General features: G+C 38.4%; 4 protein-coding genes across 6 annotated transcripts; 1 reads left to right on the plus strand and 3 right to left on the minus strand.

Annotated features, from left to right (window-relative positions):
* Positions 1–20,667: 20,667 nt before the first annotated feature.
* MGP (matrix Gla protein) lies at positions 20,668–24,749 on the minus strand. Its single transcript, XM_033116050.1, has 4 exons — positions 24,592–24,749; positions 23,106–23,138; positions 22,244–22,319; positions 20,668–21,832 (listed from the first exon to the last, which is right to left on the minus strand). Exons 1-4 carry the CDS (start codon positions 24,650–24,652, stop codon positions 21,691–21,693), a joined length of 312 nt encoding a protein of 103 aa, XP_032971941.1. The 5' UTR covers positions 24,653–24,749; the 3' UTR covers positions 20,668–21,690.
* A 24,052-nt stretch (positions 24,750–48,801) lies between these two features.
* ERP27 (endoplasmic reticulum protein 27) lies at positions 48,802–67,282 on the minus strand. The gene is made up of 7 exons (XM_033118397.1): positions 67,171–67,282; positions 66,632–66,732; positions 64,757–64,894; positions 55,488–55,604; positions 51,665–51,790; positions 49,583–49,780; positions 48,802–49,192 (listed from the first exon to the last, which is right to left on the minus strand). The coding sequence occupies exons 1-7, from the start codon at positions 67,262–67,264 to the stop codon at positions 49,145–49,147; spliced, it is 822 nt and encodes a 273-aa protein (XP_032974288.1). The 5' UTR covers positions 67,265–67,282; the 3' UTR covers positions 48,802–49,144.
* Positions 67,283–68,296: 1,014 nt separating this feature from the next.
* ARHGDIB (Rho GDP dissociation inhibitor beta) lies at positions 68,297–84,795 on the minus strand. The gene is made up of 6 exons (XM_033118319.1): positions 84,641–84,795; positions 75,795–75,978; positions 75,039–75,122; positions 72,749–72,825; positions 69,606–69,669; positions 68,297–68,980 (listed from the first exon to the last, which is right to left on the minus strand). The coding sequence occupies exons 2-6, from the start codon at positions 75,970–75,972 to the stop codon at positions 68,781–68,783; spliced, it is 603 nt and encodes a 200-aa protein (XP_032974210.1). The 5' UTR covers positions 75,973–75,978; positions 84,641–84,795; the 3' UTR covers positions 68,297–68,780.
* A 9,721-nt stretch (positions 84,796–94,516) lies between these two features.
* PDE6H (phosphodiesterase 6H) lies at positions 94,517–102,130 on the plus strand. Of its 3 annotated transcripts, none has more exons than XM_033118093.1 (4): positions 94,517–94,626; positions 98,007–98,210; positions 99,240–99,280; positions 101,676–102,130. In XM_033118093.1, the coding sequence occupies exons 2-4, from the start codon at positions 98,077–98,079 to the stop codon at positions 101,750–101,752; spliced, it is 252 nt and encodes an 83-aa protein (XP_032973984.1). In that variant the 5' UTR covers positions 94,517–94,626; positions 98,007–98,076; the 3' UTR covers positions 101,753–102,130. The 3 variants fall into 3 exon arrangements, with proteins under 3 accessions (XP_032973984.1, XP_032973983.1, XP_032973985.1); XM_033118092.1 differs by lacking the exon at positions 94,517–94,626 and adding an exon at positions 95,057–95,174; XM_033118094.1 differs by lacking the exon at positions 94,517–94,626 and adding an exon at positions 95,063–95,174 and having other exon boundaries at positions 98,036–98,210.
* The last annotated feature ends 42,049 nt before the right edge of the window (positions 102,131–144,179 follow it).

Consider the following 144,179-nt stretch of genomic DNA (forward strand, 5'->3'; position numbering starts at 1 on the left):
AATATTATTTATCTTCTCTGAGTCTCAGATTACACGTTTGGAAAATGCAGTTAATACTGTCAACCTCAAATTGTCAGTATTAGTATTGAATAAACTAAGTTTGTAGGGTTTAATACAGTGCTCAATGAATGGCACTTACTACTATAGTTTTTATTACTATGATTATTATTGTGTGGAAGGAAGTTGGTTAGACCCAAATTGATATCTTTGTTGTTCTTAGCACCATAGGCTAGTCATTAGATCAAACAAGTCAAAATTATCTATGCATGATAGTTTCCAGACAAATGACCTCATTTTTCATATATCTATGTTTTCAGTTGTAGTCCGTTAGTTGACTGCTTAGCAAAGACCTTAGGGTGGAGGATAAAGAGATTTAAGAATCAATGAGGGGCCTTTAGTGTTCTTTTAAATGTTAAATTATATAATTCCTTTAAATTGCAACTGCTCAACATTTTATTGTTGTTCACTTTTCCTTTTTTTAAAGCAATTATGAGTGTTGTAAAGATTATTTTCTCTTATAGAAAAAAATATATGTACATTTTGCAAATAGATGTTTTGTAATTTCAATGTATATTTAACATTTGATTGTAAAAGTATTAATTGATAGACATCACATTATTATTCAAATGTAGAGAGTCATAAGAATATTTTAACTGAGATATAACGTAGGTTTTCTGGACCTGGAATACAGTTTCACTACTTAATTAATAGTATTTTTTTCCCCTTAGTTAAAACAAAAAAATGTGCCTTTAAATGTTGTTTCAGGCTGGAAGATCTTAGGTAAAACCCTAATTGCCTTCAAGGAAAACATAATTTTCCAGCCAGCTTAATATAACTACACAGTTCTACATTCATGTAAATTGTGTACAAAAACAGAACTGTACTGTAATATTGAGAAGGAAAGTTTCGGTCAAGCTGGATTTTGACTACAGTTACATAAACATTGACATTTTGTGATTAATCACCAGGAAAACAGTCACATCAAAAGTTCAGAGTTAACGTTGTTTTCTTATTGGCCTAGCAGAACAGATCAGTATGATTCTCTCGATTTGAATTGCGAGGTTCTGGAGTCAGCTAGGGCATAAGAAATGGACAATTAAGCACATGGCCTTTTCTACTTGGTTGCTTGTGCCTGATTTTCCTTGAACTAAATAGGTGCTTACAGGCTATAGCTAGGGAGATGTCTGAAAAGGCAATTGTCTATGGAAAGGTTGATACATTGACTTTTGTGTATCAGGCTGTCATGACTTGACTGCAGATGTTTTCCTCAGGGGAGATTCTGGGTTGGGATATATGGGTTGAAGAGTCTGACACGGGGTTACCTTTAACCTAGACGGAAACGGTGGTGGTCGAAGGAAGGGCAAACAAAGGGAAATGAAAGACACTGGAGAGAAACAAACCTATTTTAGGATTTTCCCTTGAGTTGGTCCTTTGTATGATGAAGAGTCTTCCATTCTCAGATTTAGGTTAGAAGTATTGAATTATTAGAAAACACAGAGATACATAAATCAGTATATTTTCACATTGATGTGTATAACATATAAGAAACTCCTATTTTAAAGACTAATGTTAGAAAATTTTTAAAAAGTGACTTAGGAGTTGCTAAAAAGTGGTGTTTACTAGTGTATATTTTTACAAGTTCTATATCTAGAAGTATGTAATAGTGTAGATAAAAATATCTAACCTGGGTCAAGAATTCTTTTTATGTATGTTTTCCCCCCTCATGTACTAAATATGCACTTAGCAGTTCAAAAATTCTCATCACCCAACTTAATACCCATAATAACCCATAAGGTAGGTAGAACAGATATTGTTAACCTTATTTTCTAAGTAGGAAACTGTGGGTTAAACAGGCTAAATAACTTTAAGTAAAACATAACTAGTATGTGTTAGGACTAGTATAAAACCCACATCTACTGTCTACTGTTTTTAACCCCCAAATCATTTCCACTACATCACATGGACCATTGCAAAATAAAATGTGTAATACATGTTTATATTAGTTTAATTACATTTGAGATTATGAGACATGACCTACTTAGAGAATAACAGAAATTATTTCCTTCCTTGTCAAACTCTTAATTATTACCTTCATTTGACCACATTTAATTCACAACCCAGGGCTACGGTTACAACAAAACCTAATGAATTATATCAGGTATTCAAAAAACAAAATCCAAGCTCCAAATATTCTCATCTAAATTATATGCATAATTTGTACACATTATCAAAGAGTCAAGAATTGGGCTTAAAATGCCAAATAGTTACTTAATTTCATTTCTGTGACCATTCACCAATCTAACAGCGCAATTATCATCATATCGTTATTTACCTGTCATTACATGCTCATTCTATTCGTCTTGGAATACCTCATTTCCTTCAGCTTGTTTTTTTGCATTTTATACTGTATAATCATCTCCCTCTTCTGAATGAAATGGGGGCTAACAGCTGGTTTTATGAATATAAATATTGGCTTAATGTATCTCTCCCCTTTGAGCATAGATAAAAATAATAGAATATTGGGGGAGAGGGTCCAAGATGGCATATTATGTAAACGCTATGCCTACCACATTAGATCACACCAAAATTACAAATAAATTATAGAACAATCTGAAGACTAGCTGAACAGAACCTGAATTGCTAAGGATATAAAGAAGAGACCACATCGAGACTGGTAGGAGGGGCCGAGATGCAAAATGGGCTGACCCCAAATGCACAGATAATGGTTGAGCAACAGGAGGGACACCTTGGTGGCAGAGGTCTCCCTGGAAGAGGGAGGGTTCCCAGCCCCACACTGGGTTCCCCAGTCCAGGGGTCCTGTGCCAGGAATAGGAGTTCCCACATCTGGCAGTGAGAATCAGTGAGGACTCTGCCCATCCCGGTGACATGGAAGGTGGCTGGAAACCCAGATGCCTCTTAAAGGGCCCACCACAGACTCACTTGCACTCACCTGGTCTCTGGTGAAGGGGCAGCAACTTGAGAAGTGCTAGAGACATTCGAAGCGAGGGCTGGAGTAGCCATTTTCCCTCTGTGGAGCCTGCCTCATGTGTAGCCTACAGGAGAGTGCCATATTTTCTATGTTGAACCCTCTCCTAAAGGGCCAAACCTGAGACTGCACTGGTCTGGTAAAATCTGCGCATGTGCACCACCTTGATGACGCTCTGGGTCCCCGCCCTGCACAGCTAGTACTATATTACCTGGGGCACTTTCAGCTACTGTGTGGCTGGCCCCACCCCACAAACTGCAGAAGCCTTTTATAGCAGCAGACTGCTCATGGTGGCCGGAGGAAATTTTGGTTGTGGACAGTGAGCCACAACCTGTGCCACAGCCTCTCTTGGGTGCTCTCAAGGACCTGTAGGCCTCAGGTGGCTCGCCGCCGTGTTCTCAGGGCATTTTTGGACAGTGGTCACAGGCCCAGACTGGTGTGAGAACCAAAATTGCATTAACTTTGTAAAAACCACTGCCCACACCCCGCAGCTCCCTGGAACCCTGCCCCACCCACATACAGCTGCATTGCCTGGGGCACTCTTAGTGTCTGAGCAGCCGGCCCTGCCCCACACACTTTGGAAGCCTTTTATAGCAGTGGACAGCCTATGGCTGTCCGAGGAACATTTGGTGATGGACAGTGGGCCACAACTTGTTCTGCAGCCTCTCTTGGGCTGCTCTCAGGGATCTGCAAACCCGAGGTAAGTGGTGGCTATCTGCATGTTCTCAGGGCATTTTGCAAATTGGTCACAGGCCAGGCATTGGTGCAAGAACTGGACCTGCATTAACTTTATAAAAACCACTGGCCATCCCTTGTGACTCCCTAGGATCCTGCCCTGCCCAGCGAAATGGAGGCAGCCAACCTACCAGAGACAGAGTTTAAAATAGTGGTTATAAGAATGCTTAAGGAACGTAGTGAGAATTTCAACAAAGAGATAGTAAGCATAAAGAAGGACATAGAAACCATAAAAAAGATCCAGTCAGAAATAAAGAGTACAATAATTGAAATGAAGAATACACTAAAAGGAATCAGTAGCAGATTAGATGAAGCAGAGAATCAAATCAGAGGTTTAGAAGACTAGGTAGCAGAAAACCCCCAATCGGAACAACAGAAAGAAAAAAAGAATTAAAAAACAAACAAAAAACAAAGATAGTTTAAGGGACTCTGGGACAACATCAAGCATAACAACATTCACATCATAGGAGTACCAGAAGGATAAGAGAGAGAGAGAAAGGGATCTAGTACTTATTTGAAGAAATAATGACTGAAAACTTAACTAACTTGGCGAAGGAAATAGACATACAAGCCCAGGAAATGAAAAGAGTCCCAAACAAGATGAACCCAAACATTCCCACACCAAAACACGTTATAAATAGAATGGCAAAGGTTGAAGACAAAGAGAGAATCCTAAAAGCAGCGAGAGAAAGACAATCAATTACTTATAAGGGAGCCCCCATAAGACTGATAGCTGATTTCTCAACAGCAACTTTGCAGGTCAGAGGGTGAGTCGCAGGAAATATTCAAAGTAATGAAAAACAAGGGTCTACAACTGAGACTACTCTACCCAGCAAGGCTATCATTTAAAATTGAAGGAGAGATAAAGAGCTTCCCAGACAAGAAGAAGCTAAAGGAATACATTACCACCAAACCAGTATTATAAGAAATGTTGATAGGACTCCTTTAAGCAGAAGAAAGGAAAAAACAAACGAAGATGAAAAATATGAATAATAAAATGGCAATAACTATACCTATCAGTAATCACTTTAATTGTAAATGGATTAAATGCTCCAATCAAAAGACAGGGTAGCAGAATGGATAACAAAGCAAGACCCATGCATGTGCTGTCTACAAGAGAACCACCTCAGATCGAAAAACACACATAGACTGAAAGTAAAGGATGGAAAATATATTTCACACAACTGGAAATGCGAAAAAAGCAATACTTATATCAGACAAAATAAATTTTAAACAAAGACTATAATAAGAGACAAAGAAGTGTATTACATAACAATAAAGGGATCAATCCAACAAGAGGACATCACTCTAGTAAACATTTATGTATCCAACATAGGAGCACTTAATATATAAAGCAAATATTGACCAACATAAAGACAGAGGTCAACAGTAACACAATTATAGTGGGAGACTTTGACACCCCACTGACATCAATGGACACATCTCCCAGACAGAAAATGAATGTGAAACATTGGCCTTAAATGACACACTAAACCAGGTGGATTTAATTGATATTTTTATTTTTATTTTTTAGAGCATTTCCCCCCAAAGCAGCAGAATATACATTATTTTCAAGTGCACATGGAACATTTTCCAAGATAGACCAGATATTAGGCCACAAAACAAGTCTCGATAAATTTAAGAAGACTGAAATCATATCGGGTATCTTCTCTGACCACAATAGTATGAAACTAGAAATCAATTACAAAAAAAAACCAAACAAATGGAAAGACACCCAAACACATGGAGGCTAAATAACATGCTACTAAATAATGAATGATTCAACAATGAGATCAAGGAAGAAATCAAAAGATACCTTAGACAAACGAAAATGAAAACACAATGACCCAAAATCTATGGGACACAGCCAAAGTCCTAAGAGGGAAATTCAAAAGAAACAAGAAAAATGTCAAATAAACAGTCTAACTTTACACCTAAGGGAACTGGAAAAAGAACAGCAAACAAAGCCCAAAGTGAGTACAAGGAAGGAAATAATAAAGATCAGAGCAGAAATAAATGAAATAGATGCTAAACCCGCTCCCCCCAAAAAAACCCAAAATATACAAAAGGTCAGTGAAACCATTTTTGTAAAGATAAACAAAATTGACAAACCTTTAACCAGACTCTTCAAGAGAAAAAGAGAGAGGACCCAAATAAATAAAATCAGAATGAAAGAGAAGTGACCACCAATGCCAAAGAAATACAAAAAAATTTAAGAAAATACAATGAGCAACTCTAAGTCAACAGATTGGACAATCTGGATGAAATCGGTAAATTCTTAGAAGCATACAATCTTCCAAGGCTGAATCAAGTAGAAACAGAAAATCTGAACTGACTGATTACTATCAGTGAAATACAATCAGTAATCAACAAGCTCCCAACAAACAAAAGTCCTGGACCAGATATCTTCATAGGTGATGTTTACCAAACATTCAAAAAAGAATTAATTCCTATTCTCCTCAAACTGTTCAAAAAAAATCCAAGAGGGAAGCCTTCCAAGCTCATTGTACGAGGCCTCCATTACCCTGATTCCAAAACCAGACAAAGACATTACAAAAGAAAGGAAAACTATAGGTTGATATCCCTAATGAACACAGTTGCAGTAATCCTCAACAAAATATTTGCAAAACAAATTCAACAATACATAAAAAAGATCATACACATGATCAATTGGGATTCATTCCTGGTATGTAAGGTTGGTTCAATATCTGCAAATCAATTAACGTGATACACCACATAAACACAATGAAAAATAAAAATCCTTTGGTCATATCAATAGATGCAGAAAAAGCACTTGACAAAATCCAGCATCCATTTATGGTGAAAACTCAGCAAAGTGGGATTAGAAGGAACATGCCAACATAATAAAGGCCATATATGGCAAACCCACAGCTAACATCATACTCAGTAGGGAAGAGCTAAAACCATTCTCCTTAAGATCAGGAACAAGGATGCCCACATTCACCACTTTTCTTTAACATAGTACTGCAAGTCCTAGGCACAGCAATCAGAGAAGAAAAATAAATAAAAGGCATCCAAATTGGAAAGGAAGAAGTAAAACTCATTATTTGCAGATGACATGATGCTATATATAGAAAACTCAAAAGATTCCACCAATAAACTATTAGAACTGATAAATGAATTTAGTAAAGTAGCAGGACACAAAATTAGTATTCAGAAATCAATTGCATTTTTATACACCAATATTGAACTACCAGCAAGAGAACTTAAGAAAACAATCCCATTTACAATTGAATCAAAAAATAAAATTCTTAGGAATAAATTTAACCAAGGAAGTATTAGGTTGGTGCAAAAGTAATTGCGGTTTTTGCAATTATTTTTAACCTTTTAAACCACAATTAGTTTTGCACCAACCTAATAAAACACCTGTACTCAGAAAATTATAAGACATTGAAGAGAGAAATTAAAAAAGATACAAATAAATGGAAACATATACCATGCTCATGGGTAAGAAGAATTAGTATAGTTAAAATGTCCATACTACGCAAAGCAATATATATATATTCCATGCAATCCCTATCAAAATGACAATGGTATTTTTCACAGAACTAGAACAAATAATGCTAAAATATATATGGAACTATGAATGACCTCGAATAACCATGGCTATCCTAAGAAAGAACAAATCTAAGGGTTACACTACCTGAGTATATCAAATTATACTACAAGGCTATAGTAATCAAAACAGCATGCTATTGGCATAAAAACAGACACATAGATCAATGGAACAGAATAGAAAGCCCAGAAATAAACCTATGTTTATATGGGCAATTAATCTATGACAAAGGAAGCAAGAATTTACATTGGGATAAAGATCGTCTATTCAACAAGTGGTGCTGGGAAAACTGGACAGACACATGCAAAAAAATGAAACTGGACCACTTCTTACTCCATATACAAGGTTAAACTCAAAATGGACTAAAAACTTAAATGTAAGACCTGAAAACATAAAACTCCTACAAGAAAATACAGGAATGAACTCTCAGACATTGCCCTTAGTAATATTTTTGCTCATATATCTCCTCGGGCAAGGGATACAAAAGGCAAAATAACAAATGAGACTATATCAAACTAAAATGTTTTTTTTTCACAGCAAAGGAAAACATTAACAAAACTGAAAAGACATACCACTGAATGGGAGACGATATTTGCCAATAATATATCTGATAAGGGGTTAATTTCCAAAATTTATAAAAAAATTTACAACTCAACACCAAAAAAACCAAACAATCTAATTAAAAAATGGGCAGAGACCTGGATAGACATTTTTCCAAAGAGACATACAGATGGCCAACAGATAGATGAAAAGATGCTCAACGCCACTAATCATTAGAGAAATGAAAAAAAAAAAAAAAACCCACAATGAGATACCAGCTCACTCTGGTCAGAATGGCTATCATCAATAAATCAAGAAACAAGTGCTGGTGACAATGTGGAGAAAAGGGAACCCTTGTGCACTGTTGGTGGGATTGCAGGTTGGTGCAGCCACTATGAAAAACAGTATGGAGGTTCCTCAAAAAATTAAAAATAGAACTACTTTATGACCTGACAATTCCACTCCTGGGTATTTATCAAAAGAAATCCAAAACACTAATTCGAAAAAATACATGCACCTGTATGTTCACTGCAGTGCTATTCACAATAGCCAAGATATGGAAACAACCGAAATGCCCATCAATAGACAATTGGATAAAGAAATTGAGGTACATTTACACAATGGAGTATTACTCTGCCATAAAAAAATGAAACCTTACCATTTGCAACAACATGGCTAGATCTAGAGGGTATTACACTAAGTGAAATAAGTCATACTGAGTAAGACGAATATCATATGATCTCACTTATATGCGGAATCTAAAGAACAGAATAAACTAACAAACAAAAAAGACTCATAGATACAGAGAACAAACAGATGGTTGCTAGATGGGAAGGGGGTTGAGGGGATGGGTGAGAAAGGTGAAGGGCATTAGGAAGTTCAAATTAGTAGTTACAAAATAGTCACAGGGATGTGAAATACAGTATGGGGAATATAGTTAATAATGTTGTAAAAACTAAAAAACAAAAACCACAGAATATTAAGGTTTGAAGTTTCATCTGGTCTATCTGACAATCTATTCCAGGGATCCCCTTTGTCCCCGTCAAGTGGTGTTATCCCCATGCTTAAATATATCCCATGATGAGAAAAGGGCTTACTTCACAGCCCTTTTCAAATTTGAACTTGTCTCTTAGATTTTGCATTCATTGAAACAAAATGTTCTCCCTGTGTTTTTTACCCTTTGTTCATAGTATTATACTACCCTCAGGATAACATATAAATGTTTTTTCTTCCCTTCGTGTTATACCTTTGCATGTTTTACCTAGATGTTATACATACATCCCTGCTCCAAGCCAAATAATGCTCATTTCTTCAACCATTGGTCATATTAGTTTGGTTTTAAATCCCTTTCCTTTTCATGTTCATTCTCCTCTAGCAATAGTGCCTTGATCTCCAGAGCCCATCTTTGGGCTATAAAATAGATGCCATAAAATGAGCCAGGATAAAGACAGCCATTCTGAGCTTTCTAACGGGGAAGGGTGTGTCACGTGAGATTATGGCATGAGGAGAGGTCAAACAAAGGAGGGGGCTGCTCTTCTAATTTTAGCTGACTTGATTCTAGTTACTGGGACACAAGAAGACATGGAGAGGGATATTGAAAATAAGCGCCAGATATGCTTAGAGTGGTATAGATGGGGTGAAGGTGAGTTACATTTCATGCCCTCTTCAGGAGGAGTAAGCTTTCTAACCCACCATTCCCAAAGTCATACGCCCAGCAAAACATTAATTAATGATGAATTGTGGAAACAAAGCGGGGTGTAGCAAACCCAATTGGGTAACATCCAGAAACCTTCATTTCGTTGCATCCACCCACCTCTTTTGACTTATTTTGCATTTGATTTGGTCGTTGAAGCCAAAAAAAGACATTTTGCTAATTCTTTTTGAAAGTCCAGATTTATGTGTACCAGGGCTAGCAGGACCAGAAAAGTTTCTTTGGTAGATAAACTAAGTATACGGAGTGGTCTCTCACGAATCTTGGAAATCTTATAAATATGGATACTGGAAAAACTTTGTAGTATACATAGGGCTAGTTCTAGAGCTTGAGTATCTAAATACCCACTTTATCCTGTCAAGATCTTATTTAGCATCTGCAAGTAATATCTGTTTGCTTTTAATATGAAGGAAATAAATCATGTCATTGTTTAAAATTGTAAGGTATGTGCACACCAGGCAGGCACAGACCTGTGTTATGACTTTGAAGCTTTCTAACTGTAACATTTGCAAACCCATTTCAGCTTGTGGAAAACCATGGACATATTTTGGTTTGGCTCAGAGCCTTCTTTTCATCTTCCAGGTCACTGAGTGCACAGGAAAAAAAAAAAAACACAAAGAAAAAAAACCACACTGTAAATATTTTTGAAGCACAGGTTTCTTTTTCCCTCTTGGAAAACTAAAATTGAATTATTCGATTTGGTTCAAGGGATCTAGTTTGTTTCAAGACAGCAGACTCTATCACTTAAAAATGCTTTTTAGACTGATTTCAAACATGTGACTTCATGATTCCCAAGGAAGTTCAATCAGAAACTGAAAAATGATTGCGAAGGAATTTTTCATTCTAGCCACCTTTTCTAGCATTAAGGTTGGGTCTTCTCTCTTCTTTGCTGTTGAAAGTCTGGTCAGTGTGCAAACATTTTCCATCTCTAGTTTTGCCTTTGCAAAACGACTCTCAAGCATGTTACCTGTAGTGGATAAGGGAATATTCAGGTATTGAAAATTGAGTTCCGTTGTTGGTTTTACTTTTATCTTACTAACTTACAGACTTGAACCCTGCTAACTTTCAGTTTTCACCCCTCTTGATTATGAATAATAATACCTGCTTTGCCGACAACCCATAGATGCTGTTAATACAAGTGGAAATGTATGTTGGTGAAAGCATTTCAAATAAATGCATTTATAAATACGGAAAGTTAATACTATACATCTAGGGCCCCCAGGGCAGAAGTAAAGGCAGAGCTTGTGTGAGATCTTGAATTGGATTTGCATTGAGCTGGGTCAGCGAAGGGTTATTGCCTCTCCTCTTTCTCTCATTACCTCCCTCCCCCTGCCCCGCATATACATACACACTTGTGTGAGTGTGAATATCTCTATTCTAGGTCTGTATCCACAGCTGTCGCTCTAGAGGATAGGTCTGGCATGCTTCTCCTTCAAACTAACCTTGACTTCTTATAGATACTGGGAATATGCAGGGGACTTCAGAAATCAGTAATTCCCAGGGGTCCAGATAAGCTTCAGGTTCCTCCTCGTCTAGAGAATCCTTCCAGGACCAGGTTGGTCTGGGTCTCTTTTTCCATTACATGTGGTTCACAGCTGGAGAAACCTGCCTAGTTGTTCAGCTGGCAAAGAAGAGCCTCTTTCCTTGTTGTTAGACTGCGTTGCTTCTTTATAATACGATTTGAGAGGTTCTCTGGGAGTCATGCCCCAAAACATCTTGTTCAGGAGCTTGTCTTGCTGCCTTGGAAGTCACTGTTTGAGACTAATTTTTTTGTGTCAACATAGTTCTCTCCAAATTCTATTTTTAAAATACAGACGTCTTGGAAAGACAAAGGCAAACTTATTTCCAAAAGTTGTGGAGAGGGAGCAGATAGAAAAAGAGAAACTGGAAGGGAAAAGTGTGGATGCTTAAGGCAATATTTTCCTTCTTTGTCATAGTTCTATCGCAGACTGCCCTCGGGTCAGGTCTTCCTATGCCAAAGCACATTTAGTACCTGCCTACCATGGACTCAGAGCTCTGGAGTGGGGAGGAGTGAGTAAGGCCTGGCCTGGGAAGTCCTCTAAAAAGCACTTTATCCAGGAGACTTCATCTGATTAGTTATAAACCTTTAATGAACTTTCTTCGCCATCTGTCCTCTTGGCCCAGTTAGCTGGATTTACACTGGATTATATATTAGCTAATCATTATGTAGCCCCTGATAACTCAGTTAGGCATTTTGAATGATACGAGAATAAAGCAAGGAGGGCCAAGTTACTGACCGCAGATATCACAGGTAATAAACTTATCGGCTCCCTAAATGTGTCTTGGGATCGCTGGTATAGCAAGCAAGACTAATGGGGATGCATGTGCCACAGCAGGTAATGCAGTTGCTTCAAAGTGAATTTTAATGCAAAGCACTCTTTTCTAGGGCTGTCTTCCAGACCTTCTCTCACTCCACCCTTTTGGTATTTTCCTTCTGATGAATCTGTTCCTAATTCCTGTTGGTCAACATATTTTATCCAAAGGTATAGATGAAGACATTCTCATCAAATTTTCAGGTAAGTCACATCTCCAAGAAAGAGCTACTATAATAAATATAATGAGAAAGTTATCTCAATTATAGAATTCAACAAAATGACATTTAAAAAGGGATAAAATGTACTTTTCGTTTAGACTATAAAAAGTACTCACAGGACAGGATGGGGGATGATGTGGTTTGCTTGAAGTTTATGTTAAAAATACCTGAAGGTTATAATAGGCCTTGAGAAGCAACCATGAGAGAAACAAAGGCAGGTTTAGACTCCCCCGGAGATGCAAGGTTTGGGCCATAAGCAGTCACAATTAGTTGCTCTCAGACAGTGTGTTGCGCTTCACATTAGGTTTTGCAGGACAGATGCTGATAAACTAGAATATATTCAGAAAAACAACAATGCATGGGGGTGGGGTGTGGTGTAAGCAAGATAGTGAAGTAAGAAGCCCTGTACCCTCCTCCTTCCCACAAACACATCAATTCAACAACAATTTACAGACAAATTCCCATTGTGAAAAATCCAGAAATGATTTGAAATTTTCATTTCATTTCAATGAAAAAAATGACCCAATTCCATGTGTTTTATTTGCCATGATTCTAAGACAGCAAACCTATACAATATATTTTTTCACTGTGATAACCGCACTTAATGTAAGCGCTACCCATTTAACCAATTTTTAAAATTGTACAATACTGAGAGTTTTGAGCTCCTGGTCACCATGCCCTTCTCAGACCATGGCTGATATACCAGGTCACCATGCTCATGAAAAAAAAAAAAAAAGAGTTTATTTTACAAATAGAGTTTGTGTTTCTGTTCGCAAAAATAAATAAATAAATAAATAAAAATAAAAAGATGAAAAAAAAGGTGCATGAGAGTGTAAAGGTATCTGAGTAACATATCAAATGTGGAAGTTTGAAAAGAAAAAAAGACAAATGAGGCAGTAGAATATAGACTTCTGTTTTGTTCTAGAGAGAACAATTAAGGTCAAAAGGTTTCAGTTGATTCAACATAAGAAAAGTTTCTATCCTAACAATTAGTTATCCAAAATGAGCTGGGATATTATGTCATGTAGACACCTTCATAAAACTGGAGTTTTAAGTGCAAACTCAATGATCATCTACTACTGTGTGGCCATATTGTATGTCATAGAATAGGTATCTGATAAATATTTGTCAAATAAATTTGTCAAATATTTGTCAAATAAATACATGGTAGGCATGCTATAACAAGAAAGACTGAGAGGTTGGGCTTGACTAGAAAATCTAAAACGATATTGTGCAAGATGTTGATGAATGCCCTTTGGAAAGAATGTTCTGTTGTCAAATTATCTTGTGAACCCCTGTGTTAAATAGACTCAAACAGATTCCTTTATTGATGGACCACACAGAGGGTTTAATATTTAAAATTATATGCATATATATGCATAAAATTTTATACGCACATACACGTGTATAAATCTCCAAGAGGAGATATATAAAGACAGTAGAACTTCTCTGGGTGTAAAATAACTTTTATCAAGATACTGACTGGAACATTATTACGTAGGATACTCGTTTGGGAAACACTGGTCAGAATTTGCTCCATTATTTGCTCTGACTTGTAATTCCTTTCTGTTTTCAAAAAGATGAATTTTTTTTTTTTGTATATATGTTTCTACTATACTTTGTAGTTCTAGTCACCTTTTTCTAGATACTGTGCTGTTCTATAGAAACGTATTTACCAGTTTACTGAAAATTTATCTCCTCTTTCTTAGCTCTGTAATATCTTCTTGGTATATTCTCACGTTTGAAGTCTAATTCATTCCAGGAGTAATTCACAGCACTTATGATTTTTCTTAGAATACTTTTAAAATACAAAATCATCATCCTTTAGGAATCTTTCCAAGACTCTTTGTAAGGAGGAAAATTCTCCCTCAGAATGTTTAAAAACACGTGTCCAAATATATGCAAATCATTTTCCTACTTTATTATAGGTTTGTGGTCAAAAGGAGTGGTCATTATCCTTAGATGAATTGAGTGGAGACAAATTTTGTGTATTGCTCTCTCCAAAGTAGTCAGAGTATTTCTAGGCAAACACCATAAAAATCTGTATTAACTGAGAAAAGAGCACATTTCTTGAACAGTATTTTTCAAAGCTTAACCTCATGTTTTAACAACCCCAGATGACTTATGTTCCTGGCTTTCTTGTTTGTTGGTTAGCTTTCAATGCCTGAATTCAGAGAAATGAAAGGTGGAAAAAAACGCCAACAGGTCACCCAGTTCATTTCTCTAAAAGAAATTCACAGATGAATCTTATGATATAGTTTCTAACGTTGACCTTCTTGGATAATTGCACTGAGGGTTGCATTGAGGATAGTTACTTGAGGGTTGCATTTTCCCCCCTTCTTCCACCTCCACCCCGCCACTCTGGTTCAAGCCATTGTTTTCTCAGTCTAGTTGTGTAGGACACAGCTCCCTGGCCCAAGCTGGTATTATGAGCCTTGCGCTCCCCCGCCCCCCCACGGCATTCGGTCACCGGTCGTAGGTCGGCTGTTTCCAGCAGCTCACAGCAGCTCTCACCGGCTGCTCACGCTGGCCATCAGCTACTCCTGGCAGCACACGGTAGCCTACGGCAGCACACAGCAGCTCACACCGACCTCCAGCTCCAGGGAGAGCTGTTGTTCACAATCTTAGCTGTAGAGGGCGCAGCTCACTGGCCCACGTGGGAATCGAACCGGCGACCTCGGCATTAGGAGCACGGCACTCCATCCACCTGAGCCACCGGGCCGGCCCAAGGGTTGCGTTTTTAAATCAGAAAAATTGGGACCAATTTCAACCATAGGATGAATTTAGAGACCACTAAGAGGTTGCCATACCGTTGTGTGTGTGTGTGTGTGTGTGTGTGTGTGTGTGTGTGTGTGTATTTATAAACTGAGCAATTAGGCTGTGACACATTCTGGCTTTTAAACATTGTGTTGGCAAGGGAAGGAAGATAAGAAAGAAGCAATCACAAGACCAAAATACGCCAGTGTCAGAGAAGGGGCTAGATTTTTATACTCCTGCATTGACCAGTTTTTTGGGATGTGGGCTGTTTCTGGAAAGGGATGTCACTTGGGACAAGTTGCTCTCTTCAGCTATGGATAATTTTAGGAAAGAAACTCAGCCAGATGAAAGCCGTCCACTGCCAGCATCTGAGGGAATGGATGAAAGATGGAATCTGGACGAAGCATCACAGCATCAGTTACAGTCCACATTTGCACTGTGACATCCACTTGCTTCATACAGTATGTTCCAGGCACAGCTTCCCCAGGATTTGGTTGGTTTCTTTTCCGGGAAAAATTACAATACTAGGTAGATTCTAGTCACACTTTCCTGGATGCTGTGGCTGTTTTATAGAAATACATTTCCCATTTTTAGTGTAACAACTATTCACTCTTTTCCAGTTCTCTAATTTCTCCTCTGGAGATTCTCCTATTTGAAGCCTAGTTCATTCCTAGCAGCAAGTCAGAATACTGATGAAGATTAGTGGGACAAACTACAGCCCCTGCCGCTGTAGCTAGTTGCAAGTCCACTGCTAAAACTCATTGTCTTTCTCTTCAATTACTCATTCTAGATTCTCTCACTCTTAGTTTGCACATCTGGTGGTCTAGGTGTCTAACATGGTAAGTGAAATAGATCCCGATACCTGAGAGTTGTGAGTTCCTGGTTGCTATGCCCTTCCTGGACCATGGCTGATATACTTGTCCCTTTACTATCACGCTTGAGTAGAGAAATATCAAGAGATAGTCCAATGGATTACTTGGGTATCAAATGCATTTTTCCTTTCGTAGGTTCAGAAGCCCTACCTTCTTCTGGTAAACATGTTCAATTAGGAAAGATGACTCCTTTCGTTGTTAATTAGTCTCTTAGTATGAAGAGCCTTGTTTTATTGACCAACAGGCATTTGAAAAAATTGACAAACAAGCATTTGAAATGATTGGGCAGCAGCTAGAGCTTAAATGGGACTCTTCTAATGTCCCATGGTGAAAGTGTCCCCTCTCTATGAACTAGGATTTCCTGGCCCACCATATTAGAATTTTAGGAAAGGAAAATATAAATTCTTTATGTGGGTTACGGAATATGATAAATAGAGCCACTCCTGCTTCCATACCTTTGTTTTCAGACCCATGTATTCTACCTATTGGGAACATACTACCATATAACGCTTGGTAGTTTAGGGTGTGTAAAACATCCTGGATATAGTGCCCTATTCTTGAAGGAAAAGCAGAGTGGATTAATATATTCTGTTCTGAATTAATATCAATTATCAGGGATTCTTACTGGTGGAGGGGGCAAGGTGGAAAGTATATCTGGCAGTAGTCAGACAGGTTGTAATGTCTGGGTTCTAGAGGAGGACCACCTAGGTTAAAATTGGGAACCCCAGTTTATGAATAAAAGAATGGAGGTAATCTAGGCAAAGATCAGGGTTCAAAAACAAAATGAGTCCAGGGTAGAATTTACTCTCATTAGAGTTCTAAATTATGACAAGGAACTGGGCCTGAAATCTTAGGATAGAGGAATTGAAGTTGGCTATTAATAATGGATACTAAGGATAACCAAGGTTAAAGAACTTGGACACAGAGCAATAGAATACTTGCAGATTTCTTTTATTGAAAAGGTAGAGGTAGGGATGAAAATAGTTCTTGAACATACTACTACTCTATACAAGTAATATAACTTGTATAGGGCTCTATAAAGTATATAACTTTAACTCCATCCTAATATGGATGCTTTTATAACTGTATAAAAATATGGCTGCATGAATTCCACACTCAGTTGAGCATTACAGCTAAAATTGTGAATTTTCCTTAAACCAAAATGTACTTCCTTGGCCTAGTCTCCTGAAACTGCATGCTTCATCAGCGTAGGTAGACAGGTCATGGCGGAGAAGACAGGAAGAATGGGGTGAGTTCAAGTTGGCCACTGCTATCAATAGTTTTTGGTTATATGTCCTGCTGGCTGCTTTCAAGGTATAAGTGGCACTCCCCATAGAGGTATTGTCTTGCCATTTATTAATATCCAGAATATTGTACATTACAATAATAGTAATAGTATAATAGAAAATAACAGTGTAAGTAGCTAACAATTATTAAGCACTTACTCTATATCAGGCAGTGTTTTGTGCACCTTTCATGTATTCATTTATTTAATGTTTACAACAACTCTAAGGTCAGTATTAGAATTATTTTATTTTACAGATAAGGAAACTGAAGCCTACTGAGATTAATTAATTTGCCCAAGAATGACATCTTTTCTAAGTGGTAGATCTGGGAGGCCTACTTTCAAAGTCCTTAATTCAAACACTATGTTATAATGCTAAATTAATTTTATGGGATAGTAGCAGAGCATTCTGCTTGTGTTGAAACACTAATTTGTTCCTAAAATGTACTACTTTGTGAAAAGCCTTACCAAGGTGATGAAAGGGGAAGAAAATAAGGCCTGTGACCTATCACTTCATGTGCCTTAGATCTGAAAAACCAAATTATATTAAAAAAATTAATGGAACTAAGGATGTGACTATAAAATTTTGACTAAGGTGTAAACTACATTAAACATAGCTTTATCAGATTGGAAAGTGTGACTATTCATAATGGGAAATTGGTACAAATATATGGACCATTTTTACATAGTCCTTCTTAAAAACTGGCTTAAGGAATTATATTTAATGAGGTCACTACAAGTAAATTTCTCAAGAGAATAGAATTACCTACCCTTAGAGCAGTCATTTAGTTTCTAAGCTCACAAATTCCTCAATCTAAAATGAGGAGATTGAGTTAGATTATTGCCCAACTGCTTGCCAGCTCAAAAACTATGAATCTAGTGCTGTGTAATGAATAAAACAAGAGGTCTGGAGCGAGAAGATCCTGGCCCCATTATTGGCCATCTCAATGACTGTCATAGGTCTGGTTGCCTGGGAAACAGACGCTAAGACACAAAGATTTGTATGCAGGTGGTTTATTGGGGAGCACTCTTGGCTATAACACATCAGAGGGATGAGGGAAGTAGGACTAAGCAGAGTAAGTATTTGAACTATCATGCAGCTGAAATAAATATGTCAGCCAATTCTCTGGGGGAATACTGAAGCTGGGATGACCATTCAGAGTAACTGATTTCATGGGCTTTCAGCCAACATGTTGTTTCATGGACGGGATTTACTCTCTCTTCAGAAACAACTAAAGAATACATATAAAACAATAGTTTTCAAGAGATGAGAAACAAAGTGAGTCCCATGATTACTCCAGCTTATTGTCTCAAGAGCTTTTCCAGGCCATGGCTCAGAGGAACCAAGATGGAATCTAATGGTTGTTTTGAGTTGAGATTGAGTTCAAAGTTCTGGAAGAATATGGTGACTGTATTTCACATGGCAAAATAATGAAGAGGACAGAGCTACAGAGAAAGGGATCTCTGGATATCTGTGGAATGCATCCCTCATGTATATAGCACAGAACTGATTGGCACATTTATGTGAAGAAATGGCCATCCAAGGAGAATTGAGGGAACAGTGGCTGGCACTAACTCAGGGCTGGGATTATTATCTGTTCCTACTACCCAGTCATGTGACATTGGGTATAGTACTCAGAAGGCCTTGCTTCAGTATGGGGGAAATAATTGGCTCTAGGTAAATACTGCATTAGTCCCACTTTAAAAGCATGATTTAAAATAATCAAGTTTTGCCTAAGTGATTTAACTGCATCCCAGAACAAAGCCCAAGAACATTTATAGAATATGGATATTCTATACATAGAATATCCACAAAAAAATTTAGAATGTTTGGCATCAAATAAAAGATTGGCAGGTATTCAAAGAAGTAGGAAATTATGATTTATAACAAGTAGAATAATCAACCAATTAAAACCAACCTTGGAGTGATAAAGATATTGGAATTAGCAGATAAGGACATTAAACCAGTTATCATAATTTTTAACAATGTTGAGACGTGGAAAATATGAGAACACTCAAATCAAATTTCTAGAGATGAAAACTATAACATCTGAGATGAAACATACACTAAATAGGATTAAAAGTAAATTAGATATTGCTGAAGATAAAGTTAGTAAACTTTTAGACACATTAAAAGAAAGTGTCAAAAATTAAACACGGAAAAAAACAACTTAGAAAAATAAAAGTGATATCAGGGAACTGTGGTGCAACTTCAGATTACCTACGTATATGTGACTGCAGGGTCCAAAGAAGAAATTATGACTGAAAATTTCTATATTTAATGCAATCCAAGAAGCTCAATAAATCCCAATAAAAAGAAAAATAAGGAAAACCACATCAAGGTACATTATAATCAATTTGGTCAAAACCAATGATAAAGAGAAAAACCTTGGAAGTAGCCCAGAGTAAAAGATACAGTACATACAGAGGAACAAAGATGAGGATTACAACAGATTTTATGTTAGAAACAATGAAAGCTAAAAGACAGTGGGACAACATCTTAAAAGAATTAAAAGAAAAAAACTGGCAACATAGAATTCTGTATACAATGAAAATATCTTTCTAATATGAAGGCAGACTTTCAAAACTTGAAGAATCCAACAGACCTGCAGTATGAGAAATGTTAAAGGAAGTCATTCAGGCAGAAGGAAAATGACATCAGATGGAAATCTGGATGTACACAAAAGAATGACCACTAGAAGAGGAGCACCAGAAGTAGAAACTATGCGTAAATGTATGAGATACTTTTGTATTATCTAAACCTTTTAAAAATAATTGTTTAAAGCAAAAATAATAAAAATGTACTATAGGATCTATAACAGATGTAGAAATAAAAAATTATTGAATGGTTTAGACTACTTACATGTAGTGAGGTTATTGAGATAGATTTAAGTCTATTTTGCCACTTGTTTTAAAATTTTCTCCTATTTTTTTTTTGTTCCCCCTTCCCTCCGTATTTTCCCTTCTTTTAGATTATTTGACATTGATGCATAACAGATGAGAAACAAAAGAGGTAAGCCCTATAGCTACTCAATTTACTTTCTGGAGAGTTTTGAGGTCATGGGACAGAAAATGGAAACCAGGCAAACTCATCCTTCTAAATTGAGGAGACAGAGCTGGGAATCTAGAGAAGCGGCTAGCAATTCAGAGAAGGGTACCAGAGAGGATAAAGACGCAGACAGAGAGGGATCTAGAGATCTGTAGAGAGCTGCACTCAAGTCCTTACTTAGCTTGAAACATCAGCTGCCAATATTTGCGGTGGCCAGGGGCAGTCTGAGTGGCACACCCCTGGCATCTATTGCAATGTCTTCAGGAAGTTACCTCCCTAAGTTTCAATTTTACCATCTATTCCGTGTTATCCGTCTTCTGAGTTGTTGTAAGATCTAATGAATATGCAAAAGAGCTTGGAAAATTCTAAAACACTTATCATGACATTAATATGACAATGGTTTAAGTTATAAAACACATTATTACGAATCTAACAGTTTCAGAACTGAGTAATCACTCCCAGGCATGGCTACTCTATTATTTATTCAGCTTTCATCAGATAATCTTTGTGAACAGAAAATAGTACACGAGGCTATAGAGAGAGAAAAAAAATGCAGTTCCAGTGTTTACCCTCAAAGAAATTACCATAATGCAAACAAATATACATAATAAGAAACTTTAATCAAAACATGAATTGAATAATAACATTGTACTTGACGCTACATAAATTCTTGAACAGCTGGATACTGGCTTCAGTAGAGTGATGGAAGCTGGGTGGATTTAATCATCACTGATTTCATAAATGCTTGAGTTTTGTACAGAATTTTTAAGGAATAGAAAGGCGATGAAGGCAGGGGGCCTGCCGGAAGTAATGGATATAAAGGGTGGGCATGAACAAGTTCTCATGGCCGAGAAGAGCAAGGTCAGATCTGGGTTACAGAAGCCCTGGCCTCTGCCCCTAACTGCCAAGCAGAAGACTCTGGAACTTCATTTCCTCGTCAGCAAACCAAGCCAAATGGAGCTCTAGCATCTTCTGGCTCCAAAATTCCACGATTGCATTATTTAAAAATCTCCGGCGATTCTGAAACTAAACATGGTCTTGCCTAAGTAAGAGTCAAAACTGTGGCATCTTAGGAAGTAACATTTAGGTCAGGGTCAGAAATCCACACAGAAGGAATTTAGGGGCCATTTAAAGTTGAGGAGCAGGAATATCAATCGTCTATGTTTGAAAATCATTGATAGCACCTAATAGGAAGCAATCATTCACTGACCCCAAGGTAGAGAGACTAGACAAATTATGGCTGGGTGAATGCCTTCCAAGGTTCATTCTTTCTATGCAGTTATGCTTCTAATCAGTACTAGAACATCATTAACAGAATCTCCTATGCTGGGTTAGGTGGGCCGTGATTTAAATATCTTAGCATTTTTCCAGAAGAAATCAGGCTTACAAAATGGAAGTATCCAACCAGAAGTTTATTATGTTAATAATCGCACATCGGAACTCTCCTTAGAACTTCACTGCTCTGCACTTCCATTACGTATCGATCTGGGAACAGGAAGGAGGCGTGCAGCCAGATGGGAACATTTAAGAAACAAGCGATTTGTATGTTTATATGGTTCAGTGATGCTACTGCAAGGGAATACAAAACCAGGCACCAGGCTCTGGAAAGAGACTTTTTCCAATCTCATTTGCCACCTCGGCGCTGCCGGAAGTAGCGATTGTAGGCCGCATTGTATCCGTAAACCATGGCATAGCGTTCACACAGTTTGTAGTCATCACAGGCTTCCCGATTGAACTCATAGGCAGGCTTAGTGCGTTCTCGGATTCTAGAAAGTGGAATAAAAGAAACCCAGATTGAGAAGCATAAAGAGAGTGGAGAAATAAGAAAAATAAAAAATTAATAAGAAAATGTCAGAGAAAGAGCCTATTTGCCCCCCAATATAAAGAGATATTTGAAGAACAGGGAGGAAAGGTGGAATGGGGAATTTTTAAAAATGAAAACAGAAATTTTCCTTCTGTCTTCCTTTACGTTCTCCCTCCTTCTCATTTTTGAGTCTTTCACAGAATAGTCTTCTAGAAATTCAGTTGTTTTCTGTATATTGTTTTTAAATTCTTTGATTTGGGGGATACAATTAGAAATTATACATATGATTTTAAAAATCCTGTCTCTCACTCCTTTCAGATCTGGGATGCTACACTCGGAATAATGAGTTCCCCCATTAAGTTTTCTGACCCACCTTTCTTGGGCTTTAGCTCTCCATCTCTGTTGCTGGGATATAAAGGTATTGGCGTTTCTCCTGTTGATGAAGGGACCTGAAAACAGAAATAAATAATTGCAGTTTTAGGGAAACAGTAGCTGAAAATATTTCCATGCATATTCCCTAACACAAATATTTTTGAAAGCTTATTAATTCATGCATTTTCTGTATCTAGAGATATGTGAAAAATCAAAGGGGATCTTAGAGACTTGTCACATTGGCCACTGCAAGTTTTGTTTGTTTGCCTTTGGGCAATCACTTTGCCTTTCTCAATTTTGGTATTCCTATTCAGTGTGTTAATTTTAATTCCGTTGAGGAGAAATTCTCTCTGTCCTGAGAAGTTGTAACGCATACCTTGAGATTAATAGTAAATGAACAGTTTAAACATGATAAAAATAATGAACAAATTGAAAATGAGAGCAATATGTTATTTCCTCCTGCACTCAGTCTTTATAAATTCAATAGCATTCAACAGAATGTTGATGTCTGTGGTCTCCCAGCTGACTTCGCCTCCATTTCTGTACTTTGCCATTTGTCATTACTCCTTGTTTTCCATCTGTGGGGTTGATGTAGTGCCAACCTAAAGTTTCCAAATGAGATTTTATGGCTCCTAAGTATGCTGAATGCAGTTTAAATGCCATATTACACCACTTCAAGCTTAAAAAAAATTGCTCATTTGGTGATTTTTTTATACTCATTGGATTTTAAAATTTACTTTAGCCTTCCAAAAGAGGCCCTCCTTTTCCTCCCTGTTATATGTATTACCATTTTGTCTGTTTAAGAACAGGGAGCGATTCTTTAATACATGAGATTTAAATAAGGAAGTCAAATATTCACTTACTGATTTCATAGGATTCCATACTTTCATGAGACTCTGGAATTAAACAAAAAGATTCATTTTATTGTTATTTATCACACATTACAATAGTCTAAATATAGGGAAGGAAGGAGAGGAAAGAGCCAAAAAGATGTGAGGCATATATTTAGCAATATGGTGATTACAAATTATAGGTATTTGGAATTTGTGAGTTGTTTCTCTAGCTCTGTCCTTGCTGTGGATATGTCTACACTTTAGTTTTTGTGATGTTGAAGAAGCTAGTGGACACAGTCTTGGCTAAAATGTCCCAAGGGCTCTGAGGTTTTCAGGCTACTGAAATAATACATTCAAGTGCTGCACAAAGGTCTCCAGAGAGCTGTCTTCTCTGTTTAACCTGGGACCTGTCTGAGAGCAGGGTTGAGGAAGGGACAGAAGGGTCTAGAGGACAGCCAGGTTTCTCCAGGCAGGCTGGGCAGATGCTCAGCTGGCCTTTCCCAGGATGGGCTTCTAGGAGGTTCCAAAAGCCTCTTAAGAACCTGTGTTAAATTGGCAGCCACAGAAACCACTGACTCCAGCTCCCAGCTCACACTGGGCACAATTCCAGTTCAGAGAAAGAACTGAGATGATGCCAAAGCAGAAGGTTTCTTCTTTCTACCACTCTCCTTTCTACCTTCCTAGCTGGTAAATTTGGCAATAAGAGGCTTATATCTGTAAGCAAGTGAATTTGCTTGAAAAGTTCAAAAGGGGATGAAGAAACCAAATCTTCTAAAACAGAAACCTCGTGAATAATTTCAAGAGATAGGAACAAAATACATACGATTGCTAATATAATTTAGGCTTAACAACAACTGAAATACCCAGATTATTGATGCATAAAACTGAATGATATAAATAATTTTGCTTCAGATTTTCTTTCATAAACTTTGAACAGGTATTTTTTACAACATGTAGAAATCAGGCAAAATATATCCTTTGTCAGTAGAAATTATGAACTCTATTTTCCTCTGAGATTCTTTAAATGTAAATTTCATTTTTAAATTAATTCACCAAACACATGTAGTAAGTTTGTGAGATTGTCCTGTCCCTAGAGAGAGCTGATAGTTACCTAACACTTCACGTGGAAACTGAATTTTTAAAGTTAAGCAATTCGACCAATATCCTTAACCAATTGTTACTAAAGTCTAAATAAACATCCTTAAAAATGAGAACTCAGGGGCTGGAAATTTCATATCTTATTTCTGAAATAGCAAAGTTTCCAGGTTTATAGTGACTTACCACAGAACGGACTTGCCTGATAAGTTGCATATAAAAGTCTGAATATTTAGGACATAGAAAAGGCTTGACGGAACAGACCTGGGGCTTGAGACTTGGGAAATGTTCAATTAATGGTATTTTGAGATTATAATAGAGAAAAGGGCAAGAAGAAGAGGAAGGAGAGTGAAAATCATAGTAAACTGAAGTCAGGGGCAGAAAAGAAAACCAGAGAGGTGGCAAGAGAAAGGTTTCTCACCATAACACAAAGCTGCCACGGCCAGGGCAGCCAGAATGGAGAGAAGCAGCAGAGTCTTCATGGTCTGTCCGTGGCCCAGTGGGTCAGTCTCACCGCCTTGTGCAGCAGCTGTGGGGAGAGAGGTTCCTGCAGGCTGTTAGTGAAAGGCTGTGGAGTTTTTATAAGAGCTAGAGAAGCTGAAAGGGGAGGAACCAGTGGGAGGGGGCCTGAGAAGGTGGGGACTGGTTGGCACTAAAGTAGCACTGGGACTTTTCCCAAATATTCATTCCTTCCAGATATTATCAAGTTGGGGTGGGCAGTTTTCCCTCACTCCTGGATGTGACTGTGCTATGGCAGGATGCTGCTCTGGTGCACAAGTTGTGGCCGTCCTAGGTTTGGGGCCAGACCTGGGCAAAGGTCCACGGAGCAGGGAGTTGCCGCAAACACGTGTTTGCCTTTCTAATTCCTTCTCAGATCTACCCTTCGGGCCCTGACAGCGGGCCTTTCAGGTTTGGTCCTCAAACAGAGCCGTAGTGTTCTGCTCACTGCCCTGATGGGTGGATGAGATGTTCTGGGTAAGAAAGGACCTCACTTCTTATGCTGTTCTAATTTAGACTTATGTTCCCACTAGGGCTGAACTATCCAGCCTGGACCCATTGGGCATTCGCCTGGTGATACTCACCTTATGCATTTTTCAAGTGCTTGCTAGGGTAGAGATGTTCATGACCCTGCGAGTGAGTTCTGTTTCCTCCTTTGGCTACGTTGTAACTTGTCCATCCAGTTTTGTGACTTGAGTCCAAACCTGTGGCCTAACACTCTCTTGGGCTGGATATCACCTATCTCAAGTGCAGCATGGATAAGGGGGTACCCATCTTATTTTCTGAAGACATTATCCTGACAACGAATGAATTTAATATGCTTTTAGTGAGCGGCACATGAGATGCAAGGTACTGTGCTAGGTGCTGTAGGGGATCTAGAAACAAACAAGATGTGTCCCTAAGGAGGTAAGTAATAGCTGCTTACTTCGTTCTTGAACTGTCATGTAACCTCAAACACAGACTTTCACAAACACATATTTCCACTATATCCTCAGTATCAGAAGTGCAGTTTCTTTTTTTGTAGGAGATGGATTGCAGTTTGGTGCCTGTTGTTATGCTATAGACTGAGCTTCTTTTTCTTGAACAGTTAGGAAACCTTTTCTATCAGAAGTGTCTCTGTTGCCTGTCTTCTTAGCAGACAAATAGACTTGAGTCACAGAGCCGCAGATTGTAGAAAAGCCAGAGCTACAGGACCTCTGACTCTTGGGCTGGAACAGCAAAAGCGCCGGGCTGGGGGTGGGTGGGTATCATTTTCAATAATGATTTATTTCAAGGAACAGTGATGAACAGCTAGGTGGGGCCTCATATCTCATTGTGTCTTATTGGGCTGGACTGTCCCCCATAACTTGCACCCTATGAAGAGTTTTTATAAATACTAAAGGATTCCCTTTTAAAGGAAACAATGCTTTTGTAATCTGAAGGATTAGTGAGTTCTGAAGGACCAATAAAATTCAAATTGTCCCCCCAGATTTTTTAATATTAAGAGATATATTCTTTGTGATAAAATATTAAAGCAGACAATGTATGTCCATCTCTGTTAAATTCAATCATCGTGATTTCCACTCACAAGATTTGTGGTTGTTCTTCTCTTTAAATCACAAACTTGCTCTCAGTGTTGGCTTCTGTGCCCCTTTTCCAAGATAAATCATTGAAATCATTACATTGTCAATAAATAATTTAAAGTGCAAAAGTCAGTTTACAATGCCACGTGGTTGGGTGGGGAACAAGCTAGCCATGGCTTGTTCAAATAGTAGTTCGAGTATATGTACTCAATTCAGGAATCCCCAATTAACACAATATGAAACAAGTTTAGTTTTAATGTTTCACCCCTAAAGTGATTGGGTTACTCACCTCCCCCCATTCCATCTCCAGAATTAAAGAGAATTTCCTCTTTTCCAGCTACAATCATGTGCTTTGTAATATACATTAATTCAATCTCTTTCAGCCAGATTCCAGATGTCTCCTCTATTCTCAAGTTGAAATGGCAACTGGGCTTTGTCAGCCTTCCGACATCACAGTTGTTTATTTTTACACTCTCTGAATTCAGACTTGAAAATCTTATATTTCTCTTTCCAATTTAAGCTTTACTTTTTGTTTATAAGTCATTTTTATCACTGCTTCCACTGGATTTCCTAAAATTTTAAGCATTTCTCTTTATCATCTTGCTTTTTGTACAACTAACAGTGTCTGTTGAGAGCTGTTTCTCACCAGTCACTCATCTTTCCTTTTTACTGTGTTTCCATCAGTTCCTGGCTTCTCCTATGCTAAATCCCATTTATACATGATTCATAAAAATTACTAACGTGTGTGAAAATTCAGAGCCCTTTTTTTCTCTTCTCCCATGTCACTCCCCATCGCAAAGACAATTTTGTGAGCACCAGCTCTGGCTATGCCTTTGTATGAAGAGGACTTGTGACGAGCCAGGGTGGGGGCTTCATGGTGGGGGATAGAAAGAGCTAAGATTGACTCATCTGAAAGAAGAGGAAGAAATGGAGGTGGGAGAAAAGTGGAGGGTAAGAAATGAGAAGAGCCTTGTAGATTTGGTTTGCTGGATGGGAGAGTTTTACGTAGAGACTGAGTTGTAAGGAGAAAAACTTTGAGGCAGCTGTAGGAGGTGAGACATATTAAAAGTGAGAAATGGGAAAAGGCAAATAAGGGTTGCTTTGGTTATGCACAGGATTGTTTTCCATTGTAAACATTAAGAATTGCCAGAAAAATACTGAAAACGTTTTTAATTAATGTTGGCTGCTAGTTTGTATTTTCTTAATTGGGATATCTTGTAAAGACTAGACCACATGAAGCTCCAACTTATATTTCGATTTTAAATCATTATAAAAGACATTTATATAGATGTTTTCGCTAACTAAAGGGGAGTTTCTTCAGTGGGGAGAATATTTGAAGACACTCCTAGAAGTGAACAACAAAGATATGAAAGGGATATTAATATGATTGTTATTTTTTTTTGATTGTACAAGAATCTCATGTGAAATTGGTAATGTGGTATAACCTAGGTAACAAAGCCACAGAGTAATACAAGGTCATCTATTCTACCTGCCCTCAGGTGGAAAAGAGAAGCATGACCACACCTTTCAGGGCCAGAAATAGCCTCATGGTTTTTAGTCCTTCATTATCTATCTATCTATCTATCTATCTATCTATCTATCTATCTATCTATCTATCAATCATCTATCTATCTACCCACCCACTCATCTAACAAATGTATTGAGCATCTATTGTGTGCCAATTCTAAGCTGAAAATATAGTGGAGAAAAATACAGATTTGGAACCTATTCTCATGAATCAAGTGTGCTTTTTGATCACAAACTTTAATTAGTGTTCCTCTTTAAAAAATTTTTTAAGCAGCCAATTTACCCTAGTGACCCTAGAGACCAAGTGATATGTTTTCTCTTTGGGCTTACTTTTTATGGGCACTCAGGAACATCTTTGCTTGCAGAACACTGCAAAAAGCACTGAGGACAAGCTCAGATAATCCTGAATACAGGGGGTGAATGAAGGAGAGGAAACATTGGCAGAGCTGCCAGGACTCCATGGGGAGAAGCTTCTCAGAAAAGTATATTTGCTGGAGGATACACCAAAAGAGTTATCCCTTTTCTATAATATTTCCATGACGAAAATAATGACACGGCAATAATAAAGTTAATGTATTTCCCCACCAATTCTATCTCCTCCTCTCTCATCCCTTATTTTTCCTCTAACTCTTTTTCAGACTGCTAGACATGTTGTCTCTTTGAGGAATTTTCCTGGCTTCAGTCCGATTTTTTTTTTTTTCTGTTCCATGAGATTCTGCTTTATTTACAGAATGCTGGTTTTATGGAGCTCATATTATTATTTTACGGACAGCACTAAAATCCTTCCTCTTGCCAGAAAAGGAAAAAGGCAAAGGAGAAAACAATTAGGAAGCAGCAGCCCTGAAAATGAAAACAGAAATCACTTTCTAGGACATCAAAAGACAATGACATGAGAGACAGAAATCGAGCCAAATTCCTGGGATGGTGCCGGCCTCTTGGTTCTATTCTTTTAAGAGAAGTCCCATGAATGGATTCTGCGTCTCAGATTTCTTGATCGACATAGCTTCCCATGCACCCAGTCCCCCAGTCCTTTTCTTAATTTGTCTTAGCTGAACTAAGTGAAAATAGATGATTGTCAAACTCAGGTATGGGAGCAGCAGCTAGGGAATCATGGGCAGAAACTTCTGGGGAACAGTGGAGAAGCCTGCATGTTGAGTAAACTGAGCTCCCAGTTCAGAACAGCTGTAATTTTTTTTCTTCCCATATAGATAATTTCTTTGCCCCTTTTCTTTCTATTAAAAGCTTCAGTCTTTAAATAAGACAGCAGATAGCAAATAAAAATTATACAACTATCCAAGTAATATTATCATACATCAAATGCTTGCTATCTACTGGGTGCCATGAGAATCACTTTTTATTTATTGTATTATTTACTTCTCATAATTATCCTACAAACTGAGTATAATTACCCACATGATATATATGAGAACATTAGACCTAAAGAGGTTATATATTTTATCCAAGTTCATACAGCAACTAAATGGCAAAAGCAGGATTCAAACACAGGGCTAGGACTGTTTGATTTCAAAGAATATAATTTTAATCACTGATATAATCATGCAGTATTTCTTAAGTTTGGGGCATCTGCTTAAATAATACTGTGATGGTGTCTACAGGGATTCTTGAGTCCCCAGTTTCAGAGCTAAAGATAAAATTATACAAAGATACACATATTTAAAATGCTGATTTCTTCAATAGCCTTTAAAACAGGACAATAGGAATTAAAAGATTTGCATATTGTTACTTAAGCCCATATAGTTAAATGACTTAAAAATTGGAGAAAGGATGAACTTGGTATTGGAATCCCAGTCCCCTTTTCTCTAGCCAGCACTCTGCATACTAAATTATCCGTCCAGAGAAGCTCCAAGTCAAATAGGTTGCTTTCCAAAACCTTTCAGTTTACTCCAGGAAAAACCAGGTCTCATCCCAGTCTATGAATACTCATGTTTGCTAACTGTCATCTGTCACTAACTCTGTTTTGGTGTAAGGCTTTGCAGTGTCTACAAAGTCAGTCTCTACAGTTATTTAGACCCCAAGCAAAACTGGAAATCTAGGTTTAATTTCTGACATGCTTCTTCAACTCAAAGCAAAACTCATAGAACGTTGGATGGATTAAATACAACAATAAGGGTAGAGCTTCTAGATCAATGGCTAGCATGTAATGCTATGGAGTGGGTGTGTGCAGGTACACGTGCACACACACACACACACGCACACACACATACGCACACACACACCCCAAATGTTATTTCAAAAAAGATTGGTTTAACTCCATTGGTTTGCTGTGACTTCCATTTTTCCCCAGTAGTAGAGGAACAATCGATTGCTGAGGATGACCAAAGCAGAGGAGAAATGCAAGAAGTGGGAGTCATTGAATCAGCAAGGTCTCCAACTGGAATCAAATTGAAATCTGAAAGAACTCAGTTTAGTTCTGAAATTGCCAAATCATTTAATTCTCTTTTTAAACATGAGTTTGAATAGACTTCTATAACTTCATGCTTCTAGATTATTTTATCCTTGGGATAGATAAACAAGATAAATTATTATGTAATCTAGTGTTTGAAGGAACACTCTGTTCTTAATGCTATTTTGCAAGTGACGCTGTTAGGCGAGGGCTGTTGACTGGTTTTTGGATGTCCATCTCTGGGCCTAAAAACCACTTAGCAAGATGCCTTGCAAAAGCTCAGTTCACATCACTGCCTGCTGAGTGGGCCCTGTCTGCTCTTAGTATTTTCCAGTGTAGTCAGATAACTTCATTTGAGTTGGAAGTTGATATGCTTTGAAATGCTTGGCACAAAAAAGTTAATCTTTTTAGCTAGGGTTTGGTCGGTGAGAGAAAAATCTTGTAGAAGAGATATGAAATTCTGCAATTCTCCTCTTCTTTGTTTCATCTAGTCATTGCAAACCCTGGAAATAAGATGAAATTCAGAAAAAAAAAAGTTTAGAGAAGACAAAGGAAAAATTTTCAGATTAATATCTGGGAGAGTTTAGTACAGAACATGCCTATGTTGACCAAGCTACAAAGTGAACAGGCTGTGAAATAAGTCATTGTTTCCACATCTGATCTCTTCCTGATAGAATTGTGATGGAAAATAATGCAGTGATATGGGGGTTAGGATGACCTGTGGAAATTTAATTCAGCCCTGCCCAGTGGCGTTTGCTTAAGCAGTCCTATAACCAGTTATTGTCTGACTAGTGGCTTATGTAGCAATTCAACTAAATTAGTTTATTATTCTCTTTGTGAAATAGCAGTATTTTTCAGAAGTTTCCAGATAATAACATGTCAACTTAAATTAAATTATAGAGTAAATACATGAAGAACTATACTCTTTCTTCAATGAAAGTCACTTGAATAGCAAGAATTCCTCTGGAAGAGTAAAACAAGAAATGTTCCCTTATTGTGTGTGGAATGTAAATTCTCCCCTTACATACTTGTTTTTATTTCTCAGTTTTTACACAATGACCTACCAGAGTGGGCCTGTGTATGTCACATGAGGTTGTATAAAGAAATTGACTCCATGTACAGCACCAAATGTGTGCAGATTATAGATATAAGAAGTTCAAGGGAAAGAAAACAAGAGTATCTGAAAGATAGCTAAAGGGCAGAATTAATTATTTCATTAAATTCAAAGTGAAAAATTAATATTTATTTATTTATTAATAGTGTTTCATTTCTTTTCTCCACTTTTTTCCTGGTCTACCAAAAGAAGCCTCTTATTTATGCCAATAGCTTAATGCAAAGCACTTTTTTTAGTTTGAAAGGAAAAACATGACTGTCTGTCTATAATGTATAATGTATAAAAGGTTAATTCATGAAAAAGAGAGGTCATGGCTATCCAAAAGCTTCTCTTCTCTCTCTATATGCATTTTTTTTTTTTTTTTTTTTTTTACATTCGCTGAACATTTACTGAATAGCTGAAAGGGAGAAAATTTTGTACCATTTTTGCTTTTCCCAGAAGCTGTACTGTATTTGTTGGAATGAAGTTCAGGACTTTCTTCTCATCTTCAGATGATGAAGACATATGAAACTTCCTCACCAGGTCAGCAGACAAAGCTGGAGGACTTGTGGTGATACATGTTTCGAAGCCAGAGATTCTTCAGAAAGAGAACTCGGATACAGATATTGGCTGTTCTCTATACCACGGACCCTCAAGAAAAGCTGTGTTTAAATTTTGGTGCCAGAAATAAATCAACTGGACAATGGTGGAAAAGTAAAAATGTTCTCGGAACAACTGGCGATAAATTTTGACCTAAGCCAGTCTGGCAACCTTAACTTGGCTTTCTCAGCCCCTGTATTTGGCCTACATACTGTGTTTTGTACCTGGACTCACCCCTTTTAGGGACAGGCACAGGTCATCTGGCTGGGATTTTTCCTGTGTGTGCTAAAAGATAAGCACAAAAACTGACTCACTGCTCTTGCCAGCATGTCTTTCTGTTGCACAGAAAGAAAGCAACAACATGGGCTGCCATGAATACATTTGGCAAGCCTGACTTGTAGGAATGACTTCCATATGGTGTGAGATTAGATTTAGTGATTCAAACACAGGGCAGTTAAAGAATCCAAAGGCGTTTTGAATGTCCTAAAAGAGAAGATCAAGAAAGAAAAATATACTGAAACATTTCAGTGATTCTGTAAGTAAATTTATACAGGCATATAGCCTATTATTTAAACTATCTGGGGATTAAATGATGCTTTAAAGAAAAAATTCCCACTAACGAAAGAGGCAATTCTTATTACTCTCCAAATAGGACCAGAAATAAAAGGTATGTAAACAACTGAACAAATCTATAAAAAATTCATATTACATGTATATAAAATATAGCCTAAAATATTATCTTGATATAGAGAATATAATTATTTTTATAAGGTTCATATGGGGAAGTGGAAGCTCAGAGCTGTCAACTAACTTGTCCAAAAGGATGCCATGGGCTTGCATGCCTTGGGCTTTACCTGACTTAGAACAGTTCTCTGTGTACATATTTATGTTCGTGGATACTCATGTATCATTTGTACTAGATTGCATATCATTTACATAAGGTTTTCCATATCTAAAGAGTGAATATTATGTTCAAGTCCTGTCTGTATTCTAATGTAACACCTGCCACATTTCCTGGTAAATAGCAAGCACTTAATAATTATTTGCTAAATAGAATTTATAAAAACAAGTTAACATTTCAGTGACAGGGCAATTTCTAAGCACAATAATAATAATTCATTTACATGCTCATTTATTTTACAAACACTTATAAACTACCTACTCTATTCCAGACACTGTATTAATTAGAATTAATATTGGCCCTCAACAAAATTACAGTCTGTAGAGGGATAGGAAGATATAGTATAGACAATTATAAATACTGTGAGAAATTATTTATTAATTGTGTAAAAAAAAGTATACTGTAGAAAATAGTACTAATATAGTGATAATTCTAGTTAATGTAAATGGACCAAACTCACCAATTAAATACAGACTATCAGAATAATTTTTTAAAAGAAGTCTAATATGTGGTCTCTAAATAACACACTTAAGACAAAAGATATAGGAAGGTTTAAAATAAAAGAATGGAAAAATTATTTCAAGCAAGTTTGAACTAAAGGAAAGTTGGAGTATCAGTCTTAATGTCTGACTAAATAGAAGTCAAGGAAAAATGTCAAAAAGGACAATGGAGTATGTTTTATGCTGGAAAAAAATGCCCATAGAACAGGAAAAGGTAACTATCCTTAACCATCATGAGCGGTACACTTAACATTTCAACACCCATGCACCCCACCTTGCAACTCGAGAATTAATCAAATAATAAGTTATAGAAGTTCAGAGATAAACAAATTCTAAAACTGGTTTTTTAAACATACCTTTCTTTAAAACTCAGAAACTACTCACCAAACAAAGAATTCTTACTTTTCTGTCATATTTTCAAAATATTCTATATCATGTGACAAAGGAAGTTTCAATAATTCCAAAGTATCAATGTAATGTAGGCTACATTTTTTTTACCATAATGCAATAAACTTAGAATTTAATGTCAAAAGAATAGCTTAAGCCAAGCATGTAATATGTTTATATTCAAAATTAAAAATATTACCAAAGAATCGCTACAAAAAAAATGAAATACAGGATTAAAGGAAATAAAGGAATACTTGTATCTGAATAATAATGAGAGCATTACATATTAAAATTTGTGAGAGATAATCGAATTAGTGCCGAGAATGCATAGCTTTACATACATTAATCAGAAAACAAAAGAGGTTGAAAACAAATGAGCTAAGCTTGCAACTTAAGAAGTTGGACAGAACAACCCAAGAGAAGAAGGAATGGAATAATAAGGATATAGTAAGAAATCAATGAAATAGAGAACAAAATGTAATACAGATGACATTTATAGAAACTAATTGTTTGAAAGACAAATAAGAAAGATATCTCTGCAGACACAAAAGTATTAAACCCAAAACTGGCACAGAAGAAATAGGAAATTTGAACGGATCAATAAATGCCAAAGAAATAAAAATGGCCACCAAATAGCCCCCATCTAAAGCCCCCCAACCTAAATGGCTTTCCAGTGTAGCCCTACGAACCTGAGAAATAGTTTCTATCTTATACAAGTTGTTCCACAAAATTAAAAAAGTAAATTAAATATGTTTAGCTCATTTTATGAGACTAATTTTTTCTGATTTTAAAACCAGAAAATAAATTATAGGCCTCTTTCAATTATGAATGTGGATACTACAATCCTAAATAAAATATTAGCTAACACAATGTAAAAAAATATTAAAACCCATAAATACTGATCAGGTAGATTTTTAACAGGAATGCAAGCATTTTTTATCATCAGAAAACGTATCAATGTTATTCACCACAATAATAGATCAAAAGAAAAATTATATTATTATCACAATTGATGAAGAAAAAGAATCTATATCATGATTATGTATATCCTTTGATTTTATATATTGATTTTATATTTATATAAAACATATTTATACAAATAGATGTATTTGTAATATATTTCTATTATATATATTTAAATAAAATTATATAATTATATAACTATGGTAACTATATAAGTTATAAAGTAGAATGAGGCTTTGTGGTATTAAAAGGCACAAGATCTTAAGTGTTCTCAGCACACACACACACAACTATGTGAGGTGATAGATGAGTTATTTAACTTGACTGTGGTAATCATTTTACAATGTATATTAAATCACTACATTGTATACCTTAAAAAATCCATTAAGTCCATTGCGCTGATTCCCTCAGAGTAGGTGATCAGTACATATTTGTTGTTTGACCAAGTCACACTTAAAAAATCATGTTGTACAACCTAAATATATATAATTATTATTTGTCAGTCATACCTCAATAAAACTGGAAAAAAAAGAAAAGACACAAGACAAGGCCGGGGAATTAGACAGGACCATATGAAAATGCCAAAGATCCAACTTTTTTAAATCTTGAAGGTACCATATTTTGCCGTGTATAATATGCACTCTTTTGCCCAAATTTGTGAGGGAAAAATAAGGATACGCGTTATATACATGGATCGTACTAATTCCATATCTTTATAAATGTTTTTAATTCTTCTATTTATGCTTGTGAGTTAAAAGTGTAACTCTAGAAATCAATAACGATATCTGTATGCAAAATAATACCCTGGAATATGATAAACGGTGTTGTTGAACTTAAGATGAACTTGCAACGACGAAGAGTTCTTGGCCTTCTATGATGCGTAAATAACGTAATTTTGTTAACCGGTACATACAATTTCTTGTACCTTGTATCTGTTCTTGTGTTTTGTAATTATTTGTTACATAAAATTTCTTGTACCATAATATGTTAAAAAATAAATGCTAAAATTCCTTTATAATACAAAAAACAGGTACCGAAATGTAAACAAATAAAAATTTGAATTAAAAAATTAAAACAAAAGATTTTTTCCCTGTAAATTTGGGCCAAAAACGTGGGTACTCATTAGACACGGGAGCGCATTTTACACAGCAAACTACGGTAATTGGAAACCATTGAAGAACTTTAAGAAGAGAGACATAATTAGATTATGTCTTTAAAAAATGGGTCTGGCTGCATCCTGGAGAATTGATTGGAAAGGGGCGAGAGTTAATGCAGGAAACTCACTTGGAGGCAGTCATTGTAGTAAGTTACTGCTAGGTTATGGTAGTTTAAACTCAGATGATGTTGAAAAGGAAGAAAGCAAGAAGGATATGTGAAAGTTACTTAGAAGATAATGTTGAATCAATGAATGTAGAGGTAAAAGTGTTGTGTCAAAGATTTCTCCTTTGTTTCTGGATTGCACAATTGGTGCTAATCTAGAGCAGTTCACAGTTTGCAGGGGGAAATAAAAATGGGTATAATGAGTTAATATGTTTTTGTAATATCTCGATAAAAATATAGAGGAAGTGGTTGGGGTTCAGTGTCTGATCTGAACTGGAAATATAAATTTGGGAGTCATCAGCCAATGCAAATAAAACACATTTATTTTTCAAAAGAAATGAAAATACACTTTTCCCTAAATGGTTTCCCACATGTCTTCCTCCACAGAATGAACTGCTTTCTCCGCATGACTGGATGAAGGCGATGAGTCCTTAGGGTTACGTGCCTGTCATTTTCTTATGCTTACTATTTTTAACTTCTTCATGAGTAATAGTAATAAAACCAAACAATATATTGCACAATCTCAACAAAATTAAGTTATATATAGAGAGGTTAAGTCCATTGCGCTGATTCCCTCAGAGTAGGTGATCAGTACATATTTGTTGTTTGACCAAGTCACACTAAAAGTATTGCTAAATCATTTTAATGATGGCTTATAGTTGAGTTTGTTGTAAGAAAGATGACTGTGACCATAAGGCATAAATACTTTTATTCTCCCATTAAAAAGACAAGAGAAAGCCCCTCCCATTCTGGAGAGGCTGACTTTGGCTGCAGAGTTAAGTGACCTGGCATAACCTCACACCCATAGTTTTAGTCTGTCACTTATCCTTTGGTGGGCCATGGGCCTTCTCGGCTAATATAATTTGGCAAACACAAAGTGTTTTATGAGACACGCAATGTGGAAAGAACTCTTTAATTTTGAAAAAAGATTTTGCCAATGGTTTTAACCACTTACCTTCCCAAATAGTATGCCTCAGTCAAATTCATTTACAAATATCTTGTATTTTCCATGTTTTTTTCCATTCCCTCTCTAGGGACCAAGGACTTGGCATGAATCCTAGCTAGCCTCATGGGATCAGGCTGAGTAATCAGCTGGAAGGACCAGAAAAAGACAATACTTAAGGACAAGTTAAAATTATTATCAAGGAAAGGGAGTCAAGGGATAAAACCAGAGGAACAATTTACAACTTGTGTCTTAGAGTAGAGTTTGAGATTGTAGATGGGAAAATGCAACAAGTCAAGGGGTCAGCAATAGGTCTCTGAGCTAATGCGAGGATGCAAGGAATCAAGAATATGGATAAAGGTCCAGAATGTAGTTCTGGATAAAGCAAGGGTGTCAGGAGTTTCTTCTACTGGGCCTGTGCCCCTTTGCTTCACACACACCCTTCTTTTGAAATGCTTTCCTTTCTCTTTGCCTATCTAAATCTTGTTTGTTTTCTGTGGAGCAGCTCAAGTCCTATGTCTTATATGACAACTAATATAATATTTAATTGGGCTAAGAACAATTGGGTGAAAATCTATTTCTTAATAAAAATGCAAGTCAATGTAGTATGTTTGTTTTAGGAGGTAAATTTTACAACCTTTCATGTGTCTCTAAGCATATTGCCTCCTTTTCCCCAGAACTTTCAGAGAGTTTTTCTCTTCTTTTGAAAGTTTTCCATTTTCAGGAAACAATTACCAAACATGTTTTAGTCATATGTTTAAATTTAAGGTATTATATCCTTATTGCTTATAAACCCACTTGAGGTTCGGAATCGTGTTTTACTTACATTGTTTTATATACTTTTTAATAATAATAATGTCTATTATTTATTAAGTGCCAATTATATTCCAGATACTTCACCTATATTATTTTTAATTTTCATAAAAACCTTTCCAAGTATGCATGTCATCCCCATTTTGGGCTTCGAAGGGTTAAGTTGCTTAAAGATACAACTAGTAAATGCTGGTGTTGAGATCTGAACTCTCTCCACTACTCCAGCCTGCCTTGGAATTATCTATTGACTTTACTAATCTGAGTTTTGGTGACATAGTTTATGACCCCATCTCCTAGAGCTTCTGTGAACCTCTCCAGAGCCAGTCTACACAGAAACCAATGTGTGTGTGTGTGTGTGTGTGTGTGTGTGTGTGTGTGTGTGAGAGAGAGAGAGAGAGAGAGAGAGAGAGAGAGAGAGTGAGAGACACCAACATTTTGTGCTTCCTAATTTCATATAAGAAAAGCTCCAGTTTCTTCTTTTTTGGTTTTCATCTTCTTTTTTGCCTTCACTATTCTTTGTCCTTTTCCTTGTTCATAAACACTCATTTATTTAAAAAGTGAGTTTTCTTATATCATACTTCAACTCTTTCTCCCACCTCCCTGATGTAATTTTCCATCAGGAAATGCCTGGTCTCATGTATATTTACAATTTTCCAAAGGCTCTTTAGGTAACTAGCTAAATTCCAAAAAGTGAATTTGTTTAGCAGGGGCTAATTTGAATGGCTTTCCTAGGGGAAAAAGTATATGTATACAGTGTCTTAAAGGAGAAAACCAATAGGTTTCAATAAATTTATTCTTCCAGAAAACCAAGCTAATTTTCTACACTAAAAAGGTAAACTCTGTGGTGTTACTTGAACTGTTTAGATCTGACCCTTGCTGTCCTCCAACTCAAAAACCGTCTCCGGGCCCCAAAAAGACCAGTCAGCCTTCTCTGACTGGTCACTGTCATGTGCTTATGATTTTCAGATCAGCATAGACTATCCAGGGGTGGAAATAAACTACTGAAAATAGGTTTTTGGGTCTCTCTCAGATACATAAAGTATGTATTGAGTCCTCACTGTGTGTTATATACCTTTAAAAGAAAGTTACATATTATATTACAGACACACAAACACAAACAGAGGGTGCCAAAAAAATGTGTACACATTTTAAGAAAGGCAAAAACTACTAAAATTATACTAATATATACCGATCACAAAAGATGGAAGGAAGTCGCATTTGACTGCTGCAGTTATTACAAGGGGGGCTCAAAGTGGTTACCATCAGCGTAATTTTACTACAGTTTTTTTCCTTTCTGAAAATGTATATACGTGTTTTTTGGCACCCTGTGTGTGTGTGTGTGTGTGCGTGTGTGTGTGTATAAAATTAATAGTGGCCACAGATGTGATTAATGCTGTATTATGTATTAGTTGAGGCCTGTACCATGTGCTAAGGGAGCCCAGAGGCTTGAGGAAGGCTGCAGAGAGACCCATTTGAGAAAGGCCCTTGATAGTTCTTGAGGGGCTGCCAACTGGGGAAGGTGGGGTCGATATTCTAGGTAGAAAGAACAGCTAGTGCCTTAGCACAAAACAGGGGAAAAAAGAAAAAAGACCAAAACAAAGAACACTTGTGAAATGTGTGACATCTGCCTGCTTTGGGACACTCCTCAAATATATAATTGATGCTTGCTCTGTGCCAAGTGATGTTCCAAGTCCTTAACTTGCACTATTTCATTTACTCTTCACAATAAACCTAGCAGAGTAGTTCTGTTGTTATTCCCAATTTTCCTTGTAGAAACTACGGCACAGAGAAATTAGGAAACTTGTGTGAGTTTATACAGTTCTTAAGTAGTAAAATCAGGCTGTCTGACCCCAGAGCTATGTGCCATGTTACATTGCCATCTGTCAGGCTCTTCCCAGTGTTTGCCGAAGAACCAGAAATCATTATTAATGCAGTTCCTTTTGCAGCCACTTGTGTTCTTCATTGATCATAAACTTCTGTATTTTTATAACACTTCACAAAATCTCCTGAGGAGAAAAGGAAGAGGAGACCCAAAAGGAAAGGAAAACCCTAAAAGGTGGAGGGAGAAGGCTGATAATAAACTTCACCTGGATTTAGTCATAGATCTGAATACCCTGTTGGGACAGGAAGTGATAAAGGCTCACCATTCTTAATTAAAGCTAGCAGGGCAGTGAGTGCCAAAAACTACAGAATGCAAAATTCAGACGAAATGTGTTTCATTCCCTAGGATTGATGTGCCAACTCTTATAAAAGAAAGATAAAAGAAATGAGCATTGAGATACTTAACTTTTTGTCATGTTCAGCTTGTATTACTGTTAGACGTCTTTAAGAACTTCTTGTAGTCTTGCTTTATTATTCACAAAGGATCTGGTGTTCTACATGGATCTGGGGCAATAACCACATGTGGGAGCCCCAGATTCCAAGGGCTTTTGGGAACGGATTTGTGAGAAAAGAGTGAAGAGGAAGCAAGAAGGATGTTTATTTTTAATAAAGAGACCCTGCCCTAACTTCCTGAACTCAAACCAGTCTAGACTTGTTTTTTCCATTTTACACAATGTCCGCAACAACAGAATAAATTTATTAAAACCAAACAAACTGGGGGTTGAGTTTTGGCATCTAAATTCAGACAGAAATAGAATCATCCGCTTTTGAGTTGAGCCTAGTGGCTGCATTACAAACTGGTGGTACATTAAGACGGTATTGGCCTTAACTGAACCAAAGTTATTTTCACGATAAGGAGACAATGGGGAGGCAAAATGTCTGGCCTGGTGCCCAGGATGTGAACTCGTTAGTTCACCAGTTCTGCCCTCCTTTACCTTCAATTTTCAGAACTCAAACTGTGAGTTAAAAGAATCCTTACAGTCATTTTTCCCATCACCTTATTTTGTGTGGAGGAAACTGAGACTCAGAGAAATTAGCTGTTCTTCCCTTTCCAGTCATAGCATTTGATGAAACAATATGTCGCTAAATTACCCGACAGTTCCTCCCAAAGGGGCGATGCAGCTTGGGCTTCCAGGTTGGGAAACATAATGTGGGAACAGTTCAATTTGCACACACTTGAGGATAAATTCACAGAGTCATCTCTGTTAATGGACAGATTCTGTTTTGAAGATTTTCTAGTTTTCTCCCATTTCCTTCTTAGCCATTTTAGGCTGCCTTTTATGGTGTTTCAGCATCTAGACATTTGTGTGTGTGTGTGTGTGTGTGTGTATGTGTGTGTGTGTTTGTGGAGTGCTGGTTCATAGGAGTTTCTGAGTCTAGGCCAAAGTCAATGTGTATTTTTACATTTCAGAATGCTTTCCATTCCATTTCATTTTATCCCTACTATATATGCTTGTGAGGAGATTGAAAGTTAAAATTAACTCCATTTCACATGTAGGGAAAATGAGACACAGTGATGTTCCCAAGATGACATGATGAATTTAATGAGGAAGTATGGACTCGAACCCAAGTATCCTCTCTTGATTCAATTTTCTGAACAGCAGACCGCACTTTCCCACCATTCCCTTTTATTACTATGAATTAAAGAAGTTATGCAATAAATGAATACTGGAAGGTACATGTGCTCCTATCTTCATTTTACAAAAGATGCTTCTAGTTAATTTGGGCTAATTTTGAAGAGACGTGTGGCATTTGGAATCCTAACGGTCACTTCTTCTCTGGATCTTGTTGTTTTAAAATTTAACTTTCCATGCCTAGACTAAAGAGACAGATCCTTTCATTGCCTCTTTGTGATTAATGGTCCTCCATGTCTGATTATTCTAATGAACAATCATTTTATTTTGACAAGACATCTTAAATAAGTGATACTTAATGATAGTCTTTTATGTGCCGAGCAGAGAAATAACTCTAATGGAAAGGGTAGCTTCTTGGAGACGTGGCTTTTTCCTTAGGAGATTTGCTAGTCCCTTGAAGTTTCTTCCCTTTCATACAACTGTGAGCATTTTGCTCAGATCTTAGAGGCTTGACCTCTTTTTTAGAAAAAACGAAAAACAAAAAAACTTTTATCTTGATGGATTTTTGAGTATTTGTTTATTTAAGGGGTTTGTCTCCTACAGAAACATAGTCAAGAATTTGTTGCGGTGCATGAGAAATTAATATTAGTTCCAAAAACAAAATAGCCTTTGCTGTGGTTTGGGTTCTAATCTGTTTTTGGTGACTAAGAACTGTAATATATGGCCTTTTCCAAATACATCTCTTTTAAGGTCCTGCTTGATGGATATCACAGCTTTCCTCATTCATTCATTCGTTATCTAGCAACAAAGTCCTTTTAAGTTTATTCTGAAAATTTATATTTCTTCTTGGAACTTGAAAACATTGTGCTTAAAACTAGACGTTTTGAGGAGTATGTGGAAATTGTGTTTTGTGACTTGAGCTTTTTGGAAATGTCTATGCTAAGATACTAAGATGTCATTGGAATCACACAGATTGGGACATTGTGACTTTCTCCTTGAGGAAACTCTGATGAACTTGGATAGTCTATAATTTAACAAATTGGAAAATGAGAGTGGGGAAGGAGAACTAGAGGGTCATAAGCTGATGACAGTTCTAAAACTGTAGCCCTCGGTAAATTGCCATTTTAACACTTGCTCTGGCTTCTGTAATTACATCCAGCCTGAAACTCACTGGCTGCTGTTCTTTTCCAAATAGTCGCTGCTCCAGCAGAGCAATGATTGCCCTTTAGCCCTCACCTTCCAAGCCAACGTCACATTATTGGCCACTACCATTCTTGCATTTCACAATCATGTAAAGACCTTACCACAAACCACATGCCTGTGCATGAACACCTAACATTTCCACTTGTTGACTGACCTAGCCCCTTCTCTTCTCCAGCCCGGGCATATCATTAGTGGTGGGAAAGGGAAAAAAGCGCTTGGAGTGCACAGCATGAATCAATCCAAGAGAGGCTGCAGGTCTAAGGAGTTAAATCACAAGTATTTCCCATTTTTATTCTATGGCATGTTTGCCAGAATGTGGTGGAGTGCCCTTTGGAACTAGTAAGATTCTCATGGTCATGGTACGAAGGGTAGAGATTTGCAGGACAATGCCAGAACTTTCAATATACTGTCCAATATGTATTCCCTTCCTTCCAGATACTTCTTTTCCTGATCATGCCTCTTTGTGCTCAGTGCTCATACGATAATTCAGTCTGCCTCAACCTCTGCCTCACGTAGTGACCTGGAACAACATCCTAGGAAGAGATGAAGACGGAGGAAGAAGTAGAGCAGAGGTCATGAGTTGGTAGGAAAGTGATAATGAATGGACCACAGGGTGGGTAATTATTAGCAAGAAGGTGGGTGTGCCAGAAAGAATGAGGAGCAGGAAGTGGAGACAAGAAGGGAAGGTACTGTTGCCTGTGGACATAAAAGGAAATAATATTTAGCAAGAAAGACGACAGGATCCATGGAATTTAGCTGTTATAAATAAGCATTATGGTCAGAATTTAGAGTTAAATCTACCCAGTTTTTGCCCACTTCTAAATTACTATTCAAATCTTTGCTTCCTCTGTATTGCGTATACGTCATTATCATCACCATCATTAACATGTTTGAATATCTACTAAGTGTATTAGAAATTCAGAACATGTCAGAAGAGGTCATCGAGAGGACATGACCTGCGAGCTGGACCTGGGCCTCCTTCCTCCTTCCCCTGTCCTTGGGATGTACATACTGCCCATCGTACCCGTAGCCAGAGCTGTTTCAAGGACATAACCCTGAGACAGTAAGGTGTTGTTAGAAGCATCTGGAATGAATGCATGACTGAACCTTGTTAAGGCCTCTACATCAACATGTAAGATTCTGGTGTGTGGGTGCAGAGATCTACTCGTTTTGTGGCCACCCAAGACTGGCCTCAGAAGTGCCCTTGTTTATTAAAACTGCCACCTACCAATCTGGAGTGGTCTGCCTTTTCCTTCAGTCTCTCCTTGCTCTCTGTGCACGGGGCCCAGTTTCAGATTTCACCTGGGGAACTCCCAAGTTTGCACACCATTCCCAGTGCATTTCGTATTTGTCCTACACGGGGAACCAGATTCCTGAGGCTGGGAGGTTTCAAGTCAAAATTGTGCTTCGTGCGGTCTCCTCTATTCCCTGACACATCTTCATCTCACCGTAGAGAGACTCAAGAAAGTCTTGATGAAGGGCTTCATGAACGAATGACAAAATACTGTTCCCGGAAATAATACAGGCACATATTCTCTCCCAACACCAATTCAATGAAGGTACTACATATTTTATTCGATAAACGTATTCTTTCCTCTTTCTTTTGCCCAGCATTAGAGCAGTGACTACAGTAGCCTGAAAGAAGATACTTTTCTAGTGCATGTGTAGTAGGTGCCGGGGTGAACTTCAGTGATCACCCCCCTCTTCTTCAGATCAGAAGCGCTCTCCCCCCCCGTCTTAGCCTGTTCAGGCTGCTATGACTACATATCACGGACTGAGTGGCTTACGAGCAACAGGAAGTTCTCTCTCCCAGTTCCGGAGGCTGGAAGTTTGAGATCAGGGTGCCAGTGTAGTCAGGTGGGCAGCCTCGTCTGGGCTGCAAACTTCGAATTGTATTTTCACCTGGAGAAGAGGAAAGACTCTCTGGGGCCTCTTTTATAAAGGCACTCGTTCTATTCCTGAGGACTCTGCTTTCGTGACCTAATCACTTCTTCCCAAAGCTCCCACTTCCTAATCCATCATATCGGGCATCAGGATTTAATATGTGAATTTGGGGGACACACAAACACATTGAGACCACGTCACCCTGCTGCTGGGTGTGTTGACAGCTGATCGCACATAACTGAGTCCCACTGATAACCTCCAGCCCAGAGATCGACCTCTGCCGAGGTGAGAGCCCTCTTGCCCGGGATCACACACCTTTCCTGTGTGCAGCCTGCATCAAACAATCAGTGTGAGGGTGTGAAGGCCTGGCTCCCATTCTCTCTGCAAAGACATACCATGGGGTGACCTGAGCCTTGGTTGTGATTACATCGCAGCACCACTTCTCCTTCTGCCCGATCCTACTGTCTTTATTTCCCCTCAAGTCCCAAGAGCACTCCCTAATAAACTTCCTGTGAAGAAATTTGGTCTCAGAGTCTTCTTTCTGGGAAACTTGACCTCTAACACAACATGTTTGTTAATTTTAAAACTCTTACTTCACCACAGCTAGAATGATGTCAAGTCTCATCTATTTTTTCTTCCTCAAGCTTAGGCTAATACCACATTACCATATTAAGACCAGCGGAAGTCAGGTAGAAATTGAATCCTCCTATTAAGACTTAGTACGATTGTGTGGACAATAGAACATTAAAGTCTGGATACCACACAACTTTTCATAACCTATAGAAGTAGGTTAACCCCTTCACCCCTCATGCTCCCTTACCTTCCTCTCCTAGTGGACACAGAAACAATGACCTGTGCTTGCAGAATGGAAAGAAAAGAATGACACACTGACCTATATTCGAAAGAATTTGAAGGACGATGAGCCTCCTTCAAATTTACAAAGGTATAATTTTAAAATTCATTTGTTGCTTTGATTTCTAGAGTACCGAAACCCAAAAGAAGTTTTTAACTTTTCCCTTTTCTCTTCTCTAGTCTTATCCATGTAAAAGTACTGCAGTTAGGAGTATGAGTCAGATACACCCCACTTCCTGTTATGTTTTTCTCTGCTTAGAAAACCAGATACTTTCAGAAAGGTGAAATAAACAGGACTGGCTCCAAACTCAGTTGTGAAATAAAGTTTGTTCACGATGAACCTCTTCCCTTTGGTGGCAGACTCTTTCCTCTCGCAGCTGCTCTTCCCTGGACTCCTCAGCCCCTTGCCAGCCCCCTGTTCTTCCTCTCCATAGCATCCCTCTTCTTTATCCCGCTTCCCTGTTGTACGGTTCTCTGTTCATGACCCAGAATCAGTCTGATGGCTTCCGTGCTGCCTGCTGTCATGACGACTGAAATGTCCCCGTTCCATAGCTCATCACCCAAGGCCAACTTTGCGCTCTCGGGAGGCAATTTTGCCTAGCACCATTTTAGTTGCTTTGTAAGTATTTAAATGAATGAATGAGTATATGAATAAATAAACTGCTCTCTCTTAATACACCACTTAGCACCCATCCTACCCTCACCCTCCCAAGGCACAGGTGTATTAATAGGGGCCTGATAAAGACAGCATGCCTTCCTTTACAGCATGACCAAACTAGGTGAGGTGGGAGAGGAATCCCAGGACAGGTGGTTTTTAAAGTATTCTATTAACAACAAGCTTCTGATGTTTTGACATCTGGGACCTTGCTGACCCTGGAGAGATTGTTCCTCCCAGGGCTAAACAACTCACCTGCTAGAGTGTTTTTCTTATGAAAACCCAAGCAATCCAGAGCCTATGCCAACCACCTCCTTTACTGAGCTCTCACACTTGGGGCCAACATCCACCTGCCCTACTCACCCCAGAACCAGGTTCCAGACAACTCAGGACAGCTCTTATGCCTTAGAGCCTGCTGAAATTATTCAAACTAGCCAACCTTGCCTACCTTGCCTTGCCTGTTCCTTCCTGCAGAAACCACAACAAAGCCTCTTGCCCCTAAGTTCCTCTTGCTCCTTCTGTCTCCTGACCAACCATGGTACTTCCCTATGTGACCCTGTGTGGCATAGCTGTTCCCTCCTATTGTCTTTTCAATGGCAATAGCCTCCTGATTTGTTGGCTTTACCACACCTGAAGAATAATAAAAACCTTTATTTTAAAAGTTATCTCAAATACTACTCTAACCTCAAGTATGAGGTTTCCCATCCTAATTCTTTTAAGATCCGGAAGGAAGCTCCTTCCTCTCCATAAGTTCTGACAATTGGAGAAATGACTTTTACTCAGAGAGGCAGTCTAGTATTAAATAAAGAAAAGTAATGACAGATTTACTTAATATGTATTATCACCCTAGGGTCTCAAAAAATCCTATGAATTATTGTTTTATCCTCAAAACACTGAAGTTCAAAGATAGAGAGTAGTTTTCTCAAGGTCACAAAGCCACACAGAGTCTCACAGAAGAGGTGAGACTCAAACACAAACTTTCCTGGCATTCCTCTGACTCATGCCCTGCTCCCACTCCTTCCATCTGTCCTAGTCTTCCAAATCGTCCAATGTCTTCTACAAAGTTCTCTTGTATAACATCATCAATTCCTTCATACTTTAAAGAAAAAATATGGCAGTCTTTACAACTAGGGCCAATAAATAATTCCACAATAAAAAATAACTGAGATATAGATCGAGAGATAGATATAAGTAGCTATTTCAACAATAATACAGCCTTGGGGAAATGAATATGGAGTTTTAAGAACACAACTGAAAGACAGAAGATCTAGAAATTACAGAAATGGATCATATTAAGTCTGATATTTAATGTAGGAATTAAAACATTTAGAAAATGCTTTTTTTTTTTTTAAAGGAATTTCATTTTTTAGTCATGATTCCCCGGAGCTACAAAGAGCAGGATCGGCTATGAAGAAAACAGGAAAAGAATATCTTGCAGCTTTGAAAAAACACACTGAGAAGGAATACTTAAATTCAATACTGTAAAGATAAAAATAAGCATACAAAAGACAATATAAGGTAAAATTATTATTGAATGGCATCAAGCAGCAAAATATGCTGTAAAGATGTTGAGAACTACGTGGGCAGAGTTGACCATCGTTATTGGAGGGAACACTCCAAATAAAATATTTGAAAAATTAACCCAATATTGAACAAAATATAACTCATGGAAATTTATTTATTAGTACTTATCAAATTTCTACAATACATAGTTTGGAATTGCACTATTTTAAACTACAAAGAGGAAAAGTTGAGAGAGAGAAATAACAAAGTGAATCAAATGACTTGGAAATAAAAAAAAATAAATTGGTGAGATGGATTGTGAGTGAGGAGAAAATACTGGGTAAGGGGGCTTAAGAGCAAGCAGCCTGGGGTTGAAGTTGCTATTTGGAGATGGTGATTGGCAGCTGTTAAGAATTTACATGGACTGTGGGTAAGAAGAAATAAGCTTGTATGGCTGGGGGACCTCAGCTGGATATCGGGAAGAATTTCCTGACTGTAAAATGTCAAGAGCTCTGGTTTACAGGATCAAAGGGAGGCTTCTGGGATATGCCTATCCTTGGAGTATTTTTCAGTCTCAAGCAAGAGACTGTTTGGGTGGTTTTCTGCAGCCCTGTGGATGGACTGGATGGCTTCCTTAGTTTAGAATCCACCAGTCTCATGTTGCTGAGAGGCGTGTCATACACTGCTGCTTTCACAGTGTCCTTGCCAGCTGCCGACTCCCAGCTCAGACGCTGTGGAGTTTTCCCCACAGAAAGGAACAACTAAGTCTTTCACTCTCTGATCAGTCCTTAGGTGTACACTGTGAGGTTTTTTTTAGCTCTTCAGCACTTAGATACTTTCCATCTGAGCCAAGGGCCTTCTGGGAACAATGTGGCATCTGTGTGTTGATAGTAACAGCCTGTGAGTCAGAGACACTCAGTCAAACTCTCCCTCCCACGTGGGCTGGGTTGCACACCTCACCTGCAATAATCTACACGCTTAGTCAGCACTAGTGGGCCCCAGGGCCAGGTGACCCCCTCCTGCTGCCCCTTCCCCAACCTGTTACCTGATTTGGTTATGAGCTCTTTGGCCACATTTATCCTCATCCTCATGCACGATGGTCTCTGCCCACCTCCATCCCACCCACAGAGTGAACACATTAGTGGTTCATTGGCCTGACACTAAACAGTGGGCACTGAAGGGTGAGGTACATATTGCTTAGTTGGGCAACTGGGTATTTACAAAAGGTTTGGCCTGCAAAGAGATGCCAGTCTTTTCCTATAACATTATTGCCTTTTATTTATTATGCGGTTGTGGATTTACATGGGGAATTAGGAACGCTAAACAAGCATAGAATTTTTACATGGTCTGTTTCTGCTGAGTTCGCAAACTTGGGAACATCATTTGACTTCTGGCAAAAAGACAAATCCAGAAAGGTGTTTAAAACCATCCTTTTGTTCTTGGCCCTGAGTCAGAGATGGGGACATGTGCTACTGAGGAAAGGAGAGTTTCGACCCTTAGGTAACCCTAATAGAGAAGAAACTACATTGTGTTGTAAGTCATGTGCAGAGTCCAAATTCAATATTAAATGACAAATCAAAACAATCTCCCTCAAGGTACGTCTCTCCTTCATAGTGGTCTTACAATATTTCTCTTAAAGCCTCCACCCAGTGGTCTTACAATGGTTCTGTAGTGTATGGGCCTGCATGGTATGAATGCAAAAGAGAAAACTGGATGACTAGTGAGAGAGTATGGGAAAAGTAAAAGAAAGGACAAAGAGAGTCAATTAAATTTTAAGGAACAAAATGGAGCTCTGTGTGTGCGTGTAGGGCCTGATGCTGCTGTTGTTTAGTGTCTCTTGAGTTTTGAGTTGCCCTTCTTTATTCAGCATAAAGTAGATACTTGGTGGTATACAGCAGTATCAGGGAGACATCAGAGTTCCACTTTTGGAGTCTTGTCTTCTGATTCATGATTTTCTCTCTGGAAAACATCATGACGCTTATATTTAGATTTGGAGTCCACTCTTTTTTTTGAGTTCTGAGATTAGCAAACTGAGCTATTTAGTTACTCCTGTAAGTCCTAAACCTACCGGCAGTTTTTCTCTCATGAACTCTTTACATGGAATTTGATTCTTTTCTCATTGATATTGTACACAGCATGGTGAAATCCAAAACTCAGTTCCTTTGAATAGGCAAGACCTTTCCAAAAATGCTTCTGTAGGTCTATTCCCACGACTTATCCTAACAAACATCATATACCTTTTCTCTTAATCAAATTCAGTGGAGCCCAAAGAATTTTTATTCAACAGAAAAGACATGTAGAGAGGAAGAAAGCTCGCTCGGCCTGTTTTCCCTGTAGTCTCACACTTACCGGCCGTTTTCCTTCTAGGAATCCATCACAAAAGTTTTTCACGTGCTCTACTGAAACTTCTGCCATGGTCAGTGTATCCCACTCGTCATCTAGAGTCTGGTAAATTGCTAGAGCAGGCAGTTGAGACGCCTTTAATTTGAAAAATGATATCACCTTGCCATTTTCCTTCACTCCACTGTCCACCAGAATAAAGAGAATCTGCAGTTGGGGAAGTTTGAAAGAGAAAGATCTATCTGAGGTCCCAAGGAGAAGGACACCTTGTAATTGTGTCAGATGGTATTGACTTAATTTGTGGTTTCTGCCACACAATTTAAATCTCAATTGAATTAGAATGAATTTGTCCTCACTTTGCATTGCTTAAGAATTTTATCCCTTTGATCAGGTTGATTTAATTTTTTTATTAGTTTCAGATGTACAAAACAATATAGTGATTAGACATGTATATGCCTCACAAAGTGATAACCCCAGTAAGTCTATTACCCACCTAACACTGTTCATAGTTATTAGAATATTATTGACTATATTTCTTATGCTGTAGTATATATCCCAGTGACTATTTTTTGAAATTACAGTTGACCTTCAGTGTTATTTTATATTAGTTTCCGGTGTACAGCATAGTGGTTAGACATTTATATAATTTATGAAGTGATTCCCCTGATAAGTCTAGTACCCATCTGACACCATACCTAGTTTTTACAACATTATTGACTATCTTCCCCAGACTGTACTTTACTTCTTCATGACTCTTTTGTAACTACCAATCTGTGCTTCCTAATCCCTTCACCTTTCTCACCCAGCCCCCAACTACCCCCCACCACCTAATAACCATCAGGTTGTTCTCTGTTTCTGTTTTGTTAGTTCATTTGTTTTGTTCTTTAGATTCCACATATACGTGAGATCATATGGTATTTGTCTTTCTCAGTTTGACTTATTTCACTTAGCATAATACCCTCTGGATCAATCCATATTGTCACAAATGGAAAGATTTCATTCTTTTTTATGGCAGAGTAAGATATATGCACCCCTATATTCACTGCAGTGCTATTTCCAAAGGCAAGATATGGAAATAACTGAAATGCCCATCAATAAACGATTGGATAAAGAAATTGTGGTACATATACACAATGGAATATGAGGTTGATTTACTTTAAAGAGCATAGAATTAGAAGAGATTTTAGTGACTAACTAAGGGAGAAAGTAGAGCCTAATGATGAAAAGGGAAGAATGAGTTTTGAATTTTGCCTCGGGTACTTTCTAGCCATGTGACTCAGAGCACATTACTCAGCCTCTCTGAGGCTCAGTGTTCTCATGAGCGAAATGGGCTTTGGTTGGGGGAGATTCCATGAGAGGATGCATTTAGTATTGCTAGTACAGTTTTTGGCATATAGTAAGTGCTTGAAAAATGTTAACTATTATATATGATTAAATCAAACCTCTACCCAAAGTAGAAATCTTTTTTGATATTCTGCTTAGAGGATCAACTCCATTCACGAATACAGAAAACTTCCAGTGTTAAGGAAGCAACTACCAGAAAGTCAGCTTATTTTGTCACCAGCTTGTTCTTGTCATTGAACGGGGGTCTTAGTTCAGAGCAGTAACCTGGAAGTGCTGGAAGTTGAACAAGTTCAGTGCTATCAAGCAGAACTGCATGAAGTAGGGAAGGGAAAGAAATTTTTATTGGATATCCAGTGGGCATCAGGTACGTGATAGGTGTTTGACACGAGAAATAAACTCTGAGGTCTAAAACTGTAAGAGATTACGGCAAGGAGAAAACAAATTGTGGCTAACAGGTGATTTTTGTTTTCAGTATCTTGTAGTCTCTATTTTTGCTCCACTTCTCAATGCAGAAAACGAAGTAGACTTACCACTAATGGAATATATGATTGTACAGATCTTTAATGGTACAAAATATCTTGCCTTTCATTTTAAATCAGAGTAATGTGATTTATTATGTGCCAGTTCGTATTTTATCTTTTAAGCATACTTGTTTTCCTTCTTTACCTCAATTCGCTGACCCCATATTGCTTTTTATAGTGTCCTTGTGCTGAGTTTTCATAAGGGTGTCTCCCATGCCAGACTTACCTTCCCCTGGAAGAGCTTAGCTGCCTTCTGGTACCTGAGTATGCTTTCTTCATACTCGGGGGAAGCCTTGTTCATTATCAGAAGAAGATGAATCTGAATCATGCTGTTAAATAAGCCAATCACAGTCTGGCAAATTGAAATGTGTTATAGTAGAATGAAAGAGAGAGGGAGAAAAAAAAACAACAACAATGAAACACGCATCAGTGGCAACCCAGCGAATAGGTAGACTGAAACATAAATGAGAACTGTCCATCAATAACACAAATGGTAACTAGCCTCCAGGATGACTCTCAGTAAGTCTCACCCTCTCGTTGTCATGCACTTTTCCCCACACTGAATAAGGCTGACCTGAGTAACCAGTGGGATGTTGCAGAAATGATGGAGTGTGACTTGCAAGGATTAAGTCATAAAAGACAGTGGTTTCTGCCTTGCTTTTATATACTCACTCTGGGGAAAGCCGTCCCAATGTTAGGTACTCAAGCAGCTCTATGGAGAGATTCAGGTGGAATGGAACTAAGGCCGCCTACTAAGAGCCAGCACTGACTTGCCAGTCATGTGACTGAGCCATCTTGGAAGCAGATCCTCCATCCCCAGTCACACCTTCAGATGACATGGCCTCCCTGATCAATGACTGCAGACTCACAAGCTGCCCCAGATTAGAAGCACCTAGCCTTGCCACTCCCAAATTGTTGACTCACAGAAACTGTATGAGATAATCAATTTTTGCTGTTTTAAGCTGCTAAGTTTTGGGGTAATCTGATATCTATCAATAGACAGCAAATATACTATGTAATATATTAGTCACTTTTCTCAATTCCTCTTAGGTTGCAAGAGCAGTCAGATACATTTAAAATGTGGCTTTTGACTGCATATTAGTAGTGCATGCTTTTGAGTGCTCACTGTCTGCCGGGCACTGTTTTCAGGTCTCCACGTACAGTAATTAATTTAATCCTCAAAGTTCCAGTTTTATAAATGAGAAAATTGAGGCACAAACTCTCCCAGAGTCACATGGAATTCACACCAGGCTGTCGGGCTCCAGAGTCTATGCTCCTAACCATCAGGATATATTGCCTCATATACTGCTGATTACAAAACCCTGTCTAAACCGTTCAAACCTAAACGTGGTTGAATCAGTCTGTCTTGGGTCAGCAATAAGATAATGTCTTCAGGAGACCAGAAACATTTTTTTTTTTTCCTGATTACAGATGGTGATTCCATGATTCCCCATGCACCATGAAGTTGTCTGTGATGGAGGGGAATGGGACAGCCCCAAGCCAGAGTGAGGAGAGGAGAAAGAGAGTGAAACTGTGGCACTGGCTCCCTTCATTACACTTTCCTGAAACAGTGCTGCAAATGCTGCTGTTTTAAACAAATCCCATTCCTTTCCACCTCTCCGTTCTAAATACAAAAACCGTTGCTGTAAAACTAGCATGTGCAGAGGAAGACAGAGTATGGTGGGTTAACGAACCACTGGGCAGAATCCCAGGATGGTGGGAAGGGGAGCTACACACTGCTCTGTAGAGACTGTAGGTTTATTGGGCAACATGTAGTCAAGGATTGCTCAGTGGGTTCTTTCCCAAAAGTTTCTCCCTAGAGTTGAAAACCAGTTTTTAGGTTTTAAATTTGAGAGATTGGATGTTAAATGACTGTCTCTTGTTTGACTGGATTCTGCTACTTAAATTGAGAGCATGTATCTGCCCTCCTAGAATAGGCATGGAAGATAATTCCTGGGAAGGGTCAAGAAATGAAAGCTAGAGAGTCAGAAGGTGCAGTTGTCTTAGCAGAAGGGATTGGGCAGAGCAAAAGTGATTAGCTTAATTCTAATAGACAGCCTGGTTTTTCACCTTGAAGCCAAGTATTGAGTGTGTGCATTAGGCCAAATAACGTGTCTGTGAGTTTCTGCCCAGTTGCTACTGGTGCAAATTTTTGAACCAGAAGCCGATGAGCAATAGCTATAGTAGTGGGGGCAGGTCTCCAAATGAGAAAAGTACTACTTTTGGGAAATGAAAAAGTCATAATAAAACTTGAACTTGCTTCTGTAAAGAAATTTTTACCTAATTTCTTCTTGATGTGGTTTGCCTTCACTACTAACGTGGAACTTAAAAAATTATGTCATTGTTCTCCAAGGTAAGAGATGGCCCAGATGTAAGAACTCAGGAAAGCCAATCCTTGCCCCTGTCTTAGTTAGCCTGCAGAACTCCAGGACCCACAAACCTAGGGACCATAATCATTTTTTCTGGTCCAACATGCATCCCTGGCAGCTCTATAGGCAGAATGACCAGATTGATGACGGTCTAGGAGAAAAATGCCTTTTTGATCTTTGCTGCCAACACCCCCAGGGTGTGTTTGGCATCTTAGCAAAAGTGGAAATGGAGTCACCACTCTACAGAGACAAACATGGTGTGAGAAGTGGAGAGGAATTTAGTCAACAGGAAAAGGGGTGTTTTCTATTGAAGGCTGTGTAGGGCAATGGAAAAATGACAGGATTCAGTCAGACAGACCAGTCATGAGAAAAGCAGGGACCAATGCAGAGGGCTGTCTCTGAAGCTCAAATTACTAGTCCTATGGCCTTGAGGAAGTTATTTCACTTTTCTGAATTCCCATTTCCTCTCCCATAAAATGGAAATTCACAATATGAACGAGTGTATCCTGAGTTAAAATTTCTGCCTTCCCTCATGCTTTTTCTACTTACTCACTGTGTGATCTTGAATAAATCACTTGGATCTTGAATGTTCTACTATATAAAATGGACATCCTAATTTCCTCTCTTCTACCTCAAAAAATCAATGCGAGGATTAAATGAGGATATGGTGGGAAAGCGCACTATAATTCCTGAAAATCATCACCTGCGTGTAAAATAGAGAATGCACAGCAATTTTGAGCTGATGTAGATCACTGGAAATTAATACTCCATTACTCTATGATCTCTGTCAGGGAAAATAAAAGGCAGGCCATATAAGATAATTCTATAAGCTACAGAGTGTCAGAAGGCCTGAACATTATGAGGACAGGTGGACCTCCACCTTCACCCAGGCTGCATACAACGTGTAACACCAAAAGAAGACAAACCGAGAAAGAAAGCTGAAGCATCGTGAATGTCTGGGGGCCTGCAGGTGGTGTCAGACCTGGGCTTTTTAGTTACTGGTCCACAAGGATGTAGGCACAGAAAATGGGAAACAGTGTATAAACACTTTTATAGAAATTTTACGTAGTTGTGACATCCAAATATGTGATCAGATCTTTATTTTTAAAGATTATTTTCTCTATTGATTTATTTTACTGCATTTCACAAAAGTATTAGTTCCTGATACTTTAGGGGGAAGAAATGGACCTACAGCATAGATCGCAATCTCATTTGAGAAATGTAGTCTATATGTTGCTAGGTCAGATAGAGTTGCCTTCGCTGAACACTCTCAGGCATCAAAACTCGGAAGTTTTTGAATCAGTCGCCTTAACTTTGATTATGGCTCTCTTTCTTATCAGTCATATGATAGGTCATTTAACTTTTCTGATTCTCTTTCTTTCTTTGCTGAATAGGGCCAAGTCTGTCAATCTTAAAGCTTGTAGTAAGGATGGCAACATAAAAAGCTAGGTGTTCAATTAATGGAAGTTATTTTATATGTGTAATTATTGTGTATATATGTGTAATTATTGTGTATATATGTTATTTATATGTGTTATTTTATATGTGTAATTATTGTGTATATATGTGTAATTATTGATCAAAGGATCAGAATTCCTGGAGGAAAAGATCTCTGCTATGAAGCAAGTACCCTCCCTGATCCAGGGACATTTGGGGCTGGAGACAAGGACCGTTGTTTACCACAGGGTTGTACTCTGTCACCAAGTGGAGACTGTTGATCTCAATGAAACGGCTTAATTTTGTGGCATCAATGCTTTCGGTGTCTTCACTCTCTAAATCCAGTTGTTTGTTATCCACCTGGGCAACACAAAAAGGATAAAATTGTCACTGTTCTGTCTTTATTCATTCCTTCATCAATGTTTCTGGACTATCTACCATGTGTCAGGCACTGACTAAAGCTCCCAAAACAGACAGGTAAATAGCAGGTAATGCTCCCTTCCCTCGAGGAACACACTGTCCTGTGGAATATAGAGAAGTGAAGAGAAATGTCCCACAGAATGTGGCAAGTGCCATCCCAGGGAAATCACAGGCCCATATGTCATCTAAGGAAGAGCAGAAAAGCATTCAGGAAGAGATAGCTCCTGTAGAAGCCTAAAAATGTATGTATACATTTTATATGTAGATCTTCTTATCATTCAGTTCAAAATGTTTTTAATTTCTATTCTTATTTCTCCTCTAAGCTATTGTTATTTAGAGATATTTCTTAATTTTAAAGTAAGATTTTCAGGTTATTGACTTCAAGCTTAAGTTCTATATTTCATATCTTTCGTCAGCTTCTATGTATGTTATATGTGCCCTAAAAATTATGTGTATTCTACGGTTTTTGAATGCAATATTCTGTATGTGCACATGAGATCACATGGCTAATTTTATAGTTCAAATTTTCTATATTATTGATTTTTTTAGCTCGCTTATTCTATCAAGAAAGCAATGTTAAAATCTCCCACTATGATTGTGGATTTAACCATTTTTCTTATAATTCTGCCAATTATCCTGTCTGCTTATATATTTTTAGGCTATGTATTAGATAATTGCAAATTTAGAATTGTTAAATCTTCTGGGCAAATTGAAACTTTATCATTATGAAGGATCATTCTTTATCTTTAAGGATGCTTGTTGCCTCAAAGACTGACTACTCTGTGTAATGTTAATATACTTATTCAGCTTTCTTTTAGAAGTGTTTGCATGCTATATCTGTCATCTTATCTTTATATTTACTTGTGTCCCTGTGTCATTATGTTTTAAAATTTTGTGTCCCTTATAAAAAGCATATTGTTATATTTTTAAATACAGTCTGATAGTGTCTTTTAATTGGATTATTTTTGTGTAATGTAATTACTAATATCTGTAATAAAATATGCATTTTCATTCAGTCTGCCTGTTCCAAATTCCACTTTCCTTCATTTCTGGCCTATTTTGAATTGATTGAGTACTTTGTATTATTCCTTCTTTGCCTTTATGGACTTAGAAGTTACACAGGCTTTAGTTATTCTCTTAGGGATTACTGGCATGCATTAATCTTTACTTACCAGAATCTTTACTTATCGGAATCTAATATTAATTGGCAGTTTTATCCTCTTCTTGGACAATATAGACATTAGAACATTCTAAAATGGTTTACCTCCTTCCAACTCCATTCCCTGGCCCACACTCAAGATTTACAGGAGATTATTATTACGTGTTTTAATTCTAAATCTCACAAGACATTATTATCATTGTCATATAGTCAGTATATATTTACATTCATGTCCATAATTATATTTTAGTTTCTTTTCATTTCTTCCTGCGTTTTGAGCTTCTATCTGTGATTTTTTTTCCCCCTCTGCCTGTAGGTATTTCCTTTAGCATAAATTAGTCCTCTTGGATGACATATTCTCTCAGTTTGGTTGTTTCAAATATCTTTACTTCACCTTAATTTTTGAAGGCTATTTTGCTGAGGGTAGAATTTTCAGTTGACAGTTATTCTCTTTCAGTTTTTTGCAAGATATAATTCTTTATATTCTGCATTCCACTCTTTCTATTGAGAAGTCATCTGTGAACCTTAGTATTACTCTTTTGAGATTACTTTGAGAGTAATGTTTTTTCTCTGATTTAAGAGTTTTCTCGTTTTCTTTGAGTTTCAGCTATTATACTATGGTATGACTTAGGGTGGATTATATGTATGATTTTATATATATAATTATATATGTGTGCAAGTGTGCATATATTTATATATTCATATATGATAATCCTAATCCATTTTCAGGAATTGAGATCACTTGAATCTGTGCTGTGGCCCGTGGTAGAAGGGGGCTGACCTACTTATGGTTCATTCTTGTTTTTAGGGTATTGCTCTTTAGGGTCTAAAATGGAGCAAAAGGTATTTTATTATAATTGACTCCTACATTCCTCTTCTGGGCCCTGGGCTTCAATATTTACTTTTCTGGCTCTTGAAGGGTCTCAGAAGTACTAATAAACCTCTCAGCCTCTTGGCTTCTGCTTCTAGAACTCACAAAAGCCTCCTAGATGAAAAGCACTCCCAATACAGGCTTTACCTTGTGGGTTTCTGTCTTCTAGACCTTAGTCCAAACACATTCTTCTTTGATGTTAGGTCTTTGAATCTCCTGTTTTTTGGGCCAGCTTTAAAGAAATTGTCTTTGATGGAAGAGATTGTCGATTTACCAGGTCTATTATCCCAGATCTACATTTTAGAACCACGTTTCCACTATACTCAGATATATTAAAGTATTGGGCTTTATATGGCCAATCATTGCTTCCAGAGTTTCCCATTCCTCTCCCCCAGTCTACTCTTGCCCATAAAGACAAAGGGTGATGCTCCCATCACCCATAGCAACTATGCCTACAGACAAAACGATCAGGGAGAGGTCCTGAAAAATTGTTTCCTAAAATGGTTTGGATTATCACTTTTGAGATCTCTTGGCCATCTCTTTAACTTCTTTCCCTTATATCTGCTGTATTATATGGATCCTACCAATCAGGTCTTGCCATGGATCAGAACCATTCTTTTACCCCCAAGATACTTTCTCTCCGCCTAGCCAGCAAAGTCAGAGGTAAGTATACTTTAGTTTATGCATGAGAGAATTCAGGCAAAGGTAAATTAAAGTCACTAAACAGTTAAAAGTCCAAGATTGACCTTTATTGTCATCCCTATGATGACTACTATTGCCTGTTTTTCACTTCTTTTGTTGAACATGGTCTCCCACTGGGTTAGCGAAAAGCCATATGAACCTCCAAGAAGCTCAATGCACTCTTTATGGTTAATTTTATTAATTTTCTGTATATCCAGTCATTCTCTTATAATCCATTTGCTTATGAATTATTTACTGAGTGCCTTCTATATGCACCTTCTATACGCACCGAGGCACAGAGGTGCTGACATTCACTCAGATAGCGATTTAATTACTTTATTTTTTATGACTGTTTTTTGCAACTCAAATTTATGAAATAAATAAATGCCGAGGTACAGAAAATGTTTGTATTTCAAAAAAAGAATTTTGAAAACAATTCATCAAAACCACAGGATATTTTAAACTGCGAACTCCCTTTGTATATATAATTGTTTTAAAATTCACAAAGTTCTGAGTAGACAGCTTTGGGCAGAAATATAAAAGCAACAGAAAAAGTCTTCTTAGGTCGAGTCTTTGCTCACCCAGCCATCCTCCGCCCCCAACATGTCAATAAGAGTGAGGAGAGGAGAGAAATAAAATGAGCTCACAGAACTTTGCTGCTGCTTAAGGCTTGGTTTGCCAGCTGGTATGTCTCATTCACACTTAAGGGTTTGCTAATTGCAACCATCAAAATCATCATTATTATAATCACAATCAAGGTCTTTTTAATATTTAATATGTCTGAATACTTCCCGATTATTTTTCTAGGAGCTCACAAGCCTGGTGCCTGTGCCTCAGCTGACTTAGCTATGCTCCGGGCCAGGAGCCCCCTCCCTCTGGCTGCCTTTTCCAGGCAATCCCTCACATTTCCCAGAACAGGGAGAACAGGAAACACCAGTTACTTCAGGTGTTTCTGGACTTGAGGAATGCAGCATAGTGGAGGTGGATGATGTGAAGTGGTGATAACATTCTCTAAGAAGCAAAGAGCTTTAATAAAAACCACCCTCCTGAAGTCTCTCCAGTCTGTGCTGCTTCTTTTAACGATACAGGCCTGATTATTTCACTGTTTCTTAAACTAATAAACTCCGGAACATTCATGTGTAGGGTTCCTGGAAACAACATCCAAACAGGAAATCTCCCTTCTTTAAAGGGAATTATTTGCATAATTCACTGGAAAGAAAATCTGACCCTAGAACCAAGAGTTGGGAAAAAATTTTTTTAATATATTTTTTCTAGTTTTTGGAAAGAATGTTACTAGAGATATATCATTTTTCTCTCCAATTAGACACCAGAAGAAAAACATAAACAGTAAACCTGAAGGATTGCCACCTTACAATATAATTTTCAAGAGGAAAATTATCAATATAATTTTCAAGAGGATCCTAAGAGGATCTGAAGTGGATTAGTTTATGTTTTGACATTGCTTCTATCATACCAATAGATTTAGTCACTCCTTCTCTGTTAATTAATATTTCAGCAATATCCCTTTGAGTTCCTAAGTAGTTCTCTAATCAACAACCCAGCTTTTCACAAAATGTATTAAAATCATCTTAGTTGACACCGCAGTTATATATTAAATACTTTGGATTGCACTGAGAAGTCGTTTGTTAAAAAAGTGCCCTCATGTCCCTGGGTTTGTTTTTATAAGCTGCTTAACTTACCATATATTTGGTAAATATAGACTTTAAAAAAATACTTAATAATTTGACATAGCTTACTTTTTGCATTTCCTATCAATTTATTTTTATGCACTAGTTCCTGCTGATTCTCTTAGTTTGTCAAGGTGTGTTTCGTATAATAGGTATCCAACAAATACCTATAAAAGGAATGAAAGAATGCCTCCGCTGTGTTTCCATTCTTATCCCATTGGGTTAAAATTAGGCTAATTATATTTCTTAAAATAGAAGTGATTGAGAACATCCAAAGCAGGTTATACATACAAATAATATTTGAAATGGCATTTTAGGACAGGCTCATGGTTGATTTAACCCAGGATTACCTCTGTTAGGGCAAGTAGGAGTCCTGATGGATAGTCTGGAGGGTCTTACAAAAGTCACGGTGTCATACCTGATAAACAGACAGGCTGTCATACACAACTAATTATTGTTACATTTTTCCTGATGATATTTATGTAATCAGCCTGTATTATTTTTGGACAGTGATGTGTTCCATGAATATAGCATTTGCTGGCTTCTTACTGCTCCAGTATTTCAAGCATCCTGTAGTGTCATCTCATTAGTCTTATTATTTTTTTCACTTATCATCATTTCAATTTTTTTCTAAATATGTTCTTATTGTTGAATAGTCTATATGTTTCAATTCTGAAATTTCTTTGACAAAATATGTAATGGCTACATTACATCTTGCGAAAGAATCCTGGGGTTCAACAAATAGTACCAAGGGGATAGACAAATGTTTTAGGAGACAGTGGTTTAAAAAAAAAAAAAAGTAGGCTTTGGAATGAGGGGCATTAGAGTAGATAGAATTTTGGAGTAACAAAACAAAAAGACTTTCGTTAGGAATAAGTGCCTTAGAAAGTCACTATGATATCATAGAGAACACATGCTTTGGAGTCGGCAACACTGGATAAGAACCAGATGTCTGTTGTGTCATAATTGTGAGACTTTGGACAACTGAATCGATTTCATGGAACTTTAGTTTCCTTGTTGATTATGCAGTGATCATAATTATTTCATCAGATTCTTGTGAGGATTAAATGCTAGAACATTGAAAAACACCGTCCATAGTGTCTGTCATAAATTAGGCACTAAAACAAACCAGCAGAACAAACTAGCGATCTAAGATGAAAGTAGGTACCTGAAACTTTGCAACACGTTCACTGTTCCCCAATATAAAGAAAAATAATTTTGGTTGATGTTCTCTTTTCAAAAAGAAAAAAAAAATGTTATCCTGAACTCCCTCCTGAATAACAGTTCTACTAAAACATGGACTCAGCTGTTGAAAGTGTAAGCTGAGGATAAAATGTTTATCTAAAAGTTGTCAAGGCATAATTTGAATCTCTCCCAAACCTGCAAATGGAGTAGAGCAGGAACCAGTGTGTTTGTTTTTGGTATGGCACATCAATAATCTTGTCCACAGAAGTCCCAAGAGTTCGTTTAGAACAGGACTGTGTCTAGTGGTAAATACAAAACAGATGCTAAAGAAGAGAGGACAGCTCTGGGAAGTCATCAACAGACTTTATAAAGAATACATTGTAAGCAAAGCCAGTGTGCCCATTAGAGGTTGTAAAGTCTGTAGAGACACTGAAGCAGCAACACTTGTTTTTCTGCTCCAGGTGTGTATCTTGGTGGAACCAAGACTTTCAAAGCAGGTCTTCGTAAGATCTATAAGCAAAAAACTGGGGAAGAAGTACTTGTGGCACTGTAGCTGGTTAGGATTTTTGTACGGAAGGGTTACTACCGATGGATCAGCAGTAAGACGAAAGGCCTTAACCTAACCTTCCATATCGTTCTTAGCAAAGCTTTTCACAGAAGAGCTTGATTTCATCCTATTTCACAATGGTGAGAATGCAAACGTACAACTGGTGTCCAGGTGGGGAAAGGGTTACTGAAGGGACTCATGCACCTTCAGATTGACTTTTGGAGGTGAATCAGTTCCTCAAACCCTTTCTGAGTGTCTTCTGGGTACCAGAGACATATTGTAGACTTTTGGGAAACAACGATGAATAAGTCATGGTTTGTGCCCTTGCATAGGAATAGCTCTTGGTCTAGTGGGGCAAAAGGTGAGACAGACACAGAAGTACATGACCTGCACTATAACATGTAGATGAAAATAGAGATATGGAAGTCTAGAGGAATAGTTAGGCCAATTTGGAGATTCCAGGGAGGCTTTCTGAAGGACAAGATGCCTAAGGATTCACTGGAATGTGAGGAGGAGTTAGCTGGGGGAGGCTATGTGAAAGGGGACACGTAGAGGGCAGTGGCACTCCAGGCAGAGGAATAACCTGCGTGAAATAATGGAATTGTATCCTCGTACTGTGTATAGTTGAGTACTGAGAGGGTGAAGTCCAGGGTGAGCATGTGCTGGAAAAGGAAGCAGAGAAGCAGGTAGTGGCCAGGTCATGAAAGACTGTATGTTTAAATATCTTGATTTTGATGTTTTAAGAAATGGGGAATATTTAAGAAGGGAGTGCTACAGTCAGATTTCCATTTTAAATCCCTCATTGCACCAATCTCGAAATTATGTATGAAATAGTAAAGAGAGATGAATTAAGAAGCTATGGAAATTGTCTATGCCAAAGATGCTATGAATCTAAAAGAGGAATGAAGCAGAGTGAAGGAGAATATAGGTTCAATAAGGTAGGCAATACAATTGGCAAAAATTAGAGATTGAAAGAACATAGCCGTTCAACAAAATAGTGTTTTAGAGGGAAGAACACAATTCTGCAGGTGCAGATGATAAATTCATGTTAAGACTGTAGTGCTTGTGACGGTATCCAGATAGTTATGTACACCAAGCATCTGAATCACGAGAGAGGTCTAGGCTAGAGACAAAACATACCAAATTCTCAGCAAACACAAGAAAGAATTATATTCCCTAAGGATTACACATCCGTTAATTAACTGACTCATTCACATATTCATTTATTCAGTGAACACTTGGTGAGTGCCTGTTACGTGGCAGGCGCGTTTTTTAGACTTTGTGGTTGAAATAGTGAACCAAAGAGCCTCTGCCTCCACGAAGCCTGGATTCTATAACCTAGGTTGGGAACAGCATTGGGCCAGGCAGTAGTGTCAATGGAGGAAGAGAAGGTCTCAAGGAGACTAAGAAAAGAAGAGGAGGCCCAGGAGAAGTAGGCTCCTAGAAGTCAAGGAAAGAGAGAAGATGAAACAGAAAAGAGTAGTCAACATGTCAAATATGGCTGAGATATTCAGTAAAATAAGACCTAAAAAATGTTCATTGGATTGGAAACATGGACACATGCTGATCTGTGTGAAAGCGGTTTTAATGGAGTGCAGTGTATAAACTGGACAGCAGTGTATTTAAGAACTTAAAGAAAGTTGGAGACACTGAATATAAAATACATGTAAGAGAGATTTGGATGAGATAGAGAGGATGGAAGCTAGATGAGGAAGGACATTCAGTCCAGAAATCTTATAATTTTATCTTTTGCTCTATTTCTCATTTACAGTGGACTCTGGTCATCTTTATCTTGATATTCCACCAATAATACAAATTCAACAACCATCCACAGCATAATAAATCCCTATTTCTGTATACACCCTCACTATTCTTATAAACCCTAGCTTTAAGCTTTGCCTCTTTTCCATCATTTTGATATTTAATCCTTGCAAGACCTGCTTTTTCTTCACTTTCTATTGCTACCTCTCTACTACTGACCCTTAGTACGTGGTCTATTTTGCCAGCCTAATGAAAGTTCTCTCCATTCTTACCTTTTTGCCAAAAAATCCATTCTGCCCATCACTGCCAAAATAATGTTGCTAAAACACATTCCTGTTCATGTTACTCCCCTGAGCTACAGGCTTTAGGAGCTTTCCAGTGCCAACGAAATTAAGTGAAAACCTGTCAAGCTGGTATTCAAATTTCTACACAGTATGGTTCTAATCAAGCGTCTCTGTCTTATATTCATTTCCCCAAATCATGTACCCTGAGATCCAGTCAAATTGGCCCGATCACTGTTTCCTAAGTTTCTTATTTTTAATCCCACCATGGCCATAAATTCTAGTTCACGTCATTGAAATTTTATCTGTCCTTTAAATCCCAGTTCAGTTGTCTACTTTATAAATTTTTTTTGGTCAGAATTCCTACTTTTATCCTCTGAACACTTGTAATACTTTATCCGTAGTGATGCTCTTTGTATTATAGATACGTTTACAATTTCTGCTGTCTTTTAAGATCTATGAGATCATGTACTTAACATATTTTTATTATTAATATCTTCCATATGGCATGCAGTCGTTATTTAACACATGTTTGACAAATGTAAGTGACCTCCCAAAGATATAATAATATAAAATTTTAGAGGCCAGAATGACCTTAGAGATGATATGGTTAAACTATTTTATGTTATAGATGAAAGAATTGGAGCTAGGAAACGTTAAGTCACCTGCCCAGGTCACATGGCGGGTCAGCGACAAGCAGTGCTACAGATCTTGTCAGTCGACTCTCAGTCCAGACCTCTTTCCATTTCACCACAGCATCTCGTTGGGAAGCTTGAGTCGAGCCATCATCCTTGTTATGGTTGTCCCTGACTTTGGCATCCACCTTAGCGTTAAAGGCATAGATTTCTTTCTAGTCTCTTTGTGTGTCCACAACCTAAGGAAACACTGGGAGGAGGCTTGAGCCGCTCCTCCAACTTACCAGACGAAAGAGAGAAATGGTGTTCCCAGTGACGTTGTAGTGGGCCCAAACCTCGGAATCATTGCTCATTCCAAATGACACATCCTGGAATTTTTGCACCATGCTATGGAATATGGACACTGCGGGTATTTCTAAATCCTAAAAACAAGGGGGAAAGGAAACCCCACAGAGGTTATTTTGGAGGGGAGAGACATAGACACAGAATAGAGAGTAGAAATGTGCTCACTCAAATCAGAAATCATTGACAGACTTGATTTAGTGTCCAGTGAAACATTTGCTTCTAAGAATGCAGACTAAATTTGCAGTGGCATTGCTGAATTTTCCAGACTGGGTGGGTTAATTGGTAACTACAAAATTGTGGCTAAGCCTGGGACTCTTGCCTGGCCTTACCATAGAACTTGCAATTTATTACTAGCTGAGAGGGGCCTCAAAATTGCAGGGCTCCTCAAAGTTGGGCTGCACTGTCCTTGATATACCCGAGGAGGCAAGAATGTTAGGACCAATTTGTTGAGGCAAAGAGAAATGCAAAAATAAGAAATAGGTGTTATTAAAAGGGCCAAAAAAGAAATGAAAATGGAAGCTTAGACGTTTTGTTAACAAAAGTTTGTTTGTGCAGGGTGTGGAAGAGCATTCCTCCTTCTGTGTATAAAGCTTGAGGTATCACCCGTGGAAGTGACTATTCCTGTGTTGCTCCAGCCCGGGAACCCAGGCCTGTAGGACGGAGCAAGGAAGCCACTTCTGAGTGATGAGTCCAGTCCTGCCATAGCAAGCTGGCATCCTTTTCCCTGCTGGCACAGGACCATTGCCCACAACACTTCCAGGTGATAAACAGGAGTGAACATATTCTTCCCTGACGTCTCTCTGGGCTGAGAGAGGAGATGTGCAAAGAGAAAAGAAGATGGCTAGCCTTGCATCTGGGGTCATACAGAGGGAGCTGGTACCTTGCTCATCTGAAAGGGTGTGTGCAGTTCATTTGAGGCCATGAACAATTACTAACCTAGACTTCCCCCCTTTTATTCTGCTCCTTAGAATGGAACTGCTCATAGATCAAATGCCGGCATCTAGTGGCTGCTTAAGTTATTGCTGCACACTCCTCCAGTTCTACTTCCGTGCCCCTCCCTGCCTTTCTGAGGGTGGCTGTTTTTGTCTACAGCTCAGATCTCTCATCACTGAAAAATGTGCTCCCTCCTTTTCCTCCCCCATTTGCATCTCATCGCAGCTATTTCCAGCTGTGTACACAGAATCGACAGGGTGATGGTGAGTTGGAATTACTGAATGGAAACAGACAAGGTCTGCAGTGAGAGAGAAGAGGCTTGATCAGCTCTGAGAATCACCAGATGTTACCTCCAGAGAAAGATAAAAATGCTGGAATGATGCCCTCTCATTTACGGCTGCTTTCATTAGTCAGGCAGCCAGTCTGGAAGATGGAGGCTAACACCTTCAATATACAAAATGTCATCTCTTCAACATTTCAGAGCAAAAAAAAAGAGAAAGAAGAATGTGGGATGACCTATTTGGTAAGGCTTTAGACAGAGCTAACTATTGACTAATGCTTTGCCTGAATGACAGAAGTTGGCTTTACTCTGGCCCCCGCCTCAGCAATCAGATACTGACTTAAGCTTCAGAGCATCCATAGATGAGGAGACCCAGCTAGCAACCTCAGAACTCTTGAAGCAATCTTGAGAAAGACGTAATTCAGAGACTTGGAATGTCTAGAAATTAAGAGATCTCGAATGACCAAGCTGAAGGCAGACTCTGTGCCCCTTGGCTTCTGATGTAGTGTCATCTGGCCAGCAGGTGACTGCCGTGGCTCCTTTGAAATAGAACATTTCTGGCTCTTTGTGGGAAGGCAGCAAGTGGGGTATCTGGACAAACCTGGAAGAAGCCTATGACAGCCACTTCAGCAGCAGCAATGAATTCCATGGCAGATGGGACATCTGTGAGCCATACAGGTCCCTGGGAAGCACGGGGACCATCTACACACACACACACACACACACACACACACACACACACACACACAGTGAGAGAGAGAGAGAGAGAGAGAGAGAGAGAGAGAGAGAGAGAGAGAGAGAGAGAGAGAGTTAAGGACTGAGTGGAGAAACAGTTCTTAAATAATGAGGGTATCTATGCTTTTTTCCCTAAGGTTAAGGAGATCTAGGGGTACAATTATCATTCCAAAGCTTTATTGATTTCCTTTTTGCCAACATATGGAGGGTGACCCCAGCTTATGGCCGCCCTCTGAAGGACAACGCCAGACGTCCCTCGTCTCCACTAGGCAACACAGGTCTTTAGCCTGTATTTCCTGGAAATTTTTCTAGATTTTGAGGAAAGTTACCCATAGTATTACCGGGTTCCCTTCCCTTCTCTTAATACTTTCACCTGGTGGTCGCCCAAGGGCTTTTTTATTTTACCTGAGGATTCCTGAATTTCTGCAGTAATATCTGGGGACAGCTCACACGTGACGAGAAATAATAGGAACAGGCACCTGGATGGCACAGCTTCCATAGTTCTGCTCTTGCTCCTGCTCCAACCCCTGGCCTTTGTGTTTGGGGATCCCGAGGCAGGGCAGCCCACTCTGCAGTTCATTGGCTGTGGTATTCTTAGTACTCTGGGAACTGTGCAGCTGGCTTTAAGGGGACCTTCAACTTCTGAGATAAAAGACCTAGTTCGGTGATGGGGCCTCAGAACAAAACCAACCAGAACAAAGTCCGGTCAGTTCATTTAAATACGAAAAAGTATTCTATGCCAAGTATAAGCACTAGGGATACAAAAATGGTTAGGATCTTATCCAACTTCTCCCAGCTTAGATTGTTAATGCGAGAGATGGACAAATAAACAGGTTGCTTAAATATAAAATAGAAAGTGATTAAAAATTGGGAAACTCCTCGGGTGCTATGAGAGTCCAGACTATGGCTATTTAGGACAATGGTGCGGTTCGGTGAAGGCTTTCTTCCTGCAGGGGATGCCCAAGCAGAGTCTTGAGTAAATAATTTTGCCAGGCAAAAAAAAGATGGAAAGGGAGTTTCATGTAAAGAGCCAAAGCACAGAGATGCAAATGTAACATGTAAGATTGTTAGTAATTGAGTATTACGAATAGAAGAGAATTGATCAATGTGGGCAAAAAGACATGCTAGGGCCAGATCTCAGGGGCCCTTACCACTAAACATAGGAGCTTTAATTTTATTTTGTAGGTGACGGGAAGCCATTGAAAGATCTTAAGCAGGAGAGAAACAATGTCTGATTTGGCCCACCGGTGCCTACAGAACTCTAAGATTCCCATAGGCAGTGGGACATATAGGTCTCAAGGTTAGGAAAAACTTTCATATGTTAATACCATAAATTAAAACAAATTGAGACATTTACCGTGTCATATTTTAAGTGTTCATTGCCCACGGCGCTGGAACAGGGGGACCAAACTGTTGCCAGTGACGTAAATGCCTCCTGCACTGTGCCCGCCCCACCCCCTCTGAGGAAACTCACGAATGTGAACCATCCAGTTCCATATTTGTTCAAGCAAAGAAAATAGGGAAGCACGGATCTCAGTTAGATCATACAATTGTTTTATTTTTTCTCGTTTGTGCTGTTTACATGGTCTCCCAGAAAAGAAGAACTCAACGGGCAGGGAATGTGACTAGGGACCTTCACTGAGCCAGCAGCAACCACAGAAGAACCCAGGGCTGGGAATGAGCATTGGAATCCCAGGCAAAGGGACGGGTAGTGATCGATCGTTTGCCCATTTCCTGGCCTCTAGTTGCTCACATGGGAATAAGAGAAGAAATATGAAATGAATGTGTGTGTTGAGGTGGAGAATGTCAAAGATCTGGCCAGGACGAGGGATCAAAAAAAGTGGGCAGGATTAAAGCCTGGGTTTTAAGCGTCCAGTGCTAGGGACCATGTTGGGAAAGTGTGTGGGAGAGGATGCATCAATAGGAGAATGTGGGGCCCCACCGTGATCAGAAAGGACATGACGAAGAGGGTTCTTGCAGGTGGCAAGTGTAGGGATGGGGATGGGAGGATGTGCTCATTCTGTCCACTCCTTCTTAATGGACAGGTTCCACTCCCAGGTGAGGTGGTCATGCTTGTCATCGTCGGTGAAGAAGGACTTGTTGTGGTAGGTGCCTCGGGCCAGCATGCCCTTGGGAGCCTCCTCAGTCGGAGTCAGGAACTCATACTCCTCTGGCCGAGGCCCATAGCTGCCAACCATAAACGTGGCTTTATCCACTGGGAAGAAGGATAAAGTCATTAGCATAAGTGTCCAATAGAAGAAAAACAAACACATTACTTAGCTAATGTACTATTATTGGTTTCAATTAGACAGCTCTCTCAATTCTAGAAAGAGGGTTTTTTTTTTTTTTTGTCGTTTGTTTGTTTCTATGTCTTTGTTTAGGAAATTAACATCCACCTCCAGCCTCCGCCTCCTCCATGCTACTCCCAACTCCCATTCTCAACAAACACATGTCATTGTATTAGTCTTTCCTGTCTTGGATTTCTCTGACACCCGTGTTTTATGCCTGGGAACTGCCTTATTTTTTTATTTTTTAACTTTTGAGAGTACGTTTATGTACTTTATCTTATTCACAATTATCTTGATTACTCGTCCCCTTTGTAAGTGATAAAGTTGACTTCCAGAAGCTCAGTGCCAACTCTGTCTAATCTAGGGTCTCCTGAATGGAGGCCTTTCCGTTAACATCCAGGTCAAAGGTGTATTTTGTGCCCTTTCTTAGGGTGAGTGTCCACAGCTTTTGTCAGATTCGTAAGTGAGTTATGCCTAAAATTTACTAATACCCAGAAGTTTAAGTATCAGTGGAAACAGGGTTTGGGACGGTGTCAGGTGGAGACCCCTTACCTTTCACCCCAGTCCGGTAGGTGTGCTGAACGTATTTCAGGCCTGACACAATATCCTTGTTCACCTGTAGGTAGGTGGAAGGATCCAAGCAATTCAGATTAAAAGGCGCTTTCATTTTTACTCATCATTCATTCTGATCCTACCTAGCTGAGTCTTCTCTGAGGATGAAAGGACTGAAATTTAGTTCAGAATAAGTGTTACTATTATCATTGAGTGTGGCGGTGTGCCAGAGAACAGAGAGAGGCATTCACAAGACTCAAGGTGGCCAGTCTGGTTTTAATAATCGGATACTTGGATCCTGGCTTTTGGGGAGGGGGGTGGTTAATGAAAACATGGTCTCAATGTTCTTTGTTACATTTCTCCTTCCTCAACTGTGCAAAGAATGGTCTCGAGCTTCCCCTTCCTCATACTGCTGGCCAGAAGACAGTCCTCGTCTTAGAAAAGGTTACAAAGATACCAATGGAAAATATTATGTAAACGTCAGAAAATCCTAACCTCAGACATGATCCACCTAGCATAAGGAAAACAAACAACAAGGAGAAAAGCCATCATGGAAAATCCGGTCTAGAAGATGGTTGTAATATAACTGGAGTCTAGAGATGAGGGGCCACACAAAAACATCCTCCCCAGAGACAAACAACGGGTGAAGTCCACTTGCGTCTGGCAAGTATTTTGGATGTCTGTCATTTTCAGACATTGTCTGAGGTCTTACCACTTTCCCAGACCTCTCAAAAAAAATTCACTAAAGCAGGATTGAAAATATAGAGTCCAAGCATTTTGTGTTCCCATGAGTCATTTTACCTAGGATTGAACTGGGTTGTCCATTAATTTTATTCATTGGTTATGTTTATACAAACAAATTAAAGTGGACATTGCATCATCACCTGGAAAGCTTGGATCACTGTTTGTCACTATGAAGAATTAGAAAATTCTTCATAAAACTTATTTATATAATTAATATAATGAATTAAATATAATTAAATCTTCAAATAATTTCTCCCCTGTATGTTTTGGACAAAATAATTAAACCAATCGGTCAGTGCTACACTTTGTTTTGCTGGTAACGAGGTAGCGTAGTAGCAATGAATACTGCCAGTTTATTAGGTTCTAGACTGTTAGTACAATCTGCGACAGAATGAAAACAACTTAATTGAAGAAATTGTGAGAAAACAAAATGCAAACTTCCTAATTACTCTGACTCCCACATGTGGCTCATAGGAATAGGGAAAATGAATCTTTCTAGAATTCTCTACGCTGGTCCCTTGGGCCGAGTAGGAGATTTGGTCAGCTGGGAAAAAGACCTAAAAACAGGATTGGTGGTGGAGTAGCAATAAGGACTTCAAAACAGTCTCCTGTGTTTCTATTGCTTCATAGAATGTGCATTTAATATAAACATGTTTGAAACGGGTAAAAGAAAAATATGGATAGTTCTCGTATTCGTTCTCTGCTTGCACGCCCCTCTGCATTGACTCTCCCACACCAGGGGAAGAAGCCTTGGTGACGTGAATAGAAGTGAGAGCTGTAGAAGTCAGAGCTGCATTTCTTTGGGAGGCCAAAGGAAAAGAGGGGGGAGTATCCCCCACCAGGCCAAGATTTTGGAAAGTGTTGTGAAGTCTCAGGGGAGAAAGAAAAGAACACTGAGAACAACTAAGAGAGATAAAGAAAGCGGATTTTAGGATGTGTTGCTGGTGTTACAAATGCAAACCTTCTCGGATATTTTTCAAGAGATATCAGTAAAGATTTAAATTGCTTTTCAATTATTTTCAGTTTTTAACTGGTGTTTCTTCTAACTGTAGGTCCTTGCTGGAACAGGCCATAGGGTAGTTCAGGTTTATGTGGGTTACACACAAAGAATGATGGTTCTCCTGTTAGAGACAAGGCCAAACATTGCAGTGGATGTGACGTGAAAATCCCTTTCTGTGCCTCCTCCTCCATCACCTTAATGTGTAACCCTGACTACTGAGAACCCACACCACTCAGCCTTCTCAGCCTTCCCAACAGAAGTCCACGCTCCAGACCTTTCCTTCCCATATCAGTCACATAAAAATGTACCTGTCACGTTTCACTTGATGAAAACTGGCTTACTAAATTGACAAATATAGGCAGTAGCATTCATGATTAAACATTGGACTGATGTGTAACCTATTCTAGGCATATTTGGTTAGAATGCCTCTGAGGTGCTTTAGTAATAAATAGAACTACAAGAAACAGGGAAGTGAACCATAGCTCAGTGTCTATCATAGAGGAGGTATCAACACATGTTTTCAGAATGAAATTATTTTGAGGCATGTTTGTATGTGGTGAGTGATCGTCCTTAGACCTGGAATTGTAGTCTGCACCTGGGGGAAAAAAGGCCTGGTGTGCAGATAGGGAGGGAAGGTGGGCTTTCCTTGGTGGCGCCCACACTGTGGTGCATATGCTGAGGGGGCAATCACAGCAAATATAAGCAATTAAAAGCAAGCAGTGAATTTCTGACTTCTTTGGTTTCAAAGTCCAGATTATTTTTCTCCTTGATTTTGGCTGCTCACTATATGTGCCTATTTACTATATGTCAGTTTATCTCCTATTCACTTTTGCACTTACATCTTCATCTGCTCCACACCTAAATTGTAATTTCCAGTTATTAACCAAGGACTACACTCCCTGGATTTATGTAATTACCGAGCAAGTAGAGCCGAGACTCTATTTGTTCTACTTTCTTTTCCTATTGATCGATTCATTAAATTATGTATTTCTCAATAAATATTCACTAAATATATACCATTCACAAAGTTTTGTGTAGCATATTGGAAACAGGGGATATATAATCTCTCCTTATCTCAAGGTGCTTAAGCTATATAGGAGAGAAAGGACAGAAATGATATAAAACAGAGGAGGGTGTGCATTGTGGATTGGAGTATTAGAAATTCACAGAGAGAAGAGCCCATCGGCTTAAGTGGAGAGGGTCCTGGTTGGGAAAAGGCAGGAAGCAAGAGTGGGTCTCGACAGTAGGGCCCAGAGTCAGGGAGAGCATAGTCCAGATGCAGAGAAAACAAACAAACAAAAGGTTTGCCAACACGATAATGCAAGAAATTTGATTCTTTCTTCCTCTGATTATAGGAAGGACTTAAGTTTTATAAAAACATACAGGGCAAGGTACTTACTTTGAAGTGAATTTTGACTCTGTATTCAACACCTTCCTTTAGCACAAAAGTTTCTTTCTTGAGGGCCTCGAGATCACCTGTAGAAGTGGAGTTTAGTTAGAAAGACTTTATTTTCCTCAGAGGGAGATGTACAAATCAATGACGTTCAAGCTCCATAGCCATTTACTGGGCCCTTCAGGGCACCAGGGTCCACAGGGCTGTCAGCTCAAATGCTGGAGGTTACTGACTGCACAAACACACCCTTGAAATGCCTGCAATCTTATAGCTACAAATGAAAGAAATGGGATATAATTTGACAACGACCCTAAGAATATACGAGACGTTACCAGTAATAAGTTATGCACAAAAATAAGTCTTTTTCTAATTGTCAATAATAAAAACAAGAGTTAATCAACTATCCCAGAGGAAAGTCTGAACTATCTTTCCATTCTCTCTATTGCAAATGACATTACATATTGTGGTCAAACGAAAAGACAAAGAATGTGCCCCTATATCTCAAATAAAAAAATATAGGGAAAATATTATACGAAAGTACCAGCTATTTGTTTTGTAGATGTGGTCATGTTTGTGGCAGTTTGTAACTTTTAAACTTTTACTTGTTTTGGTTCTTTTTTATCATTCTAAATAAATTTTCACTTTTGTACTTAATTTTGAATTTGCATTTGCAATTGCATATTATTTCCCTTAAGGAAAATCACTTAAGTTATAAAAGCTTTCGGCCCCATAAAACTGGAATCTGCCCTTAATTCCTGTACCCTGGTTAGAGAAGTAATCGTTCTCTGTTCTTTTCCCAACTGATCCTGTGTAATTTGACATTCAGGAATGAGTGTGTGTGCGCGCGCGTGTGTGTGTGCGTGTGTGTATGTGTGTGTGTGTTTTGCACAGTTCTGCACATGCTTCATGCACAGAGCTGGTGCCAGTATCAGAAAACCGAAGTTGGGTTTCCTGCTGCTGGGAAAGTGATAGAGACCAAGTTTTCCCTGCAAAATCAACCAAACTCTTCTAAAGAGAACAAATTTCCTCAGTGCTAATTCAGACCTTAGCTTACAAAATAACATCTGTACCTGGTAACATTACACAATTTCACACAGGAAGAGGCCTGAGTCCTGGTGAGAGAGAGTTTCTCTCCCGGAGAGATGCTAGATTGTGGGGGTAGTTGAATTTGTGTCTGCTCTAATGATTTCGGTTGAAGAGGAAGTGTGTCTTCTCAGCCTCTGATTTCCTCCCTCTGACAAAAAAGCCCTTTTAAGGTAAAGAGTAGTTAAGTCCTGCAAGAGGGGAACTACTTTGTTGCTAAGCCTGCTGTTCTAGACTCTTACTTTGTTCTGTGTCATGATCCATTTTTTGAATCTGGATATATATATCCAGATATATATATATATGTGTGATATATATATATACATATATATATATATATATATTTAGTGTAGGAAAAGCACATATATAATATTATATCCATATATATATATACACACACACACACACACATATATGTGTGTGTGTGTGTGTGTGTGCATATATATATATATGGATATAATATTATATATGTGCTTTTCCTACACTAAATACCTGCCTTTAATGCGCCAAAACTCCTAGCTTTGTGGCCCTTTCTTTAGTTCTCTGAGATGCCCATTTCTCCCGTGCTACTCACCTTCCCAATCTCTCCTTGTCTCCTCAAGACTTAAGTCTCAGGAAAGGACTTGATTCTTGTCACAATAAAGTGAAAGAAAATAACATCTTAATTTGTGCATTTTTGGGGGAGGGGGGGAATACTTATTTAAAAGCATCAGAACTCTAAGCTACAATTATATGTTTAACAGTGGAATTCCTAGCATTATTTGGGAGGTTTTAGATTGCTACTTGCTTTCAGGTAAGTTCTATAGCTGATATAAGATCAATACTTGCTTTGATGTTTAGACTGTACGAATAATACAATTCCAGAAGCATACAGCTTGCTTCTTAATATTTCCAAACTTTTACATGAATAGTAATTCTCTTGCTGTCTATCGTGTGCAGATAAAAATTGGAGGTAAACATGACACAAGTAAATATATCCAGTACTTACTTATGCCTGCACCCTCTTCAATGAAATAGAGACAGAGGTTGGGCCTTTCATTGAGCATGGTAAATACTATGCACCCTGAGAGCTGTGATGTGTGAGCTGGTCCCAGCATATGTATCTCTGGGGTTCACCTTACTAAGGTTTCTCCTGCTGGGATAAGGAACAAAGGACAAGTTTTCCCAGTGATATCGTTAGCCCCCTTTGAACAGAACAGATGTGTCCACTTACCAGTGAGGTCCATGGTGATTGGTCCTGGGGCAGTTGCACAAACCAGGGTAAGGCGGGTGACAGTGACATTGGGGGCTGTTGGATCTGCAGGATTCAAAAGGGAATGAATGTAAGCACAAGGAAGAGACATGTGTGTACAGTGTGCGTGTGCATTCCAAGTAGGAGAGAGAGAACATAGAAAGAAAAGTGATAATCTCTATCTGCAGTAGAAACAGAAAATGGAAGTGGCAGATTCACCTCACTTGGTCTTACTGGCCTTATGAATTACAGCGATACCATTTCTGCTTCAGGTACTTATAGATCCACCTTACTTATCAGCAGCAAACATTTCTTGAGTGGTTATGGTTATGGGATTCTACTAGCTGGGCACTGCGCATCCATACCTTTGGGCCATGTCTTAGCCTGCCATTGTGTATGTGGAAGAGACGAAAGTTTAGGTAAAGAGTGAGGTGGAGAAAGAGAAGAAGGAGAGAAAATGTGAGTGAGAATGGAGAGAATAGAATTCTAAATGGTAGGCTGAAATTCTTCCTCAGTCCTCCCTATGTGTTATTTTTGCTTGTTTCAATGCAGACTTGCACCTTCTCTCCTAAGAAGACTTAGTTATACAGTTCTTGACTTTATTCAGCATATGTAAATTGTGCGTCACTCACTTCACCCTGGAAGCACTTGGTAGCCTTGCCTTTGCACCGGCTGCTGAGTAGCCTGAACGCCTTATCTGGGACCCTCCACCTGACCCCCATCCCCGTTCACACACACCTGCCACCACAGGACCATCCCCCAGGAGCGTTTTCTTGTACTTAATTAGACTTTCATCATCTTTGTCCATCTCCTGCAGCTCTTTCAGGGACTTCTGAGGTGGAGGCTTGTAATTGAGCTTGCCATCCAGCTCATCATCATCCTCTTCCAGGTGTGGTTCTGGGGCCTTTTCAGTCATTTTGATCTGTTTCAGAGAGAGAGGACAATCGCCCATTAGCCAAAAGTCAGTGGGTATGAACGATATTTGCGGGGCTTCTGTTAGCACCTTCTTTGCCCTAATGGACTTCTGTAATTGTAAGAGATTTCCCAGGATATTTCCCCCTAATTCCACCTCATTCTATTTCATGAAATAAGAATATAATACTTTCCAGCCTTTTCTCTGACATGCCTAAATTTTCACATTCTGTGACAAGTTCCTCCTGTTCACTGAATAAAACTGATAAAAAAGAAATGAAGCATTTGTGAGTTGCATAGTACAAGTGAAGTAATATAGCACAAGCAGTCCTGAATACTGAGCAAATAGCCCCAGTTCAAACAGTTACAGAAATTATCACAGTCCTCCAAATCCATCCAGCTTTGCCAGTGTCAAAGATGACAGCATGCACAACCCCCCCTTGTGATGGTTTCAAGAGATAGATGGAGTACTTGCCAAAGAAGCTCAATTAATGGGCTTCTTCCCATCAATTGAATCTTTCCCTGAACCCCTGCAATGCCTCAAACGTGACTCATGAGAAGTGTGGACCCCTGTGATATCTCCCAAGGTGTCTGAATGGTTTCTGCCCAATACTGTTCATAATTCCTTCAGGGCACGTAATAGGTTCTGTGTTTCTCTTGAATCTCCCATAACGCTTGAATACTTCAAGCATTTTATCAGCATTCATTGATCGATTTATTAGGTTCCATATGTAAAGATCATCTATTCTTCTGAGCTGACACAAAATAGCAAAATACCCTTTAAATTTCTCTAGACAAAACTGTAACTATATCTTTACTACCCTTCCATCTATCTCTCCTTTCTGGACTCACCTCCTTTTTAGTACCCCAACCCCCCACCCTCAGATGTCCAGTGACCATACTCTAAGACCTCACCTGGGCATACCCTGGAGTCTGTCTTCTTCTGTCATCATTTACATTTACTTGTTTTGTGTTTAAAAAATTGAGGGGAGCTCTAATTATTCACTTAAGTGTTAATGACTAAATAATAGATCTAAAAATTTTTCCCTTAGGGCATGAGCTTTTCATAGTAAGAGCTTTTCATAGCTGAAATGAACCTTTAAGGTGATATAGTCCAATCCCTCATTTAATCATTGAGAAAATTGAACCCAGAGGTTAAGAGAATTGCCCAACTTCTCAAAGCTGGATGAGATGCAATGTCCTCATGAAGAGGAAGAAACTACTGGAATAATTTCAGGCCCTCGTGGCTGGCAACAATGGAGCGATTTGGGGAAACAAGGGAGATATTTGGGCAAGGAGCTCATGTCCTGATTTCCTTCAGTTCCTCCCCAAAGATCACTCCTCCCCTGCCTGTAGCTAAAGGCTTCATTGCTCCAAAGTGGTACAACTATAAGACAATATCATCACATCTCATCCCGAGTGACTTTGCAAAACCCTGTAAAGTGCCCTGAGAGTGAAACTATGTCTGGCCAAAATTGGTTGTAGTTTTGAGTTTCGATGTCATTATCATTGGCAACAGGAAGAAAAATAATTAGGAAGTAAAGCCAAGCAAAAACAATTTTAACAGAAAAAAGAAGAGAAAAAGAAATGATCTCTTTCAGCTCATTAATTCTTTCCTAGCAAAATAGCAAGCTAAATACTATGAGCCTGATCAACCCTGAAAACAGCATTGCAATGCCTAGGTCCACTTCCTGTGCAGGAAGGAAATATGTAGGCCTGTTCCTATGGCAACTCTTGCTTCAGCTGAAGAAGTAGCACCACTCAAAGCTGAGCTTCTAGAGAACAGCACAATAAACATAGTGACTAACTCAACTTGTATTCCAAACACACTCAGGGAAAGTGAATGAACTGGTTGGAAAAATGATGAAGGATGCTGTAGGTGGAGGTGTAGATTACAATCACTAAGGGGCAGATGAAGAGGAACCCAGAAGAGTCTAAGCAGATGAGACAGGTTCTCTTCTGGGGACAGCCAGGAGCCTGGCCAGATACCAAGGGTGGAGGTCACATAACACACCTGTGGATGGAGCATCAGGAAGGTTAGGTACAGGTGAGGGCATCTCAGGCCCCATGGACAAGCCTTTCCAGAATATAGTGCTTGGTTCTAACAAGTCATCTGCTTGGAGTCTGACTATCATATGATGACAGACACCCAGCCACTACCTAGCTCAAAGTGATTTCAGTAACCTGCAGGGAATTGTAATTCCGTACCCTTGAATCTCAATTTTGAAAGGAGAGTGAGGGAGAGAGATTGAGAGAGACAGAGACAGAAAGATTTAGTCTAGGACAGGATCTGTTAACCTCTAGCAGTGTGATCACTGGCAAGATAATTGATCTGTCTTCTAGATCTTGATCTTCTTATTAATAAATATGAGACTTATGCCAGTTATAAATTTCCTTGGTTCTTTGCAAACAGATACAATAATTGCTCCATAAAAATGAGACACCAATTTATTTAATGATATTGAAGAGTAGAGGATAATATGGGATTACTGTATGAAATGGTTGCAGTGAAAAAGAGGAAATTCAGGACCACATTAAAATAATTTGGTCTAATTATATAGCATAAGAAAAAGAGATGTGAGACCAGCTGCCCAAACCAGCTCACTCTAGAAAGCTAATTAAAAAGAGATGAAAATCATAATATGGCAAATAAAGGACTGGAAAAGCAGTTCTCAGGGAAAGCCCTTTTGAAGCAAAATTAGGGTCACGAGTATTCGGCGAGCCCCTACTGTTTACAAGACACTATGCTTTAGCACATACCGATGTTGAAGTTGCTCTCCAAAGTGGAGAGGGGTTGGAGGATGAGCAATCTAACCACACTAAAAAGACCCAGATGGTTTGACTGATTTTTGGAGATTACAGGTCTCTTTAAACATCTGATAAAAGTCATCGTCCTTTTAAAAGAAAAACAGGAATAAGCCCATGAAACTGCATGCGATCCAGGGGTTCATGGACCCCTGAAGTCCTTCAGAGACTTTACTGAAGCCCAAGATTAGGAACGTGACCTCGAAACTGTCACTTTTTGAAACATGAAGCAAAACGTTGAGGAAACTTGCTTCTCTTTGAGGCCTCACCAGATCAATGACACAACTTAGCCTCAAACCAAGGGCAATGTCTATGAATATTGGGTATGTAGAAGCAGGAGGAGATATCAGGTAACACCTGCATCTGAGGGGGCGTGACCACACAGCCTGGCAGAGGAGCAAAGGTGCCCACGCAACATTCTGTGGTCAATCTACTTGATTTTGGGTAATTTTCTCTTTGCTGAACTAGGCCTCACCACGTGTGGTTTTCGGTTCTTGCTTTGACACTAACTAACTAGCTGTGACCCCCACCCCAGCAAATATTTCCACTACTGTGGATCTTTCTTTCCTAATCTTGGGTGGCAAGGGGTGAGAGCAGACCATCTCTAGGTGCTTTCATTTTCTAAGGCCTCTCTATCTGCTATTTCTCCTGACGTGCAGTCAGTGTCAGCTAAGTTGCCGTTCAGTTACCTAATTTCTGTTACTGTGTATATAAGAGACTATCTATTCTGTTTCAGTATTTCAAATTCATGCCAATTCCCAATTCTCAAAAGATGCTGCATTTTAAAATTCACAATTCATCTCTGGGGACCCATGGACTCTCCCAAAGCCCGAGCCATAAATGGTTTATATAGTTCAACACTGATTTCCCAAACTATATATGTATGTGTATATCTAGCCACAAATGTCTGTTCTTTTTTATTTTATACCTCATTTTTGGGTGCTTGCTAAAGTGAAAAATAGAACTTTTATGGAAATTCTATAGCCTACTTTCTAATCTCATCATCTAAAGAACAACTGGCTTTATTATTGCTGATAATAATTATAATAGTTGTCATACATAGGTACTAAATGTTTTCATGAGGATAATTTCACTTAGTCCTCACTACAGATCAGGAAACTCTTCTACAGATTCAGGTAAATAACTTGCCCAAGAAGACATAGTGTGTAAAGGGCAGAGGGCAGGTTGTCTGACTTGTAGGCGGTACACTCGGTTGCTTCATTATCTTTATCAAGAAGTAATAATGAAATCATAGAGCTTGTTCGTTATTTTGGGAATCTCTCTAGGGGTGCACTGGCAGAGATAAATGATTCTTTGCAACACTGCAGGAATGGCGATAGCAAAGCAGGGAAGTATCACAAAAAGAGAGTCAGTGCAATTCTGCCCCCATGTCACCTTGCACAAGTCTCAACCTGTCTGAGCTCTAGTTTCGTCTTCTGCAAAATGAAATCGTTGCCTTAGAAGATTTCTGAGGTCTGTTCTTAATTCAGGGACTCTAATGCTCCTTCAAAGAAGTCTATGAAATGAGAAAAAAAAAAGAGGAAGTGGAGGTGGGGTCGGGGAGAAATCAGCCCATCAGCACAGAACATTTTGATTGCACTTTTCTCACCTTCCAGTTGCCCACTGTTCCACAAAGTGCAGGGTTGTTTTGTTTGTTTGTTTTGTTGTATGTTGTTTTTGACCTTGGGTCTTTATAGAGGAAAGGTGAAATGGAGAATTAACATTTATATCGAGGTTCATGTGGACTCTGTCAGGCCCTAAAGCACATGTGGCTTTTTTTCATGTGCTTGCTACTCCAGTGAGCTCTATTTTCTGCATCCCAGATGCTTACGCAGATGGATTTTCACAGTGGAACCCTCATACTCCCTGTCCCCTATTCAGTGAAACAATATCAAAGATTAGATACGTGAGGTAGAGTCTTAATCTTTTCCGGCTCAATTAAAATGCCACATTAAATTAAGATGGCTACTCGTGGCATGAGTATGACTTAGCACAAATTTGTGTTTTCCCTTGCAAATTCAGTGGAATTACCAAGGCACTGAAAGTGAAAGACTTACGAATTTACACCCATCTCAGGACAGGGCACACTTGTTTGGTTTGTTAATGCAGTTGCAAATATGTCGAGGGCAAGAGAAGATGAAACTCTTTTGAGTGTAGATGAAACAAATCACCTAATTTAGAGAAAGGTGATCTTCATGTCTGCTGGAACATGCATTTTGAGTCCGATGGAGGAGAGATTCAAAATGTGGTTTTGCACTTGACTTATTACAGGCATAAAGCAAGTTTTTAATCTCACTGAGCCCAGTTTTTCCACCAGTAAAGTAAGAATGATAATCTTTCCTTATGGGGTTGAAGAGCTGGAGAAAGCATATGAAAAATTCTAGGACGATACTGGCCAAGAGCAGATGTTCAATTACTTTGCGTTCCCTTCCTCTCTTCCCTTCCCTGCAATGCTGTCTGTTTTGTGGCATCGTTTCAGTGAAGCGAAGTAACTGACTGCCCAGGTACTGAACGCTTTCCCTTGGATTTGTAGCGTTGACAATATCCACTCCTTCCGCCTTAAAAATAGATTTTGTTTCTTTGAGGAGCACGGAAGAGACGAAAATCTGGGAATTGCAAGGATTGTTTATTAACTGAATCAACCTTGAAATGGACTGTCACTATTCTATGTCTTTAAAAAACTTTCACATGAACAATTTAATTTTAGATTCTATTTATTACTCCCTTTCCTAATTGAAGCCAGAGGTCGCTCTGTGAATGATGAGAAAGGATAGAAAGCACAGGCACAGCTAATGGAGAGAATTCAGTCTGAGTCTGGGAGCAAAATACTGTGGAGACTTGATTCATGGCCGAAAGTTGCCAGATCAGGCATCTAGAAGCACAGCCCATGAATATTAAATAAAAGAGGCAGACATGCAAGAGAGAGAGAGAGAGAGAGAGAGAGAGAATTAGAGAGAGAGAGAGAGAGAGAGAGAGAGAGAGAGACAGAGAGAAATGTGGAAGTACCAAAAGTAGGGGCTTTCCATCAGAGAAGTACCTATGTAAGTAAATAATAGCATTCTCCCGCACCCAGTCAACACCCCGCCCCCCCCCCCCCACACACACACATTGACTAGATTCTGTGCTACGCTCCCCATATCTGGGACTGCAGCTTTAGAGCAGGTCATGGATTGTTGAGCCATGTCTGAAAGACTGCCGACATTTCAGAGCTAGTCAAGGATTTAGGTCTGCATTACCACCTGCCTGGTGAGTTGGCTTATTTGTGTATCCCTTGGGACACCAGAAGCTGTCTGGGTTCTGGAGTCCTCCCTGGTGTCTCAGGTTTCCCTAGTGACACGAGGGAATTGGTGCTTCCTGGGGCCCTCAGGGCTGCTCTCTACCACCTGAGCCCGGCGAGGAACATTTGAAGCTGCAAAGCTGAATGAGAAGAACCAACCCAGAGCCTGAGAGGACAGCGTCTTTTTAGATACAATAAACATTGTAATCAACCCTGAGGAAGGTACAAATTACTAGAAGCAGAATTCTTTAAGATTTCCTTTGGTAAGAGAAACGGTACATTAGTTCTTGTTCACACATTCCTCGTAGTATATACTCTTCTGTTCCAGATTCAGAGGCAAAAGGAGGATGAACTCACCTCTCCTTAAACTGAAGTCACTGTGCTAGGTATTTTCACAAATATTTATCTTGAATAATCCTTAAAGAAAACTTCATCAAGGAAGCCCTTATGAGGCAAAAGATTATACTTCAGTAATGCAATACAGTTTTAAATGAAGCATGAAAAATTAGAGAGAAGTAAAGAATGTTTATTACCACTTGTGGTTAGAATATCAACCCTTTTAAGAAAATTAAGTGGATTTTTACCAGCTCTAGCTGTGGAAACCAGAGTGTAACACAGCACAGAATGATTGAGTAAGTGTTTATTGAATGGATAAATGTTGAAGTTTCAGGAGCAACACGAGACCCATCTCTCAAATTGCCAGTGTGGACTCTAGTCCAGGATCCTGGGCAGTGATAACGCTGACCCAAGAATGAGGATGTGAGATTAAAGAACATTTGTCCCCTGGGACATTTCCTAAAATGTCCTTCCTTCTGAGACATTGGAGCTCTTTTTCTTTTTCCCAGCAGTCAAATCACTTGACACTTGTGAGGCTTACTGTCCTCCCTGTGTCCTCTCAGGATTCAAATTTAAAAGTTTTAACCACCAGGTCTGATACACAGAGGGCACCTCACATATGTTGGCTCTCTATCTGCTTAATGTTGAATCCTCAGGATATCTCTGTCCCTGATCGCGGAAGTTTGTGATGTTCTGTGCTCCCATACATTGGCCCAGGCCCTCATTTTTTCTGCCACACTGACATGGCCGTGCTGAGCTTCCGCTGAAAAGAGAACCTTTATGTTGCTCGGAACGTACTTCCCTAGGAACAAACTCACATTGTCCCAGACAAAGAAGAACCACCTTCCCCTGCCTGGGAGATGCCAGCCAGTTTTTTTTTGGCTGTAACATGGTTATTCCACCTGGGCTGGATTTGTGTAAGTCACATGGATGGAGAATGAACTGTTCTCTTAGGTTTCTACACAACTCACAAAAGGGTAAGATGATCTTGTCACGACTGGTGTCAGATCTGGGCTTGGGAAGGACATGTTCTTGTCAAGTTAACAAAACAAAGCAATGGCAAGGATGAGTGACACCTGTGACCGATTCCCCCAGAGCTTACACAGACCTCTTGATTTCCCTTGCCCGATCATCGCTGCCGTGAGGACCCAACGTGCTAACCCTGGGGGCTATGGGAGCTCCATGTGACAGCATCCTGCCTCCGCCCACCTTGAACAGGACAGCTCAGGGTTTATGAGACCCACACCACAGGTTACCTTAAGCCTAGAGTTTAATTGCAAACTACCTTTATAAAACATGCTGACTAGGCTGTCCTCGAAAAAGGAAGAAAGTATTTCATGTCATGCCTGAAGCACTTTTAATGGCGGCCAAACTAAGACCTTGACAGTTTGAAGGCAAGTTGACCAGATGGCCTGACTGGGCCCACTTGGATTTTTCTAGAATCTCTCTCTTAAATTCTGTGTTTGCTTTTAGTTCTCACAGATGTAAAGCCCTATACTGTGGCAACAACAGCAATGATCTTTCCGCTCATCTCACTGCAGGAATTTAATGCACAGTTTTTGTTAGTGGTAGAAATTCTATCCCTGGGTGACTGATGAGTAAATAAGAATCCATTCTACTGTACTTCCTCTCGATATTTAAATTCCATCGTACTCTAAGGGAGGCTTTCATTATGCCTTTCTCTTATATCACCAGAAAAATTCTTTAGGGGAAAACGGTTTAATGTTTGACAGCTTTGGGCCTTTTTTTTTTTTTTTCCTGTTCAACCAGTCTCTTTAAATCTACTTAAAAACAGGAAACCACACATCTCCACCCCAGCACCAACCCGCCATCCACCAACACGCTCCCTATCAGTTTGGATCTACAGTCTTTTTGCTTCTAAGTTTGGCCTGATGCCTGCTCCTACCTTGTAGGAAACCCCTTCGGCATCTCCCAGTGGCTTTATTCATAGCCCATCTCCAGAACAGTCAGGATTTTATCTCCTGGGCTGCAGCACCCACGCTCCACTCCCTCACCAAGCTGCCTCCCTGAGTCATTGCCACCATTCCCTGCTCTCACTTCCCCTTCTATGCAGAACTGTCCCAGCAGCTTTCTTACTAGTGCTTTCTTATTGTCGTTTGTTTTAAAGAGGAACCGCCGCTCTCAAAAATAAATAAATAAACTGTAGAGAGAGGGTTGTAGCCTCGTTTAAAGATCTCCAATATTTCTCTGTGCCCACCTGGAGCCTTCCCCACCCTGCGGTATTTCAACTTACAGTCAGTGGTTCACGTCTCTGTCCGGGGTGCTTCTGTCTCTCAACTCTGACTTCTGAGCACTGGCAGTTAGAACAGGAAGGAAGTTAGTGAGAAAAAAAATTTTTTTTTAAACCTACTAGAAGAGGAAACCCTGGGCTGTCTCAAATCCTGTTCTGCACTGCATATCTCTTGATCAGCTAACTCTGAGCAGCATTCTTGTCAATTATTGGCACATGTGGGAGCATGACTGCCCATGTGAACATGGATATGTGTGAATGTTCATGTAAGGATATGCCGCCTATAGCTATGAGTGCTATGAATAATTCTGTGGCTATATCTAAAAATCAAGTCATTTCAGTACATAAGCATACCGAGGCAACTAGTCTAAAACTAGTTAGCAATGAATTCATTCACAGGCTTTACTTTGTATCACTAACTTCTGTTCCTGTGGGGTCTCTGCCAGCTTCTTTATCAGCCAGATACATTGAAAGTTTGCTGGCAGCGAAAGTAGGGTGTTAAGAAACTATGTATGTTAACTGCATATATTTCGCCCTAAATTTTATATTTTGTCCTTAAACAGAGCTTTAGAATTTTGTTGGTCATAATTTCAAGATACAGCTTTGTATTGCAACACAACCAAAGGTTATTTGTTGCCATTTTCCACTACTTTTTCTTTTTAAATAAAAAAAAAGCCAAAGTACTGCTTTTAATTAAACCTAAGAATGAAAATTACAAAATAAAGTAAAACTTCATTAATTCATAGTCTTCTGACTCAGAATTTGTGATAATTTAACAAGTGCTAAAATTGACTTTGTACTATATTTGAGGAAATGGTTTGTGAAGTAATTTAAGTGGGAACAAGTTGCAGAGGCCGTATTTAAACCATTCGAGGTAACAAAGTTTTTAAGCACCCAAGCCACTTTACTCATTTCCATAGATACTGCCTATAATCAATTCTTATTGATATTAATATCTCAATACCAGTATTTACACAGTTTCAATAGGTGTAGAGCTGACTAATCAAGCAAGTATATTTGGAATAACTGACATGTATTTTGCTGTCATTTAAACGTACTGCATTTTGTTTACTTCATTCTGTAAATCGATGCCACCAGATATATTCTGTCCTTAGTCAGTGTAACTGAAACAATCAAGGAGATGGTGATCATTTGGTGGGAGAAAAGAGATTCATCTATAAAAGTATAAAAAGGAAAACAGTATATAATTACAATTAGTAAAAGTATTGAAAACCAAACACAGATTTACTTATAAATTTCAGAATGATGTAAGTAGAAGATAGCCCTTGAAACAAAGTGTCTGACTGTATTATAAATAAAAGTGAATATTAATTTACACAGAAGACAGTACATTTTGTAGCTCAGTACTCTCAAGACGGGACACAGTGCTTTCAATGACATTAGCTGAGTCCCTTGTTTCTTCCAGGTACTGTTCTGAGCACTGGTGAGACAGCAGTAGACAATAGACAAAATCTCTGCTCTCCTGTGGATCTTACATTGTAAGGGAGACAGACAATTAAAACATAACATAGGTAGAATAAATTGTTTGAAACGAGAAAGATTTAAAAATCAAAATGGTAGATTCATGGTCTATGTGCTACTCTCACGCTATTAGGGAAAAAGACCTCACTAGTCAAGCAGGGCTTTTTCTTTTTTTTTTTTTTTTCTGTTAAGCCCAATGTATCTTCACAATTTTCTTAATGCACTGCTTTCTGCACAGATGTTGGAAGTATGGAAGCACCTTAAGAAATGTCCACAGAATCAGCATATGTGTGTGCAGTGTGTGAACGTTTATTGGGGGAAAAGAGAGCATTCATCACTTTCATCAAATTCTCAAAGGGGCATGACCTCAAAAGGATTAAGAATTGCTAAATTAGAGCCTCTTCTTGATTTATCGAAGACTTTCAGTCAGTTGGAGGACAACGGCCACGTTCTCCTAAAATATCTTCCAGTATCACAGACAGGACAGGGATCTACTGGAAATGACCATTTCTCGTTTTCTTCTGCTGCTGTTCGTTTGTTGTTCACATGTATTTGTTAGATGGGAAACTGAGATTAAGAAACTCCTTCAAGAAGATTAAAATGGCAGACGCTCCTCTACTAGCCCATGCTGACAACAATGCATTGTATGCTGAGGCTCCCTTACTCATATCTGAGCTTCTGCAAATGTAAGGAAATGCCTGTCATGGTAGTAAGAATGCTCTTCGTTAAGGCTCTTGGCTCTGTAATGCCAAATGATATCCACAGAACTTAGAAACCTGCAGAGGAATTTCCACAAAAATGATCAATCCTTTGAAGTATTTTCCAGCTTTTCTTTGCTCTTATAAGGATATAATTGAAGGGTACATTCTAGGCAAATCTTCCATTGGGCCAAAGGTACCTTTGCCGGGAGCCTGCAAAAGTGACACGTGACTGCAGACTGTTGAGACTTCCCCTTTCTGCGCAGATATATTTCTCAGAGGCTATAAGTACAGATCATAAACTTTGAGAGAAGACTTTGTGCCCTGAAAGCTGTCCATTCTGAAATGTGTCCTTGAGGCACAAACAGTAGTCTGGGGTGGAGGGAAGAGCTGTAGTTCAGGCGGATATCCTGGCTCTGTCTCTTCCTGTCAGTGTGTCCTTGGGCCAATGCTTTCATTTCTCTGACCCTCAGTTTTCTCATCTGTAGAAGAGGGATGGTATCATCTTTAGTGTTGTTGGAAGGGTTGGACATAATGTGTGAGGAAGCATCCAGCAAGGTTCTGCCCTCAGAGTAAGTGCTCGATAAATGGTTCAGGCTAAGAAAATCATCACGGTTATCATCATTTCCTCATCACGTTTTGATTGTTATTACTGCACAGCAAATATTAGAATGACTAGAAAAGGGTTTTTTTCATCTAAGTACTCACAAGCATCCTGCATACATCTCAAATCTTACCCCCTCCTTCTTTAAAGCCTCCCATTACTGATCCAGGAATTTTTTTTTTTCCTGAACTTTTGGATTGTGCGTTGTTCATACAATGTAATTTTGTACTTTAGTAAACATTGCCTTGTATTGTTAACTGATTGTTACTGGACTTACTTCTCCACCCAAATATAAAATGTATGAGAAAAGTGCTGTGTCTTTCATACCTCGTATTCCTTGGAATGCCTTGACTGAATCATGCCAGAATTGGAGTAAAATTCTTCAGTAGAAGTTTATCTGTATAAATTAGACAGAAATGTCTACATTATGCCATCCCCCACCCCCATTCCTTTCCTTTAGTGCGACTGTTGCCTTGGGGAAGAATGAACATGCATATGGTCATCTGTCTGCAGGAGTCGTTGACATTGACTTTACTTTTTGTGTATATTAAGCTACATTATGCAAGATTTCTTAGCCTTAGCAGAAAGACTCATTTCTAAATACAAACCCCTTGCTGGGTATGTGATTTGCAAATATTTTTCTTCCAGTATGTAATTTGTCTTTTCATTCTCTTATCAGAGTTTTTCAGATAAGTTTTTAATTTTAATGAAGTCAAATATATCAGTTTTTTCCTGTTACACATTATACTTTCACTGGCAAGTCTAAGACCTTTTTGCTTATTCCAAGGCCCCGAAGATTTTCTCCTATTTTTTTCCTAAAAGTTTAGAGCTTTACAGTCTACATTTAAGACTATGATACATTTTGAGCTAATTATTTATAAGTTGTGGAGTTTTAGGTGCACAAGGTGTGAGGTTTAGATTAAGATTTGTTTTGTTATTGCTGTTGTTTATAGATGCCCATGGACAAAATGTCTGCACTCAGCACCATTTGTCTCCAGATACTCATTCTCTAATGCCATTTGTTGAACAGACCATCACTTGTCTACTGATTTTCTTTTATACCTTCGTCAAAAAATAATTGGGCATTTTTGTGTAGGTCTGTATCTAGGCTCTCTATTCTGTTTCCTTGATCTGTGTGTCTGTCCTGTGGTTAATACCCCACTATCTTGACTACTGTAGCTACATAGTAAGTTTTAACATTAGGAAGAGTGATTTCTCCCCTCTTACTTTCTTCTTTTTTCAAAATTGTTTTGGCTATTCTAAGGTCTTCTGGTTCCACATAAATTTTAGAATAAACTTACCTATGTCTTCAGAAAACTTTGCTGGAATTATATAGGAATTGCAATAAACATAGATCAATTTAAAGAGAATTGACATCTTTAGTATTTTGAATCTTCCAATCCATAAACATGGTATGTTTCTCCAACCATTTACGTTTTGATTTCTTCAGTTGTCATTTGGTAGTTTTTTAATCATACAAATCCTATACATTTTTTGTTAGATTTACACCTAAGTATTTTATTTTATTTAGAGCAATTATAAATGCACTACTTCTATTATATTATTATTATTATTATTTTAAAATGTAAACATATATACTAGAATTTATTTACACCTGATAACAATTGTTTCCCCTTCAAACATGTTATATCTGGAGGCCATTTGCCTATTTCAATCATTTTTTTCTTTCTTTTTTAAAAATTGAGGTATAACTGACATACAACATTATGTTAATTTCAGGTCCACAAATAATGATTCACTATGTGTATATGAGAAAAGATCACCACAATAAGTCTAGTTAACATCTGTCACCATACATAGTTACAACATTTTTTTCTTGTGTTAAGAACTTTTAAGATCTTCTCTCTGAGCAACTTTCAAATATGCAATACTGTACAGTACTATTAACTATAGTCACCATGCTAAACATTATATCCCCATGACATATTTATTTTATAACTGGAAGTTTAAACTGGAAGTTTGTACCTTTTGACCCTATTCACCTGTTTTGCCCAAACCCCTCCCCCCACCTTTGGCAACCTCTAATCCACCAATTCGTTCTCTGTGACTATGAGCTTTTTTTTTTTTTTTTAATATTTCACATATAAGTGAGATCATATGGTATCTGGCTTTCTCTATCTGACTTATTTCACTTAGCATAATGCCCTCAACATCCATGTACATTGTCACAACTGGCAAGATTTCCTTCTTTTTTATGGAAGAGTAACATTCCATTGTATGTATGTATGTATGTGTGTGTATATATACTCACTCACATTTTCCTTATCCATTTATCCAGACACGGACACTTATGTTGTTTCCATATCTTTGTTATTGTAAATTATGTTGCAATAATGTGGGTGCATGCATCTTTGTACGTTAGCGTTTTTGTTTTCTTTGGATAAATACCCAGAAGTGGAATTGCTGGATCGTGTGGTAGTTCCATTTTTAATTTTTTGAGAAACCTCCATGCTGTTTTCTATTGTGGCTGCTCCACCAACAGCTCACCAGGGTCCCATTTTCTACACATCCTTACCAACACTTACTTCTTTTATTTTTGATAATGGCCATTTTAATAGGTGTGAAGTGATAGCTCATTGTGGTTTGGATTTATAATTTCCCTGATGATTAGTGATGTGGAGCATCTATCTGTTCATGTACCTATTGACCATCTGTATATCTTCTATGGAAAAATGTGTATTCAGATAGTCCTCCCATTTTCATGGGATTGTATTTTTTTTACTATTGAGTTGTATGATTTCGTTATATATTTTAAATATTGACCCATCGTCAGGTGTATGATTTGCAAATATTTTCTCCCATTCCATAGGCTGCCTTTTCATTTTGTTTATAGTTTCCTTTTCTTAATTTGATGTCATTCCACTTGTTTATTTTTGCTTCTGTTGCCTTTGTTTTTGGAGTCAAATCCAAAAAATCATCACTAAGACTAATGTCAAGGAGCTTACCACCTATGTTTTCTTCTCTAGGAGTTGTATGGTTTCTTAAGGTCTTACATTCAAGTCTTTAACTCCATTTTGAGTTTATTTTTATGTTTGGTATAAGATAGTGGTCCAATTTCATTGTTTTCCTATGGCTATCCAGTTTTTCCTTTCCCTACCCTTAAAAATCAGTTTCCACTTGTTCACTGTTATGTATAAATGCAATTGGTTTTTTGTGTATTGGTTTACTATCCTTCAACCTTGCTGAACTCACTTATTAGTTATAGGAAGGTTTTTAAATGTAGATTCCTTAATATTTTCTCTGTAGAGAATCATGTCATCTGTAAATAGAAACAGCTTTATTTATTTTTTCATTTCAGTTCCAAATATATGCTTTCTATTTTTTTTTTTTATGCCTGATTGTATTGGGTAAGACTTCCAGAACCATGTAGACTAAGAGTGATGAGAGAAGATATTCTTGACTTGTTCCTGATTTTGGAGAGAAAACATTCAGTTTTTCACAATTATGATGTTAACTGTAGGATTTTTGTTGATGCTCTTTATGCATCTATCTCCTCTATTTCTAGTTGGCTGAGAGTTTTTATCATGAATGGGTGCTGGATTTTGTCAAATGCTCGTTCTGCATCAATTAATATCATACAAATTTTCTTCTTTTAGTCTGTTGATATAGTACGTTATGTTGACTGAATTTTGAATATTGAACATGTCTTGCATATATGGAATAAATCCCACTTGATCATGGTGTATTATTATTTTTATACATTGCTCTATTTAATTTGCTAATGCTAAGGATTTTTACATCTAAATTCATGAGCAATATAGGTTGGTATTTTTTCCTTTTTACAGTATTTGGTGTCAAAAAATTCATGACAGTAAAAACTGGCCTCATGAAATGAGTTGGGAATGTTCTCTCCTTTCTCTATTCTGAAAGAGAATCTTATATTTTTAATTAGTAAGTTATTTTTCAAGGTTAACAATGGTGTTCTGGAGAATCCATGGTAGGATATTAAGGGAAAGAGGGGTCAGACTTATACATTCTTCTTTCACAATAGTGTGTTTCTCTCTGGAGTCCACTGTGCATTAGTCAGAGATGGAAACTCAGTCTAGGAGATTTCAAATGTGGCTTTGATGTGTATCTTCCTACTCACTGGTATTTTAAGAAACACTAAAGAAAGATTAGAGATTAGCACTTGTGTAAGCAGCTTATAGGACAGCTAAAATTTTACTCACTTTCTAATTACTGCCCTTTAACTCTTTTCCTGTGGATAGTTAATAATACTTTTCCATCTCTTAGATGGAATCAAGAATTATAGCGCTATGGAACATAGATTTTTTTTTTTTAAAAAGCATTTTATGATATTTAGTTTTACAATTTGCATCAGTAAAACACTCTCTGTGGTGTACAGTTTTATGAGTTTTGATGAATGCATGGAGTTGTATACCCATCACTACAATCAAGATACCAAATAGTTCCTTCATCTTTCAAAAATCCCTTGCATTTTTCCCTTTATAGTCAACTCCTTCCCTCAACCCCTGGCAACCACTGATTTGTTCTCCAACCCTATAGTTTTGCCTTTTTCAAAATGTCATAAATGAAATCAGACAGTATAAACTTTTGACTCTGTATTCTTTAACTTAATAAAATATGTTTAATATTCATCTATGTCACTATATTTATCAATTTATTCTTTTTTGTTTTTGGCCCAGCAAGTTTCCTGCCGGCTTTATTTCTCATGTCTGTGAAATCTTAGAGTGCCAACACATCCAAAGTTCTACTAGAGAAATTCCTTGGTGATTGATCACCTTGTGTAGAGCAATGTGACCCTATTGCCTGGTTGATGAGATCAGAGATAGGCAACTGACCAAAAGTCAGCCATCATGAGGCTAGCTAATGACCAATGAAATGACCTGGTAGAAGAGCTCTGTCCAACAGAGGCCGTGTGTATTGACTGCTGATGGGCCAGCCTACTCAAATTCCCTAAGTAGAGTCCTAATAAGCAGCCACTTTCAACAGGGAACAATGGATATATTCCCTGAAGATACAAGATGACCAGATCTTTAGAACTTCACAGTGGCTTGAGCACTGTATCCTTCTCCACGAGCCTTGCTGAGCGTTCCTAAATTCCCTGCCTTTCATAATCCCCTGGTATCCCATACTTTTGCTCTTTCATTGTACTTTCTTTCTAGATGTTCAAAAATTCCTTCTTTTTGTCATTTCCTTTCTGTCTCAAGAACTGCCTTTATTATTCACTTTAGGAGAGTTTTTCAAAATAAATACTTGTTTTCTCCATATACCATAACTCCTCACTCTCTACTCTCCTGGATCTCCCTAGGAGGGGCAAGAGTTGTGGCAAAGCACCCTCCCTGCCAACATTGAGAATCACTGGGTTATATATCCTGCTGTTGATAAATGTGGTTTGTCTCTCTCAAGAGTGTTGAATGCCAAAAAATTGAGCACCCTGGCAGGCTAAATCATTCCTTTTATATTTGTGGAAACAGACTCAAAGAGGTGACAATGCTCTTACATAGCAGAGACTGGTAAAAGCAAGCCTACACAAGGGTCTAAAAATAGCACTTCTCAAACATTAATGTGCAAACAAATCACCCTGGTACCTTGTTAAAATGCGTATTCTAATGCAGTCAGCCTGGAGAAATGTCTGATACCCTACATTTCTAACAAGTCCCCAGGTGCTGCTGATGCAGTTGCACTGTGAGTAGCAACATTCTTGCTCTTTCCACTGCCTTTTGTGAATTGCAGTCCTTCACCTTCATTCTCAAAGAAATGAAAAATGTGTGAGGGTTTGGCAGATAAGCACATAAATATCTATATGCTTCGTGTGTAGGAGTAAAGGAAGATGTGATTGGTAATAGAGACACAGTGGAGGACATGGAAAGACCCATCCAGAGACGAAACACTCTGCTGGCTCTGAAAGGTGTTCGCTGCCTTCAAAATCACCGAGTTTTGGTAAAGACCACAGGAAAGCTTATAAAAAAACAAAACAAAACAAAACAAACAAACAAACAAAAAACCCCTTAAGCTGTGTAGCTGTCCATGTAATCTGCTTGGGGCTTCAGGTTAAGAATCTTTCCCTGCTTAGGAGGGATAAATTGACCTTCTTTCTCTATAATCTTATGGAGTACAATTCTCTAACAAGTAACCATTTACAGACGGCGCTCTGAAACTCCCTGGCAAGGCATGAGAGTGGCCAGCAATGCATGGTCCATGCCTGCTTTGTTGGAGCATAGTAGAAAGACAGCTGAATATGCAAGTCTTTTCTAAGCTTGGGACTGGCTTCTAGTTCTAATACTAACTTGATATGCAGTCTTGAATGAATCACTTAATTTCTCCATGACAAATTTGTCAGAAGAGCTTAATGATACTGTCATGTGGACTAGGTCTATTTAAAACTGTATTAAAACTTTTTAAATACTAGTGGATCAATGCAATTGGAAGACAGAAGCCAAGTGTCCCACTAAATTGGGTTATAGCTTGGGCCTTATACCCTGAAGCCTTTGGCTATGGGTGTAATCCAGCAATTAATTCTCAAATATATGTCATCAGTGAAGAGTTCCCAGCTATCACTTAGGCTCTTTCACTGTCAAGTATCACTGAATTTTATGTCATTCCTGATTTGTGGACTTATCTTTCTGAGGAAATAGATACAATGCCAGTTAGGGAAAGAGAATGTATACTTTACAGTGTCACTGCTCAGATGATCACACACCCACTGCAGCAGGGGGCACTGTGGTTCACTCGCTTCTTTTTAGTTATCTAGAGTCCCATAAAAATTACGTCATAGTGAGTGTGTGTGTGTGTGTGTGTGTGTGTGTGTGTGTGAGAGAGAGAGAGAGAGAAGTTGTATACATGAGTGTGTATCAGGAAAAGGAAGGCATGGAGGGTAACAACTGAAGGTGGAGAAGGACAAAAGATCTTGCATCACAATCTGCAAATCTACTCTTGGATATTAACACTTCATGTGTATTTGTGAATTCAATATCTATTTATTGACAGGAGATAGCCTAAGTCAGTTTTGTAAGAGTAGGCAATGATCAGAGAACTCCTAAGCCTATCCCAATCACACCCCATATTCTTTCCACTTCTTTGCAGCTGGGTTGCTAAGCTGATGACAGTAAGATTAGGCAGCATGAGGGTTTTGCAGAGAGATAAATCAGGATGCAAAGATCCTTTATCCATCTACTGTGAAGAAGGCAACCGGACAGCTTATAGGAGCACCATTCAGCTCTGTGAGTATTTCTCAACTTCTGGTGAGTTTAAGCAGAATATAATCAAAGGGCTTTGGGGGTGGGTGGGGTTGGTTGGCTCCAAAACAAAGAAATGGGAAAAGAGAACACACCGAACCTGTGGGCCTGGACGGGGACTGGGAACGCAAACAGAAGGAAACATGAGGGGAATACACCCAGACTTCCTTATGATGCCATGTGATGCCATGTGACCCCAATAAGTGAAGCTTTGTTATTACAAGCTCACTACAAACCTTCATTACTACATTCATTTAGAAGGAACCAAAGCGGACCGTCCCTTTTTTTTGTGGCTCCATAGAAAACAGTTTTCTGGGAAAGGAGCGATCTAGGACACTAAATAACCACAGAGCAAACAGGTCTTTACTCGCAGGTTGTGCTTGAAAACTTGGCTCAGGCACCAGGAAGCTGTCATGAGAGCGTGAGGAGAAGGCCAGGGAGAGCCAGAGCCCGTGTGGGAACGACCGCAGTGCAGTGCAGTAGCTTAGCCTGCTCCCTCTGAGGCTGACGTGTTTGTTCCAATCTGAAGCAAGGTACTTGCTGGACTTTTGTGTTTGTTTCTTCATGGCTTTGGTTTGGGTCTTCCTTGGCTCTCCAAATTATTCGATTCTCTCTGCTTCAGTAGGACCCTGGGTGACATTTATGGGCCCAACCCCATCAGTGGAGGAAACAGTATTCTTGCATCTATTTCTTCCCCACTCTCTATCTTAGTCCATCAACATTAACGTTATCTGCCCATATCTTTGCTGAGAAAGAGGGAACAGGAAGTGCAGGGTGATAATGGCAGCATCAGAAAGGCTGACCCAAGAACCTTCTGACACTGCTTTTCCGTCGCTAGAATTTATGGCGGATCATTGTCTGTAGCTTTCTGCAGCTGAGCTCTGCTGCCTCAGGTCTAAGGAGACACTAACCCCACTTCCCTGTAAAACTATCTATGCCTTGCAATGCTACAGTCAAGGTTGCTTAGCCAGTTTTGTGGAGCAGGAGTTTGAAACTATGTCTACTTGATTCTAAAGCATACTCTTGTTGTACTGTATTACCCCCCAAAGGGTAATTTGACTAATTAGGGTAACCTTAGGCCCTCACAAATTATTGTTGTTTTTTTTTAGTATAAGTGGGTACCATTAAGTATTTGGGATATACTGATACTAAAAAATCTGTTTGCTGTTTGTCTGAAATTCAATTGAGCTGGGTGTCCTGTATTTTTCAATCACTAAATTTGACAATCCTAGTCCTAGTGGGCTCTCTAGATGAGAGGAAGGAAAGTTTGTTGTCTCTTACTACTTTGAAAGAATTGGGAAATCCCAAAGACTTGATGTAAGAGACATTCTCTAGTTATTCTCTGTGGGTTTGGCAGAACTGGGATGTGTCACTTACTGGTGGCACACTCTGAGAATAATGCTGCTTTGGCTGCCCTCCAGTGATTCACATGAACCACACTTGGGAGAGGCACGAAAACTGCCTGTTTACCAGAGCAGGAGAGGGCCCCCAACACAGGTACTGGGATCAGTGAGCAGAGAGCTGGCAGCTCATTTCCTGAAGTCACTGAGGGCTTTGTAAGGTGGAGATCAGCTGATGCCTTCTGTATGGTTTGATGGACAAGGTCACAATCTCACATTCAAAGTATTAGTTCAATTTCTTAATTTATGTATTCACTCATTTGACACATATACCTGGCATATGTACTAAGTGCCAGGCATTGTTGTAAGTTGTGTGGCTACAGAAATCAACAAAAACTGATAAAGCAGCCTCATGGAGCATAGTCCAGTGTGGTGGGCAGGGAATTAGGACAAAATCCATACCATGAGCAGATGATTCAGGGGTCTGGCCAGGCGTCACCATCCCTGGGACCAGCTCCCAGATCAGTCAGTGTTTGTATTAAATAAGTTGAGGACTGAGGAGAGGGTGAAACTAGTAATTGGGAAAAGGAAAATAAGGAAAAATCTTGGAGGCAAGGATAATAATTCAACATGATTTTGAAAGCAATAAGAACAAGTTGATGAAATTATACAATATAAGATTTGGGGGATGTGCAATGTGGCAGAATGGAAGATGGTTAGCACAGGCCAGAAATTGTCAGGGATAATTGAAGCTAAGAATACCAGCATAAATCTATAATGGGTGAAATAAGGAATACTATGAAAACAAAGCTTCCAGGCAGTAGATTATGGAAGGAATTGGCTTAACGTGAGAGACAAGGCTACTTGGAAGTTCTTTGAAGCTTTTCACAATTTTCCTTCCCAGGGTAAATATTGTCAACTTTTGTGATAGAAAAGGAGAGAGGGGAAAAAAGTCCTTTAGTTTAACATATTTATTTTTTAAACTTACCTTTGTTAATCATGTTCTTTTGTTTGTACTTAAAGAATAACCATGTACATTTCTGTAGCTAAAGTAAAAGTCTGAAAAAACCATATTGGGTAGGTACATGATTTGGATGGAAGAAAATATGAAAGATTTCTGAGAAATGTGTGGCTGAAGAACCTCATGTCTGGATATGGAGTGAAATCATAAACTTACTAGTTAATCACTCTGTATTGACTTCCCTATTCGTGTGTGTGTGTGTGTGTGTGTGTGTGTGTGTGTGTTGGGATGTATTGAATACTTTCACAGGTATTGGTATACCTGATTCAGAGCTCCCCCTGAATCAATGACCAAATGACGACATTGATGACGACATTGTCATCCCCCAGAACTGGAAGAGAAACCTCTGGATCATGTGAGAGTTAATAGAAAGACTATAAAGAACAAAGGTCATAACAAATGGGTCACTAAACACTTAGAGTCAGGTTATTTTGCGACTGGATGAAAAATATGTAAAGCTTAAATAACATGAAAGTGCTGTAAAGACTGTAGATATCATTTGGTCCCTTTTCCTCCCTTTACAGATGGGGGAAGTGGTAACCATAGAGGGGAAGTAAGCCATTCTAATACATTCACATAGAAAGCTAGTGGCACATTTTTTGGAACAACATATATACCTAGATTTTTGAAGTCTATCTATTGTCAGTTTATATTTGACTATATTGAGTGCCTCCATTGATTTATACCATATTTTCTTTCTTTTTTATTATTAGTTTCAGGTGTACAAAACAACATAATGATTAGACATTTACACCCCTCACGAAGTGATAACCCCAACAAGTCTACTACCCCTCTGACACCGTACATAGTGATTACAATACCGTTTGATTATATTCCTTATGCTGTACTTTACATCCCGAGTGTGCCATATTTTCTTTAAACCCCTTTAAAAGATAACTTCTCCCCGATTATGTCAATGCAAAACACTTGGCTCTTTATCAAGGAGCTTTTGTTTCCCAGTTTACAGTGAAGGTCTAATAAGCAATGTTCCTCATACCTTGCAGGGTTTTCTTTTTCTCTCTCACTGTCTAAGGCACCTGAAGGAGAATCATCAGTCATCCAAGGACCATCAGAATGAGTGAAAATACTACTTTGGTTCCTCCAGCTTCAAACCAGGGTCCCACCACACTATACAAAGGGCCCCCCAAATTCAAGCAGAGGCAGACTCGCCAATTTAAGAGCAAGCCTCCCAAGAAAGGTGTGAAAGGGTAAGATCAAAATGAAAAAAACTCTATTGCTTTTTTCCTCCCACGAGACTGCTTTGGTTTTGAGATTTAATGTTCACAATATTAAATAGACTTACAAAAATTTCCACCACACCTTCCTTCTCCTCTCTACCACAATCTTTGCTGAATCATGATTTTTTAGCCCTGGAATACTTCTTCTGTCAGCTCCCAGGTCTATGGCCAAACATAACATGGCAAATGGACCCTTTCATAGTAACCTTTGATTTGCCCTTCCTGACTTTTCTTGACCACTCTCTTTCACTAATACATCCCATGCTTTAATCTGGAATACAGAACCGATGGCCATTTCCAGAACTCAGTTTATTTTTATGGCTTCAAATCTAATTTCTTAAGTTATTTATTTTGCTCTTTTTTTTTCCTTTGGCAAAGTCTTACTTGTTTTCAACACCCACTTATATGTTAATTTCTTCCCGAAGCCATTACTGACTCTCTTAGATAAACAGTATTATTACTTCCATGTTTGCACTTTGTACATTCAGCTATCATAACTTGTAATATTTTATATTATGTTTATTTTCATCCGTTTCCCAAAACTGAGCTCCCTCAGAGAAAATTTGTTTTTTCCTTAACTCCCTGTGTCTAACACAGTGGCTGGCACCTAGTAGATGCGTAATAAATGCTTTTGGGTAACTAAACAAATGGACGAATTAATCATTTTAATGCCAATCACATTGCTTTCTCATTTTAATTTCTATTTAAAAAAGTGGTGCTTGACTGAATTTCTCCACTGAAAATTCTCTCTAACTCTCGATTATCTTAGGTTAAATTTTTATAGGGGATAGAATATCTCTGCACTGGGACACACTGTCTAAAACCTGCCTGAGTGGCATTTTCTTTGCCCTAATTCAATGGGAACAGAAGGAGTTTCTCAAATACAAAAGCCTAAACCTTTCCTTTTCCCCCCTTGAGTCAGGAAACTCTCCACGTGAGTCATTCCAGGACCCATTTGCTGTGATCTCAGCTAATTTCTCTTTTATTTTTTTCCCATAGGTTTGGAGATGACATTCCAGGCATGGAGGGGCTAGGAACAGGTAAGCCACCCAAAGACTTGAGTGAGGACTTTACACTTGAAATTTCTCTTTTTTGTCTGTTTTAGGCCTTAAGGGGCAGTTGAAAGTTACCAGGAAAACCTAAGGCAGCAGATCCTTTAAAGACTTAGAAATGTGGGGTTTTAATTTGACCTCCTAAGTAAGTACCATATTTCCCTGAAAATAAGACCGGGTCTTATATTAATTTTTGCTCCAAAAGACGCATTAGGGCTTATGTTCAGGAGACGTCATCCTGAAAAATCATGCTAGGGCTTATTTTCCGGTTAGGTCTTATTTTCGGGGAAACACAGTATGTGTGTGCTCAGATGAAAATACTCTAAAAGAAACCAGGGCAGGCCCAACGTTTAATGAATCTTCTTGTTTTGTTGAATAACTCTTGAGGGAATATAATGGTGAATTGTAGACTTTCATGGTAGAAGGATTCTCAAAGTTAGTCTAGACAAACTTTTTTATTTTTCAGAAGAGAAATCTGAGACATAGAGGAATTAAGTGACAATCTGAGGCCACCAGTGAGGTACTGGAAACAAGGGTGGGGCCTGGAGAACCTTTCCACTTTACCAGACTAACCACTCTCTTACCAACTTCCTCTTTTTACACACACCCTGGCACCCAGAACGGGATCCTACATACTGAAAGTATCCAACACAATATTTTTCAATTGCCTAGAAATTTTATTCATTCGATAATGAATGCAAATTGCTGCATATTCCTTTTAAAAAACTAATAGGCTTTAGTTTTTTAGAGCAATTTTAGGTTTACAGAAAAATTAAGTAGCGATTACAGTTTCTATATACCACCTCTGCTACCTTCCTCCCCCTGTACATAGTTTCTCTTATTATTAATATCTTACAATAGTGTAGTACATTTGTAACAACTGATGAATCAATATCGATACATTATTATTAACTAAAGTTCATAGCTTACATTAGGGTTCATTCTTTGTGTTGCTGTACAGTTAGTTCTATGGATTTTGACAAATGCAATGTCATAGACCCACCCTTATAGGTTCATACAGAATAGTTTCACCGTCTCCAGAATCCCCTATGCTCCATCTGTTCATCCCCCGCTCCCCGCAAACTGCTGACAACCTCTAATCTTTTATTGTCTCTATAATTTGGCCTTTCCCGTATTGTCATATACTTAGAATAATACCGTACATAGCTTTTCTAGACTGACTTCTTTCACTTAACGATATTTATTCATTTAAGTTTCCTCCATGTCTTTACATGGCTTGATAGCTCATTGATTTTTGTCACTGAATAATATATTTCACTATATAGTTATATCATCATTTATTTATCTTATTAAAGGACATCCTGGTTGCTTTCAAGTTTTGGCAATTATGAATAAAGCTGCTGTAACATCCTAGTGCAGGATTTTGTGTGGACATAAGTTATCAGCTCATCCAATACACTTTTGATAAATGGTGGCGCTCACAGTAATTGGGGTCCTTAACAGGCAATTCTCAGTGTATTTGCTACTTGCAGTCAAATGTCACTTTTGGGATCTCAAATAAAATTTCTAGCTACTTTATGAAGCTGATGTGCTATTTTTCTAAATCAACTGCCTCTATATTTTGACCAGCTCTATTTAAGACTGGAAAATTCACTTTGGGCTCTGGATGATATGCTTACCTCTGCCAACATATTTGGAATAATAGAAAGAGGTTTATGCCGACAGAAGGTCTGGGGTCTTTGACTTGGTTCTCGTCTCATCTCTACAACTGTGTGATTTTTTGCTAGGTGTTTGACCTTTCTGGGTATCAGCCAGCTTCTGTGTAACTCGGGGACTAAAATGTCTTATTGCCTCATGCAAGGGACTGGATTAGCGGATACCCTGAGATCACTTCTCAATATGCGATTGGATGTAGGCATTTCAAAATGTACAGGAACTGAAGAGCGAGTCAGAGAAGCCCAAGGAACCCAGAGGGATTGGTAGGGGTTAAGGAGACGGCGGGTTTTCAGATCACGGGAATTTAAAGCACTCCTATTTCTCATTTTAATCCCTGGCTTGACTTAAATTCCGCTTCTGTTCCCTCCTAGTGTTTGTGCTTTGGGGAGGCTCCACATGATGTACCCCCACAGGGTAGCCCCAGTCAAAAGCCTTGAGTCACCTCCCCAAAGAGGATGCAGAATAAAACCAACAAAGATACCTGGAGGGGCGTGTTCTGCGGGCATCAGGGCTCTGCAGAGGATTAATGAAGCAACTGTTCCGATCTTTTTTGGATTTCAGGGCCATTCTAGATAACTTCCCAGTCACCTGGACAATGAATTGGAAAGAGGAGTGAGGTGTCTTTGCCTGAAGGATGTCTTTTTGAGTAGAAGAGGCTCTCCTGGGGGTGAGGTTGACTTCTAACTTCTTCTTCCCTCTCTTGCAGATATCACGGTGATTTGCCCCTGGGAGGCATTCAGCCACCTGGAATTGCATGAGCTCGCTCAGTTTGGGATCATTTGAGGCACGAGAGGCTCTGCCATTCTCAAGAGTATCCGCTGTAACTTTGGTTTCATTTGCCCTATTGATTTATCTACCAGAGTCTTGAAGTTCAGTCTTGTTCGGAAGAGGTTTCTTTTGCTTACACAGTCATTTCCTATAGGTTACTGTTATCATAAGAATTCTCTTTGTGTCAGACTCTGTCATGTAGTTTAGTTTAGCTCAGAATAGTGGCTGAAAATTGATTTTTGTTAGGGCATTTCAAACTTTCCCACCTTTTCCTATCAGCTGGTGAGAAGTCATCAGTATTTCCCTAAATTTTGTTTATTTGTTTAGTCCTTCAAATCTCTCTTTGCTAGGGATTCTTTATGATTAGTAGTAGGTTTTTAAGATAACATTTATGTCACTTCCCTCCCCTTCTCATTTAATAAAGGAGATATTTACCTGGACTCTTAGGATGAAGTTGTGTTAAATTGTATATGCAAATATCTGATGCCCTGTTCTAAAAAAGAAAAAAAAAAAAAAAAAAGAAGAAGAAGGCACAGTCATGCAGGAAGTAAGCACAGCACAGTGGATGCGAAAGAGCATAGGAGTAAGAGTAAAGTCCTGATTCTTCTTTGTAACTTTGTGAATCGCATACTCTCTAGCTCTAAGTGTTATTGAACTAGGCTAGCCCTGAAGTCCTATGTGGCTTGAAACTATACAGCTTTAAGTTGGTGGAAGCCTGGAGATTTAAACTCAGGGCTCTGATACGTGGGCCTTCTTTTTAGTGCCTTGATTCAGTTGATTGAAAAGATTTGCAGTATACGCTAAAGTTTAGACTCAGATGTAAAGGCTAGGTAGTGGAACCCTAAAAAAAATAATGGTTGTTTGCTTCACCCCTGAGGTTGTGTCAAATGTCGTGTGCACATAGCTATCTTTCCCCAACACTATCAAGGCAATTGTGCAATTCAGATGCCGCCTGTCTGACTTGGATGTATAGGGTACTAGCAGTATTAATTTCTTCATTCCAGTTTTGTAATCTGTGGTAAAAGAATGGAGTAAATTAACTGAAAAGAGAGGCAGGATGATGGAGAAGAAAGACATTTGGATTTTAATCCTGGCTCCACCAATAAATGGCTCTGTAATTTTGGGCAAAGATTTCACTCTTTGAAAGTTCCATTTTGCCTGAATTCAATAATCTAAGGTTCATGGTAGCAATAAATTCTGTGACTTGGAGTTCCTCAGAGTCCAAACATGGGAACTAGAGGCTCAGCACTCAAGAAAATTTCTTCTGCGGCAAGCTCTGCGCTATTTTGCACAACTGACCTAGTTTCCTTCTGGCCAGAAAACTAGATGCCCAGAGAACATGTCTGGATTGGGAGGGGGTAAGGAATTCCAGACCATGGGAATTTAAAGCACTCCTATTTCTCATTTTGCCCTTGGCCTGATTAGAATTCCACGTTTCCCCCCTCTTTAGTGGAAAAAAAGTACAAAAGGAAAAGGAAGGTATAAATTCAAAAATGGAATCATAACATGTTAGGAGTGTGGTAATAATGTGTGTTCCCCTTCCAGCAAGAGCTCCTGCCTCCACCCATGCATCTGTTTTCCAGTCAGTGGCTCCATTTGACCACCAGAGTCTTCAGTTTCCATTTGTTCATCCTGGTGTACCTTTCAGTAAGGGAGGTCTGGTTTCTTCAGCTGGGTGAGACTCTGGTCCACATTTGCCTTACTTTGCAAAAGTTACTCTAAACATGAAGCAATAGCATTGACAAAACAGAATACACCCAAAAGAACATATCCAGTGACCAGAATAGAGAAGGATCTAGAAACCATGTTACATGAAGAACTGTTGAAGGAACAGATAATATTTAACCTAGAGGAGAAAATGATCATTGCCAGTCAATATTTAAAAAGTTGTAACAAACAGGATAAAGCAGACCTATTTGATGTAGGATTCTACCATTTCGTGGTAAGCTACAATAGATATAATTTAAAGCCCATTCAAATTCTAGGATTGTATTCGTTCTCCTAAATCCTGCCATTTCTTTCACTTCCAACAAGAAACAAGAAAACCCTTATTATAGAAATAGTACATATGAAAGAGAGAAAGGTAAATCATTATCTCCATTGAAATCCTGGCAGCAGAAATACCATATTAAGAGTAATTGAGAAAGTTTAACAAAGGAACTATTTACAAATGCTTGAGAAACTCTTCCCAAGGACCTTTAAGGAGTATCCATAAAGGTTCTTCAGTAACTTGGGGCTAGCAATAGTTTTGGGGCTACATTACCAACCATAGGCCTGAAGGAACCCCAAAAGGTCTGCTCTTACTATAAAAGGATCCCCTGAGATGGCTGTAGCTTTCAGTAGAGAGACACCGCCAACCCACAGTGATACTATGGGTAATTAGGCAGGAACGGGGGTCAGGATAATAAATACCTTCAACGTTGTTCTTCTCCCATTCGCTACTCTCCTGTCGATGCCTCCCGTTGGATAAATCCAATTGGAAGTTAGAAGGCAAAGGGGCCCATTGACCTGGTCAGTCAAGTTCACTTCCAACAGCAAAGATCAAGTAGAGAAGGGTGGAGAGGGGATGTGAAGGGGCAAATGGAAAACACCCAGCATAGGAGTGTTATCAAAGAATAGATGCTATTTGTCAGCCAGCGAGTTTTAGTTAGAGTCGGGAAATAACATGGACATGTTGAAAACCTCCAAAGTTGATTCTGATGCAAATAATTGGCACAGTGGAAGGACAACGTTAAATAGGAAGAACACAATAGACAAATGAGAACAGTCGCAGAAGGAAATTATCATAGAGCTGAAGGATTTGGTAGATTTCTTGAACTCCTCTGACACTTTCTTGATGATAAGAGACACTGAGGATCTCTTACTAGAAACACAAAATTTGGGACCCATTCCAAATTTTTCTGAATCAGAATCTCGAAGTGAGAGACCTTACAATCTGTATTTTTATCAGGGCTCCCGGTGATTCTCACATTTGTGTCAGTTTGAAAACACTGATGGGGTCCAAGCTTACGTTTTAAACGTTAGGAATTAGTGAATTCCTAACTCGTTACCACCCAGTGACTGATGTCACCCGTTCTGCTTGTCCCCAGTAACACGTAACATGTGTGAGAACAGGGACTAAGTAACATGCATGCATTCTGACATACCGGTATTGTTTTGTTGATTAATAAAATAGACATTCCTCTCTAACCCAGTTAAAAGCTTCTTCAATTGCAAAGCGTGTGAGAGAGTTTAGAATGTCAGTGTTGGACTGAAACAATTCTAAGAAGTATAGGGCCATAGAGGCACTAGTATTATTCCCGGGGCTGACCTCTTGCCATTGCCTCACATGGCCACCTTTCCTCTGTATGTCACTGTCCTCATTGGGAGTGGGAGGCACCAGGGAGGGAGAGAGCTTTGTGTCAGCAGGTGGAGGCAGTGGCCACTACCTATCCGCTATCCCTTTCTTATGTGTTTGCTTGATTGGGGAGAAGTGGAGGTTGATGGTGCTGGTGACGTAGGTACTAACCCCCATTCTAGAGCTGAGTAGCTTCCAGTCAGAGCAGAAAACAGAACAGAAGGAGAACATGCTCCTCTGGAGTGTCCTACGTGAGGCACATATACACAGTTGTTATTAAACAATTACCACTGTGCTGTTGACCTCTACTTTTTTTTTTTTTTTTTGCACAATGAGGAAAGCAAAAATCACCATAAATTGAGGAAAGAAGGGAGAGTATTTTCTCCATAATTAAGAAGTGAAGGGAAAACATAGATAAGAATGATCAATAAGACCAATATTTAGCGCAAGAAGAAAAACTATCACACAAGACTGAACAACACAAATACTAAGATTGTGAGAACTAAGAAAAGAGAACACGGAATTGTTTTAAAGAGAGAAACAGGAAAGGACATGTTTTATAAAAGGCTAGAGGGAAAGGCTTATCCAGGTCACAAAATTGTGTATGTGTAAACTGGCATAGTGCTTTTGCAACTCTAGATGAATTGTTTGACTTCCTTTCTATGTCTTGAAGGCAGTCAGACTGACAAACACTTAAATTTAAAAGCAAGAATCATGAACTGATTGTCTGTACTAGTCGCACCATTTTTTTTTATGGTGAAACAACCAGAAGGCCTGGGTTCTTCCTGGCTCTGCTACACAGTCAGCTAATTCCCTTATCTTCCTTGGGCTCCATGTTTGAGAATAAAGCAAGGATAGTGGACTAAATGATCACCAAGTTCTCTAAGAACCGAGTAATAAATCTAACATACAAGACGAACAAGCCATTCTCTTTATGGTCAGAAGTTGTAAGGCACTGAATCCCAGTTTGTAGTCCTTTTCAGAATGTGTGTGCTTAACCACTTTCCTCCCGCATTTCTCCAGGGCCCAGTAATCAAATCAAATCATGTACAGTACTGCCACCTGCTGTAATGAATGAACACTTCACGAACACTTGGAAGATGGAACCATGTCTCTTAAAAGACTTTTAAATCCATTGAGTTAATTTTGAATTTATTCACAGACTAATTTAAACTGCTGTCCTACTTGGCTTTCCATGTTTATCTATGTCTATCCATGCACAAGATAAAGATGAGCATATAGAAGTGAACACAGTGCGAGGTAAGTTTTTCACTTCCATCCAGTGCCCTATGGCCCACTCCCATTTTCAGTCAATCCCTGGTCGCAGTTTGTTGTGAATACTTCCAGAGACAATATATGCATAGACATATTTACGTGTACACACTATTATTCTAGGCTGTGTACTCAGTGTCTGGCATGCAGCCAGGCAGATAGTAAGCACTCAATAGATACTTGTTGAATGAATGAATGAATGAATAGTGAATTAGAAGACTCTGGCCCTCACATTCCTCTCTTAACCTGAAGGTTGGCCTTGTATTCATGAGAGCTCACTTGGCAAAACTGACAAAATACAATGCTGACCTTGATGTTTGGAGGTTCAGCATTTGTGAGCTCAGCTGAAGCTTCCACATACACTCTCTCTCTTCCTAAAAGTCAAGAAACTGCCTAAGAAATTTTAGACACATATCTACTAGCACCTTGTTGGCACATTCTTCACTGGTTTAGTAGAGTTCTCTTGCTCCAATTTTTTAAAGAATGCTTATGTAGTAAATTCATCTTTTTGTTTTCTATTAAAGACCACAAGGATTTAGAGCATGTTAACTCAGCTTTATTATATAACATACTGTCTAGAGGAAGAGAGAAAGGCATTGGGGATAATCAATTGTGGAGTTAATTCACAAAGTTTCTGCTTTTGTCCTTTACATTTCTAATGCTCAACTCTTCTATTAATACCCTTGATCATGCATAGGGAACCACCATGGTGGCCAACTTTGCCTCACACTTCAGAATCTGATGTGGTCAATTGCCTTGATGCTGTAATCATTCTCATTTTTAATTATGTGGTTCTACATATCTGCCCTTTGAAATCGGGCAGTCTCATTTTACAGATAATGCCCAGAGAAAGTGAGTGACATCCTCTAGAATCACAGAGGGGTGGGCCATGAATGAGAACCTGGGAGACGACCAATTCCTGGCTGAAAACTTCAGCTCCTGTTATGGATTTTTCCCATATTTGTCATAGCAAACACTGACAGAACTAACAAACAAACAACAACAACAAAATACATATACATATATTATATATAATATATAAACACATACATAAATAAAATATACATATATATGTATTATTAATGTATACATTATGTATGTATATGTAATATATATACTATATACACATGTATATGTAATATGTATACTACATACACATAACTATATGTAATATGTATACTATATAAACATATGTATATATATGTATATATACACATATACTATATATAAACAAATACGTATACATAGTATATATGTGTATTTGGTTGTGTGTGTTCTCAGATGAGGCAGTAGAAAAATTTTTGTAAGAGGGAAAGAAGAAATTAATATTTACTTAACACATCCTATGTGCCTGATGATTTAGATTAATCCATTAAGTCCTGAGAATAACAATGCTATATGTGTGTGTGTGTATATATACATATATATATACACACACATATATATATATATTATTAATACCATTTTATGTTATAGGAGAGTAAGACTTAGGGGGGTTAAAATAGCAGAGCTATGATTAAAATGCTGGTTTTTCAACAGAAATTGAAAAGTTCTTTTAAATATATCTACTATTCTTACAAGATTAAAAAGGACTTAAACTAGCTTAAACAGTGAAGTATAAATTATCAGATTCATGAAAATGCAAAAAGTAGTACTGTTTGGAGATATTCTGGGAATGAGATATATATGGACTTAATTAAAACATATTCAATTATATGAGGACATTTCCACTTGAAGTTTAGAGAAATTATTGTAAATTTAATAAACATTTTTAATATCAACGGTTTTTGAAACTCTGTGTTGACTTGAATTATATCCTCCGCCAAAAGATATGTTGACATCTTAGCCCTTGGTACCTGTGAAGGTGGCCTTATTTGGAAATAGGATCTTTGTAGATGTAAGTAAGTTAAGATGAGTTCACATTGGGAGTATGGTGGGTCCATAGTCCAATACGAGTGTTGTCCTTATAAGAATAGGCGAATTTGGATATAGATGCAGATGCACACAGAGAAGAAGGCCATGCAGAGATGAAGGCAGAGATTGAAAGTATGCTGCTATGACAAAGACTTGCCTGATACCACCAGAAGCTGGATGAGGCAAGGAAAGGTCCCTCCATAGAGGCTTTGGAGGGAGCACGATTTCAGACTCTAGCCTTCAGAACTGTGAGAGAATAAATTTCTGTTGTTTTACGTCATCCCATCTGTGGTACTTTGTTTTGGCAGCCCTAATGGCTTTTGTTATAGGAGTGTATTAAGAAACTAAAATACTCTGTTATGTCTTAAAAGGGACACAAAGGCTTATTATTTATTCATTCATCGATTTGTTTTTTCTTTTAGCACCAGTTTGTGCCAGGTTCTCTTGCTAAGGGACAAAAACAGATGTCGTCCCCCAGCAGTTACACTCTAGTTGGGGGAAAATACATTAACCAAAATGACATAGAAAAATAAAATTTTAACTGTGGTAAAGTCTATAATTATTTGTGGTATATAAAACTACAAGTGTATATAATGGGGAAATAAATAACCATGTAAGGTTGTCCGGACAGACATCCTTGAAGAAATGACAATTAAAGCGTGAGCCAAAGGAAAAGTATAATAATCTAACTGACGGGATAATGAAGGTGTGGTGTAGATGAAAATATACCAGGCATAGGTCAAGCACATACAAAGGCCCAAAGCAACTGCCTTGGGCCTCAAGTTCAAGGAACTGAACAAAGACCATTGAAGCGGGATCTAGAGAAGCAGAGGGAACACATTGCAAGAGGAGAACGAGGGAGTCAGACAATTTGTGCCTTGTAAGCCATGCCAAGAATTAGACCTTTATTCACTATGCTAAGAGAATGGAAGAGAAAGTCACAGTACACAAGTTTAGTCCAAAGAAAACAGCCAGTGGCTGAGGGTGGGTTTGTACCTAAGTACATCCTGGGTTCTTCCTACTCAGAATATCCTATGTTCCAAGGCCCAGGGAAGAGAGGCTATAATCAAATATTGTGTCACTGGAATCTGGGGGAAATATTAAGAGGACAAGGGAGCATGAGCATATTCAAACTTGGGTGACTGCAACTACAGCAGCTCAGAGGAAGTTTCCCAGAAACATCACATAAAAGCAACACGAGCAACATCTGCATCTTTGGGAGCTGACATTGCCCAAGAGCCCGAGCAATACAGAAATTCATCCTGTGGACCACACCATCATCTCCTGCCTGAGTTTCCAGGTTGCCCTGCTGACAGCGTGCCTTAAACATTTCAGACTTGCTTAACCAGCCCCTACGATAGCATATGTCGTTTTCTTGCAATAAATGTCTTAATGTGTTTATATCCTATTCATTTTGTGTTGGAGTGCTAACACAGAAATGAAGTCGCTAAGAGGTTTGGTTGATGAAGCATCTGAAAGGGATGTCAGAAATAGATGGAGTTGTTAGGGTAGTGGGCAGCAGACTGAACTTCCCACAGTGGGATTAGAGATCCAAACCAGAGAGGTATAGCTTTGTGATTGTTATTTTTATTTATGTTTTACACTTTATTTTGACATTCAACATTATTTTATATTAATTTCAGGTGTATAGCATAGTGGTTAGACATTTATATAATATAAGAATTGATCTCCCTGACAAATCCAGTATCCACCTGGCACTATGCAGTTATTACCATATTATTGACTATATTCTCTGTGCTTTACTTTACATCCCTGTGACTATTTTGTAACTACAAATTTGTGCTTCTTAATACCTTCACCGTCTTCACCCTGCCCCCAACTCCCTCCCATCTATTACCTCAATAAATCCTAATAGTCATCTGACACCATGCATAGTTATTACAATATTATTGACTATATCCCTTATGCTATACCCTACATCCCCATGACTACTTTGTAATAACAAATTGTACTTCTTAATCCCTCCCTATTTGTCACTCACTCCCAACCCCCCTTCCACCTGGCAACCATCAAAATGTTTTCTGTATCAGTGAGTTTGTTACTGTTTTGTTATTTAGATTTCATATGCAAACGAAATCACATTGCATCTATCTTTCTATATCTGACACTCCACGCAGTATGGATGGACTCAAGTCCATTCATACCACTGCAGATGGCAAGAACCCCCTTACATCCATGGCTGTGCAATATTCCCTTGTATATATGTACTACCTCTCTTTATCAATTCATCCATTGACAGACACTCAGGCTGCCTCCACATCTTGGCTATTATAAACAATGCTACAATGAACATATGGGTTCATTCATCCCTAGAAGTAGTGTTTTGGGTTTCTTCAGATAAATACCCAAAAGTGAGATCACTGGGTCCTTCTTTGTCTCTTGTTTTAAAGTCTATTTTGTCTGGTATAAGTATTGCTACCTCAGCTTTTTGTTTGTTTGTATTTTCATGAAATATCTTTTTTCCCATCGCTTTATTTTCAGTCTATGTTTGTCTTTTGATCTGAAGTTTCTCTTGTAGGCAGCATATGTAAGGGTTTTAGTTTCTTTTTCGGCCACCCTATCTTTTGATTGGAGCATTTAATTCATTTACATTTAAAGTAATTGTTGATAGATATGCAGTTATTGCCATTTTATTCATATTTTTTATCTCCTCCTTTCCCCTTCCTTTTTGTCTTAAAGAAGTCCCTCTAAGATTCTTAGTAATACTTGTTTGGTGGCAATGAACTCTTTTAGCTTTTTTTTTTTTGTCTGGGAAGCTCTTTATCTGTTTTTCAATTGTAAATGATAGCTTTGCTGAGTAGAATAATCTTGGTTGTAAGTCTTTTCTTTTCATCACTTTGAATATTTCCTGCCAATCCCTTGTGTCCTGCAAAGTTTCTGTTGAGAAATCAGCACACAGTATTATGGGAGCTCCCTTGGAGGTAACTAACTGCTTTTCTCTTGCTGCTTTTAAGATGCTCTGTTTGTCTTTAAGCATTTTAATTATGATGTGTCTTGCTGTGGGCCTCTTTGGGTTCATCTTGTTTGGGACTCTCTGAGCTTTCTGGGCTTGTGTATTTATTTCCTTTGCTAGGTAAGGGCATTTTTCAGTCATTACTTCTTCAAATAGGTTTTTATTCTTTGTTCTCTCTTCTCCTTCTGGTACTCCTATGATGTGAATATTTGTATGCTTGATATTGTCCCAGAGACCCCTTAAACTCTCCTCATTTTTTTGGATTCTTTTTTCTTTTTGATGTTCTGATTGGGTGTTTTCTGCTACCTTATCTTCTAAATTGCTGATTTGATCCTCTGCTTCATATAATCTACTATTGATTCCCTGTAATGTATTCTTCAATTTTTGTATTCTTATTTCTGAATGGTTGTTTTTTATATTTCCTATCTCTTTTTTGAAGTTCTCTCTGAGATCACTGAGCATCCTTATAAGCAGTGTTTGGAACTCTGCATCTGGTAGATTGCTGGTCTCCATTTTGTTTAGTTCTTTTTCTGGAGCTTTGTTCTGTTCTTTTATTTATGACATGTTTCTTTGTCTCCCCATTTTGGCTGCCCCCTTGTGTTTATTTCTATGTAGGGCTGCTATGCCTCCTGGTCTTAGTAGAGTGGCCTTAAGTAGTAGGTGTTCTGTGGAAACCAGTGGTACAGTCTCTCTTGTCACCAGAGCCTGGTGCTCCAGGTGTGTTTCTTGTGTGCATTGTGTGTGCCTTCCTGTTGTAGTTGAGCCTTGGTTGCTGTTTGTACGTCAGTGGGGGGATTGAACCTCAAGCTGATTGGTTATGAGGACTGGCTATGACTATAGTGGAGTAGTTGCGGTGCAAGGGCTGATCCTATAGAGTAGGGTTTGCTTAGTGGGGCTCTGGTGTCTGCCCAGTCTGCCCTTTGGGTGTGTCATCCTTGGATGTGGCTGGGTGAATCTACAGCTTGGTTCAAAACTAGCCACCAGATGTGATAGTCCTGGAGCCTTCTGAGAGGGGATCTGCTGTATGCCAAGTTTAGCTGCAGCCTGTGCTCTGCCCGGAGCCACTTGGTATGAGCCACAAAGGAATTTGGAGATGGTTGCTGCCTGCACTGGGCTTAGAGGTGCTTTGAGAGGCCAATCTGCAAACCAAGGCCAGGTGCTGCTAGTGCTGGGCTTAGGGCTTCTCATTCAGAGGCATGGGACACATTGAAGCCAGATGCTGCTTGTTTGGGTTTTGTGAACCTTTGAGAGATTTTAGGAAACTCCACAGCATGAGCTAAGATAGGTTGTTTGTACAGAAAAGCCACTGGAAGCAACTTGGGTGTGCCCAAAAGTTGGGTAGGGCGGGTCTTGGAATCACTAGGGCAGAGCAGATGAAACGTGATAGCTGATTTGATGGAGATTCAGATATAGCATCTGCAGGAAGAGAGGAGGAGGGCTCAACAAAGAAACAATGGCTTCCACCAGCTCCTCCCGGGAGAAGGCTGCCCCTTCAGCCCTCACCCCAAGGCTAGACAATTCAGTTCCTCTCCATATGTCCCTGGTGCCTTTTGAGCTGCTTCCTCAGCACTGGAGCTCAGAGCGGGAGAATCTGTCAGAAGGTAAGTCCATGTGTGGGCTTTTTCATAGGAATGCATAGGACTGCAGCTGCCCTCCAGCTCACTCAGCCACAATGTCTGCTGGTTTTCACAGCCAGAGGTTATGGGGACTTCTCTCTCCAGCACTGGAACCCTGGACAGGTGATCCTCTTGTGGTGCTGGCATCCTTCAGTCCTCTGGGGGTGGGGGGGAACCTCTGCAGCCAAGATATCTCCCCCGATTTCTGATGGTCACACAGAGGTGTGGGAACAGACCATGCCATTTCTCTACCCCTCCTACCAGTCTCACGGTGGCTTTCTCTGTATAGTCTTAGTTGTAGTGCTTTGGTTCAGTTGGACTTCAGGCGATTCTCAATGATGGTTGTTCTATAGCTTAGTTATAATTGATGTGGTCTTGAGAGGAGGTTATCATAGGTTTTACCTACTCTGCCACCTTGATCCTATGACTGTTATTTTGAAAATACATTAATACTCAAGTTGCTCTGACTTGTGGCAATGCAAATTCAACACTGTTGGAGATTAAGTAAATGCTTGAAGGTTGGGGAAAGGTGAGCCTTGTCTCTGGGTGTTACTTATGGCCTTATTGGACTTTTGCTCAAAATGTTTCTCTTTGTTGTTTATCCTCTGTAATTTCTACCAACGAGACAAGAGAATTAAAAAGCCAAAAAAAAAAAAAAAATTAGTCTATATAACTGAACTTAGACTGCCATCTTGTGGATATTTAGCAGAGACTTTAGATTTTATTCACTGCATGCACTCATTTTACAGAAGAAAAAACTGGATGCCCAAAGGATAAAATAACTGATCACTCATGATATTTTTATTTGGCCAATCTGATGGGCCATTTTGATACATCAGCTTTGTGCTCCTACCAAGCTCAGTAATGAAGTAAGATGGTGTAAGTCACAGGTTAGACAGATAGGAGATTTGGGGTGAGAATAAAGATAGTTCAGAAATGGGATGAGGCTAAAGATGGTTTGTAATACATTATTTTATTACAAAATTAGTGTTATATGTTAGTGTAAAAATACATGTTTAATAAAACTAAAGAGCTTATTACAAAGTGTCCACTATACCCTTTCTGTTCTCCACTGCCTAGAAGCAACCCTTTATCTGCTTCTATTTTTTATCTTCTTGTAGTTACCAGTATGACTTTAAATAGTAGAATCCTACCTTTATTTAGTTAATATTTATTGATATTTATAAATATTGTTAGAGTCCCTGCTATAAAGATGAGATGTTAACTTATCCCACTGGCTACTTTCCCTATCCATTCTCATTGCCTAAATTCAATATTTAGATCTCCTGTTGGTGGTCACTACCATGTTTTCCCCAAAATAAGACCAGGTCTTATATTAATTTTTGCTCCAAAAGATGCACTAGGGCTTAAGTTCAGGGGATATCATCCTGAAAAATTACGCTAGGGCTTATTTTCCGGTTATGTCTTATTTTCGGGGAAACATGGTATAATTTCAATCATATAGTTCAACTGATATTTCTTCTTCCATCAGCTTTAGTCATTATCTTGCAATTTTGCTTATTAGGATGAGACTCTTAGGGTCTTTACCTCTCCCTTCAACTTTCTTTTTTTCTGCACTCTGTCAGCCTCACCTTTAAAAAAAAAAAAATTTTTACATATATATATATATATTCTGGGTTTTTAGCCTTAACATTCTGTTCATTAGACTTACATGAAGTTTCTGTATCTTTCTTATAAATTAATTCTAAAAGCAAAACTAACTAGCAGAAGTTGCATTATAACTGTGATTATTAGTGTTTTGTTTGTTTGTTTTTTTTTAAAGGAGGGCCAAGTAGTGTGCTTAGAAAACATTTCCTAGTCTATCCATTCAATGTCTACATTTCTAGGCTGCTTAGTGGAACATCTTTTCAACATCAATGTCAAAAAATGAATCTCTGTTCTTACATGTTATCAATTACCTAAAGTCTTGTAAGGTTTTTGTTTTGTTTACTTGTTTATTTCCCTCTTGTTTTTCCAATTGTCCTTTTTTCTCTTTTTTTGGCAAAATAAAAAAAATGATATGCGTTTGTCATCTCCTCAAGTTCATCTAGCTTCATGATGATTATGTTCATTGCACCTCTGACTTTTTTGTGGGGAGGCACCTTACCAGAGCCTCTATCCTATTGAGCCACATTGCACTGGTGGTTTTCCAAGCTTGTGGATAGCTCTGTCATCCTAGACACACTCTTTTCTAGATCACATTTTTGTTTTCCTTTCTGGAAATGTTTATGACTTTTTTTTTACCATTGGTGCTGTAAAATTTACAAGGATTTTTCACTCATCTTTCTCAGCAATTAGGGAACACTTTTCTGCCAAAAACTTCAACTTTCTCAGTTTGGGGGATTTTTTTTTCGTAACGTTTCTTTGATAAAACCCTCTTCTTCATTTTCTCTGTTCCTTCTCTCTCTGGAATTCTAATTTTAAAAAAGGAGTTCTCTATTTCTTTTATATTTTCTCTTGTATTTCTCTATATCATTTTGCATACATTTTTAGATATTCCTATCCTTTATTTTCCTATCATTTTATTGATTTTTTTCTATCCTATTTTTAAACTGTTTCATGTTCTCTGCTTGCTCCTTTTCCTTCATCTCCTGTTCATGAATGTAAAAATTTTTTTAAATAACCAAGTTCTCTGTTTTTCTCTATGGTTATTTTTTGTTGTTTATATATATATATATATATATATATATATATATATATATATTTATGCTGCTGGTTTTTCTTACATGTTTAGTCATGTTTGGTTTGTCTCTTCATACTTAAGAATGAAGGATGGGATCTGGTATAGGCTCCTTCCCTGCTACGTTGGTTTCCAATATTGGTTTCCAGACAGGCTGCTCCACTAAGTGGAAATTCTGAGGGGCGAGTTCTATTTACACAGGTGGAGCTTGTGGAATGGCAAGCTTAGCTTTATAATGAGAAGATGTGGAGATGGCTGACAGGTGGAGTTTTCCCCAAAAGTCAGAGCAAGGAGACTTTACTATGGGTGCCACCATCCCATTAGAAGCCTTAGCTCCCCAGATGGGTTGCAAATGTCTGCAATGAGAGAGGTAGAGAAAGGAAAATTTAACTGGCATACCTCTTTTGTGTTTGTATTTTCAGTACATTTTTTTCCAGGTTTCAGACCAGTCTTTCCCTCTGAACTCAGAGTCTCTCTGAGATTCTAGTTGGCAGATTGTGGCACCTCCCACCCCTCACACTCAGCCTCCGCAACATTCCAGGTTATAGCTTCCTTTGCTATGGTCCATCGATATATTATCATGTGTTTTCTGTTGTCCAGGGATTCATCGAAATCTCTCATCTATTGATTATCCTAGTCCCCTATCCTTGCCTTTTTCTTGGTGTGTGTGTGTGTGTTTCTGAACTGTTTCAGTATGTTCTAGGAGGTGCAGAATATACATGCATGTACCCAGCCCAGCATCTTAAACAATTTAGATTCCCTTTGATGTTAAAATCTTCTATTTCATTAATGCTAGTATGGTTTTCTAATTCTAAATAAAGTATTCTTCCCTCCGTTTGGTTTTAAGGTCTTGGTTTCATAATATGGAAATTATTTCATATCTACTTTTTAGAATAGGGATTTACAAAGGAACTTGGAACTAGTTCTTATTTCTTCCAATTAATAAATCAATAACCAGCTGAGGACCTCCGTATGTTCTGGAACAGATGTGCACTGTGGTACACAGAAAATCTCGCATATTGTTGCTGCCGCTGGGAGTTTAAATGACAGTAGCAGGAACACAATTATTCAAGAAAAAAAGAAATCCGTAAAAGAGATCACATAAGTAAATCCTAAATTGTATGAAATAGGCTGATTGTCCTGTAAGCTCTTTTAACAGAGTGAGAGGACTGCAGATTGTGTGGATAGCTTCCTAAAGGAGAGAGAACCTGAGTTGGCAGGAGGTGGAAACCTTAGTCAAAGAGAAGGTGGGCAGCTGGGGATGATCAAGGCACATTCACAGGCCCATGAGGCAATTAGGGAGTCCAGCCTATTATGGGCTAATGAGTGAGACAAAAGCCAATCAAATGTGTGGAATCACTTCTTTAGCCAATAAACATTAATCAAGCATCTCGGATGTGCTAGGTATTGTGTCAGACATTGAACGGGTAGAACAGGGAAAAAGATGTGTGAAAGCAGTTCATATCCCTTACCGGTCTATATAAGTAGACACAGTTGATGGAAGCATGGAAATATAGGTAAAGACAGCTCCATTTTAGGTCTGTCAGTTTCCTCATTTGTGAAATAAGGAGGCTCGATGAAGTGATAGCATCTCTAAGCCTTCTTTCAATGATTACAACTTATTATTTAAAAAAATCACACTTAGAAATACTTAAAGTTGTGGGTCTATTCTATTTTGGATCTAGAAGCTTTCAAACTGTTGGAAACGAATGGCAAGGGTATGCAGAGTTGAATTAATCAATATTCCTTAGTTTTTCAATGATAACTATTACTAAATAGCAATATAATGATTAAACCTTTCACCAGGAATTGATTTTGTAACATTGTAACAGAGCATTAAAGCACTTATTACTAAGACAATCATATTGTGAAAACATAGAAGGACTGTGGATTTGGACGGGTCTAAACTTACTCTTCTTAGCTGATCAAACAATTGCAAAGGTCACTGGGGAAATGGGAAAGGGAGGGAGATCATATCCAGAAGTTTAGCAACATTATCATGGAAAGGAGCTTAATTAGGGGCATCAGCATCTCATCCCAGAGAAACAGAAGCAAATTTGTCTGTTTCTTCCTTTTCCAGCATGGTAGGCTAATTCTTAGTGTGTGTCCATGAGGACAGTTATCTAAAGACTGTAGAGAAAATACAGAAGTCATACCTTGATTTCTAACACCCCTTTCTCTCAGATCCAAAGTGCCCTAAAATGCATCTATATTCCCTATCCCCTTAATGTGCTTATCAGGGAAACTATATTCTAGAATTGTATAATTTTGACATTTGATATTTATTGATTAGTAATGTATTCAGCTGCAAATGACAGGAAATGTGTTTATTGGTTTAAATAAATAAAAAAAACATTTTACTATTTATTTTAACCATAAAAAAGGAGACGGAAGGTATGGAGATGCTAGTGACAGTTCAGTAGCTCAAAGATATCAGGGGTGCTAAAAGATGTCACTGCCAATTCCTCTGGATTTTCATGTCCTTTTTTTGCAAGACTGCAGAATGGCTGCTTCAGCACCAGCCATCAAACTCCTGTTTAGCACCAGCCATCACATTCATGAAGTACACTTTTGCTTATGGATCAGACATGTATCACATGGTTACCTCTAAGTGAAGGAAACCAGAAAGCTTTTCAGTTGCTATACACAGAGACTACAAGGATGAAGGGGTTGAGGATGAATTTTGGGTAGACAATAACGAATGTCTGCCCCATTATTCCATAAATTAGCAGCATACTTTGAATAAATAAATTCTTCACTTTACGGATTTCCCCCACACGTATTTTCCCAGGTAGTTTATTGATTGATATTCATTCACTTATCCATTCAACAAATATGTTAAGCCTTACTCAGAGTCAGGCACTACACACAATGCTGATAAGACATATCCTGTTCCCTCAGGGAACAGATAAACTGGAACCAAAGAAGAATACTTAAATCAGATGGAAGTTGGCACAGAATGGGAGAAGGCACTCTCAGGTTTGGGGAATATAAAGACAAAAGAAACTCTCAATCCAGTGGAAGGAGACAGACAAGTGGGATAAGAGACCTAATAGAGGTCTCTGTTACCTTAATTCTTCCATTATTTAGGGCTTCAGGACCAGGAAATCATTGCTTTTCTAATCCATTTTAAAACAAGAGTCTCTTAGATATTTTGCAGACCTACCATTTTATATTACTCAATGCTCAGGCCCTTAGAAATGGCCTGATCTAATCTCTACATGCTTTCTTTAGGATTTCTGGTAAACACACACACACACACACACACACACACACACACACGTGCGCACGCGCGCGCGTACACACACACACACACACACACTTGATTAATATTCTCCACATTTCAGTAGTCATGGTACCTAGAAGAAATGAAACAAGGTGGAGTGAAGGCATCAGTGATATTTTTCTCACAGTAAAAATATAACAGAGTTAAAATAACTATCTGATGATAATATTATCATATTATTTTATCTAGGTAACTTAACTGTATGTTAAGCTACAAATAGGTGATTTGCCACTGAAGCTTTAAAAAAGATGTCCCTGAAACATCTCTTCTGGGTTTTGTTTTCTCCTACAAAATCTGTGCCTGCAGCTCATCACCATATCTCTGCGAGAGGGATCACTCCAGATACCCACAGGACAAGAGCAGCCTCAAAAGAGTGTACTGCAGCCCACCCACCTCAGTGTGCTGGGCTTGAGCTGATGTATCTGTACTTCGGCTCTTTCCAGGAAGCAGTAAATCTTAGATCTTATTGTCTTATCAGAGACACGATGTCAACCAGGCTGCTTCATATGAGCCACTGACAGCTGAAATGATGGGTTACGAAAGCTGGAAAGTTAATGTAAAATGTCAATCCAGGTGAATTGGAGCTATTAGTTATTTTTAGAAAATTTCCCATGTGTTTGTCACCTTAAGAAAAGGAAGTGGATTGAATGCCCCGTTTCCTTTGGACCTAGCACTACTAGCCATTTGTTACATATCTGTTTGTTGTCTATCTACACCGTTAAAATATAAGCTCCACATGGACAGGGGATTTGTCTGTCTTATTCACTGTTATAGCCATCTCAGCATCTTGAAAAATGCCTGAAAATAGAAGGCTGTCAATACTTACTTCTTGGGTGAATAAATACATAAGTAAATGAAAGAGATGAATATTTGTGTGTGTGAATGGTTGCAAAACTCAATATGGCACAGAGGCTTCCCTTCTCTAGATACAGCAATGCTGTTCTTTGTTTGCAAACTGCAGGTGCCCGTGGAAGCACCTGCTGTAATTTGCGACACTGCCTGAGTTTACTTGAAGGGTTTGCTAAGAAGATACTGTGCTAATTTATGAGGCTGCCATCTCTCCAACACCCCTCTCTAGACTCAGATTTGTGACCCTGGGACTGGGAGGCTAGGAAATGTCGTTTGGGCTTCTTGGAGGAGGAGGCGCTGGGGGCAGGCTGTGAAGCAGAGGGAGGAGGGAGGAGTTCCTGTTCCCGTGAGCAGCATCCCCCAGGGACGGTGTCCCGCTCTTGGCAGCGGTAGCTGTTGTGGTTCTGTTCTGCAGTTCTTTCTACACTCCCCCTACTGTCTGCGGAGGCATCAACACCAGCCAGGCACAGCCAGGCACTGACTGACGGGGCTCCAAAGCACCCCTTCTCCTTTCCAATTCCTCTCCCCATTCTGCCTTCCTTGGGGTGGTCTCTGCTTCTGGAAATGATCTCCGTATTACCTCAATGTCCGCTTTTTACACTTGTAGCCTAATTTAGCCAATTCCTTATAGCTGATTATAATTAATTTATAACAAATTTTATCTGTTAAAGTAATTAGTATGCTTTCTGAACTGGACTCTGATGGATAAAGATTCTCATTATGTTCTTTATCCTACAGCTATGTGTGTTTCTACAAATTCTGTATTTCAAAGCTCTAACAATTTGCCACAGACTCGCAGGACTTCTTTTAATTTAATTCTAATTGCAGGATTTTTTTTATTTAAAAGTGTTTTTCTGATGGTGGGTATTTAAACACACAAAACAAATGAAGGTATGGACAGAATATAAATGCCATAATCCCTTTTATCAATTTTAACACATTTTGGTTGGATTAATGTTCTCTTACATTTAAAAGCACCTCTTTTCAAAAATGCAACATAAAAAACTCAGTGGTCCATAAATTCGGAGAGCATCCCTTTCTATGATGTTTGAGGAGGGAAAAACTTCCTATAGATTTATAATCCTATCCCAGTTGGATAAAAACATTTTTAAAAAAGGAATAATTTGAGTTCCCTTAGAAATAGTAGGAAATCACTTTGGAATGCTGTGTTATATTTTTTATCAGTTTGCAATTGTTTTTATTCTTGTTTGGTCCTTTAATTTGAAAGGGGGAGGGGGAAGAGAGAGAGAGAGAGAGAGAGAGAGAGAGAGAGAGAGAGAGAGAGAGAGAGAGAGAGAGAGAGAGTATTCCCACCTCACCTTCTGGAGCTAATAGATGGTCCTTAGTGTGGTTATAGAGAAAAGGTTGTCAGAATGCCTCACCAGAACAGTAAAGTTGGTGGACGTAAGGCAGGGAGAGCTAAGCGAGCACTAAATAATAATTCAAAATAAAATAACCCTAATCATTATTCTAAATAAAAAGTAAATCTAAATAATAGTAGTAACATAATAACAGCAAGCACTGTTTGCTCTCTTATGGTGTGCTAGGTCCTTCAGTTGTATTAACGCATTTAGTCTTCACAACTACTGTCCATTTTACCAACGACCATACTGCACAGCTTGTCCATCTCAGTGTTTTGATATAAGTCCATGAAGTTTTGTCCTCAGAGCTTATGTGGTTGATCATTACATAATGCTACCCTCAAGCGAAAGTGACTCTCCTCAGTTAACGTATGCAGATATTTGCTAACATTTGATACTCTTTAGTGCTGGAAGGCCATTGCACGTAGTTATCTGTAGGAGCCCCTCTGAATGCAGATGGGACCAACTACCAACCAGTCGTCATCAGGACACTGTCATCACAGCTAAGATGTCAGAATGGACATTAACTTCTTTTTGAGAAGCACTTCCATTCACTGATTTAGGGCTACATGTAATTTACAGTCTTCTATACAATTCCTTGAACTCTGCTGTGAAGGTTAAAGGCTCTTTCTATTTATATGAATTGTTTTTATGGGAAAAGTTAACTTGAAGCTAACTTGAGAGAAAAACACACAAACCTCTAGAGGCTGAGTAACCTGTAACCTGACTTCTTCACAAAGCAACTGACATGAAGAAACTGGGTTTTCTTTTGAATTTGTCATGGTTCTTCAAGACTGCTCAGATTGTTGAGTTGTATTTTTAATTTTACTGCTGGCTTAGGGGATGAACTCGTTGTTTTTATCTGAGCAGTTTTAGGGTCTAGCAAGATCTTACATCATGCTACAGGAATCAATTTAAAAACTTTGTTTACTTCAAGATTCTAATTGACACATAAATTTAGCAGCTACAGAATTACAGATAGCATTACCAAAAAGCTATCAGCTATTCTCTTAAAGATGATATTTATAAATGGAATATAATTACCACCTGGGAGCATGCTGTTTCCAGAACTAGAAGCAATAAAACTAAAGCAATAAAGAATTTTCTACTAGTTCTCCTGGGAGAAGGAGGCCTCCAGCATAATAAGAAAGAGGCCGGAGTAAGTAGTGGGGCTGGGAAGGGGAAAGAAGGAAGAAGAGAAGGGGATCAAGAGAGAGACTCGGCTCTTCCACACAGTGGGTTTAGTCCAGGCTGCTCTAAAAGAGCAGAGGCTGGTGCCTGGAGACCAAAAGTTTCTTGCCCTTATGGCAGGATGCTTCCCCCCTGACCCCCCAAGTATTTTTCCAACCTGATAGAAACTTTCTTGCAGGAATGCTTTACTCACAGATGTTTTCCCAAAAGATGCTTTCTCTCCCCTCACCAGATAACTGGATTTAAACACTTTTCTACAAAATGAATACTACCCCAACAAACTTGATAATATATAGCTTTTGTCCTTGAAGTTTAAAATCAGGTAGTAAATATTTACTGAGCAGCTACTATATGCAAGATACTTTCCTAGGTATTTTGAGAGATACCAGGATGAATAACATATGATCCTTGTACTCAAGAAACTGAAGACTAAAAAGGGAAGAGAAGACTTGTAATACTGCAATTACTAATACTGACTGCTCTGTGCCAGGCGGTGTTGTCAGGGCTTTAGATATATTATCTCATTTAAACCTCAGAGCAACCCTAAGGGAAGATGTCGTTGTTATTTAATGTAATAGATGAGGAAACTAAGGTAGAGCATTATTAAATAACTTGTTCAATGTTAGACAGCAAACATAAATTGAAACTTGAGAGAGCGGGGGATGAAATACTTGCCTTAAAGTCATACAGTAAATCAATGTCAGAGCTTGGGCTATAATTCAGTTGGAGTCCCCTGACTCTCAGCACCAGGCTCCTTTTATTAAACTATGGAGTCTTTTTGTTTTCTCCTTAGTAATGAATGGGACTAGAAGAGATTGCTACACTCCGTCCGAGACTCCTGGTTTCTTATCCTGAAAAAGCAATCAACTTTAACTCAAACTTTGTTTTTCTAAAGAGCCTCACAAAGTATTTGCTAAGAGTTTTATGGAACCTTGAGCAAAGAACTGTTTGTACAAATCCTATTTTGAAAGCGTTTTCTGGCTAGAACTAATATAAACCTACATTTACTGTTGACTTTAGGATGGCCTCCATATGAATATCGGTTTGTGTAGTTTATTTATTTTTTTTAAAAAAATCACTCATTCATCTAAAAATGTATGTTTTAGTTTAGCACATTAGAATCAAAGTTCATTAAATAGTGTTTTTATTGGGAAAGTTGGTTTTATTTTCCGAAATATCTAAAGCATAATGTAAAAGGAATACATTAATTTTTAAAACATCTTCTAAGCATGTTCATTTTTCTAAATGATTTTTACAACATCAGGAGGGCTGATTACCATCAACCTGGATTCTTAGACAAAAGTGAATGGCAGTTGGTCTCTCTTTAATGTCCTATTTTTGACCTGTCCTCCTCATCTTGTTTGCGTTCCCCTCAGTTCCTGGGTCACTGTGTTTGTCCTCCAATCACTTGGGATGTCTTGCTCCTATGCTTTCAGCTGCCACTGAAGTTGCACTATATTCTATTGCATCCTCTCACATTTTATGATTTTTTCCTAGTATTCAAGGAGATGATTTCACGTATACATCAATTAGTGCTGATGAGTATAATGGTTTCCTAGGGCTGCTGTGACAAAGTACCACCACCTGGGTGGCTTACAACAGCAGACGTTACTATTCTCTCACTGTTCAGGAGGCGGGAAGTCCAAAGCCCAGGTGTTGGCAGGACTGTGCTCCCTCTGAAGGCTGGAGGGGAAGAAAAAGCCTCTGGTGGCTCAGGCACTTCTCGTGCTCTTACCTGTAGCTCATCCCTTCAGTCTCTGTGTCCTTCCTCCCAGCGTCTCCTCTCTGTGTCTGTGCCCGAAGCTCCTTCTCTCTTCTCTGATAAAGACACCAGTCATTGGGTTTACGGTCCACTCTAATCTAGTATAACCTCATTTTAACTAATTATTTCTGCCAAGACGCCATTTCCAAATAAGGGCACATTCTGAGGTTCCAGATGGACATGAATTTTTGGTGATTCAACTCAGTCCAGTGGGCTAATGTGAGATGGCAGGATGGAAAGTCTTCTCAACAAAACAAGTATTGGTTTAATTTGAGAGGAATTGTAAGGTTTCTTTGGTCCTGAATAAGTTCTACTATTTTGTCCTAGTTTTTGTCTCCCTTTATGGCTGATTAGAAATGTCCAATGAACTCCTTGGGTGTGACACCATCTCAAAAAGCCATGGTGACAAATGCTCGTGGTACTCAAGAGAAGAGAGAGGGTTACCTAACTTCACTATCTTCCTGAAGAGCAAACTGAATTAAGTATGTCTTGAAAGGAAATGATTGTTAGAAAGAAGAAGAGAAGGTAGCTTGAGCATAGCGAAATATTTGAGTCTTTAGTGTCAGATGCAGGAGTTCAACTCTCCGCGCTGCCTTGTACTAGTTTCCTAATGATGGGCAACTCTCAGCAGCAATCTTGGGGGCAATTGAATTTACATCCAGGGTTAGTTATTTTTAGGATTAAAGAAAGACACAGTAGGCATTGAAAAATAATGACTAGTATGCTTCCAATAACAATAATCATAATCATAATAATAATGCCAAAAGGGAATAATGCCAAAAGGGAATGGCTACATAAAAGAGATGACATCTAAAACACAATGCACCTTTTTATATCTTTGAGAAAGGTAATCCTGTATTTCACACCTAAAAAGGGGACAGTAGGCTACTTGAGAATGCTGAAGCAAAAGATTCAGTATTTATGGGGATGGCCAAACCTCCCTTGTAAACTGTGGTTCAGTTCCCAACATCTCACCCTTGGCAGAGTACCAATGTTGGACCTGCTAACTCCCAGCGTCCAGACCTAACCCTTCCCTATCATGGCACAAACTCCACTACTATGTGGGCCTCCCTTCTCACAATAATTTTACTGTGTTGGGATGGCAGCTCTAAACATTAAAAGAAGGTGAGAAGATGCCACTTACAGTGAGAATGTAATGTATAGAAATAGGAGTATTTCTAAGTAGTCAGCCAGCTTTTTCAGGCAGGATTTTGAGTGTATATACAAACTTCAGGTTTTTTTTTTTTCTTTTTTCCACCAGCTGGTAGGCCAACTTCTTTCTTACTGCCTCTCAGTCACTCCCATTAGTCCTTGGTTTCTAAAATAGAGTGCCTAGATAATCATCAGAACTTGCCATGGTTTAGGCCTAGGTATAGCTTAGTCCCCAAAACCTAGTACTGCCTCAGAGAAACCTCTGATGAGCAGTCATTCCACACCCAACTCTGGTCTCCGTATTTCAGGTTTCTGGCCTTCTGTCTTAGGCTCCTTGGTGCATTTCTTGCCTCTCCTGATCTCTCCAAATTGCTACCACCATCATCACCAACCTGGTGCCACAGACAGTGGCCCTGCCATTGGCTTGTAAGTACAAAGCGTTCAGCCAGAGCTGTCTTTTTAACAAATGGTCACTAGGGAGCAGCACATTGAAAGGTTTGAAGCCATTGCATACCCTTTCTTGGGGTGGATTCACTGAACCACAGTAATTTATTATAAAGGTAAAATGTATACTTTCACATGAAGTTCTCACATGAGTATTTTGACTACACTTTCAGGACAAAAACAGTCAGATAATGATACTTACCTGACACTCACTAGTTAGAGATTTAGCCAGACTCTGCGGGAAGGTAAATTCGGAATGGTGTTTGCTTTATGGAGGTCAAAATACACCTTTCCCCCCTCATCCTAAATGACCCCCTTTGTTCCACTTTGATGAAAAATATTAAGAAAAATGTTCTGCCACATAGTTCTCTCCATTTCCTTCAGTTTATCCTTATTTGAAATATGTGCTACTGACAACAGTGAAGGATTTTCTACGCAAAACAAAAATTTGTCTTTGCCAAGGGATTAAAAAAAGGTCAGTCATTAGAAGAGTCTCCAATAGTGAATTGAAACTAATATAGCCCTAAATCCCTCTTTTCTTAGTATGATTCTTAAGTTTTGATCTCGAAATGGAAAAACAAGAAGAAATTGTTCATGTTCTATATATTACACTAGCCAATGTCACAGATAGAACTTAATTTAAGAGAAAGAACTATCACCTTTAAATATCACCTGAAAATAATTTCCTACTTTCTCTCTTTTTCTGAAAGTCACACACACACATACACACACACACACGTAGTGTGGCTCAAAATTGATTATGGAAAGGAGAAATGTCAGGAGAGTTCAATCCCATTTACCTCAGTAAATGAATTAGATTGTAACTGGTAGGTTACAGTTAATTGGGATAAAAGCTCAATGTAGTTTTCCATGTGTAGTGGCAGCTAGAACTTAGATCGTCCTATAGTTCCAATCCTAGTACAAAAGGAAAGGGAAGAAGTGATGTACATGTAGTGTTCTTATAGCATAAAGAAGCAATGAGAGAGCACAGAGAAAACTCGAGTCTCACTGCAGCTAAAACTGGAACATGACCAAGCAGAGGGCATAGAGAAGTGTCAAATGCAAAACAGGAGACCAGGAGATAGACAGCAAAGAGTGGTCCCTGAATTTAACTAAGTGAAAGGGGAAACATCTGTTTGGATTAAAAGAATTGGAGTTGGAAAGCAAGAAGTTTAAGACAAACGTTCTTTCAAAAAACATGTTACAATTAAGTGATGATAGCTCATTCAAAACATTGTAACTACGTGTCATGAACATGAAAGTGGAGGGACAGTGGAGTGAGAGGATGTCTTTGTCCTTTGAGCTAGTCCCACATGAGGGTACACAGAAGGAACCAAGCACAGGATTGATGATGTCAGAACAAGAAGAATAGAAGCTTGTAGCTGACAGCAAATTGTTCTTTGTCCTTGAGAAAAAATGAAATTGTGCACTGCTGGTTAGAAATGTAAATGGCACAGGTCTCAAGATGAAGGTGTTAGAACATTTTATTCTATAAATGGAATGACATTAGATGACTCAAGGTCATGTAAGGTCAGTGAGCTCACCTCTGGAAGCAGGAGGCTCACTGTGGGACACACGTAACAAACCTTCAGTGTCTCTGAGATGGAAAACCCTGTGGTCACATCCACTTTTCTGCTTTGCTCTCGCAGTAAGTCTCTGCTATGGTGCCATGAAACAATCTCACAAAGTTAATATGCTTTAGGGTGTCGAGAATTATCAGTTAACACAATCCAAGTGGCTATAGCGTTCATGCCTTGACTGAAAACCACACCACCCTGCTACCCTCCCCTTCTATTATCTTCTCTGACCATCTTGGTCACAAAAAGTCTTGGCATTGGTTAGTCTTGTGGATAAATGCTTGTAATAAACATTGTGGTACATTATTGCTCTAAGCCAAGGTTTCCCAACCTTGACATTTGGAGCACAATTGACACTTGGGGATAGGCAAGTCTTTGTCTTGGGGTGCTCTCCTGAGCATTGTAGGAAGATCCATGGTCTCTACCCATTAGATGCCAATAGTGCAAAATGTCTCCAGACACTATCAAATGTCCCCTGGGGGGCAAAGTCTCCCTGGTTGAGAACCCCTGTACTTAAGTAGTATCTCCCATTAGTTCCTTCTGAATTGGCTCCAATACTCTAGCAGGGCATTGAGAGAATGAGAGGTTTCTGGAGCTCAGGAAAATCAGTAGCTCAGGAAGCCTCAGGAAGAGTCTACAAAGGGTAAATACAAACTAGCTATCATGGGGCAGAGGTAACTTCCAGAGAGCCACAAGGAGACTGGAGGAGGGGAAGACAGGGATGAAGAGCAGAAAGAAAGATAGCTGAAAGAAAGACGAAATACTGAGAACGACGTGACATTCACTACAGGGCTTATCCAGATAACCAGAGGGGGAACCACAATAGAAAGTCAGAAAAACTAAGGTTCTGATCTCCATCCCACTCACTTCTTGGTCTTCAGATCATGGGCTATTCTTAGTTTCCTTATCTATAAAATGTAGCTATGTTTCCAGACCTGATTATCTCAGATTGTTGTGAGAACATACTTTGTAATTGTGTTCTCTAAAAAAGTGTCGAAAATTACTATCTTTGCATAGCGTGTCTCACATGTAAGTTGGAAGGCTAAGAAGATGTAACTCAAAACTGCAGAGGGCCTGGGGATAGAGAGAGTCAGCTCCATTCTAGAGTAGAGCATGCAGTCTGATGAAAACCCAGTCATGCTCTGTAATCTAACCCTGGATTCCTGGGCATCAGGAACCATTAGGAAGGGTATCCAAGAGTATAAAGTTTTATCTGACCAGATAAGAGAGTAAAATTCAGCTGTTAGCCTCTTCCATATAAAGGAGTTTCTATTCATCTCAACTTACATAATGGGTCTTTCCAAAAAGGAAATCTTGACAAATCTCTGTAAGAAGGCTACAGTGCAGCCCGTATCTTGTGTTCTGATGGTGAAAAGAAGAGTTCTTGCCGGACAAAAACTTAGAAAGATATTTTAGGTAATTCTGTACACAGAATCATTATATTGTGTTTTTTCTCCTCAGATCCTGTATGGAGAGCTGATAAAATCTTTCTTAAAGCATTTAAAAAGATTTTGTTTATGACTAGGATTGGCTAGTAGAGGGGAACAAGTGAAAACACCAGGTTGAAAACCTAAGGCAACAAAACTTTTCTGAACTTCCTAAAAGGTTATGTTGAGGGTCAGTTTAACTTTTAAGGAAAGATTTAGTGCTTATTTGCTCAACTCTAGTAAAAATAACTAAACATATTTGCCCACGGGTGTCTAGACTTTTGTACCTGGCCAAGGGAAGAACCACATCAGCTAAGATTAACTCAGTTTTTACCAGAATATCTGCCTAGCAGAACTGAGGAATGCAAGTCTAAGCACAAAGACTGGATTATCCCCATCTTCTGTTTACAAAGGAACCTGGACATGACCCTTTCTCATTTTTATTTTATTTTCTTGTTGACCAAACTACAAATAAAAATGTATGGAAATGTGCTTTAGGCTTTCTATTTCTGAAATGCTGATGGAAACTGCACTCATACTAAGTTGGAAACTGAGAGCTGAATTATAGTAAACTCTATAGTGTAGGAGGTAGCCATCAGCCGCTGAGCTAGCAGACTGCTTTTCTTTGTTTCTGGTCTTTGGAGGTTGATTCTAACCCTTCTCTTCTATACTTCTCCCTCTTTTCATCTCCCAAACAAGAGAACTAATATATTTGCAAAACATTGTTACTGCACTCATCTCCTGGGGGATAATTAATAAGTAACCACAGTTTAATGATACAAGAAATAGAATGGCTTGCAGCCAGAAAAAACAAAGGTGACTTGAAGAATGCTATAAGATTTTAAGGAAAATAAGTGCTCTAAACTGATATCAGGCATTTGCTTTATTTCTGTCAAATGCTAGTATTTCAATAAATGTATCCCAGAACAATACATAGAGTAGAGCAGTGTTAGCTTTTAATGGTAAGGTTAGTTGAAAAATGGGGTAGGTAATCTGAGATAGTGGGTTTCCTATCACTGAATGATTTCAAATGAGAAGAATGGTTTCTTCCATGTTAAGGAAACCCACAAAATAGATGGGCAAAACCTTATGATACCTACTTACCTTGAAATTGTCTGATTTATATGTGTTGTTGGATTCTTAGAACTTTTACCATAAAAGCACTGAAACCATGTTTAAAAAACAGTTACATTTTATATGGTACAACGTAGATGAATCTTGAGGACGATTGACCAGTCAGAAAAAGACAAGTACTGTATGATTCCATTTACAGGTATCTAAAATAGTCAAACTCATAGAAATAGGGTGTAGAATGGTGGTTGCCAGGGCTCGTGTGGAGGGAGAAATAGGGAGTCATTGTTCAGTAGGTAGACTTTCAGTGTCCAAGATGCGAACACTCCAGCAATGGTTTCACACCAGTGTGAATAGACTTAACATCAGGGAACTGTACACATAAAAATGATTAAGCTGGTGAACTTTATGTTATTTTTTACTATAATTAAAAATAAAAAAATATTAAAATTTGTTTTAAACGAGTTGGCAAAGAAAAGGACTTTTAAAAGAATCTGGGCAAGAATAGTTGAATAGGAGCACAAAATTAATGGTTATAGCTGAGTGAGTGTGATGGCGTGAGTCTATCAGATAAGCTTGCAGATCAGAGAGTGAAAATTACTCAATTTTGAGGATATTGAAAGAACAACAATTCTGCTGCTCTGTTACGTGACCAGTGCTTGGTGTCTGTTACGTGACCTAGAAAAAACATATATCATGAAATCATTTAATACATATTTACTGAATAACTGGGAGGGGGCCAATTATTGTGTGAGGTGGTGGGGATTCATGGATGAAAAAGAGTGACTTCCATTTCACACCTCAGTCTATTGCAATCCCCCATGTCGAGACTGTCAGTGACCTCCTAGTAACTCAATAATTAGAATCATGTTTTACAGTGTCTCATTGATTATTTCTTCCGTCTTCAAACATTCTTTTCTATTGGCTTCCATGACAGCACCCTCACCCAGTTCTTTTCCCACTAGAGCTGCCTCCTCAGCCTGTTTCCTAAATATTGGTATTCTCCAAGCCCTGATCCTAGGCCCCCATTTCTTTTTAACACATACTCCCTCGGAAATCTCATCAATTAGTCAATGACTCCAAATCTTATCTCCAGCTCCAAATTCTTTTTCTGGGTTCCAGAATATTACATTTCATATCTACTAGATAGCTCTACCAGAATGTCCCAAACTCAACATTTTAAAAATTCAATTCAGCCTCTTTTCTGATGTCCTTCTCTTTTTACATGCTCTATAGAAAATGACATCATTAATTCAATTGCCCAAGTTAGAAACCAGGAGTCAGAAACCAGGAGTCCACATTTCTTCTTTTATCATTTCCTCACTTAGAATCACCCAGTTTGTTAATTTCATTTCTACCAGTTTTTAAACATGAGCCATCATCTCCTTCATCCTGCTGTCACTGCTGGAGTTCTCATTTGAACGATCTCATTAGAATTGTTTCAATAGACTGATCCGTTTCCACCTACCTAGCTTTGACATTCCTTAATCCATCTGACACATTGCTATCAGAATGACCCTGGCATACAAATCTGATCGTGTTGTTTTCTCTGTGTAAAATTCTTTAGTGGCTCATAACCTATAAGATAAAATTTTTACACTTTTCCCATGTGTTTTGGGTTCTTTTTGGCCTTCTTCTCAAGCACTATCTCTTACTTATATTACCTTTGCGTCCTATTCTCAAGCAAAATTGACCTTTCTAGATTGAGACCACTCAGCTTGCTTTCACTTCTGAACCACTGCACTTCATTTCCTTTGACTGAAATACTCTCCTGCAAACTTGTTTGATGAAATCTTTTATGAAAGAGAATGCACTTTATTAGCCATATGGAGTCTTATTTGTAGGTGGTTTATGACTCTTATTATTTTAGTGATTTTAAAAGTACATAAATATAGGGGGACTCTATACTTCCTGCTCCATTTTTTCCGCAACCCTACTAAAGCTACTAAAAAATAGTCTGTTAATTATACATTTAAAAAGTACACCCCAGTTTCTGAAAACAGGCAAGTAATTGGCATACTTCCCATCTCTATCTGCTTTATTATGCACCTTCTGTGATGGTTCTGAACACAAGAACATGGAGAAAGTAAAGGAAAGATGATATTAGTGAAACACAGGCAGACACTTTTTTCTTGGCTTTCATTGTTAGTGCCAAGCATTACAGGGAAAGAACAGGTGATTCTCAGGATACGCATGAAAATTTTGTCTCTCTATAAAGTGGGATAGATTGTCAAATGAGCTAGCACCCTCATGTTCTTGGAGGCAAATTCATAACCTGCCATTTAAAGAAAAGTGTTTGTTAGCAACTGTACATCTTCTAAGAAGAAAAATCCTAATGGCCATAACATTACTTTTGAAAAAAATAGTATCAACGTCAATGATGATGCTGATAATGATAGCAGCAGTGAACATTTGTTGAAAGCCTACTATGTGCCAAGAACTCAGCATGAAGTAGATATCGTCACTTTTATCTCCATTTTCCTGCTGAAGGCTCACGAAGATTTAGTCTCCTGCTGAAGGTCACAGAGTTTTTCAATAAGATTATAATATAAAAGACTCTTTGGCGTTATAGTTACTACTGCCTCTAAGAGAAGGTAGAAACAGAGAGTTCAGAACTTCTTAGAACCAGACACATCAAATGGTTTTCATTTCTTTACTCCTAAAGCTTGTTCTCATTTCAAGAGACTGTACCACTTTAGCCAAAAAGTGTGCGAGAGACCTTTGTCATCATTCTTTAAAATGCAGATTATAAGAGACCTTTAGCTTCATCATCTCTACAGAGCCGGGTAGTGAGGGGAAGCTACATGAAAAATAAATATCTGATAATAAGTATTCTCTGCCTTGGGCAACACCTTCCTTTGAATTTAAAGGAGAGAGAAAAGAGCATATCTCTGTTATGAATGTGGGGAGGGAAAAATCCATGAAACTCAGATCCTTTGGTTAGAGATGCACACAAAACAACAAAGTGAACGTGACACTGCTTTTTACAGAACTGAAACTCCTTTTCTGGCGTAGGCTGAATACTAAATGAAATGATTTGGGGGCAGCGTTTGTGAAAAGAAAATTAGTTATCTTGATGTTCCAAACAAGATAGAACATAACCAGACTTACACTGCTTACAAAAGCCTTTTGGCGCTGTTGGAACGCAGAGAAAGCCTTGAAGGGGATGCTTAAATGGATGACTCACAGCCTCTTTCTTTTCTGCAGCCAGGCACACAAGGGCAGTGGGATTTCACAGAGAGTTTTCTCTGTGAGAACAAAGGTACAATGTTCTGACATTTTATCGTGCTTTACTTTTTCCCAGTCCCAGTCACAATTTATCCTCATGACAAATTTGTGATGGCAATAAAGCAGGTATGTTATCCCTATTTATCCAAGAAAAACAACAGACCTGGTGAGGTTGTCTTAGTTGAATTTGGGGAGTTAAGAAGGAGTGGAAATTGTACTAGAACCAGGAATGTTTAGATTGATACTGTACTCATTGCTCATTAGTTCAAAGAAAATATATGCAGAGGAAAACAAGGCCCAAACCCACCAAAATTCATTCCTAAATTTGTGGAGTAAGTGTCTTATTTTGGTTTCTTTAGAAACAGACCCTAATATAAGGATTTCAAGGCAAAAGGTTTGGTTGGGAGATGATTCCAGGAAAAATCAGTTGGAGAGTGGAAAATTGAGAAAGGGAAGGCAGGTCAGTCAATAAAGGGTGTGTGATAATCCCATCTCTGTTCTTTGTTACTGAAGCTTAATTCTATGGGGGGACTTCCTGGGAGTCAATGTAGAAAATGCACTTCATATTTTGCTCAAGAGATGAGGGCTAAGGGAATCTGTAGAGATGGGTGTAAAGGGGGAACATTGACTTCTCAGCACCTATAGCCAGGTTTATGCAGGCTCCAGCCTGCAGAGAAAGCCGTCCGACAATGGAAAATTGGGTGGTTTTCATGCCAATGACAAGATCATAGGAGGTGTGGGTGGGTACTGATGGTGTCTATATCATAGTATCTTCAGCAAAGGTCAAGAGTGGGAGGAAAGAATTGAAGGAGTAGGCATAGGAAATCTCATTCTTGAATGGACAAGCAGAGTATATTATCATAATTAATTGAGTTCTCTTAGCATCAGAGGTACTATCAGAAGACCTGTTTTAAAAATTTTTAATAAGCCTTTGTTGAAAGATTTGTTGAAATTAACCTCCCTCCTCCCTCTTCCTTAAACCCTGGCAACCATAGATCTATTCTCCATTTCTAAAATTTTGTTTTAAAAATGTAAAAATGTTATACAAATGTAATCATATAGTATGATCCTTTTGGGATTGGATTGTTTTAATTGGCATAATTCTCTGTAAATTCATTCAAGTTGTTGCATTCCTTTGTGTTGCTGAGTAGTATTTTATGGTATGGATGTAACACAATGTGTTTAACCATTTAGCTGTTGAAAAACACCTGGGATTTTTGTTAGTTTCTTGCTCTTATGAATAAAGCTGCTATGACCATTTGTGTATAGACTTATGTGTGAATGTAATATTTCATTTCTTTGGGATAAATGCCTTGGAGTGCAAATGTTCAGCTGATGGCAGTTTTATGTTTCGATTTTTACTTGTTTTCCAAAGTGGCTTCATTGTTTTACATTCATATCAGAAATGTATGAGTGATCCAATTTCTCTGCATTCTCACTAGCATTTGGTGTTGTCATTATTTTTTGTTTTAGCCATTTGATGGGTATGTTGCTATATCTCTTTATGATTTCAATTTTCATTTCACTAATTGCTAATGATGCTGAACATATTTTCATGTGCTTCTGGATATAAGGCCTTTGTTGGATATGTGATTTACAAATATATTGTCTGAGTCTGTAATTTGTCTTTTCTGTCTTTTAGCAGGGGATTTTGTGGACTAAAGTTCTCATTTTTGATTAGATCCAGTTTATTAATTTTTCCATTTATGAGTGTGCTTTTGGTGTCAAGTCTAAGAACTCTTTGGCTAGTCCTAAGTTCCAAATATTTTATCCTACGTTCTTTTCTAGAAATTTTATAATTTTACATTTGAGTCTATGACCCATTTTTGTATAAGTTAAATTCTCTATAAATTAATTTTTATATAAGATGTGGGATATAGGTTGAAGTTCATTTTTTGCTAATGAATACTCATTGCTCCAGTACCATTTACTGAAAAAGCAACTCTTCCTCCATTGAATGCTTTAGCTCATTTGTCAAAAATTAAGTGGACATTTTTGTGTGGGTCAGTTTCTGGGTTATCTATCATATTCTATTAATCTTTATGTCTATCCCTCTGTCAGTACTATACTCTCTTGATTATTTCAGCTATGTAGTAAGCCTGATTGTTTCAGCTATGTAGTAAGCTATGTACTAACTCACTTGATTATTTCACTTATGTTGGGAAGAATGAGTCCTCCCATTTTATTTTTAATTTTCAAAGCTATTTTGAAAAAAACAGTGGACTAGCGCATTTCTTTTTCTAATAATTTTAGAGTAAGTTTGTCTATGTCTTCATGAAATCTTTTGAGATTTTGATAGAAATTTTGATAAACATGTAGATAAACTCAGGGAGAATTGACATATTTACTATCTGGAGTTTTACTATCTATGAACGTGGTATGTTCCTTCCAAGTATTTGAGTTTTCTTTGACTTTTTCTCAGCATTTTATAATTTACACACACAGATCCAATACATGGTTGATTACATTTATATCTAAATATTTCATTTTCTTTTAAGCCATTGGAAATGGTATTGCCTGTTTTATTTCAGTTTCTCCTTGTTCACTGTCAATACAAAGAAATACAGTTGTTTTTTTGCATGTGCTGACCATCGCTCCTGTGAGTCTGCTAAATTGTCCTAGGCGGTTTTGTTTTGTTTTGTAGATTCCTTGGAATTTTCTTTATATGCATAATGCCATCTGCAAGTAGAGGTAATTTTATTTCTTTCCTTCCAATCTTTATGTCTTTTGTTTCATACCTATTAATACAACAGCTAAAATTTCAAGTTCTATGTTAAATAAAAGTGGTGAGAATGGATATCATTGCCTTGTTTTTGATCTTAGAGGAGAAGCGTTCTATCTTTCACCATTTAATATGATGTTGGCTCTTGGTTATCTGCAAATGCTCATTATGAGGTTGAAAGAGTCTTCCTCTATTCCTACTGTACTGAGATATTTTATCATGAATGGAAGTTAAAGTATGTCCATTATTTTTCTGTGTTAAAATTGACATGATCATATGATTTCTTTCTTTGGCAGGTTATTATGTGAATTAGATTGATTAATTTTTGAATGTTGAACCAGCTGATAAACATGAAATAAATGCTACTTGGTTGTGATGTATTATTTATTTTGTTAAATGAAATAATTTAATTCAGACTTATGAAAATTTTGTTGAGTTTCCAGAATTCTGCTTCTCACTAAGATCTGAGAGTTTTAGATACGTGGAACCTACAACACACAGATTTTTATTTTCTCCTGCCAGGCCTAGTCTGTCTTGCTTGTATGAAGGAAATGTGATTTTAGAGATACTGGAAAGGGTCCCTCCATACTTTTTCTCATGCTTGTTGATAACTGAAAAATTTTAAGAGGGGACTAATTATTTCATTTTACAATTGGAAATAAACAGCTTAAAATAGAAAACACCTATGGGAAAAATATATTGGCAGGTTTTAACCTTGGGGAAAGTAATAACGCAGACATCTCTAATTTTGGCCACTATGAATAGCAACATGTATAAATGTTGGGCCTTTGACACTCCTCCTCGCTACCCATCATCCCTGCATTTCCCATCTTTCACTCATTATTAACACATAGTACATCAAAGCCCCATTGCCAGACCAATCTTAAAAATGTTTAAAACCTGAGAAATTTGTTTTATAAAATTTTAACATGGATGGGTAACATAAATAAAACATGTACATCTGAGTTGTTCTGGTAGAAACAAGTGGGATTCTAGGGAGGAGATTCAAGCCAAATTCCTCTTACTCTACCAGCAGTTTATAAACCACTCTTCTAATCCATGTCACTCTGAAAAATATGTAGGATGATTGCTTGAGGGGAGAGGAAATAAGAAAGATAATTTCTTTTTCCCTAGAATTACATAAATTTAAAAAGCTAATCAAAGTTACTGCTACGGTCACTCTCTCTAATAACTTCTGGAACCAAAATAAAATGGAATGATGTGCAGGACTAGAGAAAGAGAATGTCTGAGCAGAAATTATGTTGATATCAGTGACATAATTAGAATTAGATATGCTCCAATTCTAAGTTTTGACCTCAAACAGGAAGTTTTCTCTGTGAGCCTCAGTCCCCTCCCTTTCTCTACATTTGAAGCTGTCCTGTATCACTGTGAATCCAGTGACTTTCATTTGATGGCAATCTATTTTTGGAGAGGAGATTTTGAGGAATTCTTGGAGCTAAAGTTTTAAAGTAATTGTCACTACATAGTAGATATATGCAACACATGTAATACAAATCTAGAAGTGACAATACAAACATAGAACTTACGCGAGGATAGTGAGGTTGTGGCATTTTCTTTCCCTATGAATTTTGAAAATAATATAGTCAAACTTAGAGTTTGAAGCTTAGCAAATTGTATACTTTAAAGCTTTGATAAGAAAAAAAAGATGTAACTGTAATTTGAGTTTGTCCAATTTACCCTCTTCCAGAGAGAAGGGAACACAAGACTCCTCCCCTACCACAGAGAAAATAAGGACATTTTCAATCTCTACTCAATAACTGTAAAAGACAAAGAAGGAAAGGACTGTTCTGGCATAGTGGAAAGATTCCAGTATTTTTAGGTCGAATGTTTATATTCCATGCCTGGACTTGGAATTAGGCGCTAATATATAAGTTTGAAAAAATCACCACATTTCTCTAGCTATAATTTTCTCTTCTATAGAAGAGAATATTTCCCTCAAAATGTACATTATTAGGTGCTTCAAAGTTGCATCTGCATCTTTCATGTTAGAGGAGAGCTGTTTCCTCTATGAAACTAAACAAGCTATTTGCACCTGATGGAAATAATCTCTGGGCATTACTGATGCAAACATTTTATGCATTGGTTCCTGAATTTGACCAAGCGTGGAAGTTTTAAACACAGAGATTTAGATCCATCCCTAACTAAGTGAATCAGAATTTCCATTGGCAAGATCCAAGACTCAATATTTTAAAAAGCTCTCCAAGGTGATGTCGATGATTGGCAAGATTTGGGGAGACCAGTGGTTTTCAAACCTTAAAGTGCATGTGATTCACGCAAGGCTCTTGTAAAAATGGAGATTCTAATTCAGTAGACCTGGGATGGGTGCTGAGACTCTGCATTTCTAAGGAGCTCCCAGGGGTTGCAGATGCTGTGGGTTGGAGCGAGAGCATCACTCGTTAGGTAGCAAGGGTTTAGACCTCCTTGGGGTCTTCCTCTCTCTGAGATGGCAGGGCACACACTGTCGAGGAGGTTCTATCTAGGAAAAGAAATATGACTGCAGCCAGAGACCCTTTAGTTTGCATTTCTGATGGCAAAAGAACCATAAATTATTTCTGGCAGGACTAAAATGTAAATGGTTGAATGTGTACTTAAAATGTCAACTCCAAGAAAGCATTAAAAGAAAGAAAGCAGTTGATCAAATATCATTGCTTGTTTTTATGAGATATTCTGGGAGGAAGGGGCAGGAGTCACAGCTTGTTTTGCATGTCCATGCATACGACAACTTGATTATTATCTTATAACAATTTAGAATCATTTTAGACAATGGTCTGGGTAATAAAATTCCTTTTTTTTTTAATTGGAAGATTTCCTCAACAATGAAAACTTACCGGGAAATTCCACGTTTAATCAACTTCTTATAAGAATTAAAATAGGGTTAGAAAAACATTTTTAAAAATTCAAACAAACTTGTGATTTTTAAAATTAAGTGAACATAAAAAGCAATCTCATTTTGATGAATTTATCAGGAGCCAGGATCTCATCTTCATCTTTGTATGTTCAAAACATTGTGTTGTGAAAAGTTAACCGTGATATCGATGTTCTTAATTTACACTGAAAAATAAAGCTGTCAGGTACAACAGTTGTTTTTTGCTTCTAATCTATGTATATTGTCCTGTAGGCATATCCAGATGATGTTACCCGGAGACATGGTCTCAGAGCAGAGGAATTAATTGTATGACTTAAATGCTTAATATCATTCAAGTCTGATAATTTTATGCTCAGTCTTCACACCGATAAACACATCCTCTTGTGTTCATCCTCTACAGTGGATAAACACATACCAGTTCAATCTGAATGGTGGATGGGACATATGATGGGACAGTCTGTCAGGATGCTGTACTCTAGACAGTGAATGATAAAGTCAGTGTTTCTTATTTTATGCATTCTACCTAAAAATACTGGAATCTTTCCACTATGCTAGAACTGTGCTTTCCTTCTTTGCTTTTTTACAATTATTGAGTCTAGATTGAAATTTTCCTTATTGCTCTGTGGTAGGGGAGGAAATGGGCAGAAGACCCTATTTCCACAGCTTCCCATCCTAAAAACACACTGAATAGTACTTTTCTCTCGATTTGGGAGAGTAGAATAGAATTGTTCTTACTTCTCTGTTTATGGCTAATTGTGATCAGCATTTTGTCCAAGATTTCCTATTTGTTTTGTGATATTTATTATCTTTTCTTTTACTAGCCGACAAGCTCAATTCCGTTTTCTTATCCCCTCAACAGGTACCCACTGTAGTATTTGTAATAGATGTTTTTTTCAATCCACCTTCTACACGTTTTAATCTTTGAAAAATGTAAAGGGTGATTTTTTTCAGTTTAATGCTTACAAATTTAATGTAAAATAAATACAAAAATAGACCACGAATATGGTAATTCTGTATATTACCATAAACTTAGAAACTCAAATTCAAAGACGAAAAGAGTAACTTAAAAAAAAGATATTGGAACAACTGGTTAGCCATTTGGAGAAAAGTGAAATTTTCTCCAGATCATGTATTATAAACTAAGAAAAATTACAAAAAGATTAGTACCATAAAAATGGAATTGAAAAAGTTCTGGAAAAATTATGTGCAAATTCCTTTTTTCACCAAGCTATAGGGAAACTCTTCCCAATAGAGTCAAAATACAGAAGTAATAAATGATAAATTTGATCATAATAAAACAAAACAAACTTCTGTGTGGCAAAAGCCAAAAGACAAATGACACAGTGGGGAAATATTGTTGCAATTTTTGTCACAGAAAATGGCTAATAACCCTAATAGGTGACAATCTCCTAGCTATCAATAAGAAAAAAGAACAACTTGATTTTAAAAATGGGCAAAAATACAGGCAGTTCTCAAAAAAGAATGACAATGATCCTTGATGAATGATGAATGTGAAAAAGTGCTGCTCGACCTTACTCATAAAGAGAGCAATACAAATTAAAACCATGCTGAGGTACACTTTCTACTCATCAGTTTTGCAGCATAGTCTGTTGGCGTGGCTCTAGGAAGGCAGACTCTCTCATACTTTACTGGTGAGAATGTAAAATGGTGCAACTCTTATAGAGGAGAATTTGAATGCAGTTAGTAAAATTCCAACTAAAATTTCTCCTTTGACTTAGAAATCTCACTTTGGGAAATCTATCACAAACCTAAATTTGCAAAAGTAAACTGTGACATAGATACAAGATTATTCATTGTGGCATTATTTGTAATAGCAAATAATGTGGGTTGGGGGGGTGGAGGCCAAAAAAAATTGTTAGGAGATATTTAATATCTCCTAACATTAAATTTGAATTGGAAATATCACTAAAATTCATGGTTTTTTCTTTATAAATATGTATTTCTTCACTCCACTTTAAAAAAAGACCTAAAAATAATGATAAGTCAGGAACAAAAAGCATACATAATGCCCAGATTGTGATTTCTAAGTAATATTTCCCATTGCAAGGGGCCAGGTTTCTTTAGGGAAATGACTGATTCCAGGTCTGGGACAGGAAATATATAAAACAAATTTGTATATCTTATGCCAGAAAGCAAGAAAGTTATCAACTCTTAATAAGGTTGTATCAAAAGTACAAAGAAGCCAACTCGAAGGGGCTCCCACTGCCCAAATTAAGACCATTTTAGCAGCACCCCCATGACTGCACCTGATTAAAACATATTGAATATATAAATATCATGAATTTGTAAGCGATATGAACCATGAGACTAAGATGCCAATGGGGAGAAAAAAGCAAAATAGGAAAGAAAACTCATTGGCTGCTATTGAGTGTTGCTAGGCTAACAATTTAACATTGAAAACCAATAGATTATATCCGATGTATAATCTAGTGGAAATATGGGGAAAGAAGGGCACATTAAATGTTATCGTGAAGAAGCCTTCAGTCAAATCTGGAGTGTGTGGTATTTTATAAGACAAATAACCTTGTTTTTTAAACAAATCAATAGCATTATAAAAATAAGGTTGGGAGTGTTCTAAATTAAGAGACTTAGAATTTCTAGGTAACAATCGAATACATTGAGTAAGCCTAGTTTGCATCTGATTAAAACAAAAAAGTTCTAAATGTATTATTTTGGAACAATTTGACCTATTTGAAAGTAGACTGGGTTTAGAGAATGTTAAGAAATCATTGGTAATTTTGGTAGGTATAAAAATGATATTTTTTGTAAGAAAAATGTCATTCATGTTATCATTAGTATAATCCTTATTATTTTGAGATTCATTCTAAAGTAGGTCAAGATCAAATCTCATGGGGTCTGCGATTTACTTATAAAAAAACTTACAATAAAAGGGGACATATGGAAGAGAGGAAACACATATAGCAACGTGCTGATAAATGTTGATGCTTTGACTCTCTATTTTTGTTGTACTCTGGATCCTTGTGTTTGAAATTTTCTTTAAAAGTGATTATCACCCAGTAAGACCAGGCAAAAACTGAGGAGAAATAGGGGAGAAAGCTGGAAGCTGGACCAGAGCCTGAGCCGGGGTCCAGGATGCTGCCTGGCAAGGGGACTGCTGACCAAGCAGGCTACCGATTACAATGAAGGCTGAGCCTGGCCACGGCCACTGGGGAGCATGTGAAGGGGTGTTTCTGCCCAAAAGGCCGTGCTATACAGAGAAATACTAACATTCCAGGCAGAAGTTACCACTGGAAATTAGGGCAAAGCTCGTCTCAACAGACCAGATCACTGGAGGCAGGAAGATAATGTGGCCAAGCTTAATATAAGGTTTCATCCTTTTTTGATTATTTCAGGATAAAATAAAATTAACAAATAATGTATGTGTTCAATTTCTAATTGAAGCAAGTTACAATTGTTTCTGGCATTTATTCAATGAGATAGAAAAAATTATGATTGCTATTCCTGATAATAACTTCTTATATATTAAAAGACATAATGAATTTACTTCTCAACCTTCTATTCAGATTCAAAAATTAGAATTCCATTAGCCTTTTCTTATGTTTTGCCCCCTAATCCCTTCATTATTTTTCTTCTTTCCAAGTCTCAAGATGTAAATTTTAATTACAGAGCACATCTAAATACCATATAAATGTCAGTAAATCTTAAAGGAAAGGTACAGGGACTGAACGAAGAAGAAGAATTCTGCATATTAAAAGGAGTCAAAGGAGTCAGGGGGACAGATGGTGCATGTTATTGGCTTGTCACTAAAGATAGCATCTCAAATTACACTGGCATTTTTAACAAAGAGAAACTGTCGTTAGGGAGAGTGTAATGCTATGTCCTGCATCCAGAGGTAGAAATGATCTTTTTCTTCTTTCCTTTTAAAATTAGAAGGCAGAAGTCTGAAGAAAAAGTGTTTGCTTGTGTGGAGTCGCTGTCAGTCTGAGCAGGGTTTGTCAACTGGATTTGCATGTACGGTCTACTCCTTCCAAATGGGGAACCCCTGCCTCCATCTCCAAGACATGACTTTGTATCCTTCCATTGCCTCAAATCCAGAAACTTGTTTCTTCATGGAGTGTTTCCTCACCCATCTTGATCTCTTTTTCCTGTCTCTTTTTCCACTTTAATGCCGTCTGAAGCCCAAGCAAGTAAAGCTTCCTTGAAATGTGTAAGCTGAGAGACACTGTTTTCCAGATGGTTCTTACATTTTTGCTTCATGGAAAAATTACGAATAACTTTTCTCTGCTTAAGAATGAGAAATCACATATAGAAGAGAAGAAAAATGGGTGAGGGGAACCAACATAATCTGTCCTTATTTTCTTTTGAATTGAACTATACGCTATGTTCAGTATCTGTGGGTTTGTTCTTAGACAATAAACCAGGTGCAGTGCATTTATGCAACCGGCATGATGTGGCTTGACAAAAACAAAAATTAGGAAAATGGACTTCCTCATTTTAGTATGTGTAATATTATACAGTAATTTTTAATTTTTATTTTAGTAACTGTACATGGTTGAAAAATTTAGATAGCCGCAAAGGCATATAGTAAACACAGATACATACACAGAGCAGTCCCAAGACCCACTTTCCCAATATATTGAAAATTGTTTCTCAATATTTTATGCTATTACTTCTAGTATTTACTTCTAGTATTCCTTCTAGTATTTGCTTCCATAATTCTGAGCAGTATGCTTATGTCTTGGTTTTTTTTTCAAATTAGGATATGGTGTGATGGCTTCCTACTATGGAAGATGACGCTTTAGTCCTTTCATGTTACACCCCGTTCCCATGTACTTCTGCGTCCCCATCATCCCAACATATGTAATTAACAAATTTTAGTTACATCAGTGTTAACACTGGTTTCGATTATTAGGACTATGAACGTGTTGTTCACTGAGGCACTTTGTATACTATGATTACATTTTTTGTGTAACATTTAATTTCTCCTGGAGTTAATAATTGGCTCTTTTTTCATTTGTTTTAGTTTTCTATGTATTTAGAAACTTCCAAAGGTGAGAGAAAGCATGGACCTCACTGGGCCTCTGAGGGCACAGGCTTGGAAGCTTCAACCACAGCTTGTTTCAGGAACTGGTTAAGAGCAGTTCTCCAGCTGGCAAGTATGTGGGGTCAGTTGGAACTGATTTTGGGAGACGGGATTGTAGGTAGTATGTGGCTTAGCACTAACATGCCTTGGGATCTTAGTGAGATGCAGAAATAAGTAAAAAGGCTGCAGAAAAAGAAGGGTGATAAGTGTTGCTTGGAGAAGTTGCATGTTAAAAATAAGAGACACTCTACTTGTAAGAAGCACCAGTGGTTGTATGAGAAAGAATTTTCACTAAATTCATGCCTAAGAAGCTAACTATGCACATAAAACTCTAAGAGAAAAGGGAGATAAGACTTTTTTATTATTATTATTATTTTTATTATTAGCTTCAGGTGCACAAGACAAAGTAGTACTTAGACGTTTATCATTTATATCCCTCACACTGTGTGAACCCCCCTCCCCCATCCACCATCCCCCTGACATCGAAGACTCTTTAAATATGTGGGATCTGGGGGCAAAAATGAAAGCTCATAGAGACTGGAATGTCTCCAATGCTCTGTCTGAAGATGAGGCAGCGTGTTTTGATAGATTCCTCCCCCTGCCCCGGGCCCCAGAGGGGAGAAGCAT

The sequence above is a fragment of the Rhinolophus ferrumequinum genome, chromosome 10 (genome assembly GCF_004115265.2).
Source record: "Rhinolophus ferrumequinum isolate MPI-CBG mRhiFer1 chromosome 10, mRhiFer1_v1.p, whole genome shotgun sequence".
Taxonomy (NCBI): Eukaryota; Metazoa; Chordata; class Mammalia; order Chiroptera; family Rhinolophidae; genus Rhinolophus; species Rhinolophus ferrumequinum.

Bases quoted from the DNA above. Each gene is read 5' to 3' on its own strand.
- MGP (XM_033116050.1), bottom strand. From the start codon at position 24,652: ATGAAGACTCTGCTGCTTCTCTCCATTCTGGCTGCCCTGGCCGTGGCA. The intron at 23,139-24,591 runs GTGAGAAACCTT...GTTTAATTCCAG, and splicing joins CGTGGCAGCTTTGTGTTATG to AGTCTCATGAAAGTATGGAA. The intron at 22,320-23,105 runs GTAAGTGAATAT...TTCTGTTTTCAG, and splicing joins TATGGAATCCTATGAAATCA to GTCCCTTCATCAACAGGAGA.
- ERP27 (XM_033118397.1), bottom strand. From the start codon at position 67,264: ATGGAAGCTGTGCCATCCAGGTGCCTGTTCCTATTATTTCTCGTCACG. The intron at 51,791-55,487 runs GTAAACAACGGT...TCAATTTGCCAG, and splicing joins TGACAGAGTACAACCCTGTG to ACTGTGATTGGCTTATTTAA. The intron at 49,193-49,582 runs GTAAGTGTGAGA...GATGTTTTCCAG, and splicing joins TCCTAGAAGGAAAACGGCCG to AGAGAAAATCATGAATCAGA.
- ARHGDIB (XM_033118319.1), bottom strand. From the start codon at position 75,972: ATGACTGAAAAGGCCCCAGAACCACACCTGGAAGAGGATGATGATGAG. The intron at 75,123-75,794 runs GTGTGTGTGAAC...TGAATCCTGCAG, and splicing joins GGATGGTCCTGTGGTGGCAG to ATCCAACAGCCCCCAATGTC. The intron at 69,670-72,748 runs GTAAGTACCTTG...ACCTACCTACAG, and splicing joins GAGTCAAAATTCACTTCAAA to GTGAACAAGGATATTGTGTC.
- PDE6H (XM_033118093.1), top strand. From the start codon at position 98,077: ATGAGTGAAAATACTACTTTGGTTCCTCCAGCTTCAAACCAGGGTCCC. The intron at 98,211-99,239 runs GTAAGATCAAAA...TTTTTCCCATAG, and splicing joins CCCAAGAAAGGTGTGAAAGG to GTTTGGAGATGACATTCCAG. The intron at 99,281-101,675 runs GTAAGCCACCCA...CCTCTCTTGCAG, and splicing joins CATGGAGGGGCTAGGAACAG to ATATCACGGTGATTTGCCCC.